This window comes from Zingiber officinale, chromosome 1A (genome assembly GCF_018446385.1).
Source record: "Zingiber officinale cultivar Zhangliang chromosome 1A, Zo_v1.1, whole genome shotgun sequence".
Taxonomy (NCBI): Eukaryota; Viridiplantae; Streptophyta; class Magnoliopsida; order Zingiberales; family Zingiberaceae; genus Zingiber; species Zingiber officinale.
Window position 1 is genome coordinate 188,218,686 of NC_055987.1, and position 141,197 is coordinate 188,359,882.

Consider the following 141,197-nt stretch of genomic DNA (forward strand, 5'->3'; position numbering starts at 1 on the left):
TTATAGAAATTTGTCACTAACAAGTACATTCCTTGAGAAGGCATTCAATTATAGAGAACCTCAATTGACTGGACTATCGTAAAGCTACCGACTTTAGGAAACAAAAAGAATCCGCGGACAGGAAAAATTAAGCAAAAAAAAAGGATTTAAAACAGGGACAAGAAAACAAGAAAAGAGTAGAAACGAGCAAGTAAAGAAGATCGAGAGTAGACCAAGAAAGAGAAACACCTGAGTGATATCAGACTATATTCTCCCTGCCGTCTTCCTCTTCATGCGCCGACACGAACGAAGGAAGCCCTCTCCTCGCATCCATTTCCACAGCCTGCCAATGGCTTGCCCGTCTTAGGTGGTAGTAGTAAGTGCTCTTCCGTGCATCGAGATGCTTTATATATAAAAACGGCAACGAAGAAGGTAAAACGGTAAAAGACGCATTTATCTTTAATTTTTTTTAAAAAAAAAAAAATTGTGCCCCTTTACCTATGCGAAAGGGTAAATTACTTCGCTCAAAACACTGATTTTGCATTGGTTGGATGACCTATTAGTATTAATTGTGTAAAACAAAAAAACTAATAAATAAGAAAAATATATTTATTATAGGGTACAGGTTGGCATCCTATATTTTAACCACTATACTATTCTTTTAAGAGGATAAAATTATGTGTCTTGCCATTTGCATTAATAGCTAATAGTCATCCGTGATTTATCTCCTCCGTATTGATCTAGGGATAGGTTGGCGGGGGTGCTAGGGGCAAGCGAATCGCCTTTTGCCACATAAGAGGATAAAATTTTTTATTTTCACTCCCTAAACAAATATAAATATAATGAAGACTGATCCGGTGGTTAGAACAGGGGACTCCCATTCTGAGGGGTCAATGCCACGCTGGAGCCGTCCGGCCAAGTGGCCGAGCAGAGAGGGAAAGGCCGACCTCCCGACCGGCCCCGGCAGACCGACCGGTGAATAGCCGAGGGCAATAGGCGCCCCGACTGAAGTCGGGGTTCCGACGCTCAATAGAACAGTAGCAAGGAGCCGAGCGGAAGGCCTAAGAGAAGATGATACTGCTAACAGACCCTACATAGTACCCTGCCGAAAATCTCCCCAACATATCGATGCATACGGCAGGTCGGCGAGATGGGAATTCCGTCCGGCCGGCGCATAAAATGAGGGCCATCCGGACGTCACTCCCCGTCCGGACGGACGTACCGGCCTGTGGGGTGGGGAAGGACAAGGACATCTTCTGACAGCTGTCAAGTCCTAGGGCTAGGCCATACTCTAAGTCTGACAACTAGGTGTTCTCTTGTCCCATCGAAGACGTGCTTGGACTGTAGCAGTATGGCGTCAGGTAAGCTTTCTGACAGACACATACCGAGGTATGGGCTGCGGACACGTAGGCACCTCGGTGGATGTGCAGGAGCTCTTTCACCGCTCTATATAAAGAGTCTCATACTTCGCCGGAGGTACGCGTTCAAGACCTTTGGAGTCACTTTTTTTTACTGTTTGCTTGCCTGACTTGAGCGTCGGAGGGTCGCCGCCGGGAACCCCTTCCCGGTCCGACTTCTGTGCAGGTTCGCCGAAGCTTCGTGAGACTAGCCGGAGATCTACATCGGCGACCCGGAGAGCGCCACGTGCCCAACGTCTATTGATTCAGCATTCGGACAGGATCAAATTGGCGCCGTCTGTGGGAACGCTCCTGCATCCGAATGGACACAATGGACGAGGTTGGACGACAACACACGGTGATGCTTTCGACGGAGGAACTCGACGCTCTGATCGAGGCGAGGGCCACCAAGCTTGTGGAGCAAAAACAGAAAACAGCAGCCGAGCGGCCAGAGCAGCAAGCAACGTCAGCGTCTGGCGGTCGAGCGGAAGCACCACCTGTCACCGTTGCATTCCATCGGGCTCTATTCCGCACCCCCGAAGCCGCACCCACTCATAGAGATCGGGGATCTTCTTCTGATGAGATGCCGAGACGAGATGACAGAAAAGGAAAAATCCCTCGAGCGGACTCATCGCCCGAGCGGATTAATCGCCAATTTTCAGAGGCTATTCTACGAGACTCTTTGCCCAAGCACTACGTGCCTCCGACGATCGGCGAATACAATGGAACCACCGATCCGGATGATCATTTAGGCAAGTTTGATAACACGACAACCCTACATCAATACACTGATGGGGTGAAGTGCCGGGTTTTCCTCACCACCCTATCTGGATCGGCTCAACGTTGGTTTCGGAGGCTGCCGGACGGATCCATCACAAGCTTCAAGGACTTCCGAACGACCTTCCTCCATCATTTTGCAAGCAGTCGGCGCTATCAAAAAACCAGCGTTAGTCTGTTCGCCATCAAACAAGAAGCCCGTGAATCGCTTCGAGCTTACATCCAGCGGTTCAACAAAGTGGCCATGGATATTCCAACGGCCACCTCGGAGACCATGATGAATGCCTTCACACAAGGCCTAGTGGATGGAGATTTCTTCCGATCGCTCATCCGAAAGCCGCCCCGAGACTATGACCACATGCTACATCGGGCCAACGAATACATCAACGTGGAGGAAGCGCAAGCGGCCAGGAAAAAAGAAACTCCAACCGAGCGGGCTCCTCCTGCCAAGCGGAAATAGCACGCCGCTCATCAGCCGCCCAGAGGACCGAGGTCCGAAGCAATCCGCTCCCCCCATGCCAGGTCTCACGTGCAAGAGGTAGCTGCCGCCCAGCCAAAGCCAAAGAAGAAATGGACCCCGATGTTCTGCTCCTTCCACCGGACGGATACGCACAACACAAGGGATTGTCGAAGTCTTCCCTTCGTTGCTCATCCCGTGCCCCGGAATGACGGCCGACGGTCTCCCTCAGTCGACAGGCGACAGAGAACACATGAAGCCGATCGGACGCAAACCGACAGGCGACAGCAACAGACTCCCGATCAGCATCGCTCTCCAAGGCAGGAGAATCGCTGAATGTCACGAGAACGGTCTCGACCATCCGCTCGGGAAGAAAAGAGTAGAAGTAATACTTCCCGAGGTGAGATCAACATTATCGTCGGCGGGCCGACCGGAGGAGACTCCAACCGAGCAAGAAAGGCGAGCGTCCGGCAGCTCCAAATCCATGCAGTCGGCTGCAGCAGAGAGCAGGCGAGTGAACCCGAAATCAGTTTCGGGCCCGGGGACTTGGAAGGAGTTGAAATGCCACACGACGACGCTCTGCTCATCAAAGCGGTAATAGTCAACTACACTATTCATCGCGTATTTATTGACACAGGAAGCTCGGTCAACATTATATTTAAGAAGGCGTTCGATCAACTACAAATTGACCGAGCCGAGCTGCTGCCCATGACAACCCCGCTCTACGGGTTTACGGGCAATAAAGTCCTGCCGGTCGGGCAAATCCGACTAGCTATCTCGCTGGGAGAGGAGCCGCTCAGAAGGACGCGAACTGCAAACTTCGTGGTGGTCGACTCTCCCTCATCATACAACGTCATTTTGGGACGACCGGCGCTCAGCGAGTTCCGGGCGGCCGTCTCCACCTTCCACCAGAAGATCAAATTCCCCGTTGAAGACAAAGTGGGAGAGGTACAGGGAGACCAACTGGCAGCTCGGCGATGCTACATTGAAATGGTCCGAGCAGAAGCAAGTTCCGCTCGGAAATCGCCACGAATCGAGGTGAATGCTATAACTGAAAAGCCTCCCTCTTTAGTTTATGAAGAAAAGGAGGAAGTGCAGATACACCCGACCCAATCGGAGGCTACGACATTCATTGCGTCCGATCTGGAGGGGAAGCAGAAAGATGAGCTGATCCAATGCCTCAGAAGAAACCATGATGTCTTCGTCTGGTCGACACATGAGCTGCCCGGAATTTCACCAAGTATTGCGCAGCATGAGCTCCACGTCCGACCGAACGCTCGGCCAGTCAAGCAGAGAAAAAGAGATTTCAGCGCCGAGCAGAATGCCATCATCCGGGCGGAGGTGGAGAAGCTTCTGAAAGCCGGTCATATACGCGAGGTGTAGTTCCCGAGCTAGTTGGCGAACGTAGTATTAGTCTCCAAGCCGGGCAACAAGTGGAGAGTATGCATAGATTTTCGGGATCTCAACAAAGCCTGCCCGAAAGACTTTTATCCTCTGCCCCGGATAGATCAGCTAGTGGACTCTACGGCCGGCTGCGAATTAATTTGTATGCTCGACGCTTACCAAGGCTAGAAAAAGTCAGCTTCGTGACGGCCGACGGCACCTGTTGCTATAATGTGATGCCGTTCGGATTGAAGAATGCGGGAGCCACATATCAGCGTTTGATGAATAAAGTATTCAGAGAGCAGATCGGGCGAAATATGGAAGTGTATGTGGACGACATTCTCATCAAGTCCGTCCGAGCGGCCGATCTCTTCAAAGACATGGAGGAAACCTTCCGAACGCTGCGCAAATATGGAGTCAAGCTAAATCCCCAGAAGTGTCTGTTCGGAGCAAAAGGAGGGCGTTTTCTGGGGTACATAGTGACCGAGCGGGGAATCGAAGCAAATCCCAGCAAGGTGAAAGCTCTACAAGACATGCCGCCTCCAAGAAATACAAGGGAAGTGCAACGTTTGATCGGTCGGATAACTGCTCTGTCCCGATTCATCTCCAAAACTGCCGACCGGAGCCTCCCTTTCTTCAAAATCTTGCGCAAGGCCACTAAGTTTCACTGGGATGAAGAATGCGATCGGGCGTTCGAAGACTTAAAGGCATATCTGAACTCTCTCCCGGTATTGGCCAAGCCGACTGCGGGTGAGCCACTTTATATGTACTTGTCTTCAACCGAGCATGCAATCGGCTCGGCGTTAGTGAGGGCGAGCGGAGAAGAGCCCGTGTATTTCCTTAGTCATATTTTAAAAGATGTTGAATCTCGCTACACTGGGCTCGAGAAGCTGGCTTTCGCTCTGGTCCTCGCTGCTCGGCGCCTTCGCCCATACTTCCTGGCGCATACTATCATTGTCAAGACCAATAGCCCGCTCGGGCGTGTATTACTGAATCCAGAAGCGTCCGGTCGGCTCATCAAATGGACGACGGAGTTAAGTGAATTTGACATCCAATACCAGCCCCGCTCGGCAATTAAAGCACAGTCCTTGGCCGATTTTGTGACTGAAGTGCAGAATTCAGAGCCGGAAGCCATGTGGAAAATATTCGTGGACGGATCGTCCACTCGCTCGGGAGCGGGATTGGAATACTGCTGCTCTCCCCTCAAGAAGAAAAGATGCATTTATCCGTCCGGCTGGATTATAAAGCCACAAACAATGAAGCAGAGTATGAAGCCCTCATGGTCGGCTTGCAGGTAGCTCGGCATGTCGGCGCCGGTCGGGTAACGCTTTATTCGGATTCGCAGTTGGCCGCTCAGCAGCTCTCTGGTACCTTCGAAATCAACAGTGCTTGGCTCAAGCTCTACGCTGAAGCCTTTGAGAATCTTAAAGCCAATTTTAGAGAAGTTATTGTCCAGAAGATACCCAGAGCAGAAAATCAAGCGACCGATGAGTTAGCCAAACACGCGAGCTCAATAACGTCGATCGCCATTCAGCAGCCAATAGAACAAGTATTGCTGGTGGCGCACGTCGACCGTATGGAAGACCTTACGTTTCCGAGCGACTGGAGTGTTGGGATCTTTCGTACTCGGCTAGAGAGGGGGTGTGAATAGCCGACCCCAAATTCGCTTTCTTTCTACAAATCGAGTTAGCACAGCGGAAAATACAAAGAAACGAAAGAGAAGAAAACCAAACCTTAACACAAGGATGTAACGAGGTTCGGAGATTAGGGCTCCTACTCCTCGGCGTGTCCGTAAGGTGGACGAGTCCAGTCAATCCGTCGGTGGATGAGCCCCCGGAAAACCGGCTAATAGATACTCCTTGTGGGTGGAGAAACCTCGCCACAATAACTCGCAACAGCAAGATAGAATACAAGGAATACAAGAAGTAAATACAATGAATGTAACAATACAAGCTTGCCTTCTTGTCGTCGACTGAAGTCCTGGAAGCAACAACTTCACGGACGAATGCCAACAAGCACCTCGATCGAAGAAGCTCGGCTTCTGAAGTGAGCTCAACAAAGCTCAGTCGAAGCTCAAACAGAACAGAAGTTCTAAGAAGGAAAAAGAAAAAGAGAGGTCTCACGGAAGATGCCCTCGTCTCCTTATACGCGAAGAAGAAATAGCGAAGAAACTAGCGCGTCTGGCTAGAACCTGATCGATGCGTGGACCGCAGATCGATCAGGGAAGAAGCCTTCGCTTCTGTTTCGTCCCTGATCGGTCCATGGACCGATCAGGAACCTCCTGATCGGTCCACATCAGGGAACTTCCTGATCGGTCTGGGGACCGATCAGGCTTTGTGCTGATCGGTCCCCAGACCGATCAGCCCCTCTTGCGCCTCGCTCCTGTTCGGCTTCTGATCGACTCCTGATCGGTCACCAGACCGATCAGTTATCACACAGTAGGCTACTGATGTGTTACTGATCGGTCACCAGACCGATCAGAATATTCGAGGTATCACTGGATCGATCACCAGATCGATCTAGTTCATGGTTTTCGCCCAAACCAAGTTCAAACCAACATCCGGTCAATCTTGACTTGTTGGTACTTCATTCCTAGCATCTGGTCACTCCCTTGACCTGCTAGAATTCTCCGCCAAGTGTCCGGTCAATCCCTTTGACCTACTTGGACTTTCCTCAACACCAGATGTCCGATCATCCCTGATCCATCAGGATTTTCCCTTGCCTGGCTTCACTCACCCGGACTTTCACCTGGCTTCACTCACCAGGATTTCCACACTGCCTAACATCCCAGTTAGGACTTTTTCACTGCCTGGCTTCACTCACCAGGACTTTCCAACTGCCTAACATCCCAGTTAGGACTTTCCCTCGTGCCAAGCTCCCTGCTTGGACTTTCCGCGTGCCAAGCTACCTGCTTGGACTTTTCCCCGTGCCAAGTCTCCGTACTTGGACTTTTCGCGTGCCAAGCTCCCTGCTTGGACTTTTCCCGAATCACGGTCAACCAGGTCAACTTTGACCTAAGGTTGCACCTATAATCTCCCAAACACCTATTCTTGTCAAACATCAAGAATACAACTCTCTTCTCGTCAAACATCGTCAAACATCAAAACACAACTCGAGTCAGATCAACTCGAGTCAGGTCAACCAGGTCAACCTTGACCTAAGATTGCACCAACAATCTCCCCCTTTTTGATGTTTGACAAAATCCAAAATCAAGTTAGGTTAACCCGATAACCTAACTTAGGTTTTCCAATGTTCTTCCTTGAACATTCTTCCAAAACCTACACTCTCCCCCTTGGGACATCTCTCCCCCTTTTTGACACACATCAAAAAGAGGGAATCAAGGTCAAGAGTTTCTTCCTAATGAAAGTCTCATACCTTTCATTGAAACCCTTAATTTCCCCCTTGAAACTAAACTCAACACTCAATTTAGTGATAATCCCATATCACTAATCCTCGAAAGTCTTAAGGAGTAAAAACTCCCCCTAAAAGTCAACTCCCCCTTGACAATTAGGTAAAACTCCCCCTAAAGGTCAACTCCCCCTTGACCATTGCACCAACAATGTCTTGGAGAGTTTCAAACCTTTAGAACCCGAAACTCACTCCCAAAAACTGAAATTTCAGACACCTGCTGAAAATCAGAAACTGGCACGCGCTGATCGGTCCTCAGACCGATCAGAAGCCCCATGGATCGGTCCCCAGACCGATCCACGCTTCACTGATCGCACTGGATCGTCACCGATCGGTCATCAGGACCTCTCTGGATCGGTCCGGTGACCGATCCAGCCTCTGAAATCAGAGATTTCTGATTTTCTCCCCGGGAGAAGTTCAGAAACTCACAGAAAATTACAGAAAATTCCAAAAATTACGAAACTTTGAGGATACATTCCTCATATCATACACTATCAAGGAAAAATAGTTTTCTATGAAAATAGTTTCCATTTTTCAATCTTGATACAAAGTTCAAAAACTTTGAAATAGTTCAAGTTTAACTCAACTTTGTATCACAATGTTCAATGATGAATGCTATCACTAGGAAAGCTTCATCAAGGTTTTTCAAATCAATTTTAAAATGCTTTTAAACCCTTTAATTTGGGACCATAATCTTAGGGCTAAATGTACATGACTTGTACACAAGCTTTCCCTATGATCCCCCATTTAGAATTAGGCTCATCTAGGTACAAGAACCATGCACCTTGATCCTAACTCATCATCCTAATATCTCACACACATCTAAGGTGTATCAAACACATTCAAGTCAATTTTGATGTGAGATATGGGTTTAGGTTAGCTTAATCTAAGTTCTCATTCATTTTTCTAAAACAACAACTTGATCTCCATATCAAATTGTGTTGTTTATCCTTAGATCAATTTCATTGATTATAAATGCAAGAAATGATGACATGGCATAAAATGATATCATACATAATAACATGTGCCAATGTCATGATGTCATGGCATAAAGTATGAAACTTTAACTAAGGTATGACATATAACTAACCTAAGCATTATCATGACATTTTAAATGATCATAAAATAAATATGATGTCATGACATGGCATATGGCAAACAATACATGGCAAATAGCATATAAAGGTATAGAAAATACCTAATTCTAGTCTTAGTTGCAATTTTTGATAATTTTGATCATTTTGCCATAAATTCTATATTCCTAAGTGTAATGGACCTAAAATCAAATACAAAAGATTTTTAGATCACTATGTGCCAATTAGATTGACTCTAGAAAACTCCTTAATTGAGATTGGCACATCCTAATCACCTTAGGAATAATTTTTCATTTCATTTTCAAGGCTTGATTACACCTTGAAAATTCCTCAAATGCCACATTTTGCTATGAATAGATTAACTATCTATCCAAATAAGGTTGGCACACTCTAATCCATCTAGCGTGATGAAATCACGCTCCTAGGAACCCAATACCTATTTGAGCTCATTGGGTTCACTAAATATTCACTAGGGATGACTTCCCTAGCAACCCTCCTAATGACCCTCCTAGGCTTTAAAGCCTTGGTCATTTGGGACTCATCAAGATCAACTCTAGGGGTGACTCCTTGTGACCTTGGTGATGGTCTTCCTAGCCCTAGATTTTGTTCCATAATCGAATGGAACATTATGATAAGTGGGCTTGACCACTTGGGACTTAGGTTTGTGACCCAAACCTTTCTTGTCCTTGGATATTGGTTTTTGACCTTTAAACCCTAGAGATGACTTCTCCAAGTTCTTAAGAGCCTTTTCCAAAGTATCAAGTCTTGACCTCAAGACTTGATTCTCCTTCTCTAATACCTCAAACTTTAATTTATCATTTTTCTTTGAGGTATTCCTAGGCATATGTCTAGATGATTTGGGATTTCTACCTAGGTTATCCTTAACCTTAGATGAGTTGATCCTAGGGTTGGCTTTCCTAGTGTTATCCTTATCTAGGCTCACATGTTTGGCACCTAAGCATGTGTATCGATTTTTATAATTATCATGCTTATCATTATTGTCAATTGCAATCAAACTACTAGCATGCATCTTACTAGTATTGCAATAATGAGCCTTAAAGGTTACCTTAGGGTTTGCCTTAGCTCCCCCTATCGATGTGCTCGTCTTCTTGTCCTTGTGAGGTTGCCTCCCCCTCGGACATTAACTCTGATAATGTCCCCTTCGCTTGCATTGGAAGCACACCACGTGCTCCTTGCCCTTGCGTGTTGGGACTCCGACTTCCTTGACCTTTGGCGCCGGTGGAGTCTTCCTAACCCTCCTTGGACACTTACTCTTGTAATGTCCATACTCCCTACACTCAAAGCACATTATACGTAATTTACAAGAAATTAAATTGCTTGAGTTACCTAGGGTTGAGGATGGTTGAACGCTCTCTCCTTCATCCCTTCCGGAGGTAGAAGCTTCTTCTTCTTGCTCCAAACTTGAAGAAGAACTCTCCTCCTCTTCATCCTTAGATGTTGAGTGACCCTCAACCTCTAAATCCATGCCTCCATGATGTGAGCGACTTGACTCACTTGACTTCTCTTCATGGCTTGAAGTGGAGTTCTCCTCATGGAACTTAGCCAAGTTGTTCCACAACTCCTTGGCATTGTTGTATCCACCTATCCTACACAAAACATCATTAGGTAAAGAAAATTCAAAAATTTTCAATACCTCATCGTTGACGGTTGATTGGTGGACTTGCTCCTTTGTCCACTTCTTTTTCTCCAAAAGTTCTCCTTCTTTATCCAATGGAGGAGTAAAACCTAATTGAACACAACTCCAATTCTCAAGGTTAGTCATAAGAAAATATCTCATTCTTACCTTCCAAAACGCGAAGTCGTCGCGATCGTAGAAGGGTGGAATCGTGATGTCTTCTCCGAGTTGATCCATCTCTAGCTTGTGCTCCCTCGGATGTTAATCCGGCGAAGAGCGACCTCGCTCTGATACCACTTGTTGGGATCTTTCGTACTCGGCTAGAGAGGGGGGGTGTGAATAGCCGACCCCAAATTCGCTTTCTTTCTACAAATCGAGTTAGCACAGCGGAAAATACAAAGAAACGAAAGAGAAGAAAACCAAACCTTAACACAAGGATGTAACGAGGTTCGGAGATTAGGGCTCCTACTCCTCGGCGTGTCCGTAAGGTGGACGAGTCCAGTCAATCCGTCGGTGGATGAGCCCCCGGAAAACCGGCTAATAGATACTCCTTGTGGGTGGAGAAACCTCGCCACAATAACTCGCAACAGCAAGATAGAATACAAGGAATACAAGAAGTAAATACAATGAATGTAACAATACAAGCTTGCCTTCTTGTCGTCGACTGAAGTCCTGGAAGCAACAACTTCACGGACGAATGCCAACAAGCAGCTCAGCCGAAAGAAGCTCACGCGGGGCTTCGGAAGTGAGCTCAACAAAGCTCAGTCGAAGCTCAAACTTCAACAGAAGTTCTAAGAAGGAAAAAGAAAAGAGAGGTCACAGAAGATGCCCTCGTCTCCTTATACCTGCGAAGAAGAAACGGCGAAGAAACTAGCCGTTGCGCTAGAACCTCGATCGGTCCGTGGACCGATCAGGAATATCTGATCGGTCTGCGGACCGATCAGGAAAAGCTTCTGTTTCGTCCCTGATCGGTCCATGGACCGATCGACCTCCTGATCGGTCCACGGATCGATCAGGAGACGATCGAAGGAGGCTTACCTGATCGGTCCCCGCACCGATCAGCTTGCGCGCGCGCTGCGGCTGATCGATCGGTCATCGATCGATCGGTTATCACCGATGAGCTCGATAGCACGATCGGTCACCGCACCGATCGAGACTATTCGAGTATCACCGGATCGATCACCGATCGATCTAGTTCATGGTTTTCGCCCAAACCAAGTCCAAACCAACATCCGGTCAATCTTGACTTGTTGGTACTTCATTCCTAGCATCTGGTCACTCCCTTGACCTGCTAGAATTCTCCGCCAAGTGTCCGGTCAATCCCTTTGACCTACTTGGACTTTCCTCAACACCAGATGTCCGATCATCCCTGATCCATCTGGATTTTCCCTTGCCTGGCTTCACTCACCCGGACTTTCACCTGGCTTCACTCACCAGGATTTCCACACTGCCTAACATCCCAGTTAGGACTTTTTCACTGCCTGGCTTCACTCACCAGGACTTTCCAACTGCCTAACATCCCAGTTAGGACTTTCCCTCGTGCCAAGCTCCCTGCTTGGACTTTCCGCGTGCCAAGCTACCTGCTTGGACTTTTCCCCATGCCAAGTCTCCGTACTTGGACTTTTCGCGTGCCAAGCTCCCTGCTTGGACTTTTCCCGAATCACGGTCAACCAGGTCAACTTTGACCTAAGGTTGCACCTACAATCTCCCAAACACCTATTCTTGTCAAACATCAAGAATACAACTCTCTTCTCGTCAAACATCGTCAAACATCAAAACACAACTCGAGTCAGGTCAACTCGAGTCAGGTCAACCAGGTCAACCTTGACCTAAGATTGCACCAACATGGAGGACACCCATCACGGAGTTTCTGCGCTCGGGCGCCACACCGTCCGATCAGAATGAGGCCCGACTGTTAAGGAGGAGAGCCGGTCGGTTCACACTCATCGCCGATCAGCTTTACAAGAAGGCTTTCTCACGCCCGCTGTTGAAATGCGTGAGCTTGGAGGACTCGGCTTACATCCTCCAAGAAGTACACCAAGGATCATGCGGAGGGCATCCGGGCGGACGATCGTTGGCCAAAAAGATCCTATTGGCCGGATACTTCTGGCCAACCTTACAAGTAGACGCCGCTCGGACCGTGTCGACGTGCCTTTCATGCCAGAAGTACCATAACTTCTACCACCGACCGGCAGAGGAAATGAAGGCATCAACAATCTCATGTCTGTTCGATCAGTGGGGAATGGATATCGTTGGTCCATTTCTTATGGCGACCGGACAGCGGAAATTTCTGCTAGTGGCGGTTGATTATTTTTCTAAGTGGGTGGAGGCCAAGCCGCTAGCCAGGATCACCGAGCATATGGTCAAAAAGTTCATATGGCAGCACATCATCTGTCGGTTCGGCATCCCTCGTCGACTGATATCCGACAACGGGCGGCAATTCACAGGGAAGTTGCTCGAGGATTGGTGCAAAAGCTATGGCATCGAGCAACACTTCACGTCCGTGGCTTATCCCCAAAGCAACGGTCAAGCCGAAGTAGTCAATCGGGAAATTCTTCGCGTTCTGCGCGCTCGGCTCGACCATTTGGGAGGAAGTTGGGTGGATGAAGTGTCGGGCGTCCTATGGGCCATCCGAACGACTCCAAAGGAAGGGACGGGCGTCACGCCGTTCCACCTGGTGTATGGCGGCGAAGCGGTCATTCCCGTCGAAGTCGGTGTCGAATCCGTCCGGATCCAGTGTTACGATGAAGGCAACGCCGAGCGGAGGAGCATGGAGCTGGATTTGGTTGATGAGGAGCGAGCCAAGGCGTCCGTCCGGCTGATGGCGTATCGTCAACGGATGAAGCAAAATTACAACAGGCGCGTAATCCCCAGATCGTTCCGGGTTGACGACCTTGTCTGGAAGAAAGTCAAGTCGGTCGGCGATGTCGCCAAGCTAGAAGCTCCCTGGGCGGGCCCCTTCAAGGTTATCGAAAAGCTCCGCTCGGGCGCTTACTACTTGGAGGATGAAGGCGGGCGGCAGCTGGACCGACCTTGGAGCGCAAATCATCTCCAGCCTTATCGAGCTGGGTGAAAGGTGCACTGATGTATCTCATTTTGGTGTATATTCTAGTCTCCCATGTCCTTGTAATGCAGGAAGCAAAATTAATTCAAAGGATGGCCAATGGGGTCGCCGAGCAGCATTATTAAAGTTAGCCTTAGAAAGACCGTTGAGCTCCGACGTTAAATATCGAGAGACGAGCCGGCGTCTATAAACGTCCGAGCGGAAGACCGTCGAGCTCCGACGTTAAATATCAAGAGACGAGCCGGCGTCTATAAACGTCCGAGCGGAAGACCGTCGAGCTCCGACGTTAAATATCGAGAGACGAGCCGGCGTCTATAAACGTCCGAGCGGAAGACCGTCGAGCTCCGACGTTAAATATCGAGAGCGGCGTCTATAAACCGTCCAAGCGGAAGACCGTCGAGCTCCGACGTTATCGAGAGACGAGCGGCGTCTATAAGCGTCCGAGCGGAAGACCGTTGAGCTCCGGACGTTAAATATCGAGACGAGCCGACGTCTATAAAGCGTCCGAGCGGAAGACCGTCGAGCTCGACGTTAAATATCGAGACGAGCCGGCGTCTATAAACGCGCCGAGCGGAAGACCGCCGAGCTCGACGTTAAATATCGAGAGGAGCCGGCTAAACATCCGAGCGGAAGACCGTCGAGCTCCGACTTTAAATATTGAGAGACGAGCCGGCGTCTATAAACGTCCGAGCGGAAGACCGTCGAGCTCCGACGTTAAATATCGAGAGACGAGCCGGCGTCTATAAACGTCCGAGCGGAAGACCATCGAGCTCCAACGTTAAATATCGAGAGACGAGCCGCATCTATAAACGTCCGAGCGGAAGGCCATCGACCTCCGACGTTAAATATCGAGAGACGAGCCGGCGTCTATAAACGTCCGAGCGGAAGACCGTCGAGCTCCGACGTTAAATATCGAGAGACGAGCCGGCGTCTATAAACGTCCGAGCGGATATCCATCCACGTAATACATTCCGGCGATAAGAGTCAACCAACGACAGAGCCTGTTCTTTAAGGCCAGCACCCTGCCGAGCGGCTCGCCTAACAAAAATATATGGAAAATCCCTTTGAGGTAAGGTGCAAATCGAAGGATGGTTAATAAGAATTAAAGAGGTGAGCACGTGAACGAGGGACGTTCGCGTGCCGAGCGGCTACGCAGCCGCATGACAAAAAATGTTTAAAAAAAAAAAAAAAAAAAAAGACAATCGGCTTGAATCCATGTTAAAGTATGAAGCCGAGCGGAGGAGTTTTAAAGAACACTTAATGTGACGAAAGAAAAATTTCTTGTCAAAACAAAAGTTGTAAGAACGGGAAGACGATCTATTTACGCCAAACGCTGGGCAAACAAGAGTTACAACAAAAATAAGTTTCGCTGGACGGCGAGGATACAAAAAAGTTGATAAAAAACACTCCTCACACATCAAAGTCAAAAAGAGCATCAGGAATGACGTCCATCACGGTAGACAGATCCTCTGGGGGGATGGTCAGCTCGGCGGGAAGGTGGCCTTTAGTCTTCAAGTAATCTACCGCCGCCTTAATCGCTTCTTCAAAAGTGATGGAAATCTTGTCAGTGAATTTCTCTCCGAAGTCGTCCGAGCGGACAAACGCCTTCCTCACTTCGTCAGAACGAGTCGACTCCCCATCCTGATACTCTTTGAGCACGGCTTGGGAAGCATCGTTGGCAGCCTGGAGATCCTTTAAATCCCCTTCAAATTTGAGTAGATCGGCCGAGCGGCCCTCCTTCTCGGTGGCCAGAAGGGCATCCAGATCCTTGATGCGTTGCTCTAGCCCTCTGATCTCCACCTTCATTCGATCCATGTCGTCGATGGCCTTGCGCTTCCGAGTGGTCGCCGTCTGGATTTCTTTATCCCGTTTTTTGACCACAGCTTCAAGCCGAGCAACCTCGCCCGCCAGATCGGAAGCGCGTTTCCGTTCGGCTTCTAAGAGCTTTTTGCTCTTCTCTAGAGCAGCTGTGGATTGCCCTTGGTTCGCCTCCGAGAGCTTGAGTTTTTTCATTTCTTCCTCCAGCTCGGTCAGTCGATTGCTGACCACAATCTGCTCTACCCAACTCTGCGAACGAAGGCAGTTAAGCTAAAAGCTAAAAGCTAAAACAAAAAATATCAGTAAAGCAGAAAGGCATACCCCGGTCGCCTGCTGCAGGTTACTGTCCCCTAGTTGACTGGGGGACATAAGCGCGACGCGTACGCGCGCGTCCTCCCAAACTTTGGCGAGCGGACCGGTGAGGGTGATCTGCTGTTCGGGAGCCGATGGCCGATCGGTGGCCAGTAAGTATTCCTCCGAGGGAAATCTTAGGACAGTTTTAATCACCCTCGGGCCGCTCGAATCATCTTGAGATACAGCAGCCGGGCCAGAAGACTCGCCGATCGGACCCGGGTGGTCGCCAGTCGCCTAAGGCGACGTAAAGTCCGAGAGGTGGAAGGTTGAGCCTCAGCGATGGTCGGCGGCAAGTCAAGTTGAGTTGGAGTATGCTCCGAGGAGACCGCCTCAAAAACCGCAGGAGCATCAGCGCTCCGCTCGGAAAGCTGCTCCCTTTGTGAAGGCTGTAGAGCAGCTTGCTCTAGCCGACGGTGCTTTCGAGTCACCAAAGGTGTCTCGTCAGCCGACCGGCCTTCCTCCTCGCCCTGGGCGGATGTTGTGATATTGATCGCGGCCTCGTCAGTGAAGGCACGGGCAGCCGATGCCTTGGGAGCAACTTGAGTTCCCTCGCTCCCTTCAGTTGCAAAGCCGGTTGGAACCAAACCCTGTTCGGCTACCTCTTTGTCCTTTACCGCCTCAATATTGGCGGCTTTCAACTTGAGCTTTTCGGTTGCCTTAGCACGCCACATAACTTCAGTTGCAGAAACAAAGAATAAATCAGTTAGCACAAAAGAAAAAGGGGGGATAAGAATCGCTTACTCATGCTACAAGGCAGATCGGCTTGGATGAGAGACAAGCCAAATATGTACATTACTCCCGGAAGGAGCAACTTGTCGATATCGTAACGTTGGCCGACCAGCTGGTTCGCCGCATGAAGATACGCCGGATGGCTCTTGAAGTTGCCAAGACCCGGTTGATTCGGCACCGCCGTCTGCCACTTCGTTCGGAAAGCCGGCCGCGCGGGGAGACGCATAAAAAAGAAATGCTCCTTTCAATGTTTATTGGAGCTCGGCATGTTGGTAAATAGGACGAAACCCGACCTAGACTGAAATATGAAGGTCCCCCACTCGGATTGTTTTGGGTAGAAGAAATAGTGGAAGATTTGGGGGTCCAAGGGAATATCATTCAACTTGAAAAGAACTATCACCCCGCTCAGCAACCTAATCGAGTTCGAGACTAATTGGCCGAGCGGGATGTGAAAGTGGTTGCATATTTTGATGATGAACGGATGTGGAAGAAAGCGCAGCCCGGCCAAAAATTGATCACGGAAGAAGCAAATGGTGCCGGGCGGCGGATCATTGGGCCGATCGGAAGGAGTGGCTACAACTATTTCGTGGTTGGCCGGAATTTCGTATGTTCGAATGAGACGTAGTGTGTCTTCTTCATCGAATCGACTCTCCATAGTCGTATACCAGAGACCAGGAGCGCCGACGGTAGGCGTAGAAGTACTCGCCATGGTCGAAACAGAAGCGATAATCGAAAGAAAAACTAAAAGGAAATGCCGACAGAATGCAAAAGGAAGCAATACAGGAGGCAGGTAGCTAGAAAGGAAGGCTTACGAGTACGAGGAAGATCGAGGAAAGGAAGAAGATGGTGAGCGCACCAAACAGGCGGTGAGTAAGGATCGCCGGAGCAGAAAGAGCAGCGTGAAAACGAAGGAGGATGAAGCAACAGTGCGGCAGAAAATGAGTCGCGAGCTTTATATCGTCGCCTGGGAGCAACCTCCACCGTCCGATCCAGGTCGTGAAAAACGAGGTCATCATCCAGCCGTTCATTTCAAACGGCGGCTGTCCCATCGGAAGTGATGCCACCGCCATACGTTGACAAACACACGATCGCCACATGTTAGTAGGATACTGGTCGCATTTAATGAGCGCCCCTTACCATGCGCAGCACACGTGATGGGCAGTAGGGGAGAGAATTGGGCATGGATCCAAGAGAATGCAAGGCACGGACAAGATACCGTTGAACGGATGAGCATTCCTAAGCCTGGCCGAGCGGACTAATGTAGCGGTCGTTACTCAGTCAGATCGGCAGTCCAGTCAGTCGGACTTCGCCTCCTTCGACTAGACTTGAGGGGGAGGCAAGTGATCCGGCGGTTAGAACAAGGGACTCCCATTCTGAGGGGTCAATGCCACGCTGGAGCCGTCCGGCCAAGTGGCCGAGCAGAGAGGGAAAGGCCGACCTCCCGACCGGCCCCGGCAGACCGACCGGTGAATAGCCGAGGGCAATAGGCGCCCCGACTGAAGTCGGGGTTCCGACGCTCAATGGAACAGTAGCAAGGAGTCGAGCGGAAGGCCTAAGAGAAGGTGATACTGCTAACAGACCCTACATAGTACCCTGCCGAAAATCTCCCCAGCATATCGATGCATACGACAGGCCGGCGAGATGGGAATTCCGTCCGGCCGGCGCATAAAATAAGGGCCATCCGGACGTCACTCCCCGTCCGGACGGACGTACCGGCCTGTGGGGTGGGGAAGGACAAGGACATCTTCTGACAGCTGTCAAGTCCTAGGGCTAGGCCATACTCTAAGTCTGACAGTTAGGTGTTCTCTTGTCCCATCGAATACGTGCTTGGACTGTAGCAGTATGGCGTCAGGTAAGCTTTCTGACAAACACATACCGAGGTATGGGCTGCGGACATGTAGGCACCTCGGTGGATGTGCAGGAACTCTTTCACCACTCTATATAAAGTGCCTCATACTTCGCCGGAGGTACGCGTTCAAGACCTTTGGAGCCACTTTTTTTTACTGTTTGCTTGCCTGACTTGAGCGTCGGAGGGTCGCCGCCAGGAACCCCTTCCCGGTCCGACTTCTGTGCAGGTTCGCCGAAGCTTCGTGAGACTAGCCGGAGATCTACATCGGCGACCCGGAGAGCGCCACGTGCCCAGCATCTGTTGATTCAGCATTTGGACAGGATCAAAGACTAATATACCTAATTACTCGATATTTTCAATTATAAAAAGTCCAAAAATAAATATAATTCCTCTAAAATTCAGCATATTAAATTAGACTTTTTATACCTAAAAAATCTAAGGGATAATTAGAAAATCATGTTTAATTTGATAGAAAATATACTCGATTCTAATTTAAAGTGCTGAATTTAATAGGAATTATATATATTTTTGGACTTTTTGTATCTAAAAAATATAAGGGATAATTTTGATAGAAAATATATTCGATTCTAGCTTAAAGTGTTGAATTTAAGATAATTATACTCATTTTTGAACCTTTTTTTATCTAAAAAAATCTGAAGCAATTAGGTAACGATATTTGAAAGGAGTTGAAGTAAATAAAATTTCGTATGCAGGGAGTGGGAATAAAATTTTTTTAGATATAAAGATTGTATACAAAGTAAAAATTGTGAAAATTTTACTGTAATTTACCATTATGTTAATGTCATTATATCAAATGGTAAAAAAATCAATAATTATTATTTATTATAATAGATAAAATATAATTTTGAAATATAATTTATGTACATTAAATTTGTCTCATGATGGTAGCTGCACTGAGCGTGCGTTTGAAAATTAAAATCCAATTCATGATTAGAGAGACTAATCTTCGTAACTCTCGCTCCAAACTCCAAATTAATCTCCATCAATGATTCAAAAATAATAATAGAAAATAATTTCGAAAAAGCGTATTAGGTAAATTCGATAGTTTGGGGGGCTTTAAAGTTAGTTTACCTACCTACGAACGACAAGGCCGTAAATTCCTCCTGTTGCGTCAAGAAAGAGAGAGACAGACAGAGAGCGAAACGGTGAGAGGGGGAGCCGAAGCTCCATTCTATCGTCTCTCTCCGTGAAGGGAGGGAAGTTGGCACCTTGGACCAGCTCGGCAAAGAATTGTACGTGCATTTGATTTTTGGTTTTCTTTTGCTACCATTTGTTATTGGATTCATCTTGCAAGAAATCGATTTGGTTATTCATTCGTTCGTTTCTGAAAAAAAATAATCGATTTGTGGTTTGCGGTTGCAAGCTTCAGTTTTTTAAAAGAAAAAAAAATCCCCCCTTTTCGTTTTCGTGGTTGTTCAGAGCGATCACAAGCATTGAGGTCGAATGTGTAGCATTGATCCTTTCCTTCGGCTTTGTAATGAATAGGTAGAGAGTTTTCGGTTGAAATTGGCAACCAGGAATCTGAAATCCTGTCGGCATTATTGTATAAATCAATAGATCTTTAAAGCTCCGAACTTTAGATTAATGGAGGCGCGTTTGTCTTGCTGTTGAGTTAAGGAGAAAGCAACCAGCAGCCGACGAGAGAAGGGAGCAATGGAGCGACGAGTTAGGAAACGTGATCGGCTCAAATGGAGCCTGCTTTATACGTTCTCTTGTACCCGGGCGACAATGACGGCCGACGAGGAGCAGGCTTCTCTCGACTGTCCCGGTTACTCTCGCATCATCCACTGCAACCAACCGCAGCTCCACACGAAGATGGGCCTCTATTACACTGGCAACCACATCTCCACCACGAGGTACAACTTCGTCACCTTCCTCCCCAAAGCATTGTTCGAGCAATTCCGTCGGGTGGCCAACATCTACTTCCTCCTCGCTGCCGTGCTCTCCCTCACACCGGTTTCCCCCTTCACTCCGGTGAGCATGATTGCTCCGCTCGCCTTCGTTGTCGGGCTGAGCATGATGAAGGAAGCGCTCGAAGATTGGAAGAGATTTATCCAGGACATGAAGGTCAACCGCCGAAGAGGCGATGTTCACGGGGGTGAGGGGCAGTTCGTCCACAAGCATTGGCAAGACATTCGCGTGGGGGATGTCGTCAAGGTCGAGAAAGACAAATTTTTTCCAGCTGACCTCCTACTGCTTTCTTCAAGCTATGAAGATGGGATTTGCTATGTGGAGACCATGAATTTGGATGGTGAGACTAACTTGAAGGTCAAGCGATCACTTGAGGTAACATTGTCCTTGGAAGATGATGAGGCCTTCAAGGACTTCGCAGGCACTATAAAATGTGAAGATCCCAATCCCAGCCTTTACACTTTTGTGGGTAATTTTGAGTATGAAAGACAGTTGTATGTGCTTGATCCGAGCCAGATTTTGCTCAGGGATTCAAAACTTAGGAATACAAGTTACATATATGGAGTGGTTATCTTCACTGGCCATGACAGCAAAGTTATGCAAAATGCTACCGACTCACCGTGTAAGAGAAGCAGAATTGAGAGGAAAATGGATAGTATAATATATATTCTCTTCAGTCTTCTTGTTCTCATATCATTAATTAGCTCAATAGGATTTGCTATTTTGACAAAGTATGGAATGCCGAATTGGTGGTTCTTGCAACCCAATATTACCACTGGCTTGTATGATCCTTCTAGACCAGCGGTATCTGGTGTTTTCCATCTGGTCACAGCCCTGATTCTTTATGGATATCTGATTCCTATTTCCCTTTATGTTTCTATTGAAGTCGTCAAAGTCTTGCAAGCAACATTCATCAACCAAGATGTTTTCATGTATGATGAGGAGATTGGAAAGCCTGCACGAGCACGAACTTCAAATTTGAATGAGGAGCTCGGGCAAGTTGATACCATTCTTACGGATAAAACAGGAACTTTAACTTGCAACCAAATGGATTTTCTCAAATGTTCCATTGCTGGAATTTCATATGGTCTACGAGCTAGTGAAGTTGAAATTGCTGCAGCAAAGCAGATAGCAGCAGAAGTTCCTGGTACTCCTGAGCATCATACTGGAAGTCAGGATCCGTGGGAGGGGAAGTCACCCTCTCATGGATCATCGGATATTAAATTCGAACATGAGATTACTTGTATGATTGAGGATATACACAAACCTGCCATAAAAGGTTTTAGTTTTCAAGATGACCGCTTAATGCATGGAAACTGGACAAAGGAACCCACTGCAAGTACTATTCTTCTTTTCTTAAGAATACTTGCTTTGTGTCACACTGCAATTCCTGAAGCAAATGATGAAACTGGTGGCTTCAACTATGAAGCAGAATCACCAGATGAAGCTGCATTCCTTGTTGCAGCGAGGGAATTCGGCTTTGAATTTTTTAAGAGGACCCAATCTAGTGTGTTCATCAGAGAAAAATACTCTCCTTCCGAGGAACCCGTGGAGAGGTCGTACTCAAATTTCCTCTGTGCCAATAGGTTTTAGTGTTCATATGATGTAGATTATTTCACCTTACTAATTTAATATGCCACAGGGAGTTCAAGATTCTCAATCTACTGGAATTTAACAGCAAAAGGAAGAGAATGTCTGTAATTCTGCGTGATGAGAATGGACAGATTGTTCTTCTTTGCAAAGGTGCTGACAGGTATGGCAGACTACCAGTAGATTCAGTATTTTATTTTGGTTCAAATAAATTCAGTAGTTTTGTTATTAGATCTATTCTATCTTGGTAAGAAATTTGGATATCTGATTTTATGTTCTCCAACTGTTGAGCAGTATCATTTTTGATAGACTTTCCAAAAATGGAAAAATGTATGAGAGTGATACAAGCAAACAACTCAATGAATATGGGGAAGCAGGCTTGAGGACATTAGCACTGGCGTATAGGGTGCTTGATGAATCTGAGTATTCTTCTTGGAACAATGAGTTTTTAAAAGCAAAAACTACCATTGGAGCAGATCTGGAAGCACAAATTGAGAGAGTTTCTGATATGATGGAAAGAGAATTGATTCTTGTAGGTGCAACTGCTGTGGAAGACAAATTACAAAAAGGGGTAAGCAGTGTATCTTGCTTTGGCACTATCAGTTGGCTTGTACTCCCAATTCTGTTTGACAGTTAAATGTCATACAGGTTCCTCAGTGTATAGATAAATTAGCTCAAGCTGGTCTCAAGATCTGGGTTCTGACTGGTGATAAGCTTGAAACTGCAATCAATATAGGGTATTCCCTTCTAATAATTCACATAGTTGAAGATCTATCTCTACCCATCAATTGTTTGCTTGCTATACTTAGGAAGTAATTTTGTGTTTCTCTTTGCAGATTTGCTTGCAGTTTACTTAGGCAAGGCATGAAACAAATACATTTATCAATTGCAAACATTGAACTACTAACACAAGATCCAAACAAGGTACATATCTTTATAATTTACATTGAATATATCTGCTTATCTTGCTCTGTGCAGAAACTTAATTTTATGGTGGGGTGTGTGTTTACATTTTATAACTGATCAGGAGACAAAAGAAAACCTAATGATGCAACTAACAAATGCCTCCCAAATGATCAAGCTGGAGAAGGACCCATATGCAGCATTTGCTCTGATAATTGATGGAAAAACACTGACATATGCACTAGAGGATGATTTAAAGAATCAGTTTCTGAGTCTAGCTGTTGATTGTGCTTCTGTCATATGTTGCCGGGTATCCCCAAGGCAGAAAGCATTGGTACCATACATCGTGTGATTCTAGTTTTTCACTCTGTTATCACCACCCTTCAATCTTTGCTTAGATCTTACTTCTTTCTTTAGGTGACCAGATTGGTTAAAGAAGGTACAGGAAAAGTTACTTTGGCTATAGGTGATGGTGCTAATGACGTTGGTATGATTCAAGAGGCTGATATAGGTGTCGGTATTAGTGGTGTGGAAGGGATGCAGGTTTGTAAAATGACTAACTTTGTTCGATGTATTGAAGATATCAGATTCATGTTAGAATTACTGGATGTTTCTGTCTTCTGCAGGCAGTAATGGCTAGTGATTTCTCAATTTCACAATTCAGATTCCTTCAACGACTTCTTGTAGTTCACGGCCATTGGTGCTATAAGCGGATAGCACTCATGGTGAGAACCTATAAACACTCAGCATATGCTTTTGCACTTATGGTCTATTTCCTACTTAAAAGTTAAAACTAAGTTATTTTGGATCATTTTTCAGATTTGTTATTTCTTCTATAAAAACATAGCATTTGGGTTAACAATATTCTACTATGAGACATACACTGGCTTCTCCGGGCAGTCTGTATATGATGATTGGTACATGCTCCTATTTAATGTAGTTCTGACATCATTGCCAGTAATAACATTAGGAGTTTTCGAGCAAGATGTTTCTTCTGAAGTATGCTTACAGGTATGTTATAACTGTCATATGAATTATGTTCTTCACCTGTTGGGCAAATAACTGACTGCTTATGCTGCAGTTCCCAGCACTGTACCAGCAAGGGCCTAGAGATTTATTCTTCGGTTGGTACCGGATTATCGGTTGGATGCTTAATGGCCTTTACTCCTCCATCATGATACATTTCCTCAACATTGAAATCTTTTACCTCGGTGCATTCCGAGCCGAGGGCCAGACTGCTGACATTGCTGCAGTTGGAGCCACCATGTTCACCTGCATCATCTGGGCCGTAAATGTGCAAATCTCCCTCATTATGAGCCATTTCACATGGATTCAGATTCTCTTCGTATGGGGCAGTGTTGCTGCCTGGTACCTTTTCTTGTTCTGCTATGGGATGTTGTCGCCGATTATCTCCGGAAATGCCTTCAGAATACTCCAAGAAGCCCTCGGATCTGCACCAACCTTCTGGACTGCAACTCTCCTAGTTACTGCAGTGTGCAACATCCCGTATCTGCTCCACATTTCCTTACAGAGGACCTTCAATCCATTAGATCACCATGTAATCCAGGAGATCAAGCACTACAAGAAGGATTTGGAGGACCAACATATGTGGAAGAGAGAGAAGTCTAAGGCAAGGGAGAAGACTCTCATCGGTTTTACTGCGAGGGTGGATGCCAAGATCAGGCAGATCAAAGGGTCACTGCAAAGGAAAGTCTCATCCATGACAATGCAAAGTGTGTGATTTTCTGTTAAGTTTTTCTCTCTGTAATTTCATTTCTCTCTACCTCTAGTGTTTTTTTTCCCCTCCTTGCTATTTTGATTGTCCACCAAATATCACATTCTTCCCGGGGATGGTTTAAACTTTCCTGAATGTATAAATCCAATTGTACCATATTTATAGTCACGTTGAATTGAAGAGCCATGGAGTTTAGTTGAGATGTGTGAATTTATCTTTTTCAATATTTTTTACATTGTAACTATCAAACTTATATAATAATAATAATTATGATAATTGATAGGTACTAGAAATCATAACTACTATAATATTATAATAAAGAAAAGCGGCTCCTCGAACATGGTGTTGACATCGCTATCTCCTATTGCCACGTGTACAATCCAAGGGACAGCATCAAACTGCGCTGTTCTAGGGGCGGTGGAAGGAGACCTTGTCTTCTCATCCCGGCCGTTGGAGCAAACAGTAAAACGGCCGGATGTCCTTCGCGCCCCGCCGACCATGATGTCACTCTCCGTGTCACCATTCTCCACCCCTGTCAAAGCCTTTCGTATGACGACATCCGCTTCACGATTACGACTCCGACGGTTCACTTTACCCTCTTCGAATTAAATACTAGTTTCGATCCAAGATCGAATGCCCAAATCACAAGGATACGGACGAAGAGCGATCCATCGCCATGTCAATTTTCGAGGTATTTCTTTTGAATTGAATTGTTCTAGCGTGAACAAATATTAAAGAGTTAATTTTTTTTTGTTTTTAAATTTTGGTTGAATTCAGGATGCTGGGCCTTCGGTGTTCTTCGGACGATTCACTCATGGTTTTCACTCTTTTAGGGGTAAAATTTGAATATTTTCGTCGGATTTTTTAGAAAGTTTTGATCTTTGGGGTTAAAAAGTGCGTGTTGTCGGGTGGTGATGGATGTAGAAGCGGTATCGGCGTCGATGTCGACGGCGAGTTGTGCTGGGGAGGAGTCGGACGAGTGCCGGGACGACGCGGCGGCTATGCGGCTGAAGCTGGTGGCGATCGCCGGAATCCTGGCGGCGGGGGTGGCCGGCGTGGCGCTCCCCCTGGTGGGGCGGAAGCGGCGGCTGCTGCGGACCGACGGGGGCGTGTTCGTGTGCGCCAAGTCATTCGCTGCCGGGGTCATCCTCGCCACCGGGTTCGTGCACATGCTCCACGACGCCCAGGCGGCGCTCACAGGCCCCTGCCTCCCTGCTTTCCCCTGGCGGCGTTTCCCCTTCCCGGGCTTCGTGGCGATGGCCGCGGCGCTCGGGACGCTGGTGCTGGACTTCGTCGCCACGCAGTTCTACGAGCGGAAGCACCGGGATGAGGTTACTAGCATCCGGACCGCCACCGCCGCCGCAGCAGCAACGGCGGCCAATACGTCCGCAGAAGAAGAAGAGTCTGGAATCACCGTCGTGCTCTCGATTCCGCAGGAATCCGAATGCCAATTCGCCGGCGAGAAAGATCCGTTACTCATAACCAGCCGCCACAGCCATAGCCATAGCCTCGGCCATGGCCAGGAGGAGGGTGAAGAACTGCCGTCGCACGTACGGCATGTGGTCGTATCACAGGTTAACTTCCGATCAAAATTCTTCCTTTTCCCAAAAAAAAAGAGAAAGAAATTCTTAGATCTGTAATTTTTTGCACATAATTAGATACTCGAGATGGGGATCATCTCGCACTCTATGATCATCGGGCTTTCCCTGGGCGTGTCGCGGAGTCCCTGCACCATAAGACCGCTGGTGGCGGCGCTCTCATTTCACCAGTTCTTCGAAGGCTTCGCATTGGGCGGTTGCATCTCTCAGGTCGAATTTCGAACGCATACGTTATTTTGAACGACAAGTACACGCGCGCGCTGACGCTGACAATCGAATGTGTTGGAACAGGCGCAGTTTAGTCACTTGGCTTCGGCGCTGATGGCGTGCTTCTTTGCCATCACGACGCCGGCGGGAATCGCTGCGGGAGCGGGCGTGGCGTCGTCATTCAACTCGAACAGCCCTCGAGCGCTGGTGGTGGAGGGGTTGCTGGACTCGGTGTCGGCGGGGATTTTGATATACATGGCCTTGGTGGATCTCATCGCCGCGGATTTACTCAGCCGGCGATGGAATGGCAATGCCAGGCTACAGGTGGCGTCCTACGTCGCCCTCTTCGTCGGCGCCGGAGCCATGTCGATCCTTGCAATATGGGCTTGACAGACACATATGAATCCGTGTCTTAGGACTGTACGTACATATATAATTCACTGATATTTGTTAAGTTTTTTGTTCCCTGCACTTTCTGGCATGCAAGGCCCAAGTACAGCTCTATGTTCATTCTGTTGATACTTCCAGATATGAATATTGTCCCCTTTTCCGCTTCTTCTTCTTACTCTCTTTCTGCTCTCTGAGTAAAAACAGCATAAATGAATACTGTCAGCACTGTAAACACCTCCGATTTACGCACGAGATCTCACCCAATTGATTGCTGATAAGAAATTGACTGGCACCTCTCAAACATAACACGTATACGTTCCACTAAAAATCAATAGCATCTCAACAATTCTACAATTTCTCTCTTAATGTACTGAAATAATTTAAGGAATCAGACAAAATAATGCGACCAGCCCCTTCTGGACGACATAAACCGGCTATTTTGCCCGCAGTAAAGCCAGAATCAATTCCTACCTCAAACTCAAGCAAAACTTTTAGCAGTTCTATTACAGTTTGATCGAAGTACATTGACATACTTTGGTATATATTTCATTTCCGACGGATGCAGCTGCAAGAACCGAGAGAAAAATGACTTGTCAACTGGGCAACAGTTTATCCTGCTATATGCTATGTTGACTTCAAACTGGAAAACCTCGTAGACGGGAGGAGTGGTGCTTCTTCATCGACCATAAAAGAAGTAACCACAGCATCATTCCCACCTACGTTGACGTTATCTCCAAATAAATCTGACGGCTTCTTCTCCAGCTTCCAATCCTGCAAAATTAGTTGAAACCCCGAAAACATCTAAGACATTATAGAATAACAACATGGCATGTGCAATCCTGCAATATTTTCAATATTATTTTTTAAAGAAAAGTAGGCTGCCTTTTCCCATCCAAGCTCAGTATCATCGAAAGAAATTGTCAAACTTTAACTGGAAACAGAAAGTAGGATGCCAAGTTACTATGAATGTTAGGCTTATATGTCATACGAATAGCATGATTATTCCAGATGTAGTTAAATGTTGTGCTCTATCGTTTCTAATTTCTAACCTTCGTTGCCCTTTCAGGAGTGCTTTCTGTAGGAAATTGATTTGACGCCCGAACATCCTTGACCTTCAGGTAGTTGTACATGACAACACCACATAGAGCTAGATAAATCGAAAGCATTAGGAAGAGATAAAAAAAACATAAAATAAAATCAGCTACGGGGGAAAACGATTTTAAGAAATGAAACCAGAGCTTACCAATAGCATAGCCAATTATATTAAGACCAGTAATTGCCGATTCAGGAAATATAATTGTAGAAAGAGCAATTAAAATCCAGTCTTTCAGAACTCCAGCAACTCTGATAGTCACTGCTCCAGTTCTACCAATGACCAAAAATATAGAGAAGTTCAAGGCCAATGCACAGACAGCATTTGAGAAAAAAATCCAGAAATTAAACTGGATTTGTGAAATCTCAATCCCTGTCTTCTCCAATACATACCAAGGTACAAAAAGAAACATGAAACTGCAAAACAAAATCCATTTGTAATGATTGTTGCAATTGTTAATTAAAAAAATGAAATGAAACAAAAATGAAATACTGCAGTTCCTTCTAAGAAAAAAGGAGATAACATTCACACGTAAACAAAAAATTTAAGCAGTAATTATCTTTCAGCAACTGTTTCAGAATTTACCCAAAACACGTATCATTATTAATATAGGAATAAATTATTTTTTTTGCATTGATTAAAATTTTGTTTGTTCACCCTGTATAGCAACCCTATGTGCTATACGTTTTCTGCGCTAATGAATTCAATTCTTTTGACTATAGAATTTGTTGGTTGACCTTAAACCTGTGCATAACATTTCATCCTATTTTGTATCATTTAATCATCCAAATAAATATCTGCAAAACATAAAATCAACATGCATCATGCCACAGGTAACAAATCCTTCTAGTCTTGGTGGTACAATCACAATGAGAATCGAAGCTATGCATCATGCTTATTTTTCTCAAATTGGTATTTCAGCAAAGAAATATCAAACAGTTAACAGCGAGACGTTCAAGGAAAGGGGAAAAAAAACCTATGATCTAATAAATGAGGGCATTCATGCTTATAACATACCTGCAGGGTGCTATGTAATATAGACTTGTAACAGGATTTAGGGTTAGGCCTTTTTTCTGGAGTAGCACCTGAGTTAAAACCAGCCTTAGAGCTTCTGCAAATATACCAGTGACCTGGTAAGCTGTTCCAACTACATTAAAGTAAATCTCCCCATATGATGAGATTGCAACACCAATGCTGACCAGCACCATATTCAAGAAAACGTCACATCTTAATTTGTCAGTTCCACAAATAACAGCCATGATAAATGTTGCAACTGGCACTGCAAAATGTTCAAATTCAAGAACAGTGACATAGCAGTATTCTGGTTGACAAAACGTAATGGTAAAAGGGCAAGGCACTCACTCAAGGCCTTCAGCATCTGAATAAAGGCAACTGAAATGTGCAAATAAGCTGTATTTCCAAACCTATAGCAGAAAGTATTAAATATTATTTTCAAATAAATTGCTAATTATGTTGTTCCTACTTTTGATCGATTTGAATCTTTGAAGAGTGACTAATGATTAAAATCAATGATGAATTTAAATGACCAAGTTAGACAAGTTTGTTTAGTTTATCTATTTAGATTCATTAAATATTCTAAGGCTTATATCCAAAAGATAGTCAAACAATATAGCAACATGAAGAATCAACAAAGGATGATGGAAGCAGAAGAAATCAGTTCAATGAAATATTTTCTCACCAACTATTTTATCCTCTACACAAAATGGTGATTTGAGCATAAAATTCAGAGGAAAAAATGAAAAAGATAATTAGTCAAAATAAAAGTGCCAAAATCATTTTTCAAACAAATGAAAAAGATATGCATGTACCATGACAAAAACAAATTTGAACTTTTAGGACAAAAAATTTCCATTAGTCTTGACCCACAAAAATAGCATTTGACTATAAGGTAAAAACCAGCTATTTGCAACAGTGGTCGTTGATTTATCAGCATACAACTGCATTCACAAACCTTTAATCAAACAAGCAATAGTTGAATGCAAAACCTATCCTTAAAACAAACTTATTAATGATTAATTAAGAACTTCCAAACAAAATAAATAAGACCCCAAAAGTAATATTATTTGAGTGGTGAATTGGCAAATGCCACAATTAAGGAATATGATAATGTGATTATATTTTTATAAATTATTGAATAAAGTTGATTAAGATTTAAAGAAAATCATTCTTAAAATAACAAAAAAAAAAAATCTTACCAAAGACTTGAGGCAAAGAAAGCACTAATAGGGATGACACAAGTTGCATATCTGCAGCAATTAATAGAAAACATTAAAGAATGAACAATACAATAATAGATATGTGAGTTATAAACCCTTACATTTGAAAAGTCATCTTAACTGGTGCCACAACCTGCCAATCAACAAATAAATCGAAGTGAATTTGGTTGTCATCTGAAACATGTATAGTGAATTTTTGAATTGGAAATGCAAGTCAATGTTATCTCAATAATACAAAAGCTGACATTTTCTGTGCACAAACTGATCAAGTTATGATATTTTTGTCTCACAGAATTTTCACATTAGAAGCTGTTAAAATTGAGAAGAATTAAAAAGCAAGAATACAAGAAGCATGAACTTAATACAGGGCTGTGAATATTATGACTCTGATTATAAAAACAGTAAATATACTACCAACTTTATTAAGCCTTTTAACAATGCACCTAACATGTATAGCAGTTGCTTCAGTTTTCTTCATCAACAAGTTTTTCCTCACGTATTGTTTCCTCTTTTGCATTAACAATTAAATATTGAATGGGCCAAGATTTGGGTGTTTGCTGATACATTACTAACCTCCAACATCTTGTAAAATCAGAGAATTTTAAAATATGTCTGGATGCAAAATCAAGGCTAATTGCAGCCTGACCATCATAGGTTATGAGGGTGGCTCAACGTTTAAAATTTTCACTTGGGATTTGTTACAACATTACGGTACCATGGCAGAAAGAAAAATAATTAAAATGAGTAATAAATCAACAGCATAGTGCATTGAGAGTCAGTATGATACCTAACATACTAGCAAGAATTAAATAACTTGTGCATTACTCAAAACTAGGCAAATGTATAAGAAGATTCAAAGTATTGTTTTGCACTAGAATCCAGTTTTCAGCCAAAACAACACAAATTTGATATTATATCATGCAAACACTCAACGTGCTTCACAGTGTTTGAGACCAAGTGAAATGATTTTTATATCTGAGAATACCCTTACACTTAGTTTGCCTATAAAGGCAATCAAATTAAAATTTTGAAACAAGTTACAAAAAATATAACTAACATCTCAGCTTATGATTATCCTCCCCAATGCCAAAATGAGTATCATCGATCAAATGAAAGCATTAGTTCTTGTAACATCATATTGAAATTGGTCTAGTAGTTTCCATGACGAACATTAAAAATTGCTCCTGGAACATATTCCCAGAATTAGAATTGATTGCTCCACTGAAAAGGTGGGCATCCAGTTTTTAAGAATATCAAGTACTGCTCCAAGAAAATCTTGTTATGCGAACCATGCAAGAGTTTTTCTAATGAAAAGATTAATTACTTATTCTTTTTTTCTGAAATAAAACATCTCCTAGCCCACAACCAATAAGGAATCTTGCATCAAGAGCCCAGAAATATTAAAAACAAATGTTAAGAAATATAGATTAATAGCCATTGAACTTCAATTTATGCAAGTGCTATGACCTTCCATTTTGTTCGGATGTTAAACTGTTAATTTTTCAAAACTAATTACAATGGATGGATAACTTTGAATGTCCAAAATCAAATGTAAAATTCAATGAAAACATACAAGTACATAAAGGAAGAAATATATAGAGCAAAGCTAACAAGAATGAAATCATAACAAAAAGAGATACAATAAGATGGGAACCAGTTAAATCAAGAAAATCAATAGCTAGATGTGCAATTAATGATAACATCTTCTATGCATACCTTGAAAACACGAACAAGGAAGAATGCTACTACACCAGAGAATCCCATATGAATCATTGTAAGCGTTATAGGGAAGGGAAACTTGAAATACTTGGGAGATAATACCCACTGAAAATATAAAAATATATATACATAAGAAAGCCATTTCAAATTGGACATGGATGACTGATCCTGCTTGTCACTATAATGATGCTTATCATTTCAAAATAATATAGCTAGTCAGCATCTAGAGGTAAAGTTCCTAAGTTTGCAATAAATTTAAACCATTCATAATGAATGATTGGAAGTCATATCATCTAAAAACTTGACGTCTAATATTTCAGTGGTATAACAAGATACATATTCCCATTAAATTATTCTTGGACAACATTACCCCAAGAAAGTAAAACAGTCATGTGTATGACTTGGTGAGAGAATGTCAGAAAAACCATTCTTATGGTTGGTGCAAGACAGGATTATCAGGTTTTTACTTAAAAATAGACCAAAATGTTCTTTATAGGAGAATGCTAAGTCAACAAAGTCACAACAGAGAACAAATTAAAAAAAAATTAAAAAAAAAAAAAAAGAACACGATATACGACAATGACAAATAATTATATTAAATCAAATATGTAACTTTAATCAGACTCCTCCCTCTTTTTCTTAGTTTCTTCGGATGCTTAACTAGAACAGGTTGTCAAGTGTCAACTGTGACCAGTTAGGTTTATTAGAGGGAGAGAACGTGAAAAGTCACAAAGAATGCGGTCATAATCAAAATTAAGAATGGAAATAATGTAATGGAATAAAAATATTATGAAACTGATCATTTTGATGATGGTTATGTTCTCACCCAAAGTTCCATAGCATGGAAATTAAAATTACATTTAATGAAAATTAAAATCTTATGAAAAGATATCAAACATGGATTTTAAAAGATATCAAACATATAATTTCCATGCATTGGGAAATGAAATTCAAGACCCAAATTATGCCCTAAAAGATCAAATATAAAATCTTGGAATTACGTACTTGAGAGATCTTTAGAGTTCAAACATAAGTACCTTCTTCATACTTCAAGGTGCTAGTTTGCTGTTAGTGATAAGAATCTTCTTTACAGTAGAAATTAATTGCTAAGTGAATATATGTCATGTTTATCACAAAATTTGCATATGATTTGTAATAAACATTAATTTAAAATCTGAAAGAGAAAAGGTGATATACTACATTAGCAACCAAATGTTCAGATACATAGCTATAGATTTATCACGCACAAGCTGATAAACTATAGAACCTATGTACCATATATATTTGCACATGCAATTATGCAACATGATTACACATGTGCACAAAGTCCAAAAAAGACTTATAAAACCTAGCTAAGAAGAACATGAATTGCTTCAAGTTCATTTATTTTTCACAAAAAAAAGAAAGAAAGAATTTAAGTAACCCATGAAACAAAAACACTTTACCTTGTTATACAGGATAACTCCAGATGAGAGGCATATGTAAATAAGAAGATACAGGTAAGTCAGCAATAGTTGTTGGCTGATCAACATTCTCCCTCACTCTTTTAGAAAGTTCAGTTTCCCGGTTCAGAAAAGCTTAATTAGTTGGCAACTTGGATGGATGAGCTATGCATACTGTTGTGTTGGTTGATTTAGCAAGCCTCTTTATTGACAACCTTTTAAGCACATCAATATTTAGCTAATTATTCCAGGCAACAAGTTTTACTCGAAAAATTCAAAACACCTGAAATCAGAAGAGTAAGCCTCAGGAAGCAACACAGCACACTGAATATATTGAAACATACAACAAAAGATGAGGCATCAAGTTTAATGCCTAGCATTAAGACCCTTTCACCAGCATGACTGTTGAAATTTTCATCATATATGGCATGGGAGTACTATACTAGTAGCAAAAATCAAAAATATGAAATGCATATATGTGGATTCTGCCAAAATTATAGAAAGGTTAAAGTGCTGGATTAGAAAGTAAGTTGGCAAGAACATGTAGAGTACATGAACGTTTCCACCAGCTCACTTTCAATGATTGGTTCATAGCTATTGTAAATTGGCGAGAACTGATTAATCACTTGTTATAGGCTTGCCTTTGTGGCGGGCATGTAAGATGTTGAAAAAGACAGTAGAGTGACTAAACAATAATGGAGGTAGCAGATACAGAAATCAGTTAATCCAGCTAAAGTTATATAGGGTCAAAGAGCAAAACATAAACCACGATAATAAAAACCTAATGTACAACTAAATTAGTTGACTCAGACACATTTAGCACAACTGCAAAACAATTTAAATGCTGAATTTAACTGACACTCATCCACACTTCATTTCAATAGATTATCCACCTTGCAATTGTAATAGGGTTAATAAAAACTTTAGTAGTTTTTTAATTTTGAGGTTTAGAAACCTTTTCACTTTGCAAAAGAAACTCTCTCTATAATCAAACTACCATGGGAAATTGCAGTTTCCAATACTTGGACAACAGAAGCTAAAACAGTTCAAATTAAACTGAAAGACTTCTGTATGCACTAAACTTAGAGAAAAAAATTATTTGCAATGTCCTTCCAAAATAAAATAAGAATAAAACTAGATGCCAAATACATGAGATATGGTTACAGAACCACTCAATTTTAAACAGAACAGAAGCCCACAAGCCAACCAACTCACCAAATTGGAAGTCACATCCCCAAATTTCCACACACTAGTACCTGATGATTGATGTGGATTGGCTTGGGGTTTTTTTGTTAGTGTAAAATGCCAGCCAAAAGGCAATTTATGACTCTGAGATAGTAACTAGTGATTTCATCTTCAAAGCCAAATAGAACTGAAACCGACACTTCTTTTTATAAGGTAGTAGCAGGTAAACACATTCACATGATTACGGAAGACAGAAGTCTAACAACTACATCGAAAGACAATTAAGACCAGCAACTTCCAGAATACTCAAGAAACTCTCTACAAAAAGCACAATAGAAAATAACCAACTTAATAACTGGGTTGATAACATGAAAAATCTTGATGATGAACGCTCACAAAATGCAAGTAGACCCCTTTCCTGAATTTGTGAAGTGAAAAGGCGCTATAAAAGAACATTCGTAAATCCCACCTACAATTATAAAGAATCAAAACAAAATCTACTGGTTTCCAAAGTAGAGCATGCAGATCCCAAACCCTAGCATTCGATTCGGCAGCAAAGACAATCAAGATCTTCCACCACGGCTGGAACTAAAGTGAATCTAATGCCTGGATCTCGCATAGGGATACCACCAATGTGGTTGTTCCTCTCGCAAAAGAATCACAAAAGACGTAAAGAGCACAAAATACGAAACCTGTGAGTGCGCACCTTATCCGGAGACGAGGAAAGCAATAGTGGAGACAAGATCTACAGCGTGACGGCGTGCGAAGGAGCAATTAGGGCCTCACCGACACCCACAACCGCCTAAGGTCGGAGGAGACGCTGAGCCGTCGCCTGTGATCGCTTCCGACAGAGAGAGAGGAGCCGGGGTAACGAAGCGAAAGCGACGGGATCCAGAGTCGCACCGCACGCTCACCACTGTGAAGAAGAGTAAGGTCGGGGTCAGGTTGGCCGGTCCGTTTACCGTATAAACCGTAAGTGGTCTAGTATCCTTTTTTATAGGAGAGCAATTATCCCAATCGGACCCAGTATTTTTAATTTCTCCAATTAACCCCTACATCCGGAACTTTTTGGATCATGTGGCAATAAAAATAGTGATTTGCTCGTCTGTCCCACTAATCCGTCCTGGATTAATATAAAAAAGTAAATTATTTACTAATCATTAATACAAGTGGTCAAAATATGATAAAAAGATATACTTAAGTTTCGATTTCAAAATTTTATGTGACAACACTTCATATATCAATCATCACACCGACTTAATTTTGAAACACGTCCTTAATTTTGCAAATTTTCTAACAACATACTCCTTGTATTTTATTTCTCACTATGTACATCGTATTTAGCACGTTTTTACACAAAAAAAAATAATAAATTATTTTTACTAACAACTTGATTAATAAATTTTGACCAATTTTTAGCTTCGAAGTCTTGAGTATAACATTTTGCAAAAGTAAATGAATATAATTTTATGCTGAAAATATACTTTTCAGTTCATTTAGTATTGGTATTTAATCATCGTGTTACAGCTCTGAGATTCTCTACATAAGCAGCAATAATCATTCACTTTCTTTCATCAGAAACACTCTTCAATATAGTGAGAAAATTGAAATCTCTTGGAAAACTGATCCATAAAATCATCAAATTCCTCATGACCTTCGAACACCTGTCGTCCTTGTTGCTTCCACTCCAGCAGTCTATGGTGAAGATCCAACTTCATTTCTCCTGTTGCAACTGCATCGATCTGTTGCTCCTCGGGCTTGAGCAGCATTCTGATGCAATGTATCAGATACGTACCAGTCTTTTGTTTCATCTGGCTAACAAAATCAATCCTATCGTCTTCGCCATCAAATAACATCACTGACATGTCCTCAATTGTCTCTAACAAATCAAACACCATACGAGCACCTCGAATAGCGCATTTGCGTATCTCTTTTGATTTCATTGTTTTTCCAGTGGCAGCATATTGCAGCAGCATCTCACATCCTCTTTCATCTAGACAGTTGGGTGACACGAACAATAAGCCTATAGGAACTCTTGCAAACAATAAATTAGGCTTCATGGTTTGGCCATCTTTTGATGTTAATACAGCTTCAACATCACTGTTGGTGATCTTACTGCATAATCTAACAAGAATAACATTAAAGTTTTCAAGCCATGCTTGAATATCCAAGCTACTGATTGATTGAAAGGTCAAATGACGCTTTGGGATATTACTGACATTTGGTATCTTCAGTTTTTTAGTGCGGCAAAGAACATTTTTGAATCTGATATCTGTGTCTGCTCTTTCTTCCTTGGCAGATTTTAGGTCATGTTTCAAAATATATGATTCTGATAATTCATCTATACCTTTTACCAGTATATCACGAGCTATATCAGCTGGGTCTAAAATCCAGGCGATGAAGTAAATAGCAGCATCATGCAGTTCCACGTGATTCACTGTCTCGGTTCTCAAAATACTATGTAGAGATGAAGGTAGGTGGGCTTCGCATCTACTTTTCAAGAAGATTAATGCAATTGCAAAGTGGAACCAAACAGGAAAGTCCAACAAAACTGCCCTGTAAAATAACATTTTGAAATTGGTCGATGGTCAGTGCATATCATAACTGAAAAGGAATGATGCTCCAGCTAACAGAAGATAGCATGCACTTACCAGGCTGAATTGCAACCAACTAGATCAACGAAATTCCCATGACTGCAACTATTCTCTGAAGTCAACAAGGAAGCAACTATTGCCTTTATGTAACAAACAAGATGCAGGAAACTTTTGCACGATAACTGCCCAGTTAAAATGGCCAACAGTTCATGATGTCTGTTGGAGAAATAGGCATAGGAACATGGAAGCTTCAGTCCCACATCAGCAGGCAGTTGCCACCACATAGGCCTTGATAATATATCTAGTACCGATGCAACAATTCTGACCTTAAGATCAAGTGAGGATGCCAAACCCCTGACAAATGATCCAGTACTAAAACACATGCAAGAAAATAACCGGTGCACAAGAAGAATACATTAACACATTTTTGGCTCATGGCATGGGATTAAATAGAGTAGAAATGATATATGTATTACATAGTTTGGTTCATGAAATGAAATGGAATAGGACATTCACAGGAATTCTTTTAAGAGGAAGAGAAAGATGGAACTGGTGAACTTACAAGGACATAAAGATATCAATAAAAATTGACAGTATGATATCTAAAGGGGATACAGCAGAGAAATATGGCAGAATTTAGTTGATTTTCTTAGTCAAACTTTGAGGACAATTTAAGGGCATGATTTCATAATTATATACGAAAGCCATAGTGAAGATGGAACTTACGTGGATAGGAACCATGTATGTAGCATGGATCTTGTTTCTAGAAAGACAGTAGAAGAAGTTACTAGACATATTATCACATTACGCCAACTAACCCGATCATGCAATTCTTTCTTCAGACACAGGAAAGGTCTTCGAACACATTCCTGTAATATTTCTGAGATGTCTTGTTTCAAAATCATTGGATCAAGATACCAAAAGAGTAACCTATCACAAAACAAGAATAAAGGGAAAAAAAATCAATTAGGAGAGGAGGCAAATTTTCAGTTGTCAGTAGTAAGATTTATCATCAATACAACAAAAACATAAAAGATCTCTTCCGTAGGATCTTAACCCAAATCATAAAACTAGAAATTAATGTGATACAAAAAACTTTCATTGCAACTATATGCTGCTAAATTCAAACAACTTTCATAAAGTTCACTGCTTTGTTCAAATGGGTGCTGCCCACCATATATGTACTGTGTAAACCTGTGATGACCAACCACATAACAGATGCAAGTTTAGCAACTGTATGCATCCTAGACAATTGAAATTACTTAACAAACTATCTTTGTTGAATAAAACAATCTATACAAATCCTATCATGCACATTTAAATAAAGTAAGAAAAAGCACAAGAGTGTTTCAATATAGAACCTCAAGAAAGGTTATAGAGTAATAATGTTCTACCTAGTTAACTAATAGATTGATATGAACACCCATCATGACAATGTGATGAGTACTAATAATGCTAACAATGTTTCAAAAAATCTGTAACATTGAATTATAACAGTATGATAAGTTCACTTTAAGCAGGAACACTAATTTGTATCATTTTTTACAGTTTCAATATGCACTACACCTATACCGAATGTAGGATGACAATAATATTGGGAAAAAATGCTGCAGATCTATGCCATAACAATTATGTTATTTGGACTTTAATTATATAGCATAAGTCTTAGTTGTACAAGCTATCATAAATTATAATATAGCTTATGGATACAAGTAAAATATTTTATAATAGCTTATGTTAACTTAAACATTATAACCTAATCATAGTTTTTCAATATATTTGATATGAGCAGAGAGATGCATCGAACTCCATGTGATAGTTGGCTTCTCTTCCTTTTAACAATCTGAACAGTTCACTCCACCTCCCACGCAACATTGTTGAATTCTATCACCTATGAAACCAGTAGCAGTAGGCAGGTTTCCTCCCTCCCCCACTCATTCTCATAGAAGTGTCTGGTTGCCTGGACTCATTTCATATCCTTATCTGTGTTGTTGCGTGTTGACATAGGTATGGGAAGGGTAACCAGTAAATGCAAGTAACATCGGATAGGACAAACTAGGCAAAGAGGGATCTGTTATCCCAAGCTTGTATTTCAGTTTGATGAAGCTAATAGGTTTTAGCCTTGGATTACATATGTTTCTAAAATATGAATGATCAAGATAGAAAAGAACTGGAACTAATCAACCTCAACAAAGAGAGGAACCCATTGGAATATGTGTTGTTGAGTAGAATAACCCAATCAAAGTCTGTTAAATTGTTGGCTGTGTGTATCTATTGTGTACCTTCTTTTTTCATGTTCCTCTTTCTTTGAAACTGGTAATATTCTAATAATAAGGAAAATGTTTTCCTTAAAAATGATAACTAATGGCAGCACATAAAACCCATCACTAATCACCACAGAAAAGGACTGCATGATTAAAAAGAGCTATTATTTCAATTTAGTGAAACCAGCATGAAGACTCGGAGCACATAAAATTCAATGAATTTTAGCATGATGGGTGATAACATTTGGCCTTAGTCTCCAACATTTATAAAATTATGGTAAACTAGAACAGTCATTTAAATTCAGTTCTGTAAGGAATTGGAAAACTCAATTGATAAGAATAGTCCTGTAAGGGTAAGTGATACCCATGCTGACTAAAGAATGGGTTCCTTAAGCATACCTCATTTGAGATTTATTTCCCACATTGGGCGTTTCATTGGACAAATTGCAAATAAGCTTTGAGAGTTCAGTTTGCAAATCAAAATACAAGTCTTTTTCTTCCAAGGAGCCTATGGATGATGAAGGAAGTAGATTTTGACATATAGACGATGATGTCACAGCCTTTATTGTAGCATATAGAAGTGCATGGGAATCTCCTGCACCTGAAGAGAAGTAATGAGAAAGGCAGGAAGTGTATACAAACAGTAATAGAAAGATGGACTACTGCACAAAACAAATACAAAGATGAACCTGGCTTATAAAATCCCAGTAAAAAAATTTAAACAATCAATGCTAGTGATTTTTTTTATGATGTTATTCTGTACTTTTATACTTGACAAGAAATATTTGATGACAGATCAAATGATCAATGACTAAGAGAAAATAAGCGAGAAAGATAAGGATATAACTGAGGGTGAATAAAAATCAAAGGTGCGATGCAAGAGAAGCAACTCAAGGTAGGAAAGAAAGAAATTCTTAGTCCATTACGTTTCAGAAATGAATAATCTATATCAGTATGGCCTAGGCAAACAACAAGCAATAAGATAGTTTAATTACCTTCAAATAAGATTCACTGATTGTTTCTAAGATTTAACAAACAATATACAAAAATGAGGAAAATTGTAAATTTCAAACCGTATTTTGGTTCAGTGAGTAGAAAGATCGTGCTTAATACATCCCTTAGGAGTCCAGCTAGCGTTTGTTACATTTCCCATGGGGTTGTAAGAAGCATCAAATAAGTCATATCACTATAAAACTTCAATATTATGGCCCTACGGGTCACATATTATATTGCAAGATAACCTTTGAAAGAATGGGAACTACAGAGCATAGTAAAAATGATAAAATGTGGGAAGTTAGAGAAAAGGCAACCTAAGAAATCTAGTAACTCAACAAAAATAATTTAAGTTTAAAAGAAAGGTAAGGGGAAAAAAAAGATGAGGGCCGAACCACAATGGCCGCTCAAACAATTCAAAACGTCAGCGCAAACTTGTATCAAGCTAACACAATCTCTGGTAGAGAACGAGGTCCCAATCCCCAAAAATTCCTCATCGTTACTACCTAGAGCCCGTAAAACCTTGCACGAAACGGAGGATGAAAGCATGCTAATCATGGAATCAACGAGGCACTCGATCCTAACTCTGTGCAGCTGGAAGAACAACAGAAGCCATTCAGCGAAAGCACCATCAAGCATCCAGCGACTATGCACAAGGAAAAGAGAATATAAAAACACGGGAACACCTCCGAATCTCTGAAGCACATAAGGGAGAGCGCTGCGTTCAAAACCCTAAGCCCAGAGTCGTCGTCATAGCCGAGTGAGGCGGAAAGGGAGGATATAGCCGCCGTTGTCTCAGCAAATCCTTCATCGTCGTTGTTGCCGGCGGCTCCCTCTCCTTTGAATCCCTGAACGCGGGAGGCAATCTTCGCGAAGACGCGTACAATTTCGGCCGGCGAAGCGGCCATCGATTGGAAAGGGAAAGGGGAAAGGGGAAAGGGGAAAGGGCGGGAAAAGACAGGGCGTTTAGAGCGCCGTCGCGTTTTAAGAGCATCCACCCACTGTGGTATAAATGAGAAACCTCCGAGTCGCTTTTTCATGGTTTTTATTTTTTTTATATATTTTAATTTTTTTTTAATAATTAAAATGAAAAAGAAGAGCAATAATTTTTAGTCGTTGTTCAACATTTTAATTTAATTATTTAATACATAAAAAAAATTATAAATATGAAATTTATTTCATTTATTCCATTGTTATCTTTACTCTCAACTCATTTCTTTTTTTCATTCCCTATTTGTATTTTAGATGGATGAAAATCTCAATATTTCCTTTACGAATCTTTTGAATTCTTCAAATATGGAAGGAAATACATCTTTTCAAAATACTCGCACTCCTCCAAATATCCAATATCCTTATATTTTCTCTCACCCACAATATCCTCCAAATGTTCAAAATATTTCATATGTTCTACCAATATTCTCCAAAATTTTTAAATTCCCAAAGTTCTCAAAATTTTTTGCAGACGTGGAATCCAAGTAACGCCGCCCCAGCTCCATTTGGTATGTATCCATCCCAAGATTGGTCAGCAATGGGTAGCCAACTTAGGATGTCTTATCCTTACGTATTTTCTCCTACTCAACCACTTGTCATACATTTGAATAAATCAAGAAGGGCAACTATTGATCCATCTATCAGCGACAAAGAATCTCTAACACCATCATCTGTTCCTGCAACTCAGTTGCCACCACACTCATCACAAGAGGAGCGTGAAGTTGAGCTGGAGGGAAATGAATCGAAACGAAGATTTTGGTTTCTCAATGAAGATGTGGTCATTGCGAAGTCATGGGCAACTACAAGCATTGATGTAATCATTGGTAATGACCAGAAAGATCAAGTTTTTTGGAAACGTATAGCTGATTACTACAACAAACATTGCCCCACTGGATCTATGACGAGAAGTTATCAACGGCTGAAATCACATTATTATAGGTTTGCACTAATGGTAAATGAATTTTCTACAACTTATAATAATTTTTATACTCATCGGCAAAGCGGTTGAAGTGACGAGAATGTGTTAGAGAATGCATTGAATATGTGGAAAGCCAACAACAAAGGCAAGGATTTTAAGTATATGCATGTGTGGAGGGTTCTCAAAGAATATGAGAAATATACTCCATAATCAGTTGCTCATTACTCTAACAAGAAGGCAAGGACATCCGAATCAGGGGGGAAACACTTTAACATTAAATCCAGATACAAGTGTTTGATTTAGATGACTCTGAAATCCGCATTCATCCTATGGGGTAAAAGGCAGCGAAGAGAAAGGGCAAATCTAAAGCCAGAGAAGGCAACGCAATAGAACATAGCATTGACAAAGAATGACAAGATATTAAAGAATATTAAATCCAAAAAATGACTTTATTTACATAAGGATTATGAAATTCTTATGAAAGTCAATTTTATTTACATGAAAAAATGGTAGAAAAAATTAAACAGAGACATATCTTGATATAAATAAGTTTATGTTTATTTTTATATATTATTATAATTTATGTTTTTCTTTTTATTTGATGCACTGTAATATTTATATATATTTTTTAATTATTAATATTATTTCATGTTAATTTATAAATTTAAATTTTATAAAAAATTAATAATGTATAATGTAAAATATGAAAGAGAAATAAGAATTATATATAATGAAAGAATGGTCAAATTTTTAACTTTTGATTTAACTCATACTTGACATCGAAAGAGTTCACAATGAACTCTAACCCCTGTGGATAAGAACCGGATCCTAACATCCGATCTCTACACGTGGCAGTACCAGAAGTGACACGTAAGCAGCCAACTCCACATATTGGCCCAGTCACCCATTTAAATTACATTGTTTTATATATATATTTTTTAAAAAGAAATATTTAAATATTCATTTTTTTTTAAAAAAAAAAGTAGAATAAAATAGCAGATCAAAGCGACAGGCAACTTACATTTTACACAAGTGATTTAACCACCGCAGAGACGAAGGAGAAAGCAACACCCCAATAAGATCCACGCTAACTTGGGCCATTGCAGTCAAACTAAAGCCACAATTTTAATCTCAACCAAAAATAATACAGCCAACTAATGGATATCACAGGAGTCCAATCAAGCAGGAGAAGAAAAAACAGATAAACTCCAAACAATCTTCAAGTACACCATAACTATAGAAGACCAACTACCCGAAAGGGACCCAGATACAACGATATAGCAGAATAAAGGACTGATTCTTTTCAAAAATTATGCTGCTGCCTATCCGCGGAAACTCCAGGCCACAAGATACTGAATTCATTAACGAACACCTTGTAGGAGTACATGTTACTGCTGCTTGCACTCGGCTGGCCGTTCAGCTTGCTCCCCTCCTCCATTCTTCTGCATTTTCATAAAACCGTGATGTTGAAATTCATTCATGGGCACTATATGACAAAGATAGACAATGAGGGTCAGTGTACCTTGTGCCCTGAAGTTGACTGCTCGTGACATTCAAAATAAATGGTGAAGGTGAGTCAGTATCGAATAATCTCAAGGTGAAATAACTAAGGATGATAAATAATATTGGGAAATTTGAAGTGATACCTTTTTCTTGGACTTGCTTTTTTCATCTTCATCATCGTCCTCGTCCTCATCATCTTCCTCGTCATCCTCATCCTCTTCTTCATCGTCCTCATCATCATCCCCATCCTCTTCGTCTTCTATTTCCAAGTCTTCGTCTTGGACAGCATCTCCCGTGAACCATGAAACCGCATGGGGAATTATTTTGTCTTTAATTGTGGACCTGCAGGTAAACAAATACAACTTATTGTGGTATTGTCCAGAAGTTGTGTATTAAATAATTAGAAAAAAATCAACCAAATTATATTTAGTAAAGAATACAGGCAGTATTAATAAATAAATCCTCAAAATACAGTCACATTCTTTAATTTAAATTTTTTAGGAGGAGCAAAACGAAGTAAAAAAATTGGATTACCCAATATCATAATCTACTTCCATCTGACCTTGCAATTGCTCAGCCTGTCAAAAGGGGAAAAAAAAATGAGGTTATAGTGTTTCTGTTTGCTATATATTTTTTTCTTACTAATATCTTTCCTAATGCTGATGATGACTTACTGTATCCTCATCAATATCTGCATCATCATCAGGTACTTGTGGTGGATTGAAAAAGTTGAAAAAACTCTCACAATCTTCAGTTTTTGTTATGGGTTTAGCATTCTTAGAGCCCTTCTTGGGTTTCTTTTTAAGAATCTTTTGGGTCAAGCATTTTCCTGGAAGCCATTCAATTTCAGTTCTGCAACAGAAAGTAATAATTCACAGTAAAAGACCAGCATTGGTAATGCATATGTCCAGCTGAATAGAAAAATGATATACCCAATGGCTTTCTCTATATGATATGTTTTTGTCAGAACAGCATTTTTAAAGAAAGGGTTTGTATCAAAGAAAAATTCAAGTTTAAAACCCTTGGGCTCATCAATTCTGCACCACTTTATATCCCTTAGATATTTCAGGGCTTCTTCATCACGTTCTTGAACCTAGTTGTGGCATATGATATCTCTCAGAAACACATTTGTATGGGCAAGGAGCTTCAGCAACACCTCCTGGTAATGGTGATTCAATAAATAAGTCTAATTGCAAGAACACTAACTAAATTGAGCATTTAAAAAAAATAGATAAAAATGAATGATCCAACTAATCAACTTCAACTAATACTTGATCAGGTAACTTAGGCAGAGAACATAAAATTAAAGAAAAATTGAAAGGTAGCTAAGGAGAATACCTCGAATACTTGTATATATAGCACGATGTGGAAGTCCACTAGATGGGCATGGGTAACATAGAGCTTTATCAGATCCAGTAACATTCTTAAAGGTTCCCAACGGACACTCCTAAAGCATTCAAAAAGGAATTTAAATTTCTTAAGAGCGAGAATCAAAATTACAAACAGCAAAGTATATGGAGAAGTATCAACATAGGTTTATATGGAAAGAACCAAAATAAGAATGTCCACCAACGACAAGCAAAGGATATAGAACAATGGAGTTTTGAGGCAATAGGATGTATATTAGTCATTTATAAAAAATACAGATCTTGCAACATTCTACCAAACAGGCAAAAGTACTAGTTCGTTCCAAGCATATTATGACTAAGCTCCAAATAGCATAGAGCAAGGTTTAAAATCACAAGTTATGCCGAAGTTTGTCTTCAACCAGAACTGTAAAATTTCAGAGTTGCATCATGTTGACATTCAGTGTTATGTCATGCCACCATTCAGCATGATATACTCCTACGCATGCGAGATAAATTCAAAAAAAAAAAAAAATAGTCTACAACCTAATCCACTTGGTCTATCTTCCTAATATAAGTCTAGAGCAATTAAAAAGTCAATTCAATAAAATAGGGAAATAAATTTAAAAAAAAATAGTTTTAACTATAAATTATACCTTACTAATACAAAAATGAGTATCATGCATGGGACTAAGCATGATTTTTATTTTCCATGATCAAGATTTAATTACCAGCTGAAATAGTGTATTTTGATCAAGGCTTAAAATCTCGACCCATGCCAAGGTTTCGGTATCGTATCATGCCGATGCGGTTTTGATACTTCTATATATATATATATATATGTTTATAATGTGTTCATATACTTAAGTATGTTAATATTCATGATTTCAAATCTTAAATTGATTCTAAGATAATAAAAAATTATTATCTATAATAATTATATAAATTAACACAAAAATCATTATATATATATATATATATATATATTGAACTTAAAATCAAATTTATTTAAAAATTTATATATATTTTAAATTTTTTAACAATTAATTTTTTTAGAATTATTTATTAAATTTCAAAATTATTTTAAATATTTTTATAAAATTTTAATCTATTTTTAATTTATAACAATAATTTAAAGTTTGCTTTTAAAATTATTTTAAATTATCTATTTTTTTTACTTTAATTTTTTATAATTTTAATAGCAATAATAAAAATATAAAATTATATTATAATTATATTAATTAATTAGCAGTTTCTTTAATTAATTATTCATTTTTATAATATATAATTATAATTTATATAATAATTAATTAGAAATTAAAAATTATATATATAATATAATGGTTTTATTTAAAAGTTTTAATAAACCTAACTTTTTCTCAAACTTGCGATTCCGCCTCCCATCGCAATTTTTTTCACATTGCCGCCGCCGCCACCGCCACCACCTCATCGCAACCGCCCTGCAGCCGCCACCTCGTCGCTGCCTCATCACAGTAGCCTCACCACCGCCACCTCACTGACCTAATCTTTCACCAATAATTCCAAGTAAGTCTTCATCCCTGAATTGATTCCTTCCTTCGTCCTTCTGTTGCGCGTGTGTGATGCACACAATGACACCGCGAAATTGTTGCGCGTGTTGTGCCGATGCCAGTCCCAAGTCAGAATAGTAAAAACCGCCCATTTCGAGCGGCACCGCTCTAGATTTCATTCACTGATTTTGATACCTTCTTTGTGCCAACACTCATTACACTTTGGCACACATTAAAGCATGCCAAGATAAATTTAGATGAGCTTTACCTTTTTAATGACCTTTCAATTAGTTTATTTCTACCTTAATATATAAAACTATAGCAATTAAATAGTCAATCTAATTTGAATTTTGTTGTAATATACCTTACCGAAACACACACTTCAGTATGTGTTAAAGCTTGAAAGATGAATTCACGAGCATTACTCATTTAATAAATTTTAATAAAACTATAAATCAATTAAATAATAAAAATTAAAATGATTTTTTTACTTATTTTTGCTTCCGTATATGTTGATTGAGTTAAAATAGTGTTAAAATTATTAATTGTATTACCCTGCCAACCCCACCTAGTGAGATAGAGCTTGGTTGTCGTTATATTAATTGTATTACTCTAGTTTTCTTCGACCGTAAAATACCTCTAAAACTTAAAGGAGAGTTCTACAAAACCATAGTTAAACCTACTATATTATATGGAGTTGAATGTTAAGCTAGGACTCAAGCACATGAGCAGAAGATAAGAGTTGCAGAGATGAAGATGTTAAGATGGATATGTAGACATACAGAATAAGAAATGAGAGCATTAGAGAGGAAGTTGGAGTTTCATCTATTGAGGGAGAGACACATTTAAGATGGAACGAGCCAAGAATGGTAATTACCGTTCCGCTAGGAGAACCGGCACGTCAGGCATGTCTCGAGCAGCAAGGAGAGACGCGGACGCGTCCTCCGCCAAAGCGGCGATGGGGCGCCACGACATAGCGGGCGCCGGAGGCGTCATGCTGCGACGTTTTTAACGCTGCCAGAAGGCGTCGCTGAAAGCGTCTGGCGACCCTGCCGACGTCACCGGACGCTTCCGCCGAGTTTTTTTTATTTTCAATAATTATTTATTTTATTTAAACAATTCCTAAGGAGGATGTGTGATATTTCGAAGAGACTTTTATAAACCCTAATTAAATTATCCTAATAAAATATATAAAAAATATATTTAAAATTTAAATAAATTTAATAAATTTTATTAATTAATATTCTGAAAAATAATGTTTTAAATTCCATTTAAAATTTTAAAAAATATAATAATTTTTATTTATATTTTAGTATATTTTTTATTATTTTAAATTTCATTTAAATTTTAAAAAATTATTTAAAAATTCAAAAAAAAATTAAAAAATTGTAAAAAAATTCTAATAAATTATATTTATATTCTGATTTTTTTAAAAAAAAAATTTACTTGATATTTTTTTTACTATTTAAAATATATATTATTTAATTAATAATTAATTAAATGAATAAATAGTTAATTTATATAATTATTATTAATATAAAGTAATATCTTGTATTATTATTATTATTATTATTATAGATACTTCCATTTTAATTTGAATTATTGATATATCAATTTTATTTAAATAAAATTATTTTTAATTATTTTTTCTAACAATATTAAATTATTCAATAATTGAGAATTTATAATAAATCAATATACAACTTATTTTTATATACACTATAAATATATTTATCTTATAATTACTATATATAAATAAAAAAATACCGAAACTGTATCCGCACGGCACGATACGATACCGAAACCGTATCGTTCCGATCTGAGACCGAAACCTCGACAGGTCGAAATTTTAAACTTTGGTACGGACATGTACTTAGACGACTAATAAATGTTTCAGTTAGACGATATGAAACTATGACAAATACACATATCAAACGAGGAAGAGGAAGAGGAAAACCAAAAAAGACTCGGTTCACAACAATAAAATAAGATAAAATTTATTTAAGTATAGATGATGATATAAATCCATATAGCCACCCCCACCTAGTGGGATAAAGCTTGGTTATTGTTGTTGTACTCTAATCTTCTTCTATTACCTTATTTTTAGAAATATGAAAAATAAATAGTCAAATCTTTTAGAAATAAGCATGAACAATAGATGGTCAAATTAGAATTTAAAAGAAATAAGCTTAAAAAATAAGAAACATTTCTTGACTTCATGCTTGTCAAAAGTGTGCTAAAGTGTAGCAAGTTCTGACACGTTACAATGTTCACCGACATGATTGAACGACCAACACAAATGAGATTAATTACACTAATAACTATCGGAATTTGATAGTTTACTAGAACGACATATTTTAGCTATGACACAACACTAGATTCAAACAATGACATAGTGTTAAATTAAAAACAAGTACCTTGCAAAAAATCCCATAAAGCCCCTTAGGGCAGGCTTTTCCAGTAAGTGTTCCATTCTCTCCTGGCAAACCATGGCCTCTGCTAATGCCTCCACTGTTGAAAGATACTAATAATTTAAAATAATGAAATGTGATACATATATTGCAAATGTCATATAGTAAAATGTTGTAATAAAGCACAAATTAATATAATCAATTAATGAGCTACTTATTATCGTATTTACAACATTTTTGCAGTTTGTGAAGATAATGCTAAAGGAACAGACATTTACATACCAGCTTTAGTTAATAGGCTAAGATAAAACAAGTGTTAGAGACTGAATGTGAAACTAGTTGTTCAACATATACTTTTTTAACTCATTTAAGAATGTGAACTTAACATCCATGTGAAATCACTTATAATCTAGTAACATTCTAATGAACTCAAGTCTAGTTACTAGGGAGAATAAAAGAAGTTTTCACGAAAATTAATATATTAACATAGCAAAAAGTTTATTTATGCAAGAGAATGACAACCTCAATGCTATTTTTACAAAACATTAAAATAACATTATAAATAATGAAACAATATCATTATGATTATTTTAATCATTAAAATATATGAAAATAATAAGGCAATACAAATAATTTAAAAGTATTATTTTATTAAACAAACGACATTGTTTATATGATTAGAATCTTACATATTGATAATTATATGTTTATTATAACATATAAAATGGCTAAATGAGTTCTATTTTTTACCAACAAAGCAATATAACTAATATCTCATTAATGACAAAATCATATAAAAAAAAATTTATAATGAAAAAAAATCATAAATTAATCATTGAGATAATTATATTTAAAAATAATAGGGTAGAAAATTACAATATATTAATGAATTTTAAATTTAAATCAATATATTTTATTCTATTTTTTTTACTATATTTTATTGTTCTATTTGAAGCAAAAAGTGTTCTTTAAATACACTGACAAACAAAGCAATTATGAGATATATATTATCATACACTAATTGCGTTAAGATACAAATTGTTTGACACTAAACTAATTTTGCATAATGCTCTTTTGGACAAAGTGCATTTCCTAAACGCATGTTTAAAATGCAAATGCAATGTCAAACCTACCGTTAATTTGTTGAAACTAGATTTAATCCAACTATATATTATTCCCTCAAAATTAAAATAATTATGAAAAATGGATCTCAAGTGAAATAGGTAAAAACATAAAGAATCACCCATAATAACCACTTGAATATATAATGTAAAGATGATTCACTTCTAATGAATAAAAGAGACCTCATACGATGATAAGCATCTAACATAAATCCATTCCTACATTCAGTGAAAAAAATGGATCTTATCATATTGAAATCACTTACAAACTTTATATAAGTTCATCTTCGTTAAAGAGCTAAAAGATGTTTATGTGCTATTTTTTTAATCTTAAAAGGGGCAATCAAGACAGTGATCAATGAGGAAAATCAAGACTTCGGTTGGTAATAGTTTATACAAATAACCAGCAACCAATGAGAAAATGAATGATGAACTTAGCGATCCATTAGAACCAAGATCAATAAACAGATATTGCAGGCATGCAGTTCAACTAGATACTGTTTTTTTGGCAAACCAAACATCCTAAGATAAAGGCAAAGAACTTTCCCAAAGTAGGTAAGGACGACCTAAATTTTTTGACTATGTCAAATTAATGCTAACAGTTTTAATTTTTAAACAAACTACTTAAGAGATATTCATGGACGTGAATTTTTAAACAAACAATTTTAGTTTCCCTTTATCTGCATGGAGGAATAAACTCAGACCTTGTGTTTATGATTCCCTTTACATTTGCAACTGGAAGATATTCATCACCAGTAGGAATATCAGACCAATCAAAGTGAATCCTTCCACCACCTCCTCCACCACCACCACTAAGGCTGCCAAGCCCACCGGCACTAGAAAGTATAGAGGAATCACCAAGAGTTAAGGAGTGCAAAAATAGAAGAATTGTACCGCCAGAACCACCACCAGGCCCTGCATCTGACAAGCCAGTGATGATGCTAGCTTCTTTGAAATCTTCCCCATCTGCTTCAACTGAGCCATCAACAGACAAACTGACTAGAGCATGTTCCATTGAACCCATAACTGTAGTGGTTGTCGTGATGGCAACAGTAATCCAGAAGAAGGTATTAGCAATGTACAAAGTTTTAAAGAATTTAAAGAACATGAATAAGTACACAATAATGTTAACTGGTGAATGCCAAAAGGTAGATTGATATGTAGTTGATTCAGACATGATAGAGTAGACCACAACTAAGTAAATTTTTTTCCTATCAATCAGAATCCACTCTCTTTGAACCTCTTTTACCTAAAATGCTGCAGCAATAAACAAAGTAGAAAGTTTATCACAGGAAAGACACACCTATGATACCACCACCAGAAGTTGCGTAAGATAGACTGTCATTTCCACTACCACTACCAAGCTCACAAGGAAAATCAGCATTTCCATAGGCAATGCCACCATTAACAATGAGATCTTTAAAACGCCCATCTCCACCCTTTCCACCATGCCCACCACCACCACCAACACCATTCTCTAATATATTTCCATGCCCAACACCACCTTTGCAGCCTGCACATAAGCAAAACAATGCATCAAGGTGGATTTATCATATTGCATTTGAGACACATACCCTATGGAATAGCAAAAAGAGAGAGAGATGAGAAAAACCAAGTCATCAGATCCAATATAAAATATATAAACTTATGTGCATGAATGCCCTTTTCTAACACTTATGATAAAGTAGAAGAAATCATTTTAGACAAAACTTTAGTAATCTATAGCCAGAAATAATAATTTATTCCAAAGTAAATAATATCCAGAAATAATAATTTATTCCAAAGTAAATAATATCCTAAGTGAATGACCTCATATTTAAGCTTTTCATCAAATTATGAAGATAAAAAGAAAATGAAAAACAACTAAAAGATTGGATGTTGATAGCTCTATTGGAAGTTACTCAAAGAATGGCCTCTAACAAAGAAGGTGTGTGGTACTTTAAATAGTCATTAGAACAGCAATTATGCAACTTCCACGCAGCACTATGCAATGGTAAAGTGAAGGATTTAATTAGGCATCCTAAAAGTGCAGAATAAGCATGTAAGTTGACCAAGTGAATCACATCAAACATACAAAGAAAAGAAATACTAAGAACCAAGTGTTTAGCTTTGTCAAGGTAACTAAGCTGCAAACAATCAATGACACTTCAAGAACAAATGATACATTTGTGATAGTTTAGCACATATTTTTCAACTGAAACCGCAAGATGAGTAAATGGCAAGATGAATTGAAATATCAAAATGAGATTAACTAAATCTTGGGTGTTTTTGTATAATGTCATACATTAATATAAATAAAACATATGCAGATATGTATCATGGAAAATATAAATAATGATAAAAATTAGTTATTTCAACCAAGTTGTCATAAAAAAGAAAATTATGTAGCAAATGTATTTAGAGAAAATATCAAGGACTCCAGATAAAAAAGAAAACAGTATGGTGACTTAAATAAGCAATAATTGATGCTTAAATAATGAAAAAATGGACAATGACCATGTTTGGTAGGGTAGAATGGTATGACTCATCAAAATGCAGCAAAAACCAAGTGTAACTACGGAAGACAACAACATATCATTATTTTCCTGAGAAAACCATTCCTATTATCAACCAAGGACAATTAAGCAACAGAATACGTGAATGAAACACAAATAACTTTTGGGAATATTAAAAAGGAAAATAAAATTTCAGTAGGTTTAAACAGCTCATACCCAAACCAGTCGCACTTATTTTTCCTGTGGGGTACACAACAATGCTTCTTGCTCTATGGAAATGAACAACGGTTCCTTGAACAAGGCCAGCAACATCAATATCTTCAACACGACAAATCTGAAAACAAGAAAATATATTAACAATCCAAGAAACTTAATACCAAAGAGACAGACACTAATGGAAAATTTTACCTGGAGGGTGAACGAGAGTGATGTATTGACATTACAGTCTTCTGGTGGATGAACTAACTCCAATGGACAATCTTTTTTCTCACAATTCAGACTTGGGGCCCTAAAAGCAAGTATACATGCCAGACAGCAAAATTTAACTTGTTAGATAACACAATTCAAGTGAACAATGGAAGGTAGATAATATCCTCTGAAAAGAGAGCAAACAAATTACATTTTATCAGTAGTTGCATTTATCAGTGGCCCACGCAGAATGGATCCAGGTCCAACCTACAGAGGATCGAAACGATCTGAGAATTTAAGCATTACAGGTAAACATCATAGATTTATCAGCAGCATGAAACAACAGAAATGAGGAAGTGAGTCAGTTTATGATGGAAATATTGGTAGAAAATAGTATCAACCAAAAACTCAAGTTAATCAAATGGTGCAAATGAATTGATTTTCTGACAACTAAAATATTGACAAGCGGAGGTATAAAATTTGTCCAGTAATTTGTTGATCTAGAATCCAGCATAACATGTTCAACATTTCTAATAAGTAAAACCTAAGTCCCATTTATATACTGATATTTGAACAAAAAGTAGTATGAGAGCTAAATCAAACAACATGGCAGAGGCAGCAAGAGAATTCTCATAACAAAGATAAGTGTCTAACAAATAAAGGCAAAGGTTCATTGAGTTAATATAATTGAATTATTTAAATTTCCCCATTTTGCTTACTTTAGTTTGCTTATGCAATCACTCCAGTGTTATTGAGGTTCAAATGATATTCAAAGCTAAGACATAAAGTTGTGCACCAAAAATTGGTCTAGATTAATCAATCATGAATAAAATATGACAATTTGTCTAAGCATTTAGGCACTGATAGCATTGGGTTGTAGGCACTAGAACCAAACTTTCATTGTTGGTCAAGTGCTGCCAATATCCATCACATCCAACAAAATGCTTGAGCATATCACAACACCCTTGACCAGATGAGAGAACTAATAATACATTAAACTTTGTTATGCTAAACAACTGGCTCAAAATACTAAGTCCATATAATACATATGTTATTTATTTAATTAAAAAAAAAATAGCTTGCTCAAAAAATGAAGTGCATTAGCCCAAGTCATCCTTATAACAACCCTTGACTTGTTATCAGAAATACTATAGTTATTAGATTGGTTACGATATTGCATTTCATTTTAGGACATTTTCAAAAGCTAGTAAGCTTGAGCAAGCAAGCAGCAAAAAAAAAATCTCTTTGTTCACTATAATCATGCTCAAGCGATTTTTCATTGTAATCATGTTGTAGATATCCACAACTGTGTGAACAACAAAGTTTTTCACTTTTTGCTCCTTGGGATTCTTGCATAACAAGAAGATGGCCTGCTGATTATGATTTGAACAAATTTGAATCGAGGAAAGAGTTGTCAAAAAAGTTGCACATCACAAATGGACTCGCCAAACGGTCGCCTTGCTATTAGAAACAACACCCTTATGAAACTAAATGCCTCTGTGCTTGGCTCCTTGTCATCCATAATGATCATGATGGTGATGTCATTGAACAGTCAGCCTCATTATGGAGGGAATTGAAGGGATTTAGCAGCATAAGAAACACTCAACATGCAGAATGAAAGAGTGAAGTGGAGCACCTCATGATCATCATGCCAAGCAAGATTTTCAGAAAGTCAACGTAATATTGTGGGAGTAAAGGGTGTGGAGATTCTTGTAGAAAAGTCAATCCATCTCAAAGAGTGGTGGTGGATCAGTTCCATCATCATCATCAGGGAGGTGGCCACGATGGACATTTTCAAGTAATTCATACAATAATAGCTAATTGATCAATTGCAATATACAACATGGTTAACCATGGTAAATTGTTCAATTGAGATGGACAACATGCAAGAGGAAAAGAGAAAGGGGATCGATTCTTGGTAAAGTAGAAGGGGGTGAAGAAGAATAAGAATTTCATGAAAGATAATAAAGATTTAAACACAAATCTGATAATGACAGAAGGGATAATGGATGAAATGAAAAAGTTGTAAAACTCATGCAAAATGAAGTTTTCCAATAAAAATAATATCTGCAGCATATTGTCATAGACATCAAAAAGTATGTCTAAAACAACCAATCCATGTTAAGCGTAGGCGACCTTTTACAAAACATTCATGCCCAACATCCAATATGGCTTTATTGGACAAGCAATTCAATGAAGTTTCTGCTTAAATAATAGCAAAGTTGGCAATGGAAGAAGATAACGGTTTGATAAGAAACCAGATCAACCAAAAAACAAACTAACAAATATGACAAATGGACAAGAAGAAAGTACTAAATGACATCAATCAAAAGCAAGAAAAGGTTTTGAATAGTAAATTTAAACTATAAAAGATAATGAGATTTAGTTGGTGATAGTACTAGAATTGATATTCTAAATCATATGAATAACTGCATCGAGCAATCATATAATAACAACAGAAAGAAAATAAACATATAACTCACAAACATACATGGATGCTGTAGAAAAGTGACAAGATCAAACGTTGTGCCTCAATTACATCTCCTGGCCCAGACAAATTGAGCAGACCTTGACCATGAACTCCTAGATTTGCATTTGAATGTATGACAGATGATTCCTGTAAAGAAAGTTAATGAATAAAATTTGGCTCATCTCACCAATCCTTTGCCCACCAATTAATCTTGTTTTGAAAAATAAAACTGATAATAAACAAATTTAGCCCAGAATAAGAACAAACTTACCCTTAGAACAATCAAATTACTCGCTTCAAGCAATGTCGTTGCTACTATTGTATCCTCACCACCAGTAATGATCATTTTAGAATTCCACATCAAAAGCATTTTAACAGACATTCGTAAGGCACCAAACACCTAAAATTGGACATGAACAAACAATAAATATCTGATGGAAGATCAATTACCTTCTAAGATAGCAATTGACATTTAACTTGATAAAATTCATTAATCAAGCAAAATAAAGTGATGAGAATAGCAGCACCAACACAATAATTTGCATGATGAAGTAGGGATATGGATATCAACATGGACATCTTCAACAAATTATTAGCAATCATCCGTTTCATCAATCATATTTATTGATTATTCTTCTTACCAGAAAATTAAAGATACAGGTTGGCCATTTATCAAATAAAAAAAATATCAGGCAGAAAGAAATCGCAGATTTTGAAGCCATATTATTGCAAGTATAGCAGATGAATGATATTAGGATGAGAACTTGTTTATCTTGTTCTCTTAACTTTTCACACTTGGCCAGCTGCATTGAACAGGTTAGTTGTCATCAACCAGGTACTTTTTACCAACTAAATTAGGAAATCAAAAAGACAAACTAAAAAAAAATGTATGAATCCGTTCATGAGGCTCCATCCATTGTAAGGCCTACCAGTGATTCAATGATCAATGGTGCAGCCTTAACCCCACAATTGCAAATGTCATTACTAGAGTTCTAAACACATGTTACACTAGCTAAAGAAGGAGCAACCTTTAGCATGGTTCCAAGGCTGAACTTCAAACTAGCACCAATAAGCAAACAATTGAATTGAGGGGAAAAAATATGTTGCTGATAATATAAAGGAGTAACAAAGACAATGAGAAGTAATTGTTCTGGGAGAACCTTAATTACTGAGTCGCTCATCAAAAGTTCTTCAGCCATAAGCTCAAACTCGGAATAAGGATAATGAGTCAGACCAAATGTCAATATGCCACCACAAAGTAGACTAAGTTGCCCTTGAACCTGGTAATTACAGAGAGTAGGGTAAGTTGTTCTGAAAGAAGCAAATGGGTTTTCAAACATGAAGTGGACAATAAAGCATTTGAAACAAGGAAAACAAAATACCATGACTAGGTTATTGAAAAAACATCCAAACAAGACACCTATACAACCTATACAATCTACACATCCAAGCCAACTGCACAAATATCATAAAATCAGATAAGAATATCACTATTGTCCCACATTTAAAACTACCATTTTAAGAATAAACCATTAACAAAACCATGTTAAATAAGAGACATAAAAGCATTACCATTAAAAGAAAATGAATCCAAATTTTAAAATGTATGAAAAAACAAGGCTTCAGGGACTTCGGTAGTTTATTTTAGCTAAATTATCATGATATCATCACAGTTTTGGCATACAACACTTTTAGCTAAATTTACCAGTTAGACCAATGACAACCATATGAGACGAAGCAAATTTGATATATTTCAAAAAATAAAATAAATCCTCTAAACTTGTACGCGTCTAAAACCATGGTTTAAAATCTCAATCCATGCCCAGATTTCGGTCTGGATCAGAACGATACGGTTTCGATACCGTGTCATGTCGTGCCGATATAATTTCGGTATTTTTTAAATATAAAATAGATACTAAAAAAATTAATCTAAATATTTAATATATATATACATATATATATATAGTTAATGGGATAGTTTTATTAAAGTTAAATTAAGCCTATTTAAATTATCCCTATTATAACTAGAAATTGATTGAGATTATTAACCTAAGGTTTATTTAATTAAAAGCTAATTTCCGGGCTGTTCTTCTTTGCCAACGATAGCAGGGCTTGTGCGACACGTTCGCCACGGGGCCTAGGGCGTGCCAGTGCTGGTCGGCAAGCAAAGTGAAATGTTTTGCCTGTACCGGGGTGGTTCAGCACGAGATTTTAAAGCATGTATGAAGCTACATCAATCAATGGGTCACTAACATATTGGCAAATGCACAAAAAAAAAAAAAAAAATCAATTTTGTCCAAGCTTGTCTGCTCTAGTAAGTTCTGAAGTACCGAAAAAGTCCTACCCGTCTCTCAAAACTATTTGGAGCCATCTGGTTATGGGCATAGTTCTATACCATCAGTACCTAAAGCAACCTTGTAATATTTTCATCAGAAAGTAGACAGATATTGTGTTTTGAAAGAAACCACAAGAAGTAATTAAACAATACCTAAAGCAATCTTTGTAGAAATTCTTAAGTAGTTGTATCACTTACTAATATGATTGCAGTTACAAAATCCTTAGCTATACATGCCACCCATAAGCATGGAAATGATAATACATACAGTTAAATTCTATGCATTTATGTCCTCTAGCAATTTATGTTTCTTCAATTATTACTAAATTGATCTTGTTTTACATTTTTCCAATTTATAAGAGATCCATCTTTAAGAAAATAAATTTCCATATAAGCTGTAAACATTTGTCTAGCATAGTACGTGTTTGCACACCAAACTGATTTCCATAAACAAGAAGCACGAAAATGTATTGCATACTTATTTTTTTTACCTAAATATTAGTATGATTATTTTTCTATCAGATATCTCTTTGCAGTATTGAATCTCCATTAGTAGGGTTAACGTAGTTTTCTAATATTTCAACTAACCATAACATTTAAACCAATCAACCATAGATAATAGATTAACCCTGAAATGTCAAAACTAAAATCCCCAGTGCAAGAATTATTCTCTTCATGAAATTTACTAAACCAACAATACAGCAAGTGGGTATCTTCCTATACTTAAACACCAAAATCCTCCTTGTGCTATCTTTTATTAATATTTTGGACAACCTGAAAGCTAATGGAAGTTCCTCACATAGTCACAGACAATTGGATTTTGGAAAATAATACTGCTCAACAAACAAAATAGCATTCAAGCAAGAAAACTGACCTGTACTCGACTCCATAGTAGAGGAACAGCAACTTTGGCACAATTCCTGATAAAAACATTTGTCCAAAGCGGCTGATAAGGAAATTCTAGTAGAAGTGTATCAGTCTGTGTTGAACGGTTATGATTGCTAACTATAAGGCTTTTAGGAACTGAGTCATAAAGTGTTCCAGCAGCACCCGCATTATCAGGACAGCGAGAACTCTTTCCACCTATTTAGAAGAAATTAAAAGAATGAGCCCCTAAAAAATTCTGATAATGCAAACACAAAGAAGAAGTGACTTAACGCCAGCTTAAAGTCTAAATAATAATCATAAAACAAAAATGCCAAAAAGAGCACACAATGCTTAGTCTTGTCGTAATCAGATTTTGACATCACACAAACATGGTATATAACCACCTACTCAAAAGAGAAATAGTTAAGCCTATTTTAGAGTTGCAAAACTGGGAAATTAACAACTAGAAACCAAGTGTTTATGTGAAATCTCACAAAAGAACTACAGCACTAAGGTCGTTCAGGTAATCACAATGTGCATTGAAGTACTTTCAGAAACCTATTCAATTTCCACAAGAAAAAAATATGCAATAAATAACAAACCATGCATATACAAAACCCAAGCATTTACAAAAGGGTGATTCCCTAAGAACCATAAATTAGCCCAAACAAGAATCAATAATCTGAATTTTGATACTGAAAACATTAACGAACAGCATTTAAAAGGTAGCAGAAAAATGGAGATCAGCAAAACTATATGCACACAAACACGAAGACAGAAGCGATAACATGTCTGTCACAGTACAAGCCATGTTCATCAACTCAGTGAGTCTCTGTAGGAGAAAGAAAAGAGAATTCAGGTTAGATAAATGTAACAATGTCAATGAGATGACACATCTTTTATAGGATTTATCAAAAACAATTTCACAAAGGCTCGGCTCTACTAAATAACAAAATAAATTATCAAAATTGTATTTCATACCCTTTAAAAATAAAACTGCTTTTGAAATTATGAAGCAATTTTTTAATGAAACTGTCTTACATGAGTTATAATGATGGGCATAAGTACAAAATGATCAATCCAAAGAAATCAGTGGAGAAGTAATGTGGCTTACAATTATGATTAAAATAGGGATAAAATTATAATATTTTAAATAAAAAATTTAGACAAGTAATTTTTAAATTCCTAAAAATTGTTTAAGTTTGAAATTATGTTATATTTATTAAGGTATTAAATCAGAATACCTTGTTTTGGAAAAAAGAAATTGTTAAGAAGATTAGAACCTTTGGTTGTTTTATAAAAGGGCCCTTAGACCCAAAAGTAAATCATATTTTACGATAATAAAGTTCTATTTATGAGTTTTCTTTCCCTTGCAAGAGCTATTTCTGTGTTAGAAAAAAAACTATCCATGTGCTATACCAATCCATGTGAGTTTGGTGGATTTGGGTGTTGTATCAAAATTGAATTCCTATTTCGTTTTTTATTTGATACTCCAATATCCCCTACACTGATTCATCCAAATTCCTCTCCATGCTTCCTACCACATCATCCAACCATCTCCTAGTCATCACCCTTCCCGGCCTTGCTACTAGCTAGAGGGCTTCTAGCATCCACAATTGTTGTGTTAACTAACTGCAACTATGACAAGCCAAAACAACTCACTCTACCCAGAGCCAAACAGAAAGCAGTTCCCTCCTGAACTGATTCTCTGAAGAAGCAGTCACAGACATATGGCTTCTTCCTGCTGCAACAGAACTCTCCGGTCCCCTCCTATTGTCAGCTTGCATTAGAGCTGCTAGCCATTGCAAGTCTGTAAGATTCACCAACAGTCGTTTCCATGTTGAACTTGCCTACAACTTCCCACTAGTAGATGCATCCCCTCACCTACAACTTCTCACCATCACAAGGTGGTGGAGAGTCATCCCACATCCCAAACTTGCTCTCCTCTTCCTCAACAAATCCACTTCAATGAGAACCTGTCGGGCCTTCCATCAATTGGCACTCAGTAGTGATCTTGTAACCTCCTTGCTTACCTAAAGAAGAAGAAAACTTGGTCTACCTCAATCTTGTCATAGTCCTTGTCTATCCCATGAGCACTATGAACAAGTGGATCTCTCCTCGTCACTGCCCAATTCCGCCTCTTGTTGATTAGGCAACATTGTCCAGAGCCACTGCAAGCCAATTATCGTTGGCCATGTTGCCTACTGCCTGTCAACAGCCCTGCAACTGCCTTCCATTAGCTGCAGTAAGATTAACAGTTTCTGCCCAACTACAGTTGTTGCATCTCTAGATTCAACCTAATGAGACTTTTGCAATCAAGAGTCTTTGATGACAGTTAACCAATGAGACGTGTTAGATCTAACATGTTGTTGGAATTAGAGGGCTCAGCTATCAATTAATTTTGTGATATCCCGTAACTTATGTCCGGATCTATTTTCATTCCTGTAGTGTTGACTTGCACTTGCATTAGGACCACTAAAAACCAGAATTAAATCTTCTTAAGCATGAATTGGTAATGCATATTACCATTTTGTGTTTTTGCAGGGTTTACATTAATCGAGTGATTGGCTTGTGTATTTTTTAAATTAAACAACTAACTTATTAACAAATTCTTTAGAACTTTTTAAATAAGAGTATTTGATTTAATCATTCTCACACCTACAGTCTACATTAGGTTTTACGGTGCATCATTTTGATTCGAAGGTCAAAATATCTTATCATGTAAATCTAACTAAAACCAACATGGGTAGACACAATAGCAGTACTCTATGTAGCAGCAGAAGTAGTAATATATTAGATACTCTTCTTCCCTGTTTTCCCATCCTTGGTTTTTCCTCTAATTGATGTCAACCAGCTGGATGACATGCCAGCATACTGTACATTAGCTGACATTGGCATCATCTCATTCCAACCAAGCACCAAAACCTTACTACAAAACAAAACATCAAACAATTGTCTAGATCTCTCATGGTGATAAAGTTATTTCGGCTTGATAATTGTCTATATAGGATTAATAACAAATAATTATGGTTATAAAGTCAAGTTGAACAAACTAAACCACAATAAAGAAGATTTTTGTAGATTTCTCCATATGGATTTCTTTTACCAAAGTATTATGGAACATGGAGTCATGTTACAAATGATTTTCAAAGGAGATTGTGGCTAAGGCAGTGATTCAACTATCTAAGCAAGTCTGTTGTTGAATTTTCCATATATTTAGATCTTGATCAATCAATGTAAATTTGCATATGTAGTCCCATCCCATGCAATTAACAACAGTTGATGCAAGATATGCCTAACTTCTGTCGCACTGAATTCATGTTTGTCAAGCAAAGTTGGAGGTGGTACTCTAGAGATCCTGTACAAAGGCAAAATAGGAGTGATAGAGGCTTGTCTAGAGAGAGGATGGGATAAAACTGCGTCAGTGGGATGGAGTCAAGTGGGTTGGGGGGATGAGAACTCAAAAAAAGGGATGGACACGACTTCTATCCAATAGCAAGGTTGGACTAGTGGCTGTGGTATAATAAGACAATGAGACAAGGTGACTTGAACAAGTGGATCAAGTAATGCAACAAAGGTTAATTGGAGCAAAAGGTGAAGCCATCACCTTAGTAGCCCCTCCAGAGGGCCCCACACTCTCTGGAAGGGGGTAAATCAAGGAAGGCATTTGCCCTAGCATTGTAGCCCTTTGCATGGGGAGGTCAGGCACCAGCGAAGCTTTTTGCACCCGCTAGTCATTGACTCCAAGACCTATTGAAGCAATCACCCATGCAAGTACCAAATGTGTCAACCCGTGGCGGCGTAATCCACCAAAGGTTATGAAGCATATATTGTGCGCCTCTGTCAACAATCTCATTATAAGAGAGAAAAGAGATTATGATACTATAAAAACTTGTTATCGCATGAATGAATGTGCTAATAGAATAAAAGCCTCTTTCATTGGCTTTTTAAAATAATGGTCACTTTAGACTCTCAAAAAATAGACTAGTTGTACTGCAAGTAGGATAAATCATAACCATACCGTGAACAAAAACATGTGGTTCATCATGCCAACTGAATACAGCAATTGAAACACGACCTCCACCACCACCAGCCAAGCCACAACCTCCCGATGCACTTATCATGCCTGTGCCTTTCCTGCTCTTAGAAAAAGAAAATTAGATAGATCTTCAGCAAGACAGAATAATTTGGTATATTGATCAAAGATCACAGGCAGATTAACTCAACTGCACAATAAGGGCAAGAATTCAGCAAGCTTTTATAAAAAAAAAATATATAAATACATATATATGAGCACTAAATGACAAGGATATTTCTAGTTAATAAACTATGCACTTTTTTACTTCTTGGTCACTGGTAAAACAAGCTTCAATTATCACATGTACGCATGACTAAGGGGACTTTCAAGTACTACTATAGCAGATGAATTTCACTAGGCGAATTACGAACCTAAAACCTTATGGAATGTTTTCAAAGTAAAATTTGCCACATATAAATGATTGTTACCAATGTTCAAAACTGAAATATTATATGCAGACACATACATGCTGATAGACAAAGTTTTATTCATTCAATATCTGAGAGTGATCAATACAAAGTCTGTGATTGCATATTAGTTTCAAACAGAAAATAGAAGATATCATGAGTTTGTATTCAGTATAAACACTTTACACATACTAATGTAAAAGGATTTCCAACTTATACTAGAAATAAAAAATTGCAGGTCAATTATCTAATTTCTAGGATTGACCAAATCCAATATCATTAAAGGAAAGAACCACCAATCTTGTAGAAGCATAAAGAATTTGGAATCACAGATAAGCTTTGTTATCATTTCATTCATCCTAAATATCATAGCTGTATTCCAAATTGCTTACAACTTAACTAAAATGGTCCTGACTGCATGACTACTTTGAAGAAGATAAGAGTTAATTAATAAGACTAATGCAAAGTAAATTCCCCTAAGATAGTTCAAAGCATATGACTAAGCCATGACAAACATCTGTTAGGTTAGTGCTACTGTACTCACAAGTAAAAATATTCCAACATGAAGACCATCTATCACATGATGTTGTGTGTCGATAGTTATTCTATTTAGCTTGACAGCAAAAAAAATGCTTCTCAAGTTGTGTTACAAAGTCCACATGGAAGAGAAACATCCAAGCTACTACATTCAAAGGTACAGTATTCACCACGCACACATGATTTTCATGCTTAACAATGCAGATCAGTTGACTCCAAATTTTAAGAATTCAACTCAGACAAAAATGTTTGATTAGCGTCAACAAAATCTTAAAACAAAATATACAAAAATCAGCTTCAATATTTAACCATACATATTAAACTCGTGTGATTCTTTATGGAGAACTGAAATAGTAGCTCATCACAAAAACTAGACACAACATAGTTTGATTTGATAATAGAGAACATTTCATTAGGGCTTAAATAATTTGTTGTCAGATCATATCTAGTTGAGTATTTGTTATAGATTACAAAGTATTAGTGTGTATCTAGCAGGCAGGCTATATCAATACACCACAAAGCTTTAGTAGTCAAGGAGAAAACGAACATAAAGCTTTTATCATAGGTGAAAGTAGTGTACTAAGAATACTTTGATTAAGGAGATATCAAACTTTACATTCAGAATATTAACAATGTTACTCTATTTAACCCCATAGTAGAAGCATGTTAACCGACATTATTTTTGCACTTACATTTTGGTTGCATTGACATAGATGCTCCCACCTGACCCTCCACCACCCAAAGAGCCGCCCTCGCCACCATCAGCCAAAATGCTTCCATTGACCTCAAGAAAATCCTTGACTATGAAGAAGATCTGCCCACCGCCTCCTCCTCCATAATCCTTCTCCCTGCTTGTTGAGCCCCCTTTGCTTCCGTAGCTAACAGGCACCGTCAGAGATGACCAGGAGTACGCGTCTCCACCCCAGGAGTCCTCCTGCGTCTGCCCTTCCTTCACCACACAGCTCGCACCCCTTCCACCATGCCCACCACCATCTCCATCTATCCCGGAAGGGGCCCCACTGGTCTGTGTCGGCGGATCCCCTGCGAGCGCCGTAGTATTGATGGCTGCACCGTCAGCTAGACTCATGTTTCCCGCCGCCAATCGCACCTTCCCGGCCACAATCTTCGCATTGTGTCCGATCCGGATTTCACCCGTAAGATTGATGACGAGGGAGCACCCCGCCAGCGGGCAGCTGAGCACCACATCCGGGTAGACCACGAAGCTCCCATTCGCCTTGACAAAGACGTCGTTGGAAAGCTGCACGCTGGTGTGGACCTCGCAGAGGCTGTCGAAGTCGCCGGTGCCACCCAAGTCATCCCCACAGGAAGCCGAGGGCGGGTCCGGAGGCGACGGAGGCGGGGAAGGCGGAGAGTAATCGTGCCACAAAGACTCGTAGTTCAAGATCGAGAATCGATCCCCGCGATCCAGTCCGCCACCGTCCAGCCTGGGGAAGCAGACCGCAGGGTAGCCAAACGAAACGAGGAGAACCACGAGGAAACACGCGGAGGCGACGGCCATGGGCGGAGGTGCAACTCATCACCACGCTTCAGCCGGAGGGGAATTAGGGCAAGGGACGATCCCCCCGCCCCAGGGTTGGGAATTGCACAGCTTCCTCTCCTTCCTTTCACTTTTGCTAATTCGGGAAAGAGAAAGGGAAAGGAAAGCGAAGAAGGCGACGGAAATAGTTGGTGGCGGTGGGGAGATACTTTTTATAAGGGCGAGCCGTTCGCAAGAGAAACGGAGGAGACGAGGAGGAAGAAAGAGAAAGACAGACAAGAGGCGAGTCGCCAGGAAATAAAACGGGGCAGGATAACGACGGTTGCCGGCTCCAGCGCGCATCGGTCCGTCGAGAGCTGCCTTACGATTCGTGATTTTATTGTGCGGCACGAAGAGTAAGGCACGCGGCGATTTGTTAATGGATCGTTGAGTGCATTGCATTCGGGGGAGCACAGCTTTGACGTAAGGAAAAGGAGATTGGTCTGCCGTCTGCCTGTGGCTGTTGGTTTCGACTTTCAGTCCAAAAACAGCGATTATCACGGCCGATCGAGTTAGGCTGGTTGGGTGCACTTGGCTCGAACCCAATCTATGGTAAGTTTTAACGACATTACAATTTTAAAACTGCTCCTCGAAATTTAAAATATTTTTTAATAATTTTTTTGCTGACAAAGTATGTCTTTTTTTTTTTTGTTAATAAATGAATGATTTAGGTGTATTTATTAATAAGAGAACAAGGTTTAGGGAATTTTAATAAGTATTAAAACATGAGGTATTTAACAAAAATATATTAAAAAGCTGTGATGGCTAGGAGTGGTAATTTTTTATTCGACAGCAAAACACCATCCAAATTTAACATAAAAAAATTAGATTAGGATTAAATTTTATTGGATAAGGTTGGGAATCAATTTAATTGATATGATTTATCTATTAATAAATAAATCGGGTTCAGATCTATTTAAAATAATCTGATTATAATCTATTTATAATATTTTTAGATTGAAGTATGATAGAGTTGATTAAAATAAATATAATTTTTATAAAATTAGATTTGGATTGAGTTTGAATTAAAATAAATTACTTTTTATAAATGAGTCATTTTGAATCGGGGTTAAATTGAATTTAAATTGTGAATTGATTCAAATTAAATTCAGATCAAACGAGAAATATTAATGAGATCAAGTTTAAGTTTTAATATTCCAATCCATAAATTCATTAATCCGTCAATCCAAATCTGTCAATCTGAATCTCGCATGAATTGTTGACCTTAAGCTGATGGTGTAGGAATTTAGGATGATTGAAATAATTTATAAAATATTATAAATATTTTAAAACGTGAAAAATTTGTCATGTTGATAAATAAATAATCCAATAATTAATAAAACAACTTATGCCAACTCTTGGTAGTATGTTAGCATAAAAAACTTTAAAAAAAATTCTAGATACGAGTATTCGGTTAAAACAGTATAGAATCAAATTAAATAAATTGAAAATCGAATAAATTAATTTTTTAATCAATTGAATTGATTAAATTTTTTAATAAAAATTAAATGAATTAAACTAATAAAATATTAATTAATTTTATTAAAAATTTAATTAATTAAATTAATCAAATTTTTCTGATGGATTAAATTAAAATTGAAATTAAATTTGTTAACTATGATTCAATCATGAAAAAAATTTTCAATTTTTTTCTATTTTAATTTATCCGACTTAACCGAATAAACAATTAAAAATTGAAATCGAATTAATAAAAAATTAATATTTTTGAAAAAAAAAATATCAAAATGGCCTAACCAAATTTTAAAATTTCATAGATTTAACTAAATTTGTTTCACCCCTAACAAATTCCTTCTATATGATATTTTGAATTTTATTTTTCGGTTGAAAAAAACAGAACCAAAATTGCTTCCATTAAATTAATCCATAATTCAATAGAATACACACCACGATGTTATAATGCATTTGAAAGAGCACGATTGGAATTTTTTTCGATGGCTACGAGTCAAACAAAAACAATTGTAGATTTCGTGAGATAGTAACAAAGGAATTTTTGAAAGAAATAGACTGCTACTTTTGAAAAAAAAAAAAAAGTTGATTAGGTTTACATTTTGATAATATTGCGTTTGGAAATTGAAAACTCGATGGTAGCTTCTTATGATCACAAGGGCACAAAGTATTGAAAGGGGAGGACATTATCTAATGCCTAGACATTACTAAATTTCACAAAAATTAAAACTCTATCAGCAACCAGCAAAGATGATTACGCTCATCTAAAATATTTCTCATAGTCCGTCTTTCGATTATGTGAAGGGAGGTAAATTATAAGATCAATTTATAATCGACTGCTAAGTAGCTAGAAATGGGAGAAATTTTTTCCATATAATATATGTCCATCAAAATTAATCTCTACCTCATTATAATAAATCTATCATCCTCTAATAAAAAAAATATCTGATCAATGAAGGATAAGTACTCTAGTTCCCTTATATAAGAATAAGGGAGACGTATAAAATTGTACAAACTATAGGGGTATTAAACTAATGAGTCATACTATGAAACTTTGAGAAAAATAATAGAAAAAAAATTAAGGAAGGAGATCACAGTGACAAAAAATCAATTTGGATTCATGCTGGAAGGTCGACAATAGAAGTTATACATCTTCTTAGACAATTAATTGAAAAATATTAGGAGCAAAAACAAGATCTACACATGGTATTCATTGACTTAGAAAAAACTTATGATAGAATTTTAAGAAAAATTATATGGAGAATTTTAGAAAAGAAAAGTATTAGCGTAACATATATTGGCCTAATTAAGGATATGTATGGAGATGTAACGATCAGAGTAAAGAATTCAGGCAGAGTAACTGAAGCATTTCCAATAAAGATAGGGTTACATCAAGGATCAGCTCTAAGCCCCTATCTTTTTACACTAATTATGGACGAACTCACTGTGCACATTTAAAACACAGTACCGTGGTGCATGTTGTTTGCAGATGATATTATTTTGATAGATGAGACACGTGAAGGAATAAATGATAAGCTAGAATCTTGGAAGAAACACTAGAAGGGAAAAATTTTAAGCTTAGTAGATTAAAGACAGAATATATGGAATTTAAGTTTAACAGTATTAGAAATAATAAAATAATTATTAAGATAGGAGAGGACGAGTTGTCCGGAACCGAGAGATTTAAATATTTAGGATCATTTTTACAAAATGATAGAGGGATTGAGAGATATGTCTTATATAGAATATAAGCAGGATGGGTGAAATGGAGGGGAGCGTCGAATATTTTATGTGGCCGTAAAGTACCTCCTAAACTTAAAGGTAAGTTCTATAAAATCGCAGTTAAAACTGCTATGTTATATGGAGCTGAATGTTGGGCTATGATTCGAGCACATGAACAAAAGATAAGAGTTGCAGAGATAAGAATATTAAGGTGGATGTGTGGACATACGAAGATGGACAAAATAAGAAATGAGAGCACTAAAAAGAAAGTCGGAGTTGCATCTATTGAGGAAAAACTCCGACAGACACGTTTAAGATGGTACGAACATATACTTAGACGACCAATAAATACTCCAGTTAAGCGATATAAAACTATGATAAACATGCATATCAAACGAGGAAGAGGAAGACCAAAAAAAGACTTGATTAGCAACAATAAAATAAGATAAAGTTTATTTAAATATAGATGATGATATAATAGGAGATAGAGCTCAATGACGTAAAAGGATTTATACAACCGACCCCACCTAGTGAGAAAAAGCTTGGTTATTGTTGTTATTGTTATATCATCCTCTAACCAACTAAATATCTCATTATGACTGTTGGGACCGAAAAGTAGCTAGAGGGGGGTGGTGAATAGCTCGTCGTGTGCTCGTGTGCTTTGTTGCTTTCAAGGATGTGCAGCGGAAATACAAAGAAACAAATGCATACAACGCTAACAAATGGATTTTACTTGGTATCCACCTCACAAGAAGTGACTAGTCCAAGGATTCACGCACACACACACCTCCACTAATAAACACTCCTTTTCGGTAACTACCGAAGGCGAAGAAACCCTACAAGACTCTCAATACAAGAAGAAAAGAAAGGGACAAAAGTATAAGCAAAGCTTACAATGAATACAAGAAACCCTAACCCTAGCTTTCTTCTTCTTGCTTTTGATCCGCCTCTTGACTTGGAAGACCTTCTGAGAACCTTCAAGAACTGGCAATCTGGAGCTTAGAGAGAGCTGTGGAGTTGTTGTCGAGGATCTAAGATGAATCGGTGAAGCACTTGGAAAAACTACCGAAGAAGACACACGCCAACAGCCTTTATCTGCGCCAACGGTCGGATCTCGATCGATTGGATTGCTCCCATCGATCGGGGAGGCTTTGGATCGATCCATTGATCGACCCAGAGCGCCTCTATGCTCTCAGGAAATGCCTAGATCGATCAACAGATCGATCCATGGCTTATCGCGATAAATCGCAGCTTCCTAATCGATCCACTGGTCGATTGGGGCCTCTGGATTGATCGGCTGATGGATCCAGCAGGCTTTTGTGCGCTCGCGACTGCCTCCCAATCGATCCACTGATCGATTGGGACGAAGGCTTCTTGCGGGGACTCCCTAATTGATCGGCCGATCAATTGGGCTCCAGCCAATCGATCAGCTGATCGATCCAGCTGCTGGTTTTTGCCCAAAACCAAGTCCCAAGCCCCTCAAACTAACATCCGGTTAACCTTGACCTGTTGGTACATCATGCTTAGCATCTGGTCACCCTTGACCTGCTAGGACTCCCTCACCAACTGTCTGGTCAATCCCTTTGACCCACTTGAACTTTTTTTCGCGTACCAAGTATCCGGTCAATCCCTTGAACTACTTGGACTTTCACCAGATGTCTGGTCAACCTTGACCCATCTGGATTTTCCCCGTGCCTGGCTTCACTTACCAGGACTTCTCATCTGCCTGGCTTCACTCACCAGGACTTCCAACTGCCTAGCTTCACTCACCAGGATTTTCTCACTGCCTAGCTTCACTCACTAGGACTTTCCATCTGCCTAACTTCACTCACTAGGTCTTTCACCTGGCTTCACTCACCAGGATTTTCATATTGCCTAGCTTCACTCACTAGGACTTTCCATCTGCCTAACATTCCAGTTAGGACTTTCCAATCAAGTATCTGGTCAACCTTGACCTACTTGACTTTTTCTTCAACCAATCTAATCAGACCCTGATCAGAGGGGAATTACACCAAACAATCTCCCCAAATGAATAACTGCACATGCACTTGTCCATATTATCGAAGTCTTGTATTGTCAAACATCGAAACTCAAACCAAGACTCAAGCTTGGTCGACCAGGTCAACCTTGACCTATGAGATATTGCACCAACAAGAACACCAACAAATACATATACAAAAACAATGATAATAACATATGCAAGAACTATATCGCCAATTTCTAACTCTCAAATAAACAATTTCATTAAACAAGGACTTTGCCAAAAAAGAGAGTAGTTGCAAACACTGGCAGTAGAAAGATGAACACAAACTTTCGATATAAACTAGTATTGTTGCACGTGAGGGCTGTTTGTCCAAAGGCAGCCACTATCCTCTTCACCCACCTGAGCATCTCAATCTCTTTAGTAGATATTTGGCCACCTTTATAAACAATAAGAAAACTAAAGACCATCGAGATCATGAATGAAGCATGATCCATGCAGAGAAAGAATACAGCAACAAAGAACTAAAAACCCAAAAAGTAGTCAAGAAAAAAGAAGCAGATACATGGAATTGCAGCATGCATGATAAACAAAGTTCAGTACTTAGTGGAAGCTGACAGAAAGACAAGTGAGCACACACAGCTTCAAGCACTCACTCATCATGCAAGAAAGCACCATGGGTGCTCACTCTCTTCTGTCAGCTCTCTACTGCGAAGAACTAACCAAACCACGAGTGCTCCCATTTCAGTCGAGGAGTAGGCCGATTCGATAACTTGGAGGCACTGCAAAGTTTTTCAGTTTGGGGTTCTGTTTTCTGACGTTGAAGGTGCAGCAAGGTGAGGTTTATATAGCGGGGAGAAACAGCCAGGGGTTTCCATCTTTGAATGGAACCAAATTGGGCCACTAGCACTCTATCGATAAGCATTTTTCTACTCTCCCTGTTCTATCTCAAGTCTCAACCTATGCTGTTTAACTAACTGTGTCTGGTCTGCAACGCCATACAGTTTCACTGCACACACCTCCCCCTCACCAATCACATTTCACCTTAAAGTTTAGTCTTTGTAAGCAATCCAAATATAATAAAAAGAAAATCATCACAAAGAAACTTCTTTGTATTTGGGGGAGTTTGGATTTCACATACTGGATACGTATAACCAGTTTGATTGAATGTTTCCATGCGAGAGTAAATATATAAAGATAGTGCCAGCATCAAAAGCCTATGCATACACATACAAAGTACAAACCTTAGCAAAACAAAGACTACTCTAGAAAATAAGTGAGGAAAATGGAATCTGAAGTGAAAAGATAGCATCTGCTATATACAAGTACTTTGTGCTGAGCATGACAAAACAGGGCTAAAAGCATGTCGCATTGGAATTAAAGGAAGCATGGAGATGACTCAAAGGAGAAACTTTGTTCATCCATATCTACAAAAGAAACAGGAAAACGAGTTAAATAACAAAGACAGGTGCTAGTAGAGAGGAATACCTGCATCACCACTCTCTTTATGTCATTTAATTGGGGGAATCTGTTCTTTAGTTAATAAACAAAACAGCTGCACTTGTGATGAGCCGAGTTGTGGTTTGTGGGGTTGAGGCATCCTTCGTTTCATTCCCTGCGATTGGGTGGACTTTGAGTAACCATCACTTTGCATTTTCTGGAGTGCGCAGGAGCGACGGTGGCTGTGTTCCGAATTGATTCCAGGTGATTGCACAAATGCTCTGCATGTAGCAATCAAAGGTGAGTATGACCTAAAGGCCATTTGTTGCTCAGATGACTACCACCCATTCAAAAGATTGATCAAGATTTTCTATCAATCTTTTCATTCTCTATTTGTCTTTCATATCCCCAAGTCAACGCTAGGAAGAAGACAGCTCCCATCCACTTCTTTAAAATCTTACATCTAGTCCTTTCCCTCTCTCGCTTTGTCCTCCCAACAAAATACATCAATTGAGATTCTTGCCTATTTAGTTCATTGATTTTGCTAGATCTTGTTTGATCCTTCATCCATTTATCCTCCACCTCGACCTTCATCAACTTCGCCAGCTATGTTAAATCCTCCCACGACAATGCTGTGCCAAATCTCGACAAAGCCTATGCCAACCTTGCCCGATCTCAATAAAGGTTAAATTCACTTAAGATATTGTCCTCCATGGAATCTCCTACTCACCTTGAAGCAATTATCTGTTTGTCCTCCACAGACAACTAACCAATCCACATCAAAATCTTCAGCTACAGTCCAGTGCAAGTCAATGATCTTCCTAATGTTCTTTATCCTATAAATCCACTTCCTGTGGTGGCATGGACTTCTTAATAGTCGACCCGCGGGTCATCCGAGTTAGTATGTGACGGGTGTTGCCACAATGAGGTCACAGGGTCGATCCTCGGGGCAGTTGAGGAATAAATCCCCGTATTACACCCTGTCCGTCACATGCTCGCTCGGATGCTGCGATTTAACTCCCTCGTGATGGCCTTGGATCCGGTACGGCGAGGGCGCTGGGGTGAGCGTTTCGCCTTTTGCCACAATGGACTTCTTAATAGTCCCCTCGGATGGGTCTAATGGCTAGCGTATGAGGTGTTGTCACAATGAGGTCTGTGGTTCGAATTTCGACAAAGCCGAGGTAAATACCTCCCTTATGTGCTAGTCACTATTCCAAAGGCTAGTAGCCACCCGTGATTTACCTCCTCCGTGTTGACCCTGAGACGGGTTGGCAGGGGTGCTGGGGACAAGCGTATTCGTCTTTTGCCACAATGGACTTGCTTCTTAATAGCAAAATCATGGGTGAACTAACATATCCTTTTAAGGTCAGGTATCCATAACATATCCTTTTAAGGTCAGGTATCCATTTCTTTGAGGTACTAACTGAAGATGTGCCGAAACAGAGTTTACCAGAATAAATAAGTAGAAACCATCTCAAAGAAAATTAATAACCCTTAGTTTATGTACAAAGTACTAATCCTTTTGGGCATTTAAGAGATTACCAAATTCAAGTTGAATGGTCATTATGTGCAGAAGATCTCCAGACTGAAGTATATGTGGAGAAGAGTGCAATCCTGCTTCTTTTGTAGAAATCAATTAAGCCATGTATCCTATCCATATTTGAGCATGTTAGACATGTTAGGTCACGATCTAATCATGCGAGTCATATTATTCAACTGTCTCTGCATATACGTATCAGAGATCATATCTAAGCTTCTCTTGCTCAAATTGGATAAAAGTGGTAGCAGTATGCAGTCAGCCAATCTCCACACAATGATCACAAAACACAATCAATTATACGTGAAATATAATTTTTGTAATTCATAGGGTCTATCTATGGTAAAGCACAATCAGTTGGACCAAATCATAACTATGCCATGGCAGTATTGTTGACTACAGATATGCAACTGTCAACTTTCTCAAAATCCAAAATTGTCAATTGTGATCCCTGTCAAAATGTTGTGTTTTGTGGTACTTTGACATGTGAGAGAAATGGTTTGGTGAATGATTTGCCAAGGCAGGAACTGAAATGGCAGTATGTGATAATCAACTACAATCAACATTACATATAATTCAGTGTCTCACAAAAGAACCAAGCATGCTGATATTGACCTTAAATTTTTGAGAAACAAGCAACTTAAGGAAATTTGTATCACTTTATTGTCCAATGATTAGTTGGCAGATAAGTTTATCAAATCCCAGAGAAGTTGTTATGCTGTGACTCTATTAAGCTTCAAAACTCCAACTTGGGAAAGAGCTTTGAGACTATATATATATGTACGAGGAAAAGTTCAAGAAACTAGATCAGAAAAGCTAAAGTTTTGCCCAAATCAATCAATCTTGTTTTCTTTACCAGTGTATGTGCAATCAAGGAGATGAATAAGCATCAAGTGTCAAGGACTGTTCGAAAATACAACACAAATTTCTCCAAGAAACAAATCAAGACTACCCAATCTCTAGTAACACAATAACAGAAACAAGTTACATGAGCAGCGCAAGGCATTGAGACTATATATATATGTACGAGGAAAAGTTCAAGAAACTATATCAGAAAAGCTAAAGTTTTGCCCAAATCAATCAATCTTGTTTTCTTTACCAGTGTATGTGCAATCAAGGAGATGAATAAGCATCAAGTGTCAAGGACTGTACGAAAATACAACACAAATTTCTCCAAGAAACAAATCAAGACTACCCAATCTCTAGTAACACAATAACAGAAACAAGTTACATGAGCAGCTCAAGGCATTGAGGTGACCATGCGAAGGGGCACAGGGATAACTCACATCCTACGATTATGCTATTCAGACAAAATATTCTTGAGCCAAAAGTAAGCGGTGGAAAGGCTTCGACTGTTCATTCAGAGACTTTGGTTCGTGCCGGCTTCCTCAGGCGAACCTTGCTCGGATTTCTCCAAGGACAGTTGGGAGCAGCCATGAGAGCCGAAACAATCACAATCTTTTCAAGTGCGCCGTCCTGGCTTTGCTTGTTGACGCCGAGCACGTCATCCTTTCCCCTTTTCACATTTGGATTACTAGGGTTAGCATCACGTCCAGAGCCAACAGGGAAGCGTCGTATTGGCGACGCGAGGTTCCTCCGCCGGTCAAAATCGTAACTTTCATGTGTCGATCGATCCCCAGAAGCAGTGGCCTCCGTCTCATCGGTGCCCGGAGGACGCGGGACGGCCTCCACCTCCGGGACGTCGTTCGGGGAGGACGGCTCGGGATTGGAGGACGTAGGAGGGTGATCAACGGACGGGCCGCATCCCTTCGGAAAGTCTCGTACGGCGGAGACGCTACTCCGCCGCCTAGGGCCGCGGCTGGTATGCTTGGTTCCCATCCGATGTTGCGAGACGATGAACCCTAGCCTCTAATTCAGAATTGAAAGCGACGAACGACGGAGAGCGAGCAGCTTGCCTGCGGAACCTTCTATATCAAGCATCGAATGGCCCATCTGCCGGGTCACGGCCCAGCTGCTAAAATCGTGCTTAGTCAGAATCACACTTGGGCTTGCGCCAAGTGACAAGTTCACAATTTTTTTGTAATGGATCCCTGCCCGTTTAGGAGGTCACAATTTTTTTGCAGCTGCTAAAATCCCTGCCCGTTTAGGAGGTCACAATTTTTTTGCAGCTGCTAAAATCCCTGCCCGTTTAGGAGGAGGGCAGATCCTTTAGTTCGTAAATTATGGATCAAGAAATAATCCATTATATATATATCTTTGATTTGAATAGATCCCACTTATTTAAATATGGGATCCATCCAAATCAAAGGTCATCATCAGTGGATCATCTCTTAGTCCACAATTTGCGAATCAGAGGGTCTCTGTTGATTTAGGAGGTCAGATCCTCTGTTTCAGAAAATTTTAAATCAGAAAAGGTCATGTCCGTTCATTGGTTTGAATAAACTAGATTCTATCTATTAAATAGGTGGATTCAATTCGAATGAAGAGGATCTCTGCCCTAACCCAAATTATAAGATAGAAAGATGATGAATTTTAAGAGGATCATAATTGATTATGGCTGAATCATCATTACAATCTAGCGAAAGATTGACCGTGGCATTATTAAGAATTATACGTGCTAAAAAAAAGTACATAAATTATTCGACCCACAAAAAAAAAAATTAGCACGTAAATTACAAAACCAATCAAACCGTGCCGACTGCCGATCGTACTTTCAATAGATAGAGCTTACGGCGGAGCTGTTCCATGGAAGAGGCTGTGAGCAATGGCATCTCTCGCCTGCGCTGCGCCGGCGGACCTGACGCCGCTCACGCTCAGCATATCGTAGTCCTCCAGCGGGAACCCGAGCAGCTCCTCCCCCATCTCCTCCCGCGTCATCTCGCACAGGTTGTGCAGCACGCAGCAGGCGCCGATCACCAGCGGCAGGTCCTGCAGCTTCACCTCCGTCCTCTGCCGAAGGCACCCCCACCGCCCCTTCAGCCGCCGGAACGCCTCCCTCGCCACCGCAGTCATCGCCGCGGCCCTCTCGTTGAACGTGTGCTGGACCCACGTCAGGTTCCCCTGCGCGTTGGGCGTGTCACATTCCAATTAGCCAACGGTTTTGGCCCTTCCTCGTATTTTACCGTATTTTAGTTTTATAATTATCAAATTGATTTTGCCAAAAAATTTGATTCAATTTTGGTGTCTTGGGATACCTACCTGGACGTACGGCACCAGCAGCCAATCAAGAAGCGGGTAGCTTGCGCCGCCTACGATCCAGTAGGCGCCGCCGAGCATCCCTCCGTTCCCGCGCTGGTACAGCGCCGAATTCTCCAGCACCTGTTCGTCGGCCATTGATCCCGGCCACCCGATGAATACGTCGGTGAAGATGCCGTCGGGGTCCACCACCCCCTGCAGCGTCACGGTGTAGCTCGTCCTCTGGTTCCGTTCCGTGAGGCGGCGGTTGAAGTAGGCGGCCGCGTTCTCCCGCGGCGCCGTCACGGGGATGTGGGTGGTGTACATCGACCCCACGACGCCGGAGATCCCTCCGGAAATCGTCTCGAACCTTCCCACGGCCTCCGCCCCGCGCGCCGGGTCGGGCCACGCTAGCATCCCCTGCATCAGCACCACGCGGATGGCGGTGCACACTTCGACGACGAGCTTGTGGCAGGTGGAGATGCCGAGGCCGAAGCGGCGCGAGACGAGGCGGAGCGACTCGCCGGTGGCGAGGCGCCACACGCACACGGCGACTCGCTGGCGGACCGGGATGGCGGCGCGGAGCGCCGTGTCCTCCTTCGCGACGGCGGAGCCGAGGGCGTCGCAGAGGAAGTCGAAGGTGGCGCGGGACATGCGGAAGGCGCGCCGGAACTCTGCCTCCGGGAGCTCCGGGGAGTTGTGGCGGTCCCACCAATCACAGGACCGTTCCCTGACCCACACTCTCCGGTGCGGCGGCGGCGGCGTCGGCGACTCATCGTTGGCGTCCATGGGATCGAAGAGTTAGTAGGATCGATCAACAACATAGCAGTTTTAAATATGATCCGGCGAGGGAACGGGGAGGCGGCCAGCACAGCAGCAAGAGCACGCGTTTGGGTCGTGAACTCGACCGCGGCTCACGCGGGGTCGTGGACCGGGTCGGAGATGGCTCGGACCGTACGATCTGGACACGGTTCTTCATCGAACCGTCCGCTTTGGAATAGAATAATGGACGGCCCCCACCACAGGTTGGACGGCAGGTGGGTCCGCGCGTTGACTCGACTCGGGAGCGTTCATATATGCTGTGGACGACACGTGGAGTTGACTCACGAGCGGTCGCAGCCGAGAGCTCCTGGCTGCGACAGTAGGACTGAAGACTTTATTCCTTGATCGAATTAAAGGCACTTTCTTCAATTAACGGCATCACCAACCAATAAGGCGATTGATTTCAGACTCTCTCGTGCATTATATTATTTATCTTTGAATTAAATTTGTCAAGTTTTTTAAATAAAAAGGGAAATAAAACTCATTTAACTCATTTTAAAGTGGAGATTGTTTTGAGCGGGCTCGGTGCGCCGAGAGGGACTCGTGCGCGCCCTCGAACATAAATTAGGGGAAAAGAAACGATGTCGGCAGACGGGGAAACAGCGGACGGTGGATCTGCTCCGCGCTGCTTCTGTTTGCGGTCAGATTTTGCTGCAAGAGGGAGCGCACGCCATTGGCGTTGACTACTATCGAAGTCAACGAATGTGGATGCGGGAGGGGAGAAGAACAGTTGTGTGTGGACGCACGAGGCTAATTAATTAGCCATCCGCACATGGAAGTCGTTTCTTCGTATTTAATTAGAAGGACCGATCAACTTGTTGAATGCCTGATCGGGCCGATCGGCTAGAACAGTGCTCGTATCAAACAACAACCCAATTGATTTAAGGAATGTCCGATCAAATAGTACAACTATCGATCGGGTTGAACCAGGGATTGCATCAATCATGATGTTTACGGTCCCGATCAAAAGGTTCTATAGTTAGTCGGCTGAGCAAGGTTTGTATTGACCGTGGTCGTGATTTCGAGTGTCCTGTCATTTCTTATGTTGACCGCCACCTCATCTTTGTTCATCTTATGTTGACTTCTTCATCCCACGTGGAACCATACGGTTTCCTAAATAAAGATTCACAGACTAAGTTTGTGGAAACTGTATCAGAAGATTTAGAATCTCTACAAAGAAAACAACAAGATTCCTGTGGAAAACTGAAACTACAGCTCTTCCCAATAGATGAAAAAACTAAGGAAATCTTGGAACAGGTAAACGTTAGACTTCAAGGTAAATGATTTGTGCTAGTGTTATACTGCTAATTCCATGTTTACAAGGAAAAAGGAGTACTTTCTTTTGCTCAATAAACATCATGTTATTATTTTTTTTCAGTTTGTAACATGATGCTGCTTTAACATTTTAACGTTACAGGACAGTGGCAACCCTTATCTAGAATCGACCTTAACAACTAGGAAGAAAATATCATCAGTAGTGAAACATCTCAACAATAAGTGGGGGAGCTAAAAATTGGCATCAGGAAAGCTTATGCTTTTTCCAAATAACGTTTGGCTGGATAATCTAGCTGACAGCAGAAACTGGACTTTGGAATATTCAAATCTCACTGCAGCTGATGTACATGCTTCTCTTGGTAACCCTACAGCCTTTCGTTTGAGGTTTGACAGTTACAGGTACCTTGTTATATGTGTTTTATCCTCCCTAGTATTTCTTATCCATTTTCAATACTGATATAGTGTCTTCTTTGTGTGTGCGCGCGCGCGCGCGCGTGGCATCTCCAACACTAGCTTGTCTGATATCTTAAGAAAGAGAAATGATAACGATATTAAGATTTGTTCTGTATCAAGTAAAGAGCATGGACAATGCCTTACAGATAATTCAGTAAATCAGACCGTCCAAGCACCGATATCAGAAAAGGTAATCGAGAATGTGGTAATATTCAATGTTCTTTTGGTTCTGTATATTCAATGTTCTCTTCTTTTTATAACATGAACATGGTTGACTAGAATAATTTGAAAACCATCAATACATCATGGATTGACTGTGTATCCGGAATTAGCTTTGGAGCCATATTTTCTGAAGTTTCAGACACTCACAATCAATCCTGATCATCCATCACATTCTCAGAATTCAGTTCTTCACCAAATTCCCATTACTTGTGATTCCTTTGATACTGCCATCGCTGCACTTATCCGTAGGCATCAATCTAGTAACCCATCCAGTTGAATGGCGCCTCCTTGCATCTTGGAAGCTGAAGAAACATGCCATCCGTTTCCTTTTACAAAGGCTGCTCCCTCAAGTCTTGTTTCATACCAATATGGTAATCTTGAGTTTCTGTTCTCACTTTGTTCTTATTCAGGATGCTTGATGCACATTATTAACTGATGAAGCACTAAGAACTGTTTGTAATACCAAATCTGCAGCTAGAATCTCAGGTGCAGGTATCCTTGGCCCATAATTATCCTGCACCAGCTACTAATCCTAAGCTGCATGATGTAACTACGGATGCTTGTGCTGCGCCCAAATCTGGTTTGCAGTTCAATTCCCTGGAAAGGCTTACTGAAGACCTAAATGCACATGCAGAGTTACAAACAGATGTTCAACATAATGAAAGCAACCAATTTGGTGGAATCTATTTTCATAACAAACTATGCCTGACTCATAAGCTTATATTACATTTTTATCAATCTGTGATTTGCAGCCTGATCCATTGGGTCCCTTAGAGATTGTTGTTGCACCGAGCAATAAAAAGATGAATGATGGTGAAAGTCAAACCATTGGTCTTGATGGACTTATTACAAGCAACATGGATGCATTTCAGATCTTTTCAATTTTTTGATGTGGAAATGTGATCCAGTTCTACACTCTTGGAATCACAGAAACAAAGCATTCGACCACTCTAGGACTGCTACAATAACATAAGTATGAGATCATCATTGGTGATGTGAACCATCCACACAAGAAGCCTCATATTGTAGATTTACATGACAAATTGTTCATAGAACTACTTGCATAACTATTGTTGAAGGTTGTAGTTCTGTCTTCTGTTGCACAGGAGTGACCAATCCCCAAAATGTTGTTCAGTTCGCCTCCGATCACCTCCTTCATGTCCATGGCTGGTGTTGTAGAAGATTTTGTTAAGGGCTGTGTTTTGCCCAATGCCACCCTCAATTGCAAGAAATGAAAATTCACAATAGCGGAGGTCATCCAAAGATTTTTATCCAACCATCATGCTTCCAAATGAAATGATTTTGATAGCAAGAAATGAGCTAAGCTGAGTGCACTAACACAATTGTCTTTAATCCAACATGAAAGAGAAGATAAACATAAAAACGGTATAATGCTTGAGTTACAACATTCAGATAGCCTAAGAGATGGCTAAGTTGGAACTCAAGCAAAGCTGCCATCCTAAGCTTTGAGAACAGCTTTGTGAACCATGGTTTCCTTGTGAATCTGGTGGCAACTCTTCTCAACAAGATCAAGCAGCTTCTCCAAATTAGTTGCCCATGAATTAAGTACGTCATTACTATCCTTTGCCGTCTGAAAACTCACAATTCCCATGGGCCTGTCAATCTTCGCAACTAAGGCTTTCGATACTACCATATCAGATAGATGCTTCTCCGCCTCCTGAATCACAGAAGATGCTTCAGATCAGGCATTACATCAAAGAGAGAATTATACTATTGAAAACCATAACAACAGCAAATAAACTGCAGGATAAACATCCTGTTAAAAAAAATACTAACAAATGTCTACCATATCCACATAAACATTAATACATACTTTCTTCAGGAATAAAAGCACAGGTCTTTATGCACTCTTGATGAATGCCTATCAATGTTTTGGGTTGCATATAATCATTGTCTAGCTACTTGATGTGCAATTTGTGTCTAAACGCGAAGAGTCGGTAATAGAGCCATTGCTAGTTGGCATCTTTGCATGTGGTATTCTGATCTAACCATTTTAGTTGATTTCACACTAGCATATTCCTTTCCTGACGTGTAAGTAGGAGGTACACATATTTGTTGCATATATTTTGAAGATACATTGCATATTTTGAGGATCTATACATATTTGGGCCTTTTTTAGTGTTGTTTCCTTTTTATTATATACTTAGTTTCTCTTGCTGTTTTTTTGAAAAATGTGAGAGCTCTATCAATTTTCATTATACGGATTTATTTATCTTGTTGGTTTTAGAATGATACAGGCATGATTATGTTGTGAATTTTGTGTGAACATTCACTGTCTATGTTTCTTGTGGGATATAAATAAAGGGCAGTGTTGTATAGCACTTATCGAAAATTCATTTAGGCCCAAGTGGGTCTCAAATAGATTATAATCCAATCATGGGAGCTGTTGCATGCTTTGGTAGTGAAAATTGAAATCAGATCTACTCAAGACGTGATATTAACTATGGATATTTTAATCACTATGAACCTGCAGCAATTTTATTTCTCAAATTTTATCATTTGACTGGAGATGCTCATGAATAATAGTATTTTTATTTTGCTTTTTCTGATCATCCTATAAATTTTATCTCTGTTTCCTACTGTAGAAGAATCTGAACTCCAGTTCCTATTGTAAGTGAAATAATTAAAAAAAAAAACACTGTTGCCTAGTATTGATAACCAAACATGAAGGCATTCAAATACAATTTGAAGACAAATAAGTGCAACAAGATGGGCTTTTCTAAAAAAAAAATTGTTTATGCAATAGAATGTCTAGCAAATGAGTTAAAGTAAAAAGAAAATAGAGCAACTTTAACTTAGGTAATAACCAAGAACCAAACCTGTAGAGTGAGGCATAGTAAACCAGAGAGCCTCTGTAAGGTAATCCTCGAATAGTACTTGGAGACAACCAATATATTCTGGAACAAGAGAAAATTAATAATTCTTAACACCAAAAGAATGTTGAATATGCAACACAAAATATAGTAGTCATTAGGAATAAGGTACGTGTTCAATGATCCTCAGTTTTAGATCTTCCGCAGCCTTTGGAACCAAAGACCCACCAAGAAGATTCTTCTCAGTTTCAAACTCATTCTTGTAAGTCTCCCAAAGATTTGCCCAATGAATAACCTCCATTGTCACTAGCTGCTTCAACAAAAAGCTAGCATGGTGGACAGCAAAGGAAATAAGCACATGAGATTATAGAAGTGAATAATCTAGCCAATAGAGATAAACAACCAAACATATCCCTACCGAAAGTTGGGAAGTTCAGAAAGGTTTTTATCTTCTAGAGTAGAGTTGAGAAGACTCGACTGCATAGGATCATGTGGCGATAACACCAAGTACCAGCAAATTTTTCTTAGCACCTACATAAGGAGTATGCATAAGAATAAATCTAATACATTGTCCAAGGAAACCCCCCAAAAAAAAATACCGGAGTCCATTTTGCTGGGTCTTCTTTTACAGATGGAATGTCATATATTGCCTTGTAACTCCGGCAAATCTCTAAATAATCATTATGATGAGAATGGTAGCTGCACCAGGGGTCAAGTAAAAAATCTAAGATTAGTTATTCATTAAATATGCATGATGCAAAAACAAAACGACAAATTTGAGGGGAACTGACTAGCTTCCTTAGGAGCAATTTAAATACACTTCAGGAAGCATTGTTAGGCAGAAAAAGAATTTCAATATTTATGCAAGAAAAATATCCAAGTTTTCCTATTCGAGGAATCTCCTTGACAGGTATACAACAATCAATTTTCACAAATACAAAAGATTCACTAGTCAACTCCAAATAATCAACTACAAATCCAAGTACCGCATTAAGTTTATGCAGAAAAACTATTAAAATATTTGTGGATAATTATATTTTCTTATTTAATAAATAATAATAATGATAATGACTAGCTAACTGGAAGAGAATTTCTTATAGCTGATAAAAGTTTTCCTAAAGTGTGCCCCAGGTTTGTTGTTGCAATTCCAAAAAAAAGGTATACACAAATATGATTATCACATCATGAACACACACTTTATTAATTTGTGATTAACCTACAAGTGCTAAAACAAATTGATCTATACTAAATATCATATTTCTTCTAAAAAAGTTGAGCACCTTCAATGACCTTTTTAAATATAGAACCAGATGAGCATGTTCTAGAGGATCTCAACTTAGTACATTTGTTCCATGCATGTGAGAATACCATAGTATTCTGTAAAGTTTGGATCAAGATCCACAACACAGAAAAATGTTCTCCAACATTTATGGGCCAGCCAAGAAACTTGTAACAAATTACTAGAAATGCTTTCATGAATTGAAAGACTCATTTTATGAAAAAGCACAAAAACTATTATACCAATTTATTTAACAAGCAAGTGGAGTTACCCAATCATAAGTTCATAGTAGATCCGCTTCAGCTCCAATAGGGAAGGTATATCTGCAGGGGCCTCTTCCACAACACTGTCCCCTTCCTTTGGCTTCTTTTTTTCCTTTGAAGCATCTGCATCAAACACTCGAGGGCTGATTTTTCTTGACAAAATTTGGGCACGCATATAATCCTGGCGGTCTAAGCACAACCGAACCTGAATTTGTTTTAGGTATAATGTTATAAGCAACAAAGCTTATGCTAATAACTGGTATTTAATTATTAATGTGAAGAAACTATTGTAATCTCATACTTGTTCAAGAATGAAAGCAATTTTCTCTGTTTTAGCCATTGCCCCAAATGTCTCCACCTAAGAAAAACACCATGAAAAATAAATAAGTAATTCTGCAGGAAATAATTTACTTGAATAAGAAGAGGATTCCAATTATGCCTCTACTTACAGCAATTTCTTGCATCAAATCAGCAGCCTCAGCAATAAGGCCTTGCTCTTCTTTAATCTTTGCAAGTCTTTTAATTAAACGAGCTCTCTCTATCTCAACATATATCTATGAGGGGGTTAACAAAATAGCTTTTCAGTACTAGTGAAGGATGTTGCAGGTCAATCAAATAAGCATAATGACATTTAGGTCCATGGTCGGATCATTTACCTTCCCAGCAGAGACATTGTTCAAAGTTTGGATTAACTCTATGCGGGCATCAACATCAGGTGTATCGTCAATATAATGCATTGCCTTTTGCACCATGGCAGTTACAGCCTGTATCAAAAAAGAAGAAAAATGAATATATAATGTCAGTTACAGTTATGAAGCCATCAGTGGCTTATTTCCATCATATGAATGGATATAAAATAATCAAAGATTCATTCAATTGCATTCAACAAGTTAATAATCAAAAATAAGTGCAAAGGAAAATTTAGGTATCCAGAAAAAATAGGGATATGGAGAAGCAAATTGAAACAAATATAATTTACAGCACAGGTAACCTAGGTTATTTCCTGAATGGGGTAAGGGAAAAAAAACAGAAGGTTTAGAAACAAGAAAGAACCAGACTAAAAAATAGCAGGTCGAACCATCACACAATTTTCACATTTTGCATCATAATACAGATGTTGTAGAATGTGAGGAAGCAGGTTTTCATGCATTTGATATTCGAGATTAATGAAAAAAAATGGATAAAATATGTTCTTATAATAAGATTTGGGTCTTCATAACCTGCAGCTTCATTCAAGTGATCCTTGGACATGTGATGTGACTTTATAAAGAAAAACATCATTATTATTATAGAGACCCACTGTTGATAGGAATAACTTATGTACCAAGTTGGATTGCAACAACCATATTAAGTATCATCACAGTAGAAGCTTGCTGGCTTGTTGCACAGCCGCACAGGTTGTGTTGGAATTTACAAAATAGCCATTGCAATTTTATTTACCGTTGTGATAAGGTCTGATCCATTTTGCTACATGCTAGATCCTCTACCAATAATGCTTCTCTCTTATCGGAGAACAGTCTTGCAAAAGGAGGACATGCTCACACCTATTATTGTTTTGTAACAATTCATATGAAAACAACTAAATAGCATAATTATTGCATTTAGCAAACAAGAAGCAACAAGCAATGAAGAGTAGGTACATATGTTATCTCAAATGTTTTTTTTAAAAAAAAACAACCCCAAAAACACATAATCTGAGAACTACAGCTTGCAAGGGAAAAAAGAAAATCAAACAATCCACTAATTACCAAGTCAAATGATGTGAACTTTGAACCTGAATTAAACATTGTTTGTCACTCTCAGACATAGGTTTATGATGTATCCTAATTGATATATGTTATATTATTACAAATAATCAAAGAAATCGAAGACATGCCTGCTTAAGTTGCCCTCTTCGCTTTGACAGAAGAACAATTTGATCATTCAGTGTCTTCCATGCGCGCGCTTTATAGCAAAGTTCCACAATATCAACAACAGCTTTCTTCGTTCCAGCCACATCACCAGCAAGCCTCATTTGCTTCTCCACATTCAACAAAGCATCTATAGCAACATCTAGGTTTTCTTCCTGCATTGAGAAAGCTCTTAGCGCACAGTGCTTGCACAAAGCAAGGCAAAATATCTAGTTACAAACGCGATGCCCTTTATCTTAGAGACATCGTAGTCTCGTAGGCATGTCTATCTCGGATAAATTTATCAAAAAAAAAAAAAAATGCATATATCAACAAGATCAAATGCGCCATACTAGCAACGTTAATTTTTTTAGCATACTTGAAGAGCTAAAGAAAAAAAAACAGATCTAAAACCGGCTTCTCCTCAATTTCTTCCCGAGCAAGCAACCCTAGAAAAAAAACTAAAAGCAACCAGTGACGACAGAAGAGACGATTCACCATCGTAAAAAATCAAACGGTGCCGCAATGAGAAAACCTAAGTAACAAATTCCAATTGAAGCGACCAGCAAGAATAATTTAAACGATTGAGCGAAAAAAAAAAGGAAAGAAAAGTTCAAATTTCAATGACAAGGATTAGATCGAGCGATCGACGAGCATCTCACCGTATTCGCGGCCATTTTTTGGGTATTGACCAGAACTGCCAAAGTGAGAGAGAGCGAGGAGAGGAGCAGCGTGCCTCAAGTTTAGCTTTCTCCGGCGCCGGCTTCGATGTACGCCTCCTTACGGTGCCGATCGCATCGCATCGACCTCCATCGCTTAATACTCCATTGGTCACATGTAGAGCCGTTGGATCAACATCGTGCAGTGAAAGATGAGTCAGACTGTCAGAGCCGGCCCTGTAACGTCCCGGCAACGAACCGGAGCAGCCCCGTTGGATCAAAATCGTGCGGTGAAGCGACGAGGATGAGGTTTCCAGTAACGAACAGGATCAGCCGTTGGATCAACATCGCGCGATAACAAATGAGGATGCGTTATGTGAAGTAACCAAACCTGAACGATCAAATTAATATCGCTACTGGGGAGGAGTGACCACCAAACGTCCACACATTTCCGACAACAAACCATCCACCAAAAAAGCAATCCAAGCCCATCTTGAAATGATCAAAAAGTGCATTAATCCTGAAAGAAAAAGCAATTCACAAAACAGATGTGTATCCAATCTGATCATTGATTTCTTAACTTGGACCTTGGTTTGTAGAATTTGGATCAATGATCCGTTATGCTTGACAAGTACACTATTTTCTTGCTATAAGAATTTACATTTTTAGGCCATATCCATAGTGTGCCAATGAATTGGGGATGGCAATTACAAGTTTAAATTTTATTTTGTTTAAATTTGGCATTATGTAATATGTATTAACTTCCAATACCTATTGTTCCTATGAAGATTTTATATTTTGCATCATCTTAATGTCACAAAATATTCAAATATATTAATATGGTAAATATATGAACAATATAATATTATACATATTTGATCCGGTGGTAAGGCCGGACCCGCTCAGCATAAGGGTCAATGACACGATGGTGCTCAAAGTCAAGACGGTCAACACCCCGATAGTCATCGTTCGATCGGAAGTAATAGAACTCGACCGAACATCAATACAGCTTGGCTCTAGACCGAGCTTCCGATGCTCAGATGATCAAGTATCAACGAATCCAAATGCTGAGCGGCCAATCTGCTCGGGCTTACCTGAAATCTCAGAACCAACAGAGTGGAGTCACAGCCGAGCGGACAATGGAAGGATGACCGAGCGGATCTCTCGCTCGGCCCAAGGGCAAGGTCGCCCGGATGACTGAGGGCAGGCCGAGCGGCTCTCCCACTCAGCCCCAGGAGGGGCAGTCGTCCGAATAGACGAGGATCGGCCGAGTGGCTCTCCTACTTGGCCCAGAAGCAGACAAAGGGAGTAGATGGTGATATCCTTCTATGAACCAGTGCTACCGACAGACAGCATTGACGGCATGGTCAGGCAGAGGATCATCAGATGGAAGCTTCCACTGTCTTGTCAAGGATATGCTCGGGCTGTTAAAGTATGGTGTCATAGACGCTTTTCTGACATGTCTTTTCAGGGTATGCTTTGAGAAGTGTGCACGCTTCGAGAATAATGCACACACTCTCCAGGAGTCCTATATAAGGACCCCTCAAGTTTCGACAGAGGTATGAGATATCTACTGTAGCTACTGTTACGCTGCTACTTTCACTTCTCTTCTTTGCTTGCTTATTGCTATTGTCGGTGACTGACTTAAGCGTCGGAGGGCCAACACCGGGGAACCCCTCCCTGGCTCGGCACTGGCGTCTTGTGGTTGCAGGCTCATCCCGTCAGAGGCCCACGCACATTCAACTGGAGTGCCACATCCCCAACACCCATCGCCTCGACTCTTGGACATGATCAAATTTGACGCCGTCTATGAGAACGCACTTGTATCCTAGCCGAGAAGATGGAAGACGTTGGACGATTTCACACTGTGACACTCACTCAAGAGGAGCTCGACATGCTCGTGCAGGCTAGAGCATAGAAGATAGTAGAGCAGCAGCAACAAAAGGCGCTAGTTGATCGACTGACACAACAAGCAACATCGACCTCAGGAGGTCGACCGACGCATGAAGACTGACTGGAGCAACTCTCCATCTGGGGGCAAAATAGAGGGTCGATCGGCACGCAAGGAGAAGCACCCCCCCCTCCGCGTCAATACTGTTCCATTGGGCTCTGTTCCAGACGCCATCGAAAATCGCGCAAGTGAATCAAGATCGAGAATCCTCTTCGGACAAAGTGCCCGTTCGGGATGCCCGGAAAGGCAAAGCACCGCGAGCAGACGCGCCCTCCGAGCGGATCAATCGCTAGTTCTTCGAAGCGATATTGTAGGACCCTCTGCCTAGACACTACGTTCCATTAGCTATTGGAAAATATAACGGGTCGGCCGATCCAGACGATCATTTGGGTAAGTTAGACAACGCGACCACTCTTCACCAATATACAAATGGGGTGAAGTGTTGGGTCTTCCTTACCACACTCTCTGGCTCGACACAACGATAGTTCAGGAGAGTGCCGGACGGATCGATACAAAGCTTCAAAGATTTTCGAACGACCTTCCTACATCATTTTGCGAGCAGCCAACATTACTAGAAGACGAGCGTCAGCTTATTCTCTTTGAAGCAAAGACCGAGAGAAGCTCTCCGGGCGTACATCTAACGATTTAATCAGGTAGCTATGAATATCCCTATGGTCTCATATGAGACCATGATGAATGTCTTCACCCAGGGGCTCGTAGAAGGAGACTTCTTTCGGTCGCTCATTAGGAAGTCGCCCCGTGACTACGACCATATGCTCACGAAGGCTAATGAGTATATAAACGTAAAGGAGGCCCAGACAGCCAGAAGGAAGGAGACACCAACCGAACCCTCGGTGCCAACTGAACGACGACCACCGAGTAGCCACCAAACGCCAAGGGGGCCAAGAGCTGAAGGCCGACCACACCAAGAAACGAGGGCACAAGTCGTGCAACATGTGGCTTCCGATCAGTCGAAGGCACCAAAAGGCCAGACTGACCCCAAGGGGCTATCGTCGACGATATCTCTCTCCCGAACAACGTCATAGGCATCAATCTGCCGAGCGATGGGAAGATGCAAGAAGATCTCCCGAGCAGCAGCAGTATCATCAGCAAAGGGGAAGCACTGATTCTTCTTGAGTCACACACGAGCGAATCAGGCCATCCGCTCGGGAGGAGGAGAACAGAAGTAATGCCGTAGGGGGGAAATAAACATCATCGCTGGTGGGTCGACCAGCGGTGACTCCAACCGAACCTGGAAGTCATATGTCTACCAGTTGGAGATACATGCAGTGGGGTGCAGCCAAGAAAAAGTAAGCGGACCCGAGATCAGCTTTGAACCCCCGGGACCTCGAGGGGGTGGAAGTCCCGCACGATGACACCTTCATCATCTGAGCGGTAATCGCTAACTATACTATCCACTGAATTTTTGTTGACTTAGGAAGCTCGGTGAACATAATCTTCAAAAAGGCTTTCGATCAGCTCCAGATCGACTAAGGCGAGCTATTGCCAATGATGACCCCACTATATGAGTTCACTGGCAATGAGGTACAGTCGATCGGCCAAACCAAATTGGTCATATCGCTCGGAGAAGAGCCGCTCAGGAGGACTAGGGCCATAACCTTCAGTATGGTAGACGTCCCCTCGGCCTATAACGTCATCCTGAGCCGATCGACCCTCAATGAGTTCCGAACAGTAGTTTCAACCTACTGTCAAAAGATCAAATTCCCGGTAGACAACCGGGTTGAAGAAGTCGGAGGCAACCAACTAGCCGCTCGGCGCTACTACATTGAGATGGTCAAGACCGAGACGAGATCCACTCGAAAGACTCCCACACTAGAGGTAAGCATCATCACTGAAAAACCGCCTACTCTAGTTTATGAGAAGAAAGAGGAAGTACAAATTCATCCTCACCGAGCAAAAGCAACAACTTTCATAGCATCCGACTTGGAAGCTGAACAGAAGGCGGAGCTGATAGCTTGTCTCTAGCAAAACCACGACGTGTTCGCGTGGTCGACGCACGAGCTCCCCGGGATTTACCCGAGCCACGCACATTCAACTCGAGTGTCACATCCCCAACACTCATCGTCTCGACTCTCGGACAGGATCAACTGGAGTGCCACGCCCATCGACAGTCGAGCGGCGACTTTATACTCATGACTTCGTCAAATTGTTGATCGACGACGTTAAACCCCAATCTCTACCGACGATCGAGCGACGACCTTAAACTCACGACTTCATCAAATCGTCGAGTAGCGATGTTAAACCCCGGTCTCCACCGATGGTCGAGCGGTGACCTTAAACTCACGACTTCGTCAAATCGTCGAGCGGCGACGTTAAACCATAGTCTCCACCGACGGTCGAGCGGCGACCTTAAACCCACGACTTCGTCAAATCGGCGAGCGACGACCTTAAACCCACGACTTCGTCAAATCGTTGAGCGGCGACGTTAAACCCCGGTCTCTACCGATGGTCGAGCGGCGACCTTAAACTCACGACTTCGTCAAATCGTCGAGCGACGACGTTAAATTCTAGTCTCCACCAACGGTCGAGCGATGACCTTAAACCCACGACTTCGTCAAATTCTATCCCATTTTAGGCATCTGGAACGCTTCCAGGCGCCTTAAGCAAAGCTATATTAATAACCCTACTTTCAGAAGCTAAGTAGAAGGGAAAATAGTGAAACAATACTTGTAGACACTTTTTGTTTTAGTTTTCTATTTTTGTGTTGTCATTGCTGTAAAGAGACTTCTCCGTTCGAAGGAAAAATTAATGCACTTTACTTTCTTGGATTAACAACCTCTCCGGTTGTAACCAAGTAAATTCTTGGTACATCTGTCTTTTAGTTTCTTTATTATATTTATGCAAGTGTTAGATTTATAAAGTTGTAAATCCGAGAAATATCTTTTTGTTTTGTTTTTATGCAGGAGCTATTTATCCTCTTCTAGCCGGCCGTTAAGGGTCCTAACATGCACGTGCTATATCAGATCGCGCGGACCTAGTTGGATTTTAGCCTGGTGTCAAGTCCTTCAGACCTGCCAACTCCTGCACACTTCGTAAAGTAATTAGATCATAAACACTCTAACTTTAATCCACATGTTATTCATCAAAACATGAATTAGATCATTAGTACAAATTGCACCAACACCTTGGACACTGTTCATCCGTGAGGCTTCCAATTGAATGGAGAGGCCTCCATTGCCTATTTTGGTAGAGGCATTGCTGATGCTCGAGGTGCCTGCAAAGTCATTGGAGGTACATCGAACACGGTTCATCAATGGTCAATTACAGTATCGACCATTCTTTTCCTTGCGCTCACTTGAGTGATGCTCCAGTTATCTGGAGTTGAGCACACCCGAACTCAACTCCGACTTTCTCCTCGAGCAGACTTCCTCCTCGGCTTCTCATCCCTTGGATGCACTTCGCACGTCATTCTCATCTATCGATGTATTCTTTCATAGCTCCTTATTCTTTAGATACACCGAATCCGTTAATTTATTTTTTATATTATCCTTCTCACTTGCTATATCTCTCGCTCAATTTATATTTAAATATATAAAATTTAATTTAATTCGATTAACCCCATTAAGGTTATCTTAAAATACTTATAATATCACCGATCCATGATTATAATCTTATGAAAATATTTTGTCCACGTATAGCGGTCCGCCAAATGAGGCCGCCGAAAATTAATACCGAATGTTAGGGACTTAGGGGCATCCTCGATTCAACGCCAACACGTTCTCGACTAGGGGAAAGTGAATCAACCTCATGCGACGTGATCGAGATAATTCATAAAACGAAGGGCATTTTAGTATTTTTACTTATTAAAACGATGTTCCACCTGCCTACACTATTTACATGCACTTCCTTGGTAAGCGTTGAACAACCAAAACAATGAATTTGGAATCATCCATTTTGCTTGCCCATCTACGCCACAAATTAATTAATACCCAAACTATGCTCCTTTGTTGTGCCAAGGCATCAACTTCGCCACTCCTCTTGAACTCCACGTGTCGTCGCCTTCGCCACGTATTTCTTAAGGTGAGCCAGTCAATGATAGACGAGTTAATATTTAATTTGGCGTGTGGTTTAATCAAGTGGTTCAGACCATCTTCGCATTAAATGAAATAATACAAATAATTTCAAGCTCATTGCCCAACTAATCTCACATATTTGTTAATTAATTAATTAATTAATTCATTATGTAGATATAAATAAAAGTAGCGATAAAACACTTGATACGCCTTAAATATGATGATGCCGCTTATGGTTGGTAGTTGACAATTAACTACCTTGCGGTTAGTCGCTGGCTATTTTTAGATTTGTTAATTATATGTCTTTAAAATGTAATATTGTTTAAAAAAATTTTAATTAATGACATTTTTACACGTGATAAACAAAAATCATTAAATTTTCAGTTAGGTAAGGATAAATCGAAAAACGTATATAACGGCTAGTTAAAAACTCAGTATCCTTTAATTACATTTTTTATTTAATTTTTTTTATAAATATATTATAATTAGAGATTAAATTATAAATATCTTAATGACAATTTAAAACTGGTGATCAAAATGCATATTACTCACACGGAGATAATCGTTTTTTACTATATTAGAATTACTTATTTCACATACCTAGATTTAAAAATTCTAAATACACGTGGTACTTTCCCATGATACCTCTTTCTTTTCTTTCCGCGTTCAAAATTTTCTCATTCGATTTAAAAATTCATTGTTTTAATTTACATTATCCAATTTAGTTTGTAATAAATTTAAATTTAAATTGATTCAAAGTTGTTTAGATTTATTAGTTAATTTTTAGAAAAAATTATCCGCTGGACTTATACTATTTAAAAATTCAAATTCAAATCTTATAATAGGTTCGTAATAAATTTTATAAAACATTTGTAAGTTTAAAATTTTATTGTTCTATACATATACTGATGTTAAATTCAAATCTAAAAGCAGTGATACATTAACAGGCTAATAAAAATAAATTAATTTTGATTTAAAATGATTTTAACTAGGTTCATAAGCTATTTTTATCCAAAATTGATTTATGATTTAGAAAATTCTTAATCATTTCACTTTTATAAACCTCTTAAATATATTTATATTATCGTATTTGAATTTGAGAACGAGAGTAATGAATTTTTAAATAAATATTTTTTTTAAAAAATTATAAAGTAATATTTGAAAAATATGAATCAGATAACATCGAATTATTTATTAAAAAAAATTAATATTTTATATTTTATTAATAATCTGAAAGGTAAATAAATATTTTAGTTGAGGGAGGCTTGACTTTTATAAAATAATGTTATGAAAATATTAAATTTTACTATATTTGTTAATTTGTCAAATTATTGCAGAAATCTTTGCAGAAAAGACCTTCTTTTGACATCTGATTGACGGTGTGGATTGATTTGGAAGCGACTCAGAGTCCAGGTGCTGGTGAGCTGGTGACAAAGCTAACACAGCAGCACCTATTTAAGGACTCTCCTCGGCAGGCCGGAGATTGCTCCGACAAACCCTAGCAGGAAGAAGAAGAGGTCGCGTTGCGGTTCGTTGCTCAGAAGTTGATTCAGCTAGAGCTTCTCTCCTCTACCTTGTACAGTTTTCTCGTTCCCTTCTTGTCGACTTCTTTTTTCTTCTTTTTTTTTGTCTTCTGCATTTGGATCGTTTTGGATTTTTTTTTCTCTGTGAATGTTTAATCTTGCTGCGGTGATTTTGGGGTTTCCAGATTCTGTTTTACCGTGATTCGTGGAAATTAATTTCCCTTACTTTGTATGAGGATTTGGCGGAGCGGGGTGTGGTTGTTATTCCATCGGGAAAGTACTGTTCTTGTTGAATGATTAAACGATTCTGTTGACAGCTGGATGCCGTGCATCTTTTGTTTGTATCGAATTATTTGGATGTGTAAAGGAAGGGCACAGTATTTTCGAGTTCTTCTTGGTAGAACTCGATCTAGTTTTCACTTGGCTTGTGGCGTATTCTTGGCGTCGATTGCTAGTATGTAACTGCTGGTCTGAAAGGAAGTAATGTGTTAATTTAATTTAAACTATGTAGATTGCCTTTTCCCCATCCCTCCCTGTTTTCTACCTGAATTAATCTCGTTTTGTTGCCTATGGGAAAGAAGATCCAGGAAATTTTAGTTTCTTAAGAAGTTGGTAGGAAAATTTTCTTCCATGATCGTGAGTGTTTTAGTCTATCTTGAACTCTTTATTTTATTATGCTGGAGAAATTCCTTTATTTTGGACTCTTTAGGTGTTTTATAATTCTTTATTCAAGGCTTCAAGCTAATCATGAAAACTTCTAAAAGGTTTAAGAATGGTTGCTTCGGTGGCATCGTCGGCCTTTTTTCCTGCTTCATCTTCAGCATCTCCGGTCTCAGCTAAATCAACACAGCCCATTGGTGAAGGCCCTCAAAGTTTGGGTGTCAGAGGCGCTGTAGCAAAATCTACCTTATCATCTGGTGCCATGGGGGTGAAGGCGCAAGTATCTGCTAAGACAGGTCGTACAAACGTTGGTCTGAAATCTGAGATCCATAAGGTTGAGGAAGACGCTCCATCATCTGCAAGGACATTTTACAACCAATTGCCGGACTGGAGTTTTCTATTTGCTGCCATAACAACTATCTTCTTGGCTGCTGAGAAGCAGTTTACCCTGATCGACTGGAAGCCTAGGCGCCCTGATATGCTTGCTGATGCATTTGGGCTTGGGAAGATTATGCAAGATGGTTTAGTTTTCAGGCAGAACTTCAGTATTAGGTCATATGAAATTGGAGCGGATAGAACTGCCTCTATAGAGACTTTAATGAACCATCTGCAGGTTTAGTGGAATATAATACTTTGGTTCAACTTGTTTCTGGTTTTTGTTAAAGTGTTGTTTACTTCTTTATCTATTGATTATATGAAGGAAACTGCTCTCAACCATGTAAAAAGTGTCGGGCTCATGGGTGATGGGTATGGTTCAACGCCTGAAATGAGTAAGAGAAATTTGATTTGGGTGGTAACCAAGATGCAGGTTGCTGTTGAAAAATATCCTTCTTGGTATGTTCTTTTCCATGTTCCTCTGTATTAATTTATTGTCAAAATAGTTGGTATTAGTCCCTTCCTCACTGCCACTATATTGCATGCCGAGCAATTATATAAATGCGTAAAAGATTTTGTTTGGCTGCAATCAATATCCTGTATGCTTTGGTGCTTGTTTGCTTTTTGCCTACGTCAAATATTTATTTATGTTTTCAAGAGAAATTGTGGTTGATAATTCCTGTTTTCAAGCTTTTGTTTATGATGTTTGTTGCCGTGTATTCCTTGGTACTTTTACTATTAAGCTACAAAAGCAGTTGCTAAAATAGAAATTGTCTGAATGATTATGTAGTTTAGGATGTAATTCAAATTATTGGAGAAGAAAAGGCTCTAATTTCAGTTTTTCTCATATAAAGTGTGTTAAGTTTATCATCTCCTTTTTTGGCAATTGGTTATAAGATCAGCCTCCTGCTGAATTTGTTTTTTAGATATATTTGAAATTATTGGTTACCTTTGAACTTCTTTGTTAATTTTTTGTCGTTGTTCAGCGTCATGGACAATTATTGGTTGGACCGTTATCTGTAACTAAGGTGTTTTCGCAGATTGTTACTTTAAAATCATATGCAAATATGCTTTTAATTGAGATATAAGTCAAGTTGACATCCTTTTGGTCATGTCTCTTATATTTGATTTAAATCTCATCTGACTTGCTGCTTGCTAGTTTTGTTCAACTTAATATAATCCATATTTAGCTCCTATACTTTTATGTGTATTGTTTCTTCACTTAATTGTGTATATGTTTTTTCTTTCTTCTTTATTAGCTTTGGATGTTATTTTCAGGGAAGATGTGGTTGAAGTAGATACATGGGTGGCTGCATCTGGGAAAAATGGGATGCGCCGTGATTGGCATGTCCGTGATTTTCGAACAGGCCAAACTGTTATGCGGGCAACCAGGTTTGATAAGTTCATCATAACAGACTTGATTCGTTGTGCAAGTCTTGTGATTCATTCTTTCTCTGTTCTGAACTTATTTTGAAGTGTGTGGGTGATGATGAACAAGCAGACTAGAAGATTGGCTAAAATTCCAGAGGAAGTTAAAGCAGAAATAGTTTCCTATTTTATGGACAGGGATCCTATTTTAGATGAGGATAGAAATAAGTTTCCAAAGCTCGAAGCTAACTGTGCAGATCATGTTGAAAGAGGCTTGACTGTGAGTCTTGTGTTTTTTTTTAAAATACATAGTTCGTATTTTTCTGGTTTTTATCTTTTTGTTTCCCATAAACTCTGTAAGTTAGTTCACAATATCTTCAATTCTTTTAAACACAGCCTAGGTGGGGTGATTTGGATGTCAATCAGCACGTGAACAATGTCAAGTATATTGGTTGGATCCTTGAGGTAATTTAGCTTATTTGCATTTGCATGTCCACAAAGCATCTAATTAAATATTTTGTCATTAAGTAAAAGTTTAACAAAGTCACTCTTTGATGGCTGTGATCTATAGAAACTGCATCCATAGAAATGAACTGGAAAGTGTTTGCCTAGTTTCTAAGGACTCAACAAGTTGAATATTCAATTCATTCCATAACATTCAACTACTTTACAGTAATAAATCATTCAGTCCGTGGTAAACGTAGCCAGCGACAAACCTCCACATAATAAACTATTGTTTGAGAATCTTATAACTTTTAGCCATTCAAGGAATTTAGATTATCTTATCTGCTTCATGCTGGTGGGATCACATGGTTTTGGTCAATGCAAGTATCATGACATGATAATACTATTTGGTTCTTCCTTTTTTAAGCATTCCTTGGCAGCATCGGTAGCTAATTTCATTGAAAACACGAACAATGTTGGTTTGGTTAAATATGGTCCACTTGCATCTAATAGTTTTAATTCTGTGGTCCTGCTACGATTGTTTATTGTCTGTCAACCTGAAGCGACAGGACTACTGTATACCGATTTTGATAATCTTTAATAATGCAGAGTGCACCCATCTCAATCCTGGAGAGCCATGAGCTCGCTAGCATGACTCTGGAATACAGGAGGGAGTGCGGGAGGGGCAGTGTGCTGCAATCGCTCACTGCTATCTCCAACAACAATGCAGGTGACTTGGCTGAGCCTGGCATTGAGTGCCAGCATCTCTTGAGTTTGGAAACTGGCGCTGAGATTATGAAGGGTCGAACCAAGTGGAGGCTCAAGCGTGCCCAGGGTCTCCAATCCTATGGGCCAATTCAAGCTGGGATCGCAAATTAAACGCATCTGTCGGCCGGCCATCGGTCTTCGAGTGCCTGCTCACCAGCATGTAATCTGTCAAGCCAACAAAGCCTCTTTGGTATCTTTTGCTGCTGCTCAATACTGTCAGTGTAAAATGTCGCTTGTATTATTTTGTGAGCTGTGTAATTAAATATCGCCACTTGGAACTGTGACAATGCAATGCGAGTGGTTGGTTGGCTTTCAGTAATTGTGGTTTGAAAGCTTTCAGATATACTCTGTTGTTTGTTATCAGGTAAGTCTAAATCTAATATACAATATGGTTAAAAGATAATGTGCATCATGGCTATTAATCATAGAATTCACTTATTAATGTTTTGGGCACATTTTACCCTAGAACAATGGTATTTTACATATAGAAGGTAAGGCATCCAAAGAAGTCATACCTTCCAATGAAGTATTTTATATCAGTTTAAAATTGAAGATCTATTAAAGTAAACACGAACTGCCAACCAACCCGTAGGGGCAATTCACTTGTCAATCTTGGTGGCAAAAGGTGAATACGTTTATTCTCAATATTTTCATCAATCTTTCCCAAAATTAATATGGAGGAGGAAAATCATGGACGGCTACTAGCCTTTGGAATAGTGATTAACACATAAGGCAGACATTTACCTCGGCTTTGTCGAGATTCGAACCCCAGACCTCATGGTGGCAACACCTCATGTACTAGCCACTAGACCAATTCAAGAGGACAATTCACGTACCAATCTTGGTGGCAAAAAGGCAAATACGCTTGCCCCCAGCGCCCCAACCCGTCTCAGGACCAATACGGAGGAGGCAAATCATGGGTGACTACTAACCTTTGGAATAGTGACTAGCACATAAGGGAAGTATTTATCTCGACTTTACCGAGATTCAAACCCCAGATCTCATGATGACAACACCTTATGCGTTAGCCAATCTTCATTTGAATCGATTCAAGATTCAAATGCTTAATTTAAGTTCATTTTATTTTATAAAGGCATAGATAATAATAATTATTATTATAAATTATAAAAAGATTTTAACTACACGTAAAAAAAAGAGTAAATTAAACATGAAAAAGGCAGCAGTTAAAATCTAAAAAGTAAGATAAATTATTCTCTCAATACACACAATATAATTCAAAGATCTTGAATCAATACACAATATAATTCAAGATCCAGAATCCATCTTCCATTTCAACAGCACTCCCTCAGCCACTCTTGACTACTAAAATGCCCGTAAAAATGAAGGCAATGCGGCCGGCTGCGTCTCAGGAAGTCGCAGCAAACTCGGAAGGCCTCGAACACCACGTCGGCAGCAGCACACGACTCGGAAATGTATGTCGGCAGCTCGACATTGGCCTCCGGAGCGAGGAGGAAGAGGAAGAGGAAAAGGAGGAGCGAAAGCAGCTTCATGTGGCTCGGCAGGTGATGGCAGGTGCGGACGATCGAATTGATGATTATGAGTGTAAATAGTAGATCTAGAGAGAGAGACCGTGGGAACCGTGTCGGCTTGTTGGGTCCAAGTGCTGTCGTAAGAAGATTCTTCGGTTGGTGGGCTTGTCATTCGGAAGGCGATGCGATTGTGCTTCCAGATTTCTAGTGCTGCCAGTTAGAAGTTCTCCATCGAGGCATCACACTTAAAATTACTACGACTGAGAATGAAACTGATCAAATGTAGGCATGTTAAGAAGAAATCGTGGACTCATATTTTTACGATAATTTTTGGAATACCCATCAGTTATTATATATATATATATATATATATTATTGATATTCAATATCCTAAAGTTTTCTATTTTGTTACTAAAACGCTCTCCCAATTGATGTTATTGTTTTAGATATGATTTAAAGAGCTAGATATTTTACTATGAGATTGGAGGCATTTTGATAGTAAATTGAATAACTTTATTTATGTAAAAAAAGTCCCATCTAATTTTTTTTTTTAATTTTCTATTAAAATAATCTCTCTATTGACAAATAAGTGATTTAAATAATAATTTTAAAAGAAAAATAATTGTATATGCTTATAAAAGCATCCACATTTGTGTTAATGTGTGAATATTATAACACTCAAATGGTGTTACAACTAATATGATTCGGTGTTATAACACTCAAAAGGTAGTATACATTAACCCTTGAAGGACAGGTGAAAAATTAATAAAAACGGTTACATAATATCATTAAAAGAAAAAACAATCAAACAAGTACTAAAATTTGAAAATTATTTAAATTCATCCTATTTTCGCCTTTCAATAGAAAACTTTCATCCTTATATCTTCACCGAAGCAGACAACAGAAAATTTGAATACAGTTCCACTCTTTCACCTAGGTAAACATAATCTTAAGAAGGAATTAACTAAGATGCTCTGTTCATTCTCGACAGAAATAGGAAATGATTTTCTACTGTTGTGTGCTCATCCATGTTTCTTACCTTCTCTAAGATAATCCTTCTAAGCTGCCAGTGTATTGGATTGATATAGCATCTCTTTTCTTTGTCATGAAAAATAAAATTAACAGCGTCACTAAGGGAACATCTTGGAAAACTAACACAGTTATTCATCCTATAATACAATGTACAAATGACTTTTTGGGAATATACCAGATTGAATAAAACAGCAAGGTGGAGAATGGTGATAGGAACAAAGAGAAAAAAAGATTAAGATCGGTTTAAAAGATGTATAAGCATGTGATTGAGGTGACGAGTGTTGTTAAGAGTATTGAGACAGCATTTACAGCATTGTTGTCTAGCATACTTGTTCCAGAGATCTTAATCACCGTTGGACCGTGTTTACCCACCACCTTCAAGAAGACGCCACATTTCGTTAGAGATTAGCTAGGGACTTTGATGAAAACCTAGGGGAAAATAACTGAAAGACAAGGTGAAGATTTCATGTTACCTTCTTGCGTACTGTGCAATACCCACTAAATTGAAGGGTCGCACCCAATAGAGAATCAATCAGGCTTCCAATCAAACCAGCAGCAGCAGCAATGGGCACAATTAGCAGTTGCCTCCAAAGGACATTTAGTGAACATTCTGTTGTAAGCAATCCGATCAGCGCAAATGTGATGCCAATTGCAAAGCCTGCTGCTATAGCCGCTACGAGTCCATGTATAGTGACAGCGCCGTTTGTACCCTTCCGGACTTTCTAATGGAGAAAGTGTTTAAAATTACTGAGATCAAACTAACTTTATTACATCAAAACAAAACGAAAAACAAAATTAGAAATAGTTAGATCTAGGTTGGTACAAGTTGCACAGACATCAGATTGCATAACATCTATAGGAGGAAAGATTTACTCCCCAAAATAGAAATTCATAGAGCCTCACTAATTTTAGGCCAAGTTGGAAGAATGGCAAATTCATCTCTTTGAGATGGATATAATTACTCATGATGAATGAATATTATCTGGTAAGTCAAGCTTAATGGCATTAGATATGAGGAACTAATATGGGACATGGCTATACAGCAAATACATTCATTGGATGGCTCCAAACATCAAAGACAGTTGGTTAGTAAATTATGATGGTGGTGAGCGGCAACAATGGGATAAATAAGATTATAATATTATCAGTAGGAGAAAACCTTAATAAAAACTGAAATAATGGTAAAGATATGGGTCAAGAAAATATACAAAAAAAAAAATTTCCGTAATTCAGTGGGTTGTTCAATTTTAAAAAAGCAACCACTAATACAAGAGCTGAATCTGAAATGATATAACTCTATATTAAATAGAAGCACAATAAATGTTTTACCTTCAAGGTTGTGATTAGCCGAGGTTGGTCACTGCTAAGCATTCCTAATTCAGAAGACCAAGTATCTCCATTACAACAAGCGTAATGTCCAACAATACCACCCAAGAGAGCCGTTACTACAGCTGAGTCTTCGGTATCCAAGCACTTATCCTGCCCTTGAGTTTTTATAGTGAGTATCACCACCAAAACTGTGGCTATTAAGCTATTTGCCAGTACTTGTATCCTGTAGAGTAATGTGAGCCAAAACTGCATTAAAAAACATGGTACAATTTTGCTGAATGGACCATTAAAGTGAATATTTTAGTCAACTTTGGGCGAGTTCTGAGACTGAATCTGGCCATCCATGAAACAGAATAACAAAAACTGTTTCACGCTCATATATTCCTAGAGGGCTAGAACCCAAAACATAAGCACTCTGTTCAAAATAAGACTTAAAATACCTTCAATATTTCAACTCTCAATGCAATTGAAGCAGCAAAACTCTAGAACACCCAAAGGGTGATGATTGCTATCTCGCAGGAGGGTTCTTTACCAGTGGTGAATCAAGGTAACCCCCACCCTTGGAATGGATGAAGGGAAGGCCATCAAGCTAAGGTTAGAATACCCCTTGAGGAGAATGTCCAGCTCAGCGGAGTAGGAGATAGAGACAGCCGACAAATTGCTTTGTTGGCTTGCAGCAATGGAGGCAAAAAGGATGGTCAACGAAAAGGGATTTGGCGATGGCAATTGCTTGAGATTGAAGAGGAAGTAGAAGGGGGCCAGCTTGGGAGTGAAGGAGGAAAGAATAGCTTGGTTTACAGCAACGATAAACAAGATTTTCTTCACATGGATGTAAGTAGCTGGTGATGCTGATTGAACAAGGACGTTGACTGGATGATATTTTGGCAGAGAGTAAATCAGGGGGTTAGGAAGATCTAGTGTGAAAGATGATTGACGAGTTTCTTCAGCAAAGTGCAGTTGATTTGCTTTGTAGAAGCCTCTCTGATAAAATTGCAGGAAGGTTGTTTGACATTAATTGGTGGCATAGGAGCATGTGAAGCCAGAATGGCATAATGCTTTTGATGAGGAAGTGATGGAGAAGAATCAGTGGCGCAATGAAGATCTTGTTATGGTGATGTCAACTATAGTGTAGTGTTATATTGCAGCATAGATTTTGTTCTGGTGATAGCAATGTAAGTTGATTACGAAATTCATGATCTAGACGAGGGAAAGAATTGGCCCAAGGGATAGCATTGCCAATTGATTTGTGAATCGAGGTCAAAGAGGCTTGAGACAACTAGAGCTGAGAAAGTTTTTGATAGTGTATCTGTTATCTAATATTATTGCTAGACTAGTTTGGCTTGGACTGTTAGCCTTTTGGATTTTTTACAGAAAAACTATCAAAGCAGTTCGCTTAACATAAAAAGACAAGTTATATGTGAAAAATTACATTCTACAATTCAGAAATAACATATTAGAGGACAATCAACGGTCAATACATACATTGGAATCATGTCCTCATAACCTCATAGTTTTCTCATTGAATCAACCCAATGCATCTTATCCAACTCTTAACACTATGGTGGCTTTGGTGCAATAATAGGTCATCTTATAACATAGAATGGATGCTTATTCTGACAAACTATCAGTAAAAGAAATAGCAAATAACCGGTAGTCTTCTGTTAATGTTTGGCACGCACAATAATATAGTCATAAAGTTATTTGACTACCAACATTTACATGTTTGTTAGCTAGCAGATCATTACTACAAGTTTGATTTCCTAAACACTGCCACGTAGACTCATGACATCTCGAAGCACAACAGCATAAAATCATTAATAAGAATTGCTTCAGTAAGAATATAAGATAAATTGAAAGATAATCACGATATCACATAGATTTTATTCAGGAGGAAAAGGTCATTTGTGATAAAGATGCTACAAATTACCAAAGTAGATACAAAGGGAGGAGATCTGAGATCATAGAGTTTGGTGAACTATGCCGTATGTTTTAGTTTGTTCAACAATCGTATTTTAATCTTAACAAACTATTGTGAGATTATCAAGGAATTATAACCAAAATTATCCTTTTCCGTAGCGAGAATTCACTAGAATCCTGAATCCATATGAGGTTATACAGATGACATTGGCAACTAAGTATACCATATTACAATATTACAAGGGAACTTCTACAACCTCATTATCAAGCAATTCAGTATTGACCGATAATCAAGCTTGTTCTCATGATTTATCTTTCTACTGAGTCAATGGCCATTCAAAATTCTTAATATTATTTTCCTAGTCATATCTGAGCTTGGTTTATAAAATAAGATTATTTAGCTTTCAATATAATCCTATTCAACGTCTTTGTTAGATAATATGAATCAAATGGCTTATCTACATACTGATGTTAGATATAAGGATTCATTCTGATAAATCACTATAAAACGCATAAGGCATTCACGTAGATTAGACATCATTCAGAAGATTAATGATGAAGGAGATCTGAAAGTTCCTATATTCTGATCTTTCTAATCGAAATTTATTAGACAGTCAGCTTATTAAAGGAAAAAAAAATCTGATAAGGAGAAAAAGAAAATATTATTGATTTTCCGTTTGTCCCGAGATCGAACCTTCTGGCATTGACATAACAGCATCATCAGTTTACTCACCAGTTCCTCTGCCCTCCCTCCTTGAAGTCCGCCTCGATTCCCCTCTTCTTCTCCTGTCCAAACCTCGTAACCTTGGACGAGGTCGAGAAGAACACCAGAAGCAGAGCCGCGAACCTTCGCAGACACCCAAAATCACGATCAAGATGACTGCGAATCACTAAAACCGACATAGGCGAGTGCGAGAGAAAACAAAAACAAAGCAAAACCTGTATCCAGCCAACATGTGGATCACCATGGCGGGGATTCCGACGAAAACCGCAGAGAAGTCGACGGACTTGCGCTTCAGCGCTCGAGCGGCGATGGAGAAGGAGAACAACAACGAGAAGGCGAAGCGGATCAAGAAGCCGTCCATGGCGTCCTTCTCCTTCCTCGAGGGCGGCGACTAGGGATCGGAGAGAAGTGAGGAAGTCGTTCGCGACGCGATCTGCCACGCAAATTTATTCTGCCGATCGTGAATCGTATTAACAGACTTAAAGCAGAAGCAACCCCTTTATAACTTAAAAAAAAATAAAATAAATCAGAAAGTCAAAAACGGAAAACGCCAAACTTGAAATGAAATCCTTTCAAATGATATTTCAAAAATACAGAAACGAAACTTTAAAGTTTTAAAATTTGCATTTGAAAATATATAGAATTGTACTTGGGGATTCAAGCTCATCCATGGCAACTTCTTGATCTATTTCAGTAGAATTTTGAATGCTGGTATTCAATCTCATCCATGGGCAAATCACCATTCCACCATTATACCAAAACGAAAAGAACATCGGCACGTATACCCCTTTACATTGAAGATAAATGAAATGAAGTGAATCTGAAGTAGTTCTGGAAAAACGGAACTCAGAAGAAGCTTATACAGTTCATTTCAAGAGCAGCATGGAAATCCCCGGGCTCCATCATTTGTATCGCTTCCATCTCCCTGTAAAACCACAGACTTCCCGCTTCCTAACACCGCCGCTGCCTCGTGCTTCTGCGCTTGAGATTGAAATACTTTCCTACTTAAAATGTGGTAGATCTCTTTCACCACGGTCTCGAAGGCTGCTGCAACATTGGAGGAGTCGAGCGCAGAAGTTTCAATGAAGAAGAGACCTTGAGTTTCAGCTATGGCCTTGCCTTCCGCTGTGTCGACTTCCCTTGCGTCCTTGAGATCAGTTTTGTTCCCAACCAAGATGACCACGACATTCATGTCGGAATGTGCTGTTGAAATGCCAAACAATTGTCAACTGAAATTATCTTTCAATATCGCTGGATCGAGATATTGTAATATGATTGTTTCGATCAGTAAATTCGATAATATTTAGTCAGCAAATCCTCAGTTGTCATTAAAACAAATGGCCAGTGTTGCCATTAAAACTCTATGGATGATAAAATGAGACATTGGTGCTTACCGTGTAGTTCATTCAGCCATCGACTGATACTCTCGAAAGTCCGGCGCCTGCTGATATCATAAACAAGAAGTGCTCCTACTGCACCTCTGTAGTATGCAGATGTAACAGCCTTGAAGCGTTCCTGACCAGCAGTATCCCAAATCTGAGCTTTAATTTCCTTTCCATCAATGAGCATCTTCTGAGTCTGGAATTCAACACCAATGGTGGATTTGGAATTTTGATAGAATTCATTCCGTGCAAACCTTGCGAGCAAATTTGACTTCCCCACAGCAGAATCGCCAATCATAACAATTTTGAAAAGATAGTCCTCACTTTGCTGTTCATCTCCATTGTTGGCCATCTTTTTGACTTTCTCACTGATGGCTCTCCTGGTGGTCAGTAGATAATCATAGCCAAAGCTGCAAATGAATGTATTAATATTGAACTATTAATTTAATTTTTGCTAGTAAAAAAGAAGTGTAATAGACGAAGGTGGAGGCATGATGACAACAAAATCTCAATCATGTAAAATTCAGTAGTATCCTAAGTGTCTAACTTCTATTTTACACTTTAAATAATGCATTATTATTAATATTGTTTTCTTTAATCTTCCCCTATTACTCCCACCTTCCACTCGATTCAACTATTCCATCAATAGAATCCATTGGCTTCCTATGAACATTTTGTATGCAATTTTTTTCTTGATAAACAACAATAATTGGCATCATTATAAATCTTACCGCACTGAGCTTTGTAATATCACCAATAATATTCAAACTGATTGAATCAGTTTTTGTTACATTAATAATATCTTCTTTGGGCCTCCCTGTATTTGCAACACCTTCCCCTCTGTTTAAGCATCTAGCACATCTAAAAGAAAAACAAAGGAGGACTAACTATGCTCCAATGGACCAAACAAGGTATACACAAGATAAATAACATTGTCTCAACATAAAAGTAAAACACAATAAGTGAAAAGAAACTAAAACAGAGAGTTCAGGATGGCCTATTTTTGGTTCATGCTATCACATTAATTGTCCATAAGTTTCTTCTGTCTGCTTTTAAGAGGGAGATAAATCACGAGGAACTTCGCCTAGGAACAACAGCATATGCAAGGAAGAATTGAGGTAACTAGCGGGGCATTCTGCACCTACTGGGAATCGATCACAGACCTATTGGCAACAACACTCTTACATGAACCAACTATGCCAACCTGTGGGATAAAGAGAGAGAAGAAGAAGAAGATGCAATCCCAATTGAACTAACAAAACTACATAGTTTCTAGCTGAAATATTGTCTAAAGGCCAAACCATTATGAGACATGTAACTTAACACATTTAAGCTGTCAAGTGAGAAACCAAAAGGTCTCAAGTTTGAATTTCATCATTAGAATATTTGATAATATTAATACCTAGAGGTGAGCTAAATTACTAGCCTCAAATTGATCCATGAGTTTTCAAGTTCTTAGTACAAGGGTAAAAGTTGAAGTCAATGTCTTAGAGAAAAAGCAAGATAGTACTTAAAAATAAATGATAATCCCACAATCAAATTTTGTAGAAATGCAATGTACCAAACCAATTTCAGAAAAAAAGAAAAAAAAAATGAGAATATGTTCCATCCTCAACTATCCATCTTCAAGTTGAAGAAATGAACCCAACACTGGAACTTGGAAAATAAAACTATCTATATTCCTCTTTTTTCCATTTTCTTTTTTCTCCAATGATCATTAGCCATTGAAATGGACTGATGGTAAATAAGGAGTTTGGGAAATCAAAACCCCCTACCTTAAACTTAAGAACCATTTTAATTAACCCATTTATTTCTTTTAAATGTTTCTATGCAGACAACAAGCACTTAGATCGTTGAACAACGAATAGAGATAAATGAGATGCATGCTTTGTCATTATTCAGAAACTAATTCATATTAATAGTATTGAAGCAAATATAGCATCATAATTTGTTTCACTAGGACTAGATAATTTATATGTAAATATGATGGATGGCAAAATAAAAGCAAGACCAAAATTTTTTATCACATATCAACAAGAAATGCGGTTATTATGAAAAAACTTCAATAGATAAAGTGAAATATTAGTAATCTTCGGTGGAAAGCAAAATCTGAGTTTCATGAAATTTCCCTGCCCTCTATCTGCACAATTGTGATCCATTGATCTCTATTTCAAGGTATATAAGCCTTTTTAGTTAAATTTGCAGAGAAACTCTCCAATCTTTTAGAATTAAATCTCACATTGAGCTTGGTCGCTGTGAGAGTTCCACAAACTCATGGCATTTTCCTGCTTCTCTATCTGCAAAATTTTGACCAATTAATTTCCCTTTCAAAGATATATAAGCCTTTTTAGTTAAATTAGCTGATACCTCTCTAATCCTTTGCAAATAAATCCCACATTGAACATGGTCGCCTTATGGGTGCAACACCATAAATAAAGAGCAGGTCACTTGCAGCAAGGAGCTGGGCAATACTGCAAATTTAACATCTACCCAAAATTTCCAATCTAAACCAAAACAAAACTACATAGATAACTACCATAAAGAGTGATCCTTCGAACTGAAGACAGTAACTCTAACACTTATCACATTGAGGAAGTCTAAAGACCTAAGATTTTCCATAATATGAATATGGACCTTTCAACATTCTTCCCATAAATTGTGGCCCTACATTGTGCTCAAGATTACCTCTTCCCTAAAATTGGCACATCTAACTGATTCAGCTCTAACTTTCATGTACAACTTCTGGTTTGTACCACTTCAACTCAGAAACGTCCTCAACAAATATTAAGCTTACAATTTCTTATAACTGCCATTTTCTCCAGACTCTGCTTAAATGAGGAGGAGATTTCAGTCACAACGAAAGTTGACACTCCTAAAAACATAATAGAGCACTAGTTGCAGCTAGCAGTGGTCCAGTTTAAATGGTTCTCTCACAAGGAATGCAAGATGTTTCCAAACCCAACCAACTCAGTCTTATGTGATGAAAAACCCATCATAAGCATCAAAATGCAACAGGTTTCGAAGCAAAAGAAATTATTATGAGCTAAAAAACCATTATATGAATTACCATGTGAATACTGATACTTCAAAGAGCATATTTACTGCATAAATGAACAAAATCACATGCCATTTCCAAACAAATTCATGCAAATTGATCATATGATGACTATCAAATTTACACATGCAGCATAATCACTCAATACCAGATCATTGGGTAAGTCGTCCATAATATGCAATAAACTAATCTGCGGTGGACAAAGAGAAGTTAATAATAAAGGAGAATTAAACATAAAGACATCAGAAAATTACTTTCCCCATTCAACATGTAGGCTAGATGAACGGATCCATTGATCTACGGTTTCTACCCTCAGCCAAAGCATGCATTGATAAGGTGGTTGATAAAAAATACCACCATAATTTGAATTACAATAGTGCATGATGCTAGAGTTGTCAAAACTTCAATAATCGGTAATTGGGAATAACCTTGTCTTCTTTTACCAATCATGGATATGAAAAAGGGAGGTATGAGCAAAGTCTAAGATTTGGAAAAGTATATGCAGGGCATTAAAGTAATTCCGGAATTAGGAATTTGTTTTTTTTTTGTCAATTTCTTTATTACCCTCATGTTGGTCTTCACATCACTATTTAAGCGACATTACACTTCAAAATTACAATCCTGCACCTGAGATTCGTAACCCAATCTACTGAACTAAACAATGGAGGTTAAGATATAAAATCTAGTTTTCCAGAGAATACTCCACAGACAACCGTTCAAAGCAAATCTACGACAAGTAACTTGCGTATGTCAAGAGGAGAAGATCAGTTCATAAGCATACAACATGAAAAGAAAGGTCCCTGAATAATAAGATGATGAAAAAAGATAACTTTACCATACATTTCGATTTGATTCACTATAAACAGACAAAAGGAAGATGAACCGATTCGTAAGAAAAAAAAATATGAAGCAAAAAAGGAAAATTTCTTCGAAAGAAAGAAAAATAAAGGAAGAAAAGAAAACCAACTGACCAATCTCATAGAGAACAACAAAAAAAATTTGTAAGAACAGGCACGAAAACCTAACACTTAATCTAAAATTTGCTAGAACCAGATCGCAATTGGAAGTAAAATATTCAGAATTAGACAAAGTGAACACGGGATTCACCAAAGTCCAACAGATCCGACTTTGAGCACCAAAATCGATCGTACCACGTGCGGACGGCAATAATTGGCGCACCCTCATCAGGCCCAAGATCCGGCCGTCGTTCTCTCTCCTTGGGAATCCTTCGGCTACCTCGACGAAAAAATCTCCGAGCACCAAGGGACTGCTACCCTTTCCGGGAAAGGAAAAACGTAAGGATCGAAGGGGAAGGGTTTTAATGGGAAGTGGAACGGGGCTTAAACTTAGTTCGCGAGCGGTAACTCGACTAGAAAGGAAGACGGTGAGGGGAATCACGGCGTTGGCGTTTAGGAAATAAACAAACTGTGGATGGTCGGCGTCGTGCGGGCAACGCATTAGAGTCTGGACCTCCGCAGGGTAATCTCACCTCTCACTTTATTTGCTGTTCCAAAGTAGTCAAATAGCAGATGTGTTCTTATGAACATATTTTTAGAGCAGACGGGGCCGACCGGGGCGGGCCAGCCATTTGATTGGGTGGGACGGGCTGATCCGTTTGACGGGTTAAAAAGTTCTAACTCAATCTAATCCACGACTGTCAATCCACAAATCATATATATATATTTACATTCCGAATTAGATGAATTTGGGGCTTACAGGTCAATCTATGAGTCCTAAAAAAAAAAAGAATATATATAAAAGATAACAAAATTTTAAATTTAGGTTATGAAATAGATGGATTTAGGACTTATGGCTTACATGAAGATGAAGATAGATTTTCGTGTTTAATGTTTGAAGATTTTCGTTTACATTTTAAAAAAGATAATTTTAATTAATTGTATTGACTATTTTTGATGTGATCGATCTGGTTCCACGAAAATTTTTCATCGGTCATCAAGATAAATCAGGAAGCACATACGACGACCAATCCAGAATTCTAGTATTTTTTAATTAAATTCCCCCTTTGAAGAAAAAATTTCTATAAATATATTATAATTAGGGATCAAATCGTAAATATGTGAATAACAACTTGAATATTGTACCGTGATACTGTAGCTCCGGGAACATATTTCCGTTTATATAGAAATTGTAGAAGAATGATGATTTGGAATATTTTATTAATTTTTCCTTTGTAGAACTCATATTTATTTTTATAAAATTTAATGGTAAAAAGACATCAAATCTCTTATTTTTACTTCTCTTTATTTGAGATTTTTTGTTTAAGATCAATCTAAGTCCATCACAAGTCGACTCGTACAAGTCACGAGCCCAAATGAATCAGCCCACTTAGACCTATATTTAAATAGATTGAAAAAATTAAATACAATCCACTTAAATTATTTAATAGGGCGAGACAATCCAACAAACTCAATTAAAATTGACAGCTCTATATATTTTAGCAGAAAATCAAAATAGCACCTATTTTATTCATAGTTTCATGCAAATTAATATGAATTTTTCTTAATAGATGATTAATTTAAGAATGCTAAGTTTATGGATCATTTACTACAAGTATTTTCTAATTTATCTTAGTAGTTAATGAAAATTTTCGTAGGACTAGAGTGGTTATTCCAGAATTAATCAATGAATTAATCGGTATAAATTGGAACATTGGATAACTGGTAAAAAAAAAATTCTATTTTAAAAAAATATATATATAAAAAACACTTCTTCTATATTTTTTTCCTATTTTCCAAAATAATATTATTTAAAACTATTTTCACAAAAACTCTAAGAATAAGATATATCATCCAAGAATCTACTATATGACTAAGGGTTGTAGCCTTCTCCAAAGGAGGAGGAAGAGTTTGGATTGTTGGTCTCTGAGTCGATCACATTGTTGAAGGTGTCTTCATGAAGCAAGTTATGTCAAGAGACACATCAACCTGGCCCCCAAATCTAAATTCAGTCCTTGCTTCTCCAATCTAAAATCCTGGATCCGTCTCTATAGATCACACAGATTAGTTTATATGGCTAATGGCGTGATAGTCTCTATATTTGAAAGATATTAAGATATCATGTCAAGAATTATCATATTTTCTAAATTTACTTCGTAGGTTGAATGAGGATCGGACCGTCTATTTAGGATGAATGACAGTAAGATTTGGATATCTCACATAAAAAAAATCACGATTAATTTATAGTCGTATACATAGCTACTAAAGTCGTAAACTATACCACAGCAAAGAGAGAAGAGGCATTCCAACAAAAGACAAAATACACATTGCAAACATTGCCACGATACAAACAAGTGGAGGCGAGAAATGTTCTCATAATTTACTAAACTAACAAAAAATCTAAAATTCCTAAACTAAAAAAAAAATCTAAAATCTATTACGTTTATTACAAGTTATCTAATAACTTATCATACCTATTAGAGTATCTACATTAGTTATTCTATTAAAAAATTTTACTCTAAATTTTAGATAAATTAACTAAAACTTCTCTGTATAAGTTACCCTATCCATTCTCTAAATTTAGATTTGATAAATAGTGATTCTCTAAATTTAGGGAACGAAACCTCTATCCTAAAAATAAAATAATATTTCTCTTTAATCTCTCTCCTTCCATTCATCCATAAATATAATAATAAAAAATAGAAGAAAATAATAAAAAATTAAGGATGATGGAAATTTTAGGATATTTGATGTAGTATGTAGTTAAAAATGATTATCTAAATTTAATAAAGTAGGGTATTTACCCTAAATTTTAAATATAATACTAGAGAAATTGATGTGGATGCTTTTAGCAAAGAATTTTATGAATATAAGCAAAATTATGTAGGAGGAAAGGTGTAATATGATATTAAATTAGATTATTATTTTATGTAAATCTATGAAGGGAAATATTAACATAAAGTTGTTACCATGACCTAGAAATAAATATCCTATTTAAAAATTTTATCTTAAATTTTGAATAGGATAATTAAAAAAATCTTTACATCAACTACCTTATTCATTCCCTAAATTATGTATTTATAAACATTACTTCTCTAAATTTAAAGAAGGGTCATTCCCTAAACATTATAAAAGGAGAGAGCAACAATAAAAAAAACTGATATATAATATATTAAAAAATGAATATCTAAATTTAATAAAATAAATTTTTTATTCTAAATTATGTATTTGGGATAAGGAAGTTGGTATAGATATTCTTATAATACAATGCAGCTAAAATTACGTAGAATAAACTCTTTTCTGAAATCTCACATTAATAAAAATTTCGTGCATCAAATTATCTTTTTTTTATTATATGTGAATTTACGCAGTGAACAATTACACAAATAAATAACATACACGACTGGAAGGAAGCTTGTCAAACGACTCAACCCAGAAGTTACATAAAATGATAATGCAATAAAAAGAACAGTCCATTTCTGAGAAAATTCCAAACAATTGAAACATATTTTGGTCAATGGCCACCAAAAAAGACTCAAATCATAGCAGAACATATCGAAAAAGACGCGAAGAACAGAGTTCTGACCATCTGTTCTTCATATTATTCCTACATTGATAGCTACCTCACCTAAAACTCCTTACCATTCCTAACATCTTAATTTCTGGTGCTACCTTGAAGTGTAACTCTGCTGACCATGGCTGGTTCCTGCTGAAGCCTCCGATTCAGTAGCAAGTTCTTCTTTTGCCGGTGACCCGTTCGACGAGTTCTCACTTGCTGTGGATTCATGAAGAGAGCCATTCTCCTTCTGCTCGATGACTGAAGGTTCACTTGCCTTCAGCATCTTCTCCTTCTCGAACTGCTGCTTGGCCAAAGGCGAGAACTGAGAGTCCAAGGACCTCGCAGCGCCTAACCATGCCAGAACAATCACTAGAAGTATTCCTCCCAGGTAAGGAGTTGAGTTTGCCAGAGAACCGAATGTCAAGATCATGAACTGCTGGATCAAGGCACCTCCAGATTTTCCCAGGGGGTTGCAGACAACATCAATAGCAGCCTTCCCTTTGACCTGTAATGCAAAGAATATCGAAAGGCCTAAGTGAAACTAGAAGATCTGTACCAATTCTCTTCCAATACACTAACTGGTTTCATTTTGATGTCCATGAATAACCATGGCAGATGTATATGTTCATACAAAGATTAGTGGATGAATTAAACTGACCTTCATCTCTTCGTCCATAGGAATGTAAGCCATTTCTTTGCAAGGATCAAACAAGCTGTATTTTGCACTCTTGCTGAAAATGTTCTGAAGTGCACCAACAAAAACAGCTGCAAGCAGAGGAGTCATACCAAAACTGCCCAATAGGGGAGCCAATGGCTCACTGAACAGAATTAGCGAGAAGAACCCAACTCCTGTGAGCAGTAGAACTGTGGGAGTGATCATAGCTGCAACTCCCCACCCGAATTTCCGGAGAATCCATCTTCCTACCAACATCATTGTGAATGTTGCAATTCCAGTAGCAGTTGAAAAATCACCCATGAAGGATGAGTATTCATTTGGACTAGGGAACTGTCAAATGGATATGCAGAAACATAAGTTCAAAGGCGAATCACTAGTGATATTATCTTGTTTAGAGCTCAATGGAGGAATTCGATTCACCATAGCAGAACCCAAATAGTTGGGACAAGTACAATATGAGCATAGTGTTACCTGTGCCTTGAGCTTTGATTTCCATGTGACTTCTACAAGGTTGATGCTTATACCATAGGCAACCACTAAGGTTGCAAGGTCTCTTACATATCGAGACGACAGAAGAACCTTCAGGCTCTCATTCATACCTAGCTTCGGCTTCTCCTGCAATAGATTTATCTTTAATAACTAGTGCCACAGAAGAGAAGGAATCAAATAAAGCACAGTATTGATCATATGATGAACCTTCTTTTTGCGTTCTGTTCTTGGAATGGATGGATCATTTACAACAAACTTATTCACACCCCAATAGATTCCACATATTACAAGACCGAGGAGAACGACGATACTCATCATTCCTTTGAGCGAAATTGCCCAGCCATCGACCCCTGGCCCCAAATTCTTACGCATGTTAGAGAAGAACTTCACTGTGCGTCCGGAGAAGATGAGGGCAATATTAGCTCCAAGTCCAAACAATGGGTAGAACTCTTTGGCTTCCTCAAGGGTAGTAATCTGGAAAATGCAGGGCCTCAAATTAGGAAGACACTTTGAATGTGATAAAATTTTGATGAAGAAACGGATTAATGAACTGTATAAGAACCCTGCAAAGTTGTTTTTGGATGAAATTGTGAAAGAAATTATTCAAGAAAGTGATTCCAATGTGTCACCTGGTTGGCAAAACCCCAGAAGAGGACCGAGATAACCACACTTCCCCATAGCTCGGCCATCACATAGAACAGGCAGAAGCTCCAAATCCTCAGAATTGCAACCGGGCCAAGGAAGCTCGGACCGAGCGCTGCCAAGAGCCTGTCAGCCAGCGCGGTGGGATGGATGGCGTCGCGCATGGGATACAGCAGGAACGCAAAGGCTCCGAAGAAAGCGATGAAGGGCATAATCACGGTGTAGAAAAGAGCCTCCTTTGACAGCACGTTCGACAGTTTGGTGTACAGAAGCATGAATCCGATGGCCATGGGCAAATTCACCCAGGTCTTCAAAAATGGAATGATCTCGGCGCTGCTCCCCTTGGCCGTCACCACCAGCACATCCTTGGTGTCCCTAAGAATGGTATAATTGAACAGAATACAAAAAAACATGATCCCAAGCGGGACTATCTTCTTGAGAGTTGACAACTCGACTCCCAGGAACTTGGGGCTCGCCTTTTCGTCGACAAGTCCGGCTCCGTCGGCCGGAATCGCCGCGCTTGCCCTAAAAATCGGACCTTTCCTCTGTCTACCGGTGGCAGATGGGTAAAGGAGCAACCTTTGGGGATTCGCTACAGAGATCGAGGTGGGTCTGTCCTGGGAGCCGAAGCCATGGGGAGCGCGGAGGGTGGGGGAGGGGAAGCGACTGCGGAGGGAAGGGAGAGGATGAAAGGCGCGAGGGTGAGGCTTGGAGGGGAGGGAAAGAAGGGCTTTCGTGGAGATGACTCTCTCCATGCCTCCCAGCGACGATGGACTTCTCTGCAAGCTCGGAGTCGAGCCGGGAGGAAGATATGGAGAGAGGGAGAGAGTCCATGTCAATGAGCGAGGAGCGAAGGCGCGATGGAGGAGCTGCTACGGCGACGCTGATAGAAAAATTGCATTTTGACGGGACTGTATTTTTGACTTCAACAACAATATAAATATAATAAGATAAAAAAAAAACAAAGGCGCCCGAATTTTACAAATCATAAAAGACGTCCTTTAAACAAAAAAAAAAAAAAACACAAAAAATCAAAAACGCCCCATGATTGTAGAAGAAGTTGACGCTCCATTGGCCAAGGAAGGGAGTTTATCTGTCCCGTAAAAAATCACCCCACACTTGATTTTATTATGCATCTTATTCCCGCAACAAGATGGTAGTTATTAAGGATGTAATCGAACTTAGTTAAATTAAATTTCTGAATATTTAAATTTGATTCATTTACAATTGAATCAAGATTCTTATTTAACGAAGATTCATATCTTATGAACTTATTCAAATTTTTATTGAGTTTTAATAAATATACATTATAAATTTAAATATTTATTAAAAATTAAATTATATATTTTAAAAAATTTATGATATTTTTATTAAAATTAATAATTTTATTCTAATAAATAAATTTAATATATTTATCTATATTTTTTAATGGTAGAATGTAAAATCTATAAATTCAATATTAAAAATATTATTTTTTTATTTAAAATTGATTCATGAGCTTATTAATAACAATATTCACATGTTAACGAGTTGAGTATTGTGAAACTTGAACTTGGTTTATTTATCTTAACGAGTCTTATTAAACGAGTTCAAACTAACTTTATCGAATCAAGCTTCTAATAGTTCATGAGCGGTTTGATTTATTTATACTCCTAATAACTATGCTGTCATGTATAAAAGTTACTCGACAAATACTATAAGATATAGAAACCATTCAATATTTACTATAATGATAAATTATGTAATATTAAATCTAGAATGATTGATTCGGTCCTATGAAAATTTTTCATTGACTGTTGGATAAATTAGAAAATACTCATAGTAGATGACCAGTATCTTAATACATCGTAATAATGTAATTGAAGAGCGAACTATGGATATCTGAATGATAATTTAACACCCTTCTATTGGTGGCAAAAAGGTGAATACGCTCGTCCCCAGCGCTCCGCCAATCTTTTCCAAGACCAATACGGAGGAGGTAAATTACGGACGGTTATTAGCTTTTGAAATAATGACACTTAACATCCTTCTATTGTATCATAATTTCGAGAGTTAATATATGTTATAATATATTTATAGTGAGTTTATCATTCAATTTGATTATCTATAAAATAGATGATTTTATCCTACATACCACAATTTTAAATTCTAAACACTATTATATTAAAATATATTTTTTTATTTTCATCAAAATTATTTTAAATTAATTAAACTTATTTTAAAATAATTATGAAAACTATGTGATCACTGTATTAGGTGTTATATTTTGTAAGTTTAGCTTCTCTGTATATTCGAAAGAAAAAAAAAATTGATAATCTCAGTTAGTTTCATTAATTATATTTATGATGGTCAACTCGATTCTACAGAAGTTTCCTACTAGTTATTAGGGGAAGTATATGTGACGGTCAATTTAGAAGCCCAACATTCTTTGATTACACCTTCCATTTAGAAAAAAAATTCTATAAATAGGTTTGAATCACGGATACTTAGATGATAATCTAAATATCCTACCGTGACACGATGACGCAGGGACGACTCTATATATTCTATGGTGGCAAAAGACGAATACGCTTGCTCCCAGTGCCTCCGTCAACCTATGGTGGCAAAAGACGAATACTCTTGCCCCCAGCGCCTCCGTCAACCTGTCCCAAGGCCAACACTGAGGAGGTAAATCACGGACTGCTTACTAGTCTTTGGAATATTGACTAGCACATAAGGAAGACATTTACCTCGATTTTACCGAAATTCAAACCTCAGACCTCATGATGACAACATCTCATGCGCTAGTCTCTATGCACATCCGAGGGAACCGTCTCTATATATTCTAATACTTTCCGATGATTGCTCTAATAATGTTGAAATCAAGGGTATTTTGGGGAGGGATTTTGTCCATAGATATATAAATATATTGATTTCTTTATCCGTGGAGTTACACCCAACGTGGTTTGACTGCAGAGCAGTGGAAATGGACCGAGGGTCCCATGTGAACGGGTGCCATGTCATTTTTTTTCTATTAAATTTAATACAACTCGAATATAATTTTTTTTTTGAGATTTATTATTTAATTTTGTTTTATTTTAAATATTATCGATGGATAATGCGTCGGGTGACCTTGGGTGAAGCTAACTGAACTTTCTCACGCCATCCAACTTCGCCTGTGGTGGCCGGAGGTTCTTCGCCGCCGCACTGCCGCTGCCCCCTCAGCAGCCGCCGTCGCATCGAAACAAGCGATTTGGTATTGATTTCTTGAATTTTCTCCGTATTCAGAACCCTAGCCCTGACAATTTTGTTTTTGCCAAAGAATCCGAGTAAATGATGAAGTGGAGAAGCTATTTCCTTTTTTTTTCAGCATCCAAACATATAGACTCGCGATCTTTCCCTCAGCTTAGAACCCTAATTTCTCTTTATTTTTTTATCCTTGTTATTATATACTGGGTAAAGGAGTGATCAAAACATTTTCTTTTGCTCCAGATATCGAAGTTGCTGATGGCATCAATTCCAGTAATTAAAGTTCTAATTTTAATGTAGAAAATCTGCATTCGTGCAGGTTTTTAAAAGAAGAATACTTTATTATACAATGCAATTTCTCCAGTTCAGTACCCCAATGAAAATATTATTACAATCATAACATCTCAAATGTTTTGCTGATTAGATTGCCATTTAAATTAAATCAGCAGAGATGGAGTATTCTTCCAGTGAAGATGATGAGATGGTTGAGGACAATATGGTTTTTGACGACGCTGATCCGCAAGCAGATGAAGTCACTGCATCACTTCCAATTGTTTCTCATGGTGGCAGCGCATTAGGACAATATGTTTTTTGAAGATGCAGGCAGAGAATGCTGGCTGCTTTTATGCAATGCAGGTTGATAACAGAAACTGCATGACCAATGTGTAGGGAGAATAAGAACATGATGCCATTTGCTGCGTTCGCAGGTTTAAATCATCACGTGCAGACGATTGTATTTGCTTGTGCTGTGGTTATGGACGAGACAGAATCCTCGTTTACTTGGATGTTTGAAACATGGCCGACAGCAATGTGTGGCCAGCGACCTCTGACAATTACTACTGATCGAGGCAAGGCGGTCGAAGCAGCAGTTGCCAAGGTGTTTCCTTAGACATGTCATCGCTTATGCAGATGGAGAATCCTATCTAGATGCAAAAGGAAATTATCCGATGTCTACAGCAGGTACACTGACCTACATGATGAACTAAAAATGTTCATTAATGAGGCTGAGAATGTGGAGACGTTTGAAGTTTATTGGAGGACAATTCTCGATAAATATAATATCAGTGATAACCAATGGTTGCAAATACCATATGCTATTCGTCATAGATGGATTCCAGCCTATCTAAAAGATTCCTTCTTTGTAGAGTTATCTACTCGATGTGTTGTCACAGCGTGCACTTTGCAAATGTTTATTGCACAACAAGACCAGGAAATAGATAGCCGATATGCAAAGGAATCCCAAGAAGATCATGCTACTTTGAACATCCAACAAATTCTTAAAACTCAGTCAGCTATGGAGAAACAGCCAGCCAACATTTACACGAGGGCGGTGTTTGAGAAGTTCCAAGAAGAACTAGTCGAAGCGTTCAGCTACTATCCTGTCAAAATTCAAGATGGTCCCACAAACAAATTTACTGTTGCAAGGGATGGCGATGCTAGTAATTGACATTTTGTGGGTTTCAAGGAATCTGAGAAGAAAGCATAGTGCAATTGCTTTAAATATGAAGGATCAGAGATACCTTGCAGGCATTTACTTGGACTTTTTCGTAGTGTGTGGCGCATTTCGTCTTCCTGAATATTGCATCCTGAAAAGGTGGACTAGAAAAGCTAAGAATGGCTTGATGCTGCAAGAAAGTGATCATGAATGTCACTATTTAGAGGAATCTCCCATCTTGTGGTACAATGATCTATTGTATGATGCCATGAAGAGTGCTGAGAGGGGAGCAGTCTCTACAGAGGCATACAGGATAGCAAAGAGTATGCTACAAACTGTCTTTGCTGAAATTTTAGGTTTTGAGGAAACTGAGAGAAAAGGGATGATCCCTCATGTGAAGAAGGTCCAAACCTGAATCGATTGAATAGGATTCACCACTCTTTTTTAATTGCATTAATTCATTTTCAAGGCAGATAAATTTTGCAATACTCCAATTTGCAAATTGCCAATTTTCCTTTCTGTAATTTTGGTAACCTGCAACTAAAGGAGATGATGAGGTTTCATGATAATTATGGTTTAGAGATGGATCTTCATTCTGGACTCAAATTTCTGTCAACACTTGGAAATACCAATTGCCATGTGAATGTAACCAGCCGAATCATGCTAGGGGAACTTCACATTGAACTCACTTTAGTGAATTGCTTTTAGTGGTAACAAACAATTTTTGTTCTACAATTGCAAAAGGTGTCAATTAATGTCTACGTTTGAATTGTAAGCTTTGAGTGTGGCTCTCGAGACATGTCTAACTTAAGTAACTTTCAAATGGTGACAATATGACTTGAAAGGCAATGTTGAGGAGAACCATTTCACTTCAAGTGCGAAGAAGCATTTCCACCGCATTATTCCACTATCCTTGACTGATCGAAAATCACTTGAAATGAGCTGTAGTTAGAGCTCTTAAAATTCCTTCATGCTTATTGCATCTATCGAGCACAACTAAACCCCTCAAATCTGAGTGTAACCGACCCCAACAATGAGGTCTAAAACATACCAAGCATCCAGATATAGATCTGTATCATCAACTTTGATTCCTGACATATTAAGAGGAACATTTGCACTAGGGATTGCCAGAATAAAGCTCATATACTAATTGTTAGGCAAAGGCAAGCTTGAGAAAGAACTGTTACTGCAGATCGAGCACTAAAAAGAACCCAAAAAATCTGAAACAGAAGGGCAAGATTTTTTGTTCTTTGATAGCATCATCTAAAAAGGATCTAACTAGTGAGGCATCATAGGTATCAAGTGGGCTCGACTTACAAGAGCAAAACTAGCAATACGGCCTTGCAGATATGGAACCAACAGAATGTAAATTGATGGAAAACCTATTCCCTCAGCTCATCCTTGGTGATGTGAAAACTCTCGATCTTATAAGCAACCTCATCAGCACCAACCTTTTGTTTCCCAGGAGGCGTGTTTGTGCTGTAAGAATCATTATCATCAGCCACCGGACCCATCTGCCAAATTCTGATGGTGCCATCCTCAGACCCAGAGGCATAAGATTCGCCTCCAGGAGAGAAGCGAACACAGTGAACTGGACCATGGTGACCCTTGTTACAAACTGCACTTGGGGAACAAAAGAAGAAGGAATTATTTAACCTATCAGATCAATATTCTATGGATGAAGACTTAACATGGAATACAACAAAAGTGAACTCACCAATTTCTTCACCCGTATGGAAATCAAAGACATGAATCCACATATCTTCTCCTCCAACAACAAATTTGTTTCCATATTTGGGCTCGAGTGAAGCGGATTCCACAGTGCATGGCATGTCATAGTTTTTCACAAGCCCAAAACTGAAGAAGTATCAATATTTTGATTTCAACATCAAGGCTCAAGTGCTGAAAAGAAAAATGGCCGAGGTAGGCTTACTGATTTGCGTCCCAGAATTTGACAGTTGACCCATCAGCAGTAGTGATATAACGACCATCTTGACTGACTTCAGCACTAGTAACAGGTGACTTAGTTTCAAGTGTTTGCACAATTTTTCCACTTCTTATGTCCCACAATCTGAGATGATGTATATTTATTGACCACAAAGATTAGAACTACTATATGATTCAAAAGGATGTAAACTGATATCTATATAGGAAAAAAAAACCATCAATGTCAGAGATCTTTGTAAAACAGTGAATTAGAACATAGAATATCATTTATATTAGCAACAGCAGATTATTTCTTATAAACTAAAAACCAAAAACCATCATGCTTGTCTGTCATCTCCTCAGTGCCAAGCGGTATGGAAAAGGTTGATTCAGCAATATTGGGGCACTCACCAAACATAATGACTAACGACTTCAAGGAAAAAAAAAAAAGAACAAATGCACCAGCAACAAGCAAGAAGGGATTAAACAAACTAGCAATTCAAGGAGGATGACAAGAGGGCATCTAAGGAATAAACAGAACAAACCTCACACCTCCCATATCAGTGCAAGAACTAAGTATAGTCTGGTCACTATGAAGCCAATCAACTGTTCTGATTGAACCAGGTGACTTATCAATCTCTCTAGGAAGTGCATCTGGGCGATTCAAATCAAATGTCCGTAATATTTTTTCCATTCCACCCGTCAACAGCAGGTGCATATCCTGCCACCAAAAATGGGCAACATGACTAATACAAGAAGAATATGATGCAGCTCGTTGTAGCCAACAAGAATGTATCCAAAAAGGACAATTGGAGGCATTAATTGCATCAGTTCGAGTATAGATGGTAAAGCAAAACAGACGAATAAGTGATGTGATCTCACACATCATCTGCTATAATATGAACTCAGAATTGAGCATGATATGTCATTGTTGGAATGCTGGTTTTACAGAGGGATATGGAGTAAATGAAGAGTCCTAGTATCAGACCCATGTAGTGTTGTCTTGTATTTGAAAGACAATGGCAAATAAAATCCAGATAATGTCAGATATGCTATATTATTTATCTCAATGGTAAAGCTTAGCAGATATGAAAGAAACAAAAATGATATCATACCAAACACAGACACCAGACTTTGCTAGTGGGAAACAAGTGCGCTAAAGGAGGAAAAAACACAATAAACACATCGCAGATGAGGTGTTGGAGAATCCATGAACAGAAATAAAATGGATTAATACTGCTAAGTGCAAAACAAAAGGAAGATATAATTTGAAAAACTGCAAACCATTCTCATGTACCTCAGAGAAGGCACATGCTCTGACAATATGCTTATGTTCAAATGAATGCAATTCATTTCCAGTTAAAGCATCCCATACTTTCCTGAAAGAAATGAGGCAAAGATCATTCAAATGAAACATATTGAGATCAGATGATGTTTCCAAAGGAAATAAAAAAAAAGAGAGTCTAGAGCACATACTGCTCTAAATTCTAAGAGCAAGAAAAAAATATTTGAATCCTAGTCCTAATGAAAGTTTTCAGTACCATGATTTAAGATATCAGTCCGCACTTGTCCAATAGATGGATGATAGGTCAGCTAACCAGTTTAGGTAAACTGATCTATATATGCGAACAACTAACAATTATCTCATTCATAAAATACTATTTAAATTCCGATGTGTATACAACAGGCCATTGTTTGGTTAGATTTGAATACAAGTCCTAATTTACCAGATGAAGCCATACTTTTATTTTATTGTAAATGAGAAACAATAAAATTGGGAACCAGCTTCCTTCCTGAGAAAAATCATACTATGAATCTTTCACAATACAGCTAGTGAAAAATTATTTTTACTTGGACTAATTCATTTTAAAGTTAACAACAGTGTCTGCGAAAGGCATTAGAAAAATGATCTATATAAATAACACTTATTAGTGCAAATGCTTCAAAAGGAGATGAAATGTAAACTGACTTAGATTTTGATGATACATTTGCACAAAATGAGGAAGATAATGATAGAATGAACGAACACAATTGAATAAGATAGTGAGCAAAAAGGCTTACCTTCTCCAATCATATTGAGAAAAAAGGTCACAAAACTAAGGATGATGATGCAGAAAATCAAAATGCATCAAATCACCTATAATTTGGCAACTTAGTAGCACCATCAATTGCAACATTTTAATCCCAACCTAGTTCAACCAGGGTTGTTAGTCACTCGGAGACAAAAGGTCAAACTACAACACATGATAGGGGAAAGGTAAAGGTAGGTAAACCATTCAGATGAGATCAACGAGTGTAATGTTGAAGACGAATAGACACCCTGACCTACAGAAGTTTAATTTCTTGTAGGCTCGATATGATTCAAATCATTTTATTGAGTGGAGAAGAAGCATATTTTCAATCAATCCAACAATTATTGGATGAGCAATAAGTCAAAAGGCCAAGCTTAAAGGAGACATTCTTGAATGAAAGCTCTTTTCAGTAGCCCAACCATGCAAATCTAAAACATATGCTAAGGTTGTTATATTAACTCACTAACCCAACCTGCTACAAAACCTTACCAGTGACTCTCTAATCCCAAGCCACAAGCATGTTAGGAGGAGGAATCCCTTACACAGTCTCTTCCCTTTGTGAAGCTACTCTTGCTCCCCACCTCTCACTGTGGCGTCTTTGACCTTCACAAGTTTGTTCTCTCCCTATGACCTCTTCTGTACAAATCCAGCCCAATTGCAACTACCCTCAATTTGGTGAGTGAGGATGCAGAACATGTGGGCACCGGATGACAATTCCCAAATCCCCTCTCTACATCTTCAAACTAAAGTGGGAAGGAAGGTATCATTGAGCTCTCGAATTTCATTGCTCTTTGTGAAGGCTCCAGCAAGTAAACTTGTTCTTCCATTCTCAAGCAGAGCTTTGGCAGTGCCTCCCCATGTGATTCCATTTCTCTTCCTCTTCTCACAGCAAGGTTTGCAATGAGCCTCTTGTCCTTGTTCAGTGATTGCAGTGGTAAAATCAATGTAACTTGGTTTTCCCTCTCCTTTGTGCTCCATAATGAGTTCCAACAATCCTTTATTCTTCTTGAATTGGACAGCAGCTGTGGCTTGGTTTGGCAAATCCTCTTTCCCAAATCTCCTATCTATATCTTTACACAAAGGTAGGAGGGGAGGTATCCTTGAGCTCTAGAACTTTGTTGTTCTTCGTGATGGTTCAAAAAGTAGTGAACTTGTTCTGCCACTCTCAAACAGGGCTTCAGCAGTGCCTACCTCTGTAATTCTATTTGCTTCATCTTCTTGCAGCAAGGTTTTCGTTGAGCCTCTTAACCTTGTAGCTGTCCAGTGATTGCAGAAGTGAAATCAATGGTAAAAGAAAGGTCTATGCATACAAGATCTCTTGATAACATATCGTTGGAAATAAAGATAATGGCATGTCCATTTTGTATCCATCATGTAACAGAAAAAATGGTGCTTGTTTTCCTCATGATATCTCAAATGATTGTTGGCGTGCAACTACTTTGTAGGAAAAGGGACATGAAAGGAAGCAAGAAATCTTCCATGTTCGCCATTTTTATTCTAAGCCAATATTCTCTCTTTAGGTTTCACCTATAAGCATTATTAAATGCTTGTGTATCTTTCTATGCAAGATATCCTAAAAAGAAATATTCAAAGTTCAATATGAAAGACATCCTACCCTTTGTATTCACATAGTTGTATGCTATTGTCCCAAATGTCAATATAAAGACACACAATTAAGATCAGGCAAAAGCAGAGATACAAATTTTTAACAAGGAAAAGACTAAAGTAATTAATACTAGATTGAGAATCAAATGTACAAAAACACAGCTAAATTATTTGCTTATCTTGAAATATAACAGAAGGATAAGTCATCACAAATAGAAAATGTAATGCAAAATATTCAAGGAACACAAGATTAAATACACAGCACATTTATCGTACTGAAGTTGAACATCATTCCAACTTTAACTTTGATAAATTTTGTCATGCATTATGGCCTATTCGAGAAAAAATGACATACGCAGAAAAATCAGCTGATCCAGTAGCTGCACGTAATGCATTGGTATCAAGGCAACAACTCCAAACTGCACCTTTGTGCCCTTCAAAAGTACCAATCCAATCTCCTGTCTCACCATTTCTAAGCATTGGATTTGCATCTGCGATGTTGGCAATTTGAAATACCTTGTTGAGGATTTAATAGATATTAAACTAATTTAGTATGCAATTTCTCCAGACATTACAAAATGTTTTTGCCAGATACATGGAAAAGGGCTACCCACCAGAATCATTCGTGGGCAGAAATCAAGGTGAAACAAATTAGAGAATCTTATCATCAATATTTTATTCTATATGAAGTTGCAATGAAAATTAACACAAAAGCCATGATAAAAAGGAGAAACATAATGAGTATATTGGCAAGTTTTATGAATCTATAGGCATAATGCTCATCAGGAGAAAAACAAGTTTTACAATAAAAATTATGAGATTAGATAGTGTCGTAAAACAAAGAAAACTAGAGGATCAGCAATAAGACTCCATCGTTAGAGTACTAAAGGCTGAAATATATCTCATTGAAAACCTTAACTCCAAATTTCCAAGAATTGTCCAATTATTCAAATATTTCAGTGATCAAATAACAGGAAACACTGGGATTATAACTCAAAAAGGCATTTTTCACCTTGTAATTCAGAATCAAGACATGAAAAATGATTGTGAGATATAAAGTTTTAAAACCATATGTGACAATCTAAAGCATATGCCTACATTTACCTTTTTCTTTTATGATTTCTCTCTTCACTATATTATTTTCTTAATTTGCGTAGCATCAATGGGACTCAATTCACCATTGCACTCTCTTCCTTCTGCCTTTCCACAAACATAATGAAGTATGCACATTGCTCAAATTGACGAATATTAAAGGAAATTCATTACTTACATCTGAGAACTTCAGTAGGACCTCCAAACATTCCTAGGTAAAAACAGCCCACTAGTGTCATGTCAATTAATGTAAAAGCATTATCTTTCATCACAGTTCCTCTATTTCCTTTAAGCGAGCAATGATAAGGATAATAAATGTGTATGAAAAGATGGGACACTACTCGAAATAGTATTAAAAGAGGCCAGAAAGACTGAAATATATGCGAAAGCAAACAATTTATGCAAGACGCCAATGGATAAGAAATAAAACATGTTCAAAGACTTTGAAAAAATCATTGGCATAAACTTATGTGCTGTGGTATACGATAATATTTCTTATGGCTAGATCCACATAGGAGACTAATACAAGTTGAGGGATAGTAATTTCTATCCAATTTAATAAGTGAAAAATCAGTAACTGATCACGTATACAAGACTGACAAACCAGAACATCAAGAATGATCCGTCGATACATCCATAGAGGAATCTTATTGTTACATTCAAGTCTCAGATTTGCTTTATTTTATTTTTCTGCACACTTAAATCTTTTAATTTCTTCATTATTGGCAGCGATCGTCTACAAATTCAAGAATCACCGATCCCAATTAATTGCAACAGAAACAAAGAAATGCTCACCCTTGCTTGCACTGAACAGGAAGAATCCATCCGGTGTAACAGGGCTGTAGAACAAATCCACGACGGGCCGCGAATGCCCATGGCACACAAGAGGAACTGCCACCTTCTTCTTCTCCATTGATTAAAGAAGGATATGCGACAGTCGAGGCGCAGAGATCACTAGCAAATAAGAAACCCTAACCCCATAATTTCTAACAATAACAAATCCACCTCGAAGATTAAAAAGAAAACGAAGATGGAGATCGACAAGAATCCTATGCAGGGATCGCCAAGAACAACGTATTATCTACAAAACTGCGGGATCAGTCTCTGGGAACAAAAAGAGGAGCAAAAAAAAAAAACATCATAAGAACGAGGAACGGCCCCGGCGGTGAGTGAAGGGGGAGCGCGTTTTTATACGCGGAAAGGAAGAACGAGATGGAATACTCGCCGTCCGATCAAGATTTTAACAGCTCCCGAGTCGCCTACGTTCCTCGCCTTTGACGCTCAATATGCGAGGAGGTCCCAGTACTTAAGAGAAATTTCACTTACTCCTCAAAGTCTGTCAAAATTTTGACTCCCCTTCTGTATTTTTTTTTTAAATTAGCAAAAATCAAAGTGATATTATTTTTATTATTAGAATACGTTTTATTTTTATTCATTATAAAAGTGTCTCATTTCTAAAGTATTTTTTATATATTTTGTAGCGATTATAAAATCATATCTACTAGAAAAAACGATCAATGCTGCAATGTAACTGTCATAACATGATATTGACTTGGTGATAAATTGAAATATTTACTATAATAAAATATTATTAGTGCTAAATAAAGTTAAAATGTTGTTATAATATAATATTGACTATAAGAGATAAAATGTCGATGAGCTATAATTTTTTTACCCTTTTAAAAACATCATTTCAGATTGTTTATTTAGGCCTACTGACTTAATTAATGGGCCGGCCCAAAGTAAGAGCGGCCCATTAGAAAGCCTGAAATATTAGAAAGGCAAACAATTGATCTCTTCTTCTACTCGAAACTCTTCTTCTACTCTCCAATGCAACTCTTGCTCGTAGGCCAAACATGACAGGGGTGTGCATCTATAACCGGAAACCACTAAGTTGAATCGTAAAGGTCGAGCGTAATGTGGTTCATCGATCGGTTCGATTCCGATTCGCAAAGTAGGTGAAGTTGCTGGCTGTTGAATCGGCCCTGAATGAAAGAAAATTTAAATGCTTGTGCTGTAGGTACCACTGCTTTAACTCCACTTAGCCTGACTCAAAGGCCATGATAAAACTGCAACAAATGTACAAAGGACCACAAACAGGTACCATCCTCCATTTCCACCCAACCACATGGTGCAGTATCCACTGTCATGCTTGTCACCAGGCCTCCAAAGATCAAACATGTCACATGTCCCAAAACCCAAACAAGGAATCCAAAAAAAGAGAGCAGCAATTCAATTCCAGTCTGGTTGAGAACGTCCGTCTCAGTTTGCTCAAGAAAGCGACATCCCGAGTTCGAGTCGCTTGGCTTGCTGATCTTTGAAACATCATCGTCGTCGTCATCATCATCATCATCATCATCGAGCTGTGTTTGCTCTAATGACTGAGATGTAAAACAGAAATGAGGAAGCAGATAGCATGGCAGTACTAAATGTGTTAAGACCATGAGAGACTATGTACAGAGTGGGCCTCCCCCCCTCACAATGCTGGTGCAGACAGCAACATTCAAGAGAAGAGATGCACAACTACAAGGATGGCGACCGGAGATAATGGTGGGGATGTCGGGTGTCTGAGTGCGGCAAGGTCTAACTCAACCATGTCGGCGGGTGGTCGGGGGAACCTGGATTGTGATATCCCCTCCCCTACTCACCAGTGCTAAGCATTCAATAGCTAAAGCTGGAGAAAGGCATTCATTCAATGGTCCTACATGAACCATCCTCTAATTAAGGCCTCTCCCACCCCCCTGATGAGCTAGGTTGAATTTGCAGGTATTATAGATACTATGAGCTCGATATATCATTGACATCTTTTCGCGCATGCTTTTAACTAAATCAAGATGGCCACCAGCAAGATTGACAAATCCATTCAAATCTAATATGCACTATGGGGCTTCTCAGTGCCATGCATAATGCTTAACCATGCTAGCCTAGATCATTAGACTCTTTGATGACAACAGTTAAAAGATTTTCATGCAAAGATTTAAGTCAAGCACCTGCCCATTTTGACTCTCTGGCCAATCATTTAATAGTGGAGAGAAAATCTTTGGATAGGACCTGGGATCTTAGTTTAATCAGTAATTGATTAGAAGCTACTAAATTTCTAACTTTCAGATTTCCTATTTCCTAAAAGACATGTTTATTTTTTATTTTACCCCTCACATCAACCCATATGGTGTTAAATCTTAAAGATCAAGGTTTAGAAAACAACACCAGAGACTGAGAAAGTGGCTGGTCTTTGCACTTCGGTCACAAAATCAGTCAAAGATTGGGCTTTAATCGCCGAACGGGGCTGATATTGGATGTCAAATTCACTTAATTCTGTCGTCCACTTGATAAGCCGTCTGGACGCTTCTGGATTCAACAGCACTCTTCCGAGTGGACTGTTCGTCCGGACAATGATGGTGTGAGCCAAGAAATACGGTCGAAGGCGCCGAGCGGCTAAAACCAAAGCTAAAGCCAACTTCTCGAGCCCAGTGTAACGAAATTCAGCATCTTTTAAAATGTGGCTTAGAAAATACACCGGCTGCTCTTCGCCGCTCGCCCTCACAAGTGCTGAGCCTACAGCATGCTCAGTTGACGACAGATACATATACAGTGACTCCGCTTGGCCAGCACAGGCAGAGAATTTAGATATGTCTTCAATTCTTCAAATGCTCGGTCACACTCTTCATCCCACTGGAACTTAGTAGCCTTGCGCAGGATTTTGAAGAATGGCAGGCTCCGATCGGCGGTTCTGGAGATGAATCTGGATAAAGCAATTATCCGACCGGTCAACCTTTGCACTTCTCTTGTATTTCTTGGGGGCGGCATGTCTTGCAGTGCTTTTACCTTGCTGGGATTTGCTTCGATTCCCCGCTCGGTCACTATGTACCCCAAGAAACGCCCTCCTTTAGCTCCGAACAAGCACTTCTGGGGATTTAGCTTGACTCCATATTTGCGCAGTGTGCGGAAGGTTTCTTCCATATCCTTGAAAAGATCGGCCGCTCGGACGGATTTGATAAGAATGTCGTCCACATAAACTTCCAGATTCCGCCCGATCTGCTCCTTGAACACTTTGTTCATCAAGCGTTGATAGGTGGCCCCGACATTCTTCAATCCGAACGGCATCACATTGTAGCAATATGTGCCGTCGGCCGTTACGAAGCTTACTTTTTCTTGATCTTCCCGGGCGAGCGGGACTTGATGATATCCTTGGTAGGCGTCAAGCATGCAAATTAATTCGCAGCCGGCCGTAGAGTCCACCAGCTGATCTATCCGGGGCAGAGGATAAAAATCCTTGGGGCATGCTTTGTTTAAGTCTCGAAAGTCGATGCAGACCCTCCACTTGCCGCCCGGCTTGGAGACCAAGACTACGTTGGCCAGCCAGCTTGGGAACTGCACCTCGCGTATGTGGCCGGCCTTCAGAAGTTTTTCTACTTCTGCCCGGATAATAGTATTCTGCTCGGCGCTGAAATCCCTTTTTCTCTGCTTTACCGGCCGAGCGTCCGGTCGGACATGCAATTCATGCTGCGCCAGGCTCGGCGAAATTCCGGGTAACTCATGTGTCGACCAGACGAAGACATCATAATTTCGTTGGAGGCACTGGATCAGCTTCTCCTTCTGTTCTTTCCCCAGATCAGAGGCGATAAAAGTCGTGGCCTCCGATCGGGTCGGATGGATCTGGACTTCCTCCTTTTCATCATAAATTAAAGCAGGAGGTTTCTCGGTTATGGCGTGTACCTCGATTCGGGGTGCCTTCCGAGCGGAACAGGCTTCCGCTCGGATCATCTCTATATAGCACCGCCGAGCTGCTAGCTGATCTCCCCGCACTTCTCCTACTTTGTCTTCCACTGGGAACTTTATCTTCTGGTGGAAGGTTGAGACAACCGCTCGGAATTCGCCGAGCGCCGGTCGTCCCAAAATGACGTTGTAGGATGATGGAGAGTCGACCACCACGAAGTTGATTGTCCTGGTCCTCCTGAGCGGCTCTTCTCCCAGCGAGGTGGCCAGCCGGATTTGTCCGACCGGCTGAACTTCGTTGCCCGTAAACCCGTAGAGCGGGGTCGTCATGGGCAGCAGCTCGGCTCGATCAATTTGCAGCTGATCGAACTCCTTCTTGAATATGATGTTGACCGAGCTCCCTGTGTCAACAAATATGCGGTGAATGGTGTAATTTGCTATTACCGCTTTAACGAGCAGCGCGTCGTCGTGGGGCACTTCTACTCCTTCTAAGTCCCCGGGTCCGAAAGTGATTTCCGGTCCACTTGCCCGTTCTTGACTACAGCCGACCGCGTGGATCTGCAGCTGTCGGACGCCCGCCTTTCTGGCTCGATTGGAGTCTCCTCCGGTCGGTCCGCCAGCAATAACGTTGATCTCGCCCCGGGAAGTATTGTTCCGGTTTTCCTCCTCCCGAGCAGACGGTCGTGACCGTTCTCTGGACGCCCGGCGATTCTCCTGCCTCGGAGATCGGTGCCGATCGGGTGTCTGCTGATGTCGCCTCTCGGTGTGGGTCCGGTCAGCTTCATGAGTCCTATGTCTCCTGTCGATGGGAGGAGACCGTCGTTCGGCTTTCCTGGGAACGGGATTGGACAACAAGGGAATGCTTCGGCAATCCCTCGTGTTGTGTGTATCCGTCTGGTGGAAGGTGCAGAACATAGGGGTCCACCTCCTCTTTGGCTTGGGCCGAGCGGCAGCCACCTCTTGTACGTGAGATCTGGCATGGGGGGGTCGGATTGCATCGGCCCTCGGTCCTCTGGGCGGCTGCTGAGCGGCTTGCTGTTTCCGCTCGGCGTGAGTATGTGCCCGCTCGGCAGGAGCTTCCTTTTTCCGAGCGGCTTGCGCTTCTTCCACATTTATATATTCGTTGGCTCGATGTAGCATGTGATCATAATCTCGGGGCGGCTTTCGGATGAGCGACCGGAAGAAGTCTCCATCCGCTAGGCCTTGCGTGAAGGCGTTCATCATCGTCTCCGAGGTGGCCGTTGGGATGTCCATCGCCACTTGGTTGAACCGCTGAATGTAAGCTCGAAGCGATTCTCTCGGCTCTTGCTTGATGGCGAACAAGCTGACACTTGTCTTTTGATAACGCCGACTACTGGCGAAGTGGTGGAGGAAGGCCGTTCGGAATTCCTTGAAGCTCGTGATGGATCCGTCCGGCAACCTCCGGAACCACCGTTGAGCAGATCCCGAGAGAGTGGTAAGAAAGACTCGGCACTTCACTCCATCGGTGTATTGATGGAGCGTGGCTGTGTTATCAAACTTACCCAGATGATCATCCGGGTCCGTTGTTCCATTGTACTCGCCGATTGTCGGAGGCACGTAGTGCTTGGGCAGAGGGTCCCGTAGTATAGCCTCCGAGAATTGGCGATTGATCTGCTCGGGGGAGGAGTCCGCTCGGGGAGCTTTCCCCTTCCTGTCATCCCGCCTTGGCATTTCATCTGAGGAAGATCCTATATCTCTTCGGGCCGGCGTGGCTCCAGGGGTGCGAAATAAGGCCCGATGGAATGCGACGGTGGCTGGAGGTGCTTCCGCTCGGCCACCTGACGCCGATGTAGCTTGCTGCTCCGCCCGCTCGACGGATGCTTTTTGTTTTTGCTCCACGAGTTTGGCGGCCCTTATCTCGACCAGAGCGTCGAGTTCCTCCCTTGAAAGCGTCACCGTGTGCTGTCGTCCAGCCTCGTCCATTGTCTCTGCTCGGATGCAGGAGCGTTCCCACAGACGGCGCCAATTTGATCCTGTCCGAACCAAGAGTCAGCGGACGCTGGGCACGTGGCGCTCTCTGCTGAATCTTCGAGTGCTCCGGCGAACCTGCAACAAACCGGGCCGGGAGAGGTTCCCGGCGACGGTCCTCCGACGCTCAAGTCAGGTAGGCTATGGAGAAAGTGGCTGCCAAATCTGTATCATGCGTACCTTTGGCGAAGTAATAGCCTCTTTATATAGGACGGAGAAAGAATTGATGCACGCCCATCGAGATGCGTACGTGTCAGCAACCCATACCACGGTATGCACTTGTCAGAGAGCTTACCTGATCCCATACTGCTACAGTGAGAGAATGTTCTTTGATGGGACGGCAGGACCCCCGTTGTCAGGCTAGAGGTATGGCATAGCCATACGACTTGACGGCTGTCAGAAAATGTTCCCATCTTTTACCCACCACCTGTCTGGGGAGCCCGGCCCACCGGGCGGGCGGTGAAAGTCCGGACGCGGTGAAAGTCGTCCGGACGGCCCTGATTCTTTGCGCCGTCCGGGGGGTGCTTCCTTCCGCTCGGTCATTGTGCACTGCTTCATTTGAGCGTCGGAACCCTGGTCCCTACCAGGGTGTCTTTTTACTATCAGATTTCCCTTTTTTCCGAGTCCGGTCGGCTCGCCCCTTTCGGGTGAGCCACTGGACCCTTTGACCTCCCCTCAGCGTTGACTCCTTGTGGGGTTCCGGCTTTTTACCGCCGGATCACCCCTCACATCAACCCATATGGTGTTAAATCTTAAAATCAAGGTTTAGAAAACAACACCACTCTAGCATCAAAGTGGTAGTGTTTTTTGAATACAGTAACATAGTGGTTAGCGGGAGGGATAAAATAGAAAACAAGTATGTCCTTTAAGAAATCTAAAAGTTAGGTGTATCTTTTAAGAATTCCTTAATTTTAGATGCGTCCTTTGGTCAATTAACGTAGTTTAATCTCTCTCTCAGGCCAGACAATCATTTCATAACGGAAAGAAAATATTTGGATATGACCATGAGATCTTAGTTTAAACAGCAATTGACCAACAGACACACTTAAAGTTGTGAAATTACCAAAAGACATATCTAATTTAAGATTTCTCAAAAAGTACATTTGTTTTCTATTTTACCCATCTTGTCAACTACTATAGTACTGCTACATTCAAAGAACAACACTATTATGATATTGAATTTTATAGATCAACATCATAATATTGTAGTGTTGTTCTTTGAATGATCATAATGGTTAGTGGGAGAGATAAAATGGAAAATAAATATCTTAAAATTTAAAAGTTAGGTGTAATTTTTAGAATTTTATACTTTTAGATACCTCCTTTAGTAAATTGACATAGTTCATGTCTCAAGCCAATCATTTTATGGTGGAGAGAAAATCTATGGATAGGGCACGAGATCTTAGTTCAATCTCTCTTTCAGTGTAGGTTTTGGTGCAAGCGATGTGGACGTGCATGACTCATGCGTTGAGTGGCGATAAGACTTCACCGTTGCTATATGTGATGTAGGAATTATGATCCTATTTTAGCCACACAATGGGAGAGGATTTAGTGATAGTTAATTATGATCCAAACATATATACATCGATCGACAAGATCACTTTGATAGATAAATATGTATATCTATATATAAAGGGGATGATATGATGTTTGACTTGCCGTCCACATCTATTTTCGCAACTGTGATGACTCAAGGTGCCTCGAATCACTCGGGACATCCTGAATGAATCAGGACATCCAGAGTGATTCTAAACGGCCAGTCGGGCAACGAAGCAACTGATCTCATTGAAATTGAGATGTTTCGTGTCTATTGATTTCATATTTACAAGTGTGATTACGATCCGTTGTGTTTTTTTTATTGTTAGATCTTTTATTTGTTCAATTGTATGACAATGAATTGAATTTATAGAACACCAGTATTCATGAACTTAACAAACAACTTAACTTTAATTTGAAACCATGCCTTGAACCTAGCCCTTGCTTTAATGCTCGAGGAAGATAAAATAATCAAAAAGAGAGAGAGAGAATAATAATTATGATTAATTAAACGTTTCTCTTGCTGTTTTGTCCCCAAAAAGATTAGAATGTGCATTGCAATTAGTGCATGTTTAAATTGTATTTTAGCGCTTCTGCTTTGAAAGTGGTCTCTTCTACCCTTCCAAACAATTATTATGATTAGTTAAACATTTCTATTGTTGTTTTGTTCCCAAAAAGATTAGAATGTGCATTGCAATGTGTGCATTTTAAAATTATATTTTAGCGTGATTAATTATATTCATTCTCAGTCTTCTGCTTTGAAAGTGGTTTCTTCTACAAGTCCTTCAAAATTGATTGATTTGTTTTGTGCAGAAAATCCAAATGGTAGCTTGCGACGACCGGCATCGATTAATTATATTATATTATATATAATATACAATATTAATTCCTCGAATCACCCCATTAATTATTTTTAATTGATTGCTAGCAAATGCTAAAAATCTAAAACATGTGGTGTAAACTTTTAGTTAATAATATAAAATTATCAAGGAATTTAAATGATATACTAAATTGAATAAACATAAAAGATTTTATTTAATTAGCACACAAATCAAGAGAGATCATTCTATGAATTAAGAGGAACAAGGAGGAGAACAAGTAGCTACCTAACAAATCAAATTACTCAAAGTGCAATTCCCTATATGTTTCTACATGAATTGTCTTTATATTATGGTTTTTTTTAAGGATAAATCTTGTTAGTCAGAATCTGGCCAACTAGAAATTTTTATATCCTAATTATAATACATGCATATACATACATGTAATTAATATTTACATATGATATTACTAAAATACTCATGCATACACATACATGTATATATTCTGGATGGTTAGATTCTGACTATTTAACATTATCCTTTTTTAAATGTCTTAGTAAAATGAGGGCCTACTTATTATTATTTGTTGTTTGTTTGTTTTGCATAAATGCGGCCTCACTTTTTTATAATGTCTACCATTTTCTCTAGATTATATATATATATATATATATATATATATATATATATATATATATATATATATATATATATATATATATATATATATATATATATATATAAACACATTAGCAATCGTGCACACACGTTGTGTGAGCTAGGTGCCTTATACCATGTGGGACAATGCAGGGAGAGATCCGAGGGAAAAAGAATTGTCCTAAAAAAAATAGTTTTGATTTTTAAATGTTGCTCTTTTATTTTTTTAGTGATACAAGACTCTAATTTTTTTTATAATTTTATACACCTTTAGAAGTACTTACAAAAAATTAAGGTAACGCGTGTGTAATATAATACATAAATGCATGCGGTTAACGGACTCCCCTTCATAAAAAACTAATTTAATTTAGCCAAAAGGTCGTCCATAAATTTGGTAAGGGTGCGTCAGACCCATGCAATAGTGTCATGCTAAGGTGACATTCGAGAATCCAAAAGTATGTTTTCTAGCATCGTAAATATATTTTTTAATTGATTAATGAGAAATTTTTTTAATAATACGCCGCAGCAAAATCTCGAACTTTATATCCCTGATTAATTAATGAGAAAAATTTCTAATAATATATCGTCTCGAACTTTAAATCATTAATTGATTCATTAGTGTGTATATATTAGGTCTCTTCGAGTTAGTTCACCTTGTCACGCGGTTCTAATGGATCAATCAACTAAATTAACTCAATTAATTTAGACAAAAAAAAAAATCAAAAGGTGTTATATCTAAAGTAAACTATCCAAAATACTCCTAGATGGATTTTAAAATAGTATTAATATCTCTTTTTAATTTTATGTCTCTGAGAGTGATAACCTAATTAAATAATATTGATCAATAAGTAAAACAAATATAAAAAACTGCATACATCATTACATTTTAAATAAATATTATCTGATTACGATTGTTATATAAAACTAATAAGTAGTTTTTATATCGTGTAACAACTAGTTGTTAGTTGGTATAACAATACTATTCTTTTATATTGACTTTACTTATCAAGAATGAAAATGTAGAAACTAGAGCACTCATATTATAGTATATTTGATCAACACACATGATTTCTCGATCGACTCTACTAAATGATTGCTCTAGCTTATCCATATTCGTCGAGTGGGCTCTCATTGCTATTGTTTCGCGCGGTCTATCGACTAGGCTCCACTCCAACAAAGCAAATTAGTCTGGCTAAGTCATCAAACAAAGCCATCCATCCATCCATCCATCCATCCTCCCATTGCTATAAATGAGGCTTCCTAATCCTAGTTCCTACTACGGATCAGATGTGCATTTGGCAGCGTATTTATTGAGCACCTAACAAGAGGTAGGAGTGTCCAATAGTGTCTGTCTTGCCTCAACTAAATTAATTAAACATTTGGCTCATTATTATTGACTCGACACCCAACTCCAACACCAGCACTGGTGCCATTGTTGTCAATAATTTGGTATACACAAGGTAGTTGTTGTTGAGCTCCAATGAACACTCTGTTCTCGATGTCAATGACAATCATTGTTTTAGCTCAGTGACAGAGGAGAGTGAGAATTCTCTTCCTCTTCCTCTTGCTATTCATTTCCTCCTCCTCCGGGGCTTGGGAACCAGTGCAAGATCAGAGGAGCAAGCGACGCCAATCAATTTCTCATTTATGAAAGTAGGTCCGGGAAAAGGATGCCAGGGGTCAACACCCGATGAACAGAGTGTGTGTGATAAACAAACAACTCTTCTTTAATTAAGTGGGAACTGGAACCTTGTGACAAGGAGAGGCAGCCTCAGACAGAGCCAAAGAAAAAAAAATCTCTTATGGAGTGTTGAATATTCTCAGCTGGGTACTGTGAGGTCTGGTAGTTTGGTAGCTTTGGCAGGCCCGTCCGTCCCGTTCATTATCCACTAGCACCATCTCACTCCATGGATTTTTCACAAGGATACTGAAGCAGAGCTGGGAGTGCAAGAAATGAGCAGCTCTATCATATGCGTATATATTATAATTTTTTATGCATGTTTTAACGTACATTCATTTGTTTTATAGGTATATATTCTTTGTATGATCGTCTCTTTTATCATATACTCATCATATATACTTTTTTGTTCGGATATCTACTTTTTATTTGATTTGTATCGACAAGGACAACTTTCGGAGTAAAAACAACGATTGTCGACGCACCGGAATGAGTCAGAGAACACGGCCGTGCAACCTCGCACGACCGTGTGACCAAACAGAAGAGGAGCAGTGCACGACCATGCAACTCTTGCACGGCCGTGCGGCCATGCAACTCTTGCACGACCGTGCGGCCATGCAACTCTTGCACGACCGTGCGACCAATCAGAGGCAGATCGCTAGTGCTTATAACCAGTTCTTGTGGGATTGATAATCTTTATTACTGACGACGAATCCGTGCACTTGCGGAATCGTAACAAGTTTTTGGCGCCGTTGCCGGAGACTGCGTCTATAATATTAGTGAAAATCATATTAGATTAAACTAGACTTTGTTTTTGTTTTATTTTTCTTTATTTTCTACAATCTTATTAAAATGAAATATTCCATATCTTGTGCTTGCATGCGAAGAGCTAACCTTGCAAGAGATTCAACAACCCCACATGTCTGTCTATTTCGCACTCTCATTCTGTTCAGATATGACATGATGTTAAGACCATTTAAGGATTATGGAGCCCCGAAGTCTGCTAAAGAGCTAGGGCCCATTGTGTTTCTAGAAATCCCAGCGAAGAACTTTATGCTCAGGCTTTTGTTCATCTCTAAAGTTCAAGAAAATCAGTTTAGGGGATTAAATTCAGAAAATTCTTATTTGCATATCCTAGATTTCCACAGTTATTGCAATACACTGAGAGTTGAGGGGGTTTCGGCTGATTCAATACAACTCATAGCTTTTCCATTTAGCCTCAGAAGTAATGCGAAGGTTTGGTTCAACACTCTGCAACCGAGAAGCATCAGGACATGGGATGAATTAGAGAGAACATTTTTAAATAGATACTTTCCTAAAAAAAAGGACTACTCAGTTGAGGGAGGAGATTCTGCACTTCAAGCAACGTGACGAAGAAGCACTGCATCAAGCTTGGGATAGGTACTTATCAATTCTACATTAGTGCCCGCATCACGGTATTGAGAGTTGGTTGATTCTTCATGTATTTTACATTGGACTTTCGTTCCAAAACAAGAGTCTTCTGGACACAGCGGTTGGGGGGACACTCATGAAAAAAAGTTTGGATGAAGCACAAGAAATAATCCATATGGTGGTATCAAATCTCAGCGAGTGGTCAGGACAAGATGTGCTAAACTTATCTCTACACTCGATCGAAGCAGGAGAGCATATGGGAGTGCCGATGGATGAAAACAAGTTAAGATACACAGGAAATGAGGTTCAGGAAGAATTAGAGGAATCCATCAGTGTGCGGTGCAAGGATGTATAAAAAATATTTCCTTGGTGTGGAGAGGTCTTATTAAAATCGTCGGGAGATTTGATATCTACCTCAACATCATTTATGGAGGAGGACTTGGATGATGACGATGATATTGAGAGAATGACTCAAGAAATTGAGGGAGCGCCAGAAGAAGTCGTGGTAAACAAGGAAATACTGTTATTAGAACAGGAACCAGCCTTGCCTGAGATTGTACCACCTCAAGTGGAGTTAAAACCTCTGCCGCCTAGCCTTAAATATGTATTCCTTGGTCCAGATTCCACCTTCTCAGTAATAATTAATGCAAATTTGACTGAGATGGAGACACAGAAATTGATCAAGAAGCTGAGAGTATACAGAAAAGTAATCGAATACACCATTGATGCCATAAAAGGGATCAACCCTTCGATCTGTATGCACAGAATTCTGCTCAAAGAAGGATATAAAGATTCGATTGAGCATCAAAGAAGATTAAATTTGAATCTGAAAGAAGTTGTGAAGAAAGAAGTATTGAAACTTCTTGACGTTGGAATCATTTATTCTATATCAGATAGTGAGTGGGTAAGTCTGATCCATGTGGTCCCGAAGAGAGGGAGAATGGCGGTGGTTAGAAATGAAAACAACGAATTGATTCCAACAAGGACAGTTACAGGATGACGAATGTGTATTGATTACAGGAAGCTAAATAAGGAGACTAGGAAAGATTATTTTCCCTTACCATTCATTGATGAGATGCTAAAAAGACTGGCAAAACATTCCTATTTTTGCTATCTGGATGGATACTCTGGCTCCTTTAAATTCCAATACATCCCCTGGATCAAGAAAAGACCACCTTCACATGCCCTTTTGGTACCTATGCTCATCGACGAATTCCGTTTGGACTTTGTAACGCACCAGCTATATTTTAGCGATGTATGATGACAATATTTTCAGATTTCACAGAAAAGATTATATTATGGAGGTATTCATGGACGATTTCTCAGTCTATGGGAATGACTTCGACTCCTGTCTTCTGAATCTTTCTAAAGTTCTCCAGAGATGTGAAGATGTGAACTTAGTTCTGAACTGGGAGAAATGCCACTTCATGATCAAAGAGGGAATTGTTTTAGGATATAAGATTTCAGAACGAGGAATTGAGGTAGATAAAGTCAAAATAGAGACAATTGAGAAATTACCTCCACCTCTTAACGTAAAAGGAGTTAGGAGCTTTCTAGGGCATACTGGATTTTACAGGCATTTCATCAAGGATTTCTTAAAAATTTTCAAACCACTAACCAACCTGTTGATCAAAGATGCTGAATTCCATTTTGATGATGATTGCAATGAGGCGTTTAAGAAAATCAAGAGTGCTCTCATCTCAGTTCCCGTAATTCAAGCTCCAGACTGGGAACCCCCATTCGAAATTATGTGCGACGCCAGTGACTTTGCAGTGGGTGCAATTTTAGGGCAACGAAAGAACAAAGTACTACATGTAATCTACTATGCGAGCAAGACATTGGATGCAGCCTAAATGAACTATTCTACCACTAAAAAGGAATTGTTGGCCATAGTGTTTGCAATCGACAAGTTCAGGTCCTATCTAGTGGGCTCAAAAGTGATAGTGTATTTTGATCATGCTGCCATAAGATATTTGGTTAATAAGAAAGATGTCAAACTCCATTTGATTAGGTGGATCTTGCTTCTTTAGGAATATAATCTAAAAATTAGAGACAAGAAAGGGGCTTATCCCGAGTATGGCCAAATGGGCAGAAAGATGTGGATTTTGATCCACCCATAAATGATGTTTTCCCTGATGAGCATCTGTTGGCAGTAAATTTTGAGAGAGTTTCTTGGTATATGGATTTTGTTAACTATCTTGCAAGTGGAGTACTTCCCCCAAAATTCACCTGGCAACAGAAGAAGAAGTTTTTCTCAGACGTTAAACACTACATATGGGACGAACCGCTGTTTTTTAGGAAATGCAGAGATACAATCTACCGAAGGTGTGTGCCGGAAGACGAGATCAAGGACATTTTATTTCACTGTTACTCATCATCTTACAGTGGACATTTGGGAGTGTCAAAAACAACTGCAAAGATTTTACAAGCAGGATTTTTTTTGGCTAAGTCTATATAAAGACACGAAAAATTTTGTGCAGTCCTACGACCAATGTCAAAAGACCGGGAACATCATTAGGAGAAATGAGATGCCACTGAATTGCATCCTCGAAGTGGAACTGTTCAATGTATGGGGAGTAGACTTTATGGGACCCTTTCCTTTATCATGTGGAAACAATTATATTTTAGTGGCAGTGGACTATGTATCGAAATGGGTAGAAGCCATAGCTTCTCCTGCCAGTGATGCCAAAATAGTAATTAAACTGTTTAAAAAAGTGATTTTTCCACGGTTCGGTGTGCTTAGGGCAGTTATTAGCGATGGGGGTTCACACTTCATTGAAAGACAGTTTAAAAATTTGCTAAAGAAATACGGAGTTAGCCACAAAGTAGCGACACCCTACCATCCCCAGACCAATGGACAAGCTGAGATTTCCAACCGGGAGATCAAAGCAATATTAGAAAAGACAGTGTCCAATTCCCACAAA

The 141,197-nt window shown here is 39.3% G+C and overlaps 15 protein-coding genes across 25 annotated transcripts in view; 4 read left to right on the plus strand and 11 right to left on the minus strand.

Moving 5' to 3' along the window:
• The window catches only part of LOC122008406 (bifunctional cystathionine gamma-lyase/cysteine synthase-like), a 28,127-nt gene extending 27,795 nt beyond the window's left edge, over positions 1-332 (minus strand). Inside the window, exon 1 of the mRNA XM_042564126.1 lies at positions 245-332. Within this exon, the coding sequence (XP_042420060.1) occupies positions 245-313 (69 nt within the window). The 5' untranslated portion in view covers positions 314-332. The remainder of the gene's footprint in view (positions 1-244) is intronic.
• An 18,726-nt stretch (positions 333-19,058) lies between these two features.
• On the plus strand, positions 19,059-24,305 carry LOC122038753 (probable phospholipid-transporting ATPase 7). 2 transcript variants are annotated; one of them, XM_042598674.1, is made up of 11 exons: positions 19,059-19,198; positions 19,584-21,433; positions 21,520-21,630; positions 21,762-22,038; positions 22,116-22,204; positions 22,304-22,391; positions 22,495-22,704; positions 22,788-22,913; positions 22,997-23,095; positions 23,190-23,381; positions 23,452-24,305. In XM_042598674.1, the coding sequence occupies exons 2-11, from the start codon at positions 19,620-19,622 to the stop codon at positions 24,109-24,111; spliced, it is 3,666 nt and encodes a 1,221-aa protein (XP_042454608.1). In that variant the 5' UTR covers positions 19,059-19,198; positions 19,584-19,619; the 3' UTR covers positions 24,112-24,305. The 2 variants fall into 2 exon arrangements, with proteins under 2 accessions (XP_042454608.1, XP_042454609.1); XM_042598675.1 differs by having other exon boundaries at positions 19,065-19,198; positions 19,452-21,433.
• Positions 24,306-24,655: 350 nt separating this feature from the next.
• On the plus strand, positions 24,656-26,464 carry LOC122038755 (zinc transporter 7-like). Its single transcript, XM_042598676.1, has 5 exons — positions 24,656-24,796; positions 24,883-24,940; positions 25,030-25,679; positions 25,764-25,913; positions 25,995-26,464. Exons 1-5 carry the CDS (start codon positions 24,782-24,784, stop codon positions 26,298-26,300), a joined length of 1,179 nt encoding a protein of 392 aa, XP_042454610.1. The 5' UTR covers positions 24,656-24,781; the 3' UTR covers positions 26,301-26,464.
• A 123-nt stretch (positions 26,465-26,587) lies between these two features.
• Positions 26,588-34,937, minus strand: LOC122038756 (probable sugar phosphate/phosphate translocator At3g17430). 2 transcript variants are annotated; one of them, XM_042598679.1, is made up of 11 exons: positions 34,683-34,937; positions 32,795-33,074; positions 31,347-31,454; positions 29,732-29,763; positions 29,610-29,660; positions 28,756-28,817; positions 28,411-28,672; positions 27,544-27,809; positions 27,350-27,447; positions 26,950-27,071; positions 26,588-26,865 (listed from the first exon to the last, which is right to left on the minus strand). In XM_042598679.1, exons 2-11 carry the CDS (start codon positions 32,879-32,881, stop codon positions 26,847-26,849), a joined length of 1,107 nt encoding a protein of 368 aa, XP_042454613.1. In that variant the 5' UTR covers positions 32,882-33,074; positions 34,683-34,937; the 3' UTR covers positions 26,588-26,846. The 2 variants fall into 2 exon arrangements, with proteins under 2 accessions (XP_042454613.1, XP_042454611.1); XM_042598677.1 differs by having other exon boundaries at positions 26,588-27,071.
• Positions 34,938-35,412: 475 nt separating this feature from the next.
• LOC122038757 lies at positions 35,413-40,802 on the minus strand. Of its 2 annotated transcripts, none has more exons than XM_042598681.1 (6): positions 40,514-40,802; positions 40,334-40,421; positions 39,234-39,435; positions 37,297-37,500; positions 36,628-36,924; positions 35,413-36,532 (listed from the first exon to the last, which is right to left on the minus strand). In XM_042598681.1, exons 1-6 carry the CDS (start codon positions 40,733-40,735, stop codon positions 35,551-35,553), a joined length of 1,995 nt encoding a protein of 664 aa, XP_042454615.1. In that variant the 5' UTR covers positions 40,736-40,802; the 3' UTR covers positions 35,413-35,550. The 2 variants fall into 2 exon arrangements, with proteins under 2 accessions (XP_042454615.1, XP_042454614.1); XM_042598680.1 differs by having other exon boundaries at positions 40,223-40,421.
• A 2,034-nt stretch (positions 40,803-42,836) lies between these two features.
• Positions 42,837-44,332, minus strand: LOC122008413 (nucleosome assembly protein 1;2-like; the record flags this gene model as incomplete). Its single annotated transcript, XM_042564140.1, has 6 exons — positions 42,837-43,178; positions 43,259-43,276; positions 43,383-43,581; positions 43,774-43,817; positions 43,914-44,091; positions 44,172-44,332. Coding segments are annotated over 6 exons (654 nt in total), but the record flags the coding sequence as incomplete, so codon positions are not given.
• Positions 44,333-44,336: 4 nt separating this feature from the next.
• LOC122008420 lies at positions 44,337-65,024 on the minus strand (the record flags this gene model as incomplete). The annotated part of the gene is made up of 14 exons (XM_042564151.1): positions 63,936-65,024; positions 62,243-62,358; positions 58,229-58,437; positions 56,180-56,299; positions 55,291-55,419; positions 55,041-55,166; positions 52,761-52,816; positions 52,550-52,649; positions 52,358-52,475; positions 50,950-51,159; positions 50,351-50,672; positions 48,532-48,625; positions 44,578-44,686; positions 44,337-44,398 (listed from the first exon to the last, which is right to left on the minus strand). Coding segments are annotated over exons 1-14 (2,598 nt in total), but the record flags the coding sequence as incomplete, so codon positions are not given.
• Positions 65,025-75,411: 10,387 nt separating this feature from the next.
• On the minus strand, positions 75,412-76,875 carry LOC122038758 (protein ANTAGONIST OF LIKE HETEROCHROMATIN PROTEIN 1-like). Its single transcript, XM_042598682.1, has 2 exons — positions 76,087-76,875; positions 75,412-75,948 (listed from the first exon to the last, which is right to left on the minus strand). Exons 1-2 carry the CDS (start codon positions 76,849-76,851, stop codon positions 75,616-75,618), a joined length of 1,098 nt encoding a protein of 365 aa, XP_042454616.1. The 5' UTR covers positions 76,852-76,875; the 3' UTR covers positions 75,412-75,615.
• A 3,241-nt stretch (positions 76,876-80,116) lies between these two features.
• On the minus strand, positions 80,117-85,929 carry LOC122038759 (26S proteasome non-ATPase regulatory subunit 12 homolog A-like). Its single transcript, XM_042598683.1, has 11 exons — positions 85,762-85,929; positions 85,087-85,275; positions 83,867-83,974; positions 83,660-83,764; positions 83,512-83,568; positions 83,219-83,415; positions 82,268-82,367; positions 82,087-82,199; positions 81,841-81,994; positions 81,675-81,752; positions 80,117-80,512 (listed from the first exon to the last, which is right to left on the minus strand). Exons 1-11 carry the CDS (start codon positions 85,774-85,776, stop codon positions 80,294-80,296), a joined length of 1,335 nt encoding a protein of 444 aa, XP_042454617.1. The 5' UTR covers positions 85,777-85,929; the 3' UTR covers positions 80,117-80,293.
• Positions 85,930-93,164: 7,235 nt separating this feature from the next.
• On the plus strand, positions 93,165-97,196 carry LOC122038760 (palmitoyl-acyl carrier protein thioesterase, chloroplastic-like). 3 transcript variants are annotated; one of them, XM_042598685.1, is made up of 7 exons: positions 93,165-93,319; positions 94,031-94,539; positions 94,627-94,760; positions 95,580-95,693; positions 95,778-95,949; positions 96,066-96,134; positions 96,723-97,196. In XM_042598685.1, exons 2-7 carry the CDS (start codon positions 94,039-94,041, stop codon positions 96,990-96,992), a joined length of 1,260 nt encoding a protein of 419 aa, XP_042454619.1. In that variant the 5' UTR covers positions 93,165-93,319; positions 94,031-94,038; the 3' UTR covers positions 96,993-97,196. The 3 variants fall into 3 exon arrangements, with proteins under 3 accessions (XP_042454619.1, XP_042454618.1, XP_042454620.1); XM_042598684.1 differs by lacking the exon at positions 93,165-93,319 and adding an exon at positions 93,573-93,720; XM_042598686.1 differs by lacking the exon at positions 93,165-93,319 and adding an exon at positions 93,729-93,746.
• Positions 97,197-99,159: 1,963 nt separating this feature from the next.
• On the minus strand, positions 99,160-104,160 carry LOC122038762 (protein PGR-like). 3 transcript variants are annotated; one of them, XM_042598688.1, is made up of 6 exons: positions 104,023-104,160; positions 103,589-103,824; positions 103,383-103,496; positions 100,733-100,955; positions 99,877-100,125; positions 99,160-99,778 (listed from the first exon to the last, which is right to left on the minus strand). In XM_042598688.1, exons 2-6 carry the CDS (start codon positions 103,732-103,734, stop codon positions 99,647-99,649), a joined length of 864 nt encoding a protein of 287 aa, XP_042454622.1. In that variant the 5' UTR covers positions 103,735-103,824; positions 104,023-104,160; the 3' UTR covers positions 99,160-99,646. The 3 variants fall into 3 exon arrangements, with proteins under 3 accessions (XP_042454622.1, XP_042454623.1, XP_042454621.1); XM_042598689.1 differs by having other exon boundaries at positions 103,589-103,806; positions 104,023-104,159; XM_042598687.1 differs by lacking the exon at positions 104,023-104,160 and having other exon boundaries at positions 103,589-103,891.
• On the minus strand, positions 104,040-109,196 carry LOC122038763 (ras-related protein RABA5a-like). 4 transcript variants are annotated; one of them, XM_042598692.1, is made up of 5 exons: positions 108,918-109,195; positions 107,123-107,216; positions 106,995-107,052; positions 104,768-105,165; positions 104,040-104,576 (listed from the first exon to the last, which is right to left on the minus strand). In XM_042598692.1, exons 4-5 carry the CDS (start codon positions 105,105-105,107, stop codon positions 104,245-104,247), a joined length of 672 nt encoding a protein of 223 aa, XP_042454626.1. In that variant the 5' UTR covers positions 105,108-105,165; positions 106,995-107,052; positions 107,123-107,216; positions 108,918-109,195; the 3' UTR covers positions 104,040-104,244. The 4 variants fall into 4 exon arrangements, with proteins under 4 accessions (XP_042454626.1, XP_042454628.1, XP_042454627.1 ...); XM_042598694.1 differs by lacking the exons at positions 106,995-107,052; positions 107,123-107,216 and having other exon boundaries at positions 104,768-105,135; positions 108,962-109,196; XM_042598693.1 differs by lacking the exons at positions 106,995-107,052; positions 107,123-107,216 and having other exon boundaries at positions 108,962-109,194.
• Positions 109,197-112,215: 3,019 nt separating this feature from the next.
• On the minus strand, positions 112,216-115,041 carry LOC122038765 (plastidic ATP/ADP-transporter-like). Its single transcript, XM_042598695.1, has 5 exons — positions 114,120-115,041; positions 113,698-113,964; positions 113,473-113,616; positions 112,984-113,331; positions 112,216-112,830 (listed from the first exon to the last, which is right to left on the minus strand). Exons 1-5 carry the CDS (start codon positions 114,885-114,887, stop codon positions 112,435-112,437), a joined length of 1,923 nt encoding a protein of 640 aa, XP_042454629.1. The 5' UTR covers positions 114,888-115,041; the 3' UTR covers positions 112,216-112,434.
• Positions 115,042-119,964: 4,923 nt separating this feature from the next.
• On the minus strand, positions 119,965-126,664 carry LOC122038766 (serine-threonine kinase receptor-associated protein-like). Its single transcript, XM_042598696.1, has 7 exons — positions 126,286-126,664; positions 124,754-124,889; positions 122,019-122,100; positions 121,267-121,442; positions 120,729-120,866; positions 120,513-120,652; positions 119,965-120,413 (listed from the first exon to the last, which is right to left on the minus strand). Exons 1-7 carry the CDS (start codon positions 126,401-126,403, stop codon positions 120,178-120,180), a joined length of 1,026 nt encoding a protein of 341 aa, XP_042454630.1. The 5' UTR covers positions 126,404-126,664; the 3' UTR covers positions 119,965-120,177.
• A 14,137-nt stretch (positions 126,665-140,801) lies between these two features.
• The window catches only part of LOC122008452, a 666-nt gene continuing 270 nt past the window's right edge, over positions 140,802-141,197 (plus strand). Inside the window, exon 1 of the mRNA XM_042564198.1 lies at positions 140,802-141,197. This exon is cut by the window's right edge and continues 270 nt beyond it. Coding sequence (XP_042420132.1) covers positions 140,802-141,197 — 396 coding nt within the window.

Bases quoted from the DNA above. Each gene is read 5' to 3' on its own strand.
- LOC122038762 (XM_042598688.1), bottom strand. From the start codon at position 103,734: ATGGACGGCTTCTTGATCCGCTTCGCCTTCTCGTTGTTGTTCTCCTTC. The intron at 100,126-100,732 runs GTAAAACATTTA...TTTCTCCATTAG, and splicing joins GGCTAATCACAACCTTGAAG to AAAGTCCGGAAGGGTACAAA. The intron at 99,779-99,876 runs GTAACATGAAAT...GTCTTCTTGAAG, and splicing joins ATTGCACAGTACGCAAGAAG to GTGGTGGGTAAACACGGTCC.
- LOC122038753 (XM_042598674.1), top strand. From the start codon at position 19,620: ATGGAGCGACGAGTTAGGAAACGTGATCGGCTCAAATGGAGCCTGCTT. The intron at 22,392-22,494 runs GTACATATCTTT...ATAACTGATCAG, and splicing joins TAACACAAGATCCAAACAAG to GAGACAAAAGAAAACCTAAT. The intron at 22,705-22,787 runs GTACCATACATC...TTCTTTCTTTAG, and splicing joins CCCCAAGGCAGAAAGCATTG to GTGACCAGATTGGTTAAAGA.
- LOC122038763 (XM_042598694.1), bottom strand. From the start codon at position 105,107: ATGGCCAACAATGGAGATGAACAGCAAAGTGAGGACTATCTTTTCAAA. The intron at 104,577-104,767 runs GTAAGCACCAAT...GCATTTCAACAG, and splicing joins ATGGCTGAATGAACTACACG to CACATTCCGACATGAATGTC.
- LOC122038757 (XM_042598680.1), bottom strand. From the start codon at position 40,735: ATGGCCGCTTCGCCGGCCGAAATTGTACGCGTCTTCGCGAAGATTGCC. The intron at 39,436-40,222 runs GTTCGGCCCTCA...ACTTCTCTTCAG, and splicing joins TTGTTTGAGCGGCCATTGTG to GTGCAGGAGATTCCCATGCA. The intron at 37,501-39,233 runs GTATGCTTAAGG...GTTTTGTGATAG, and splicing joins GGAAATAAATCTCAAATGAG to GTTACTCTTTTGGTATCTTG.
- LOC122038765 (XM_042598695.1), bottom strand. From the start codon at position 114,887: ATGGAGAGAGTCATCTCCACGAAAGCCCTTCTTTCCCTCCCCTCCAAG. The intron at 113,617-113,697 runs GTTCATCATATG...AATCTATTGCAG, and splicing joins GAACAGAACGCAAAAAGAAG to GAGAAGCCGAAGCTAGGTAT. The intron at 113,332-113,472 runs GTAACACTATGC...TCCATTTGACAG, and splicing joins AATCAAAGCTCAAGGCACAG to TTCCCTAGTCCAAATGAATA.
- LOC122038766 (XM_042598696.1), bottom strand. From the start codon at position 126,403: ATGGAGAAGAAGAAGGTGGCAGTTCCTCTTGTGTGCCATGGGCATTCG. The intron at 122,101-124,753 runs GTATGTCATTTT...CATTTCTTTCAG, and splicing joins GGATCAGCTGATTTTTCTGC to GAAAGTATGGGATGCTTTAA. The intron at 120,414-120,512 runs GTGAGTTCACTT...CCCCAAGTGCAG, and splicing joins CCATACGGGTGAAGAAATTG to TTTGTAACAAGGGTCACCAT.
- LOC122038756 (XM_042598677.1), bottom strand. From the start codon at position 32,881: ATGTTGATCAGCCAACAACTATTGCTGACTTACCTGTATCTTCTTATT. The intron at 31,455-32,794 runs GTAAAGTGTTTT...TTATATTTTCAG, and splicing joins GAGTTATCCTGTATAACAAG to TGGGTATTATCTCCCAAGTA. The intron at 29,661-29,731 runs GTAAGGGTTTAT...TAATTGCTGCAG, and splicing joins GTTAAGATGACTTTTCAAAT to ATATGCAACTTGTGTCATCC.
- LOC122038755 (XM_042598676.1), top strand. The intron at 24,941-25,029 runs GTAAAATTTGAA...TGATGGATGTAG, and splicing joins TGGTTTTCACTCTTTTAGGG to AAGCGGTATCGGCGTCGATG. The intron at 25,680-25,763 runs GTTAACTTCCGA...GCACATAATTAG, and splicing joins GGCATGTGGTCGTATCACAG to ATACTCGAGATGGGGATCAT.
- LOC122038759 (XM_042598683.1), bottom strand. The intron at 83,765-83,866 runs GTAAATGATCCG...ACCCCCTCATAG, and splicing joins ACAATGTCTCTGCTGGGAAG to ATATATGTTGAGATAGAGAG. The intron at 82,368-83,218 runs GTAACTCCACTT...CCCCTGGTGCAG, and splicing joins TACTATGAACTTATGATTGG to CTACCATTCTCATCATAATG.
- LOC122038758 (XM_042598682.1), bottom strand. From the start codon at position 76,851: ATGGACGCCAACGATGAGTCGCCGACGCCGCCGCCGCCGCACCGGAGA. The intron at 75,949-76,086 runs GTAGGTATCCCA...CCCAACGCGCAG, and splicing joins TGCTGGTGCCGTACGTCCAG to GGGAACCTGACGTGGGTCCA.
- LOC122038760 (XM_042598684.1), top strand. From the start codon at position 93,588: ATGCCGTGCATCTTTTGTTTGTATCGAATTATTTGGATGTGTAAAGGA. The intron at 94,540-94,626 runs GTTTAGTGGAAT...GATTATATGAAG, and splicing joins CTTTAATGAACCATCTGCAG to GAAACTGCTCTCAACCATGT. The intron at 94,761-95,579 runs GTATGTTCTTTT...TGTTATTTTCAG, and splicing joins GTTGAAAAATATCCTTCTTG to GGAAGATGTGGTTGAAGTAG.